This window comes from Camelus ferus, chromosome 5, assembly GCF_009834535.1.
Source record: "Camelus ferus isolate YT-003-E chromosome 5, BCGSAC_Cfer_1.0, whole genome shotgun sequence".
Lineage (NCBI taxonomy): Eukaryota > Metazoa > Chordata > Mammalia > Artiodactyla > Camelidae > Camelus > Camelus ferus.
Window position 1 is genome coordinate 28,585,317 of NC_045700.1, and position 144,179 is coordinate 28,729,495.

Here is a 144,179-nt window from a genome sequence, read left to right on the forward strand (position 1 = left end):
AATGAGCTCTGGCCCACATATCCGACCACCCCCAGGGAACCTTATCTGGATGTTCTACAGCCACGCCGATCTGCATGTGTCCAAAACTGAAATGATAATTGCTCTCCTTCACCAAAGGTTTGCTAATCGAGCCATCAGATTGGCCTCATGATCCTTGTCAGCACAGTGTTCCAGGCAGCCATTATCAGATTAGCACGCGATTCAAGATAAGCCCTCTTTGTGACCTGGCTAAGGAAATTTGTTCTGATTGTGGAATTAAAGGCATCAGCAATGGGGATGAGGGAAGACACTGATGAAATGATGAAAATCTAACCTCTTGAAATTTTATCTCATTTTTTCTTTGCCCTGAGTTCAGAAGCAGGGTTGGAGGCAAAAATTCAACCAGTACTGGATTACCTCAGTGATAGACACTGGGGAAAATGAAGGTAATAAAACTTTTAGACCATTTTAGATTCATGCTTTACAATATCCTATTTAACTTACATAGCCCATCTCTCATGACTTCCTCTCCTTAATCTCCAATATTTTCATGGTCAGATGGTAATTAGAAGACAACTTTATTTATGGGAAGAATTACAGTGTCAATTCTATGTAGGGTGGTATCTGTGTTTATGCAAAAAGTACTCCCTGATAGAAACAGGTATAAAACTGATTGATGTCTTAAAGCAACTGAGGGGTCTCTGCTGGCAGCCAAGATTATTGTTTCCTGATAGAAAAACTGGTGGAGAAAATTGAGTTCTTATAATAAATTCCATAACTGCTTAGCTTTAAATGATTTTTTAAACGTCACTTGACTGTGCGAACTGGTTAGAGTAGAAATATTTTAATGATATTTCCAGAGCTTAATGTCAACCATCAGTGTCCAATAAATGAAAATTACTTTTAGTGATACATCTGGAAATATGATGGTTTTTTGAGCCAAAAATCTCTCAAGATTTGCATAAAATCTGGATTTTTATTTCTACTGTGTGCCTGCTATGTAAACTTCTGGTATTTGTTGTAGGGAAACAGAAGATAAACTAGACACTACTTGGAAGATTGAAAAATGAGTAAAATATCAAGACATGTTAAATTTATTGTTTGCTTGAGAGAAAGAAAGTGAATAATTTATTTAAGGGAAATAATTTTCCTTAAAGAAAGGGCAATATTTTAATAAGTAGAAAGGAGAAGGGAACATATTTTGAAATGGGAGCAGCATCACTGGAATGAAAAATGTAATGTGACAAAGTAGCAATTTTGGAGGAGAAAACACTCATCCGAATGGAAAATTTTGTTACAGTCCTGTAAAATCCCAGCTTTATCTTCATTCTTATCTGTTTATTCATTTAACCAGTATTTACTGAGTAGCCACTCTGTACTGGCAACGTATGAGGCACTGGTGATATTTTGGTAAATAAGAGAGTCACAGTTTCTTCTTTCATGAAGACTGTTGAGTGGAATTTTCATGAATGATCTAAATACAGATCATCCAGACGTTAAATTGCAGGTCCACCATCATGAAAAATCTTAAGTCTTTCTATGTTGCTGCTTCTGTCGTTCCTAACCAGTTCATCCATTTAGTCTTTGAGTCTTTTTTTTTTTTTCACTTAGCATAGAGCATTGGGATACATAATGTTGTTTGTATTAACAGTCCATTCCTTTTCATTATTGAGTGGTATTCGATTCTATGGATGTACTACATTTTGTTTATCTAGTCTCCAGTTGAGGCATTTTGGAGTTGTTTCAAGGTTTTAGTGAGTAAATTGGTATAAATATTTGTTTAGAGGTTTTTGTGTGAATATAGACCTTTCATTTCACTTCAGTAAATAATGAGGAGTAGAAAATTGGGCCATATAGATAAGTATATATTGAATTTTATAAAAGTGGTGAGACTATTAGAGTGGCCGTACCATTTTGCATCCCCACAGCAATGAACAAGAGTTCCAGTTGTTCTGCGTCCTCATCAGTACTTGACGTCATCAGTTTTTTTAAACCATTATATTAAGTGTTATCTCATTGTGGTTTTAATCTCATTGTGTATCTCACTGTGGTTTTAATTAGCATTTCATTAATGACTAATGATACTGAGCATCTTCTCACCTGCCATTTGTCATCTGCATATCTTTTTTGGTAAAAATGCCTGTTCAATTTTTTTGTCCATTAATAAATTTGATTGTTTCCTTATGGCTGAGTTTTGAGAGTTCTTTACATATACCAGCTACATGTCCTGTGTCAGATGTATGGTTTGCAGGTATTTCCTCCCAGGCTATGTTTGTCTTTTCATTCTGTCAGCAGTTTTGTTTGCAGAGCAAACATTTTTAACTTTGATAAAGTCCAATTTGTTTATTCTTTTATGGATTGCGCTTTGTATCTTAAAATTGTATATTTATATGTTAAAAGCCAAATTTATAAAAAAAAAGAATAAATTCCTCCTAGCAACAATAGATTATCTACAAATAGTACATTAGCTATGTCTCCTCATGTGACATCAAAAAGAAGAAGAAATTAGATAATTTATGCTGGGAAAACCAGGTTACAGTATGAAAGATGGGACAAGGATTTAATAATATTGATTTTTAAAACACAGAACTAAAGACTTTTAGATTTTGTCCAACTATAGCATGTAAATACGTGAAATAAAATTCTTCATGGGGGCTTTAGATACCCATTCACTTATTCATTCATTCATTCATTCATTTATTTAAAAATTTTTACTGAGCACCTATGATGAGCCAGGCACTGTGTTCTAGATGAGGGCACGCAGATGAATATGATGAAAGACAGAACTTTGCACAAATAAATCAACAGATTATAACGCAATGTGGTAAGATCTATGGTTGGCCCATGTTCAAAGTAAACCATGCTTCTTTTTGCACAGGTAGTGGTTTTGTTGCACTTATCTCAGTTTGCAATTATTTATTTGTGTGACAGGACTTAATGTTTGTCTCTCTCACGGTCTGCTCCAGGAAAACAAATACAACATATATTTTCTTCATAGTGACTGGCACATAATAGGAGCTGGGTTAACAATCATTGAGTAAATAAAGTGCTTGCTCTTGAAGTACAGAGACAAGGAGTTGCTAAATCTGCTTCTGGGATCTCATTAAAAAAGTGACATTTGAAGTGAGTCTGGAAGCAGAGGTAGGAACTTGCTGGTGGGGCTGGGAGTTGGGGTGAGGCTGGGGAGAGAAGCACAGTGTTCCAGCACTGGACAGCCTTAGCCATGGGCATGTGGAGTCACATAGCACCTGTGGGAAGGACATAAAGTCGCAGTGGGGTAGGATCATCCCATGAAGGGAAGTGTCGGTGCAGCAGATAAGGCTGGAATGGAAGGCAGGGATCAAGATGGGAAGGAAAGGCCTCACCAGCCAGGATAGGCTTGAACTTCATAGCAGCGGAGTTGGGGAGACTGAAGGATTGTAAGCTTTTAAGTGACAAGGTCAGTAGAGCAGTTAAGATCATGGCTGAAGCCCTGTTAAGATGATAAGGGTGTGGCCATGGCAGTAGAGATGTTGAGGAGGGACAGACCCTAAAACTGTTTTAGGAGACTGAATTCACAGGACTTGGTGATTCATAAGATGTGAAGGGTAGAGTAGAGGGAGAATTGAATGCTTTAGCTCTTCTGATGCCTGAGGAGCACTGTATATAGGGAGTTAACATATTAAAAAATGTTTTTCCTGATTAATAAGTATTACATGTTCTTTAGAAAATACAGCAAAGTATTGAAAAAAAAAACAAAAAATTATCCATTATCTCAGCACAGAGAGATAATCACTGCCGACATATTGAGTGCCTATCCTTCCATCATTCTTCTGAAATACATTTTTGAAAAGACTTCCTAAGGATTCAGTCTCCACCAGGAGTTCAGAGTCTCTTGAACTGCATTAATATACTGAACTTAATTTTGAACCCAAATATCAAGTTTTGACTATACTATGAACTGAGTCAAAATTTTAAAAGAATCAAGTGAACTAAGTACATAGACGGGAACTTTGGTAGAAAGAATTTCTTCCCTGGAAACTAAATAAGAGGCAACGATGACACTGAGGACATGCCCTCATTAGTACCAGATTCAGAGAGGTGACCTGCCCAGTTACTGAAGGACATTTCCAGGTTCTGTTTGATTAATTCGTGTTCAATTCATTCAATGTGCTGAGCCCTGCAGGAAGGCAGCCCCGCAGTGATCACCTCCCGTGTCCAAATGCTCTAAAGGAGTGCTAATTATTTTTGCCCACTTGAACCTAGAGCTTGTGCACATAAACTAAGTAAGACAAAAACTTTCTGAGGCCCAGGAGCTGTTAATCAAAAATACATTATCTGAGACCCTTCCAAATATAGGGAATGGGAGGGAAATTTTAAAAAAGAGTGGAGTGGAGGGGAGGATATTTTTATGTTAAGAGGGAGTAGATCACAGGGAGGAGCAGAGTCAGGAAGATTCAGAGATCTGCCTGACAAGAAGCTCGAAGAATAGAAACACCAAAGAGGAGAGAGAGGGGCCTCAAAGATGGACAAATGTAGCTACTGGGCGGGCCGTCCTCGCAAAGGTAGCCTGCAGGCCAGGTAGCAGGTGGATGATGGTGGGGCAGCTGGTGACAAACTCCCAGCTCCCGGACAGACCCGCAGTCCTTCCTCCAGTCCTTTCTGGGGACCTTCCCTGGTCACTCACCGGTCGCTGCCAGCCCTCATCGGTGCCCAGAGTAGGGGAATAATAGGGCCATGCTCTGCTTCCCGTCTGAGGCTCTGGATTGAAAAGTCCAGGAGAGTCAAACATGATTTATAACAAGGAAGAGAAAAATCAATTCCTCCAGGGAGGTTGGGGGTAGGGGCCTTACAAGGAAATGTATGGCAGAGAGTGGGAGAATTAAGCCCGGGGTTTTTCCCACTGACACTCACAACTGGACACTCACTTTCTCGCGAGGATCTGCCACCACCACCCGCTCCCCGGCTCTCTCCCCCACTCCGTGGTCCGCCCCGCGGTGTGGGTCTTCTACTGCAAATGTCAAGTTGTCTAGGTTTGCCCTGGGTTCAGAGCTCGACTTGCTTTTAAGCTGCGGTACTCAGTTGCAGCGGGTTTCGCACGGCCCTGGGGGTGGCGGGGAGTAAGATTTGTTGGGGCCGTTTTACACTGCCAGGCTTCCTACCACTCAGCTACCGGCCACGGTGAAGCGAGTGGCGCAGGGGGTCGCTCACAGGAAGGGATCAGTGCAACCCGAGCAAACGTTGCTCGTTTTGAACGCTTGCTGCGAACGGGCTTCAAGGACAGGTCTCAGATCCTCCCGGTTCAGTTCGCAGAACTCAGGAGGCTCGCCCAGCCGGCCGGAGTGTGGAGCTCGGTACCCCACCTGCGCGGGACCGTCAGCTCGTGCGGGCGGGAGTTTGCAGACTTGGCTCTCGGGCCCACTCTCCCGGAGTTGGGTCGTGCGCTCCGGGCCAATGAGCGCGCCCCGCGGAGGGCTCGGCTCCCCCCGCGCGCTGATTGGCCCGGCGGCCCGCGAGGCCCCGCGGGCGGGCAGCGGCTGCGGGCAGCGGCGAGTGCCCAGCGCGAGTGGGAGTGGCGCGCGCGGCCCCCGCCGCCCTGTTACTCTCCGCGGCCCTCCCTTCCTCCCTCTCTCCCCCTCCTTCCCTCCCTCGCTCCTTCGCTCCCTCCACGCACTCCTTGGCTCCGGCCGCGCGCTGGCGGGGCGCCGCATTGCACACTCTGGGGGCGCCGCAGTGTTCGTGGGATGGGGCAGCGGACTGCCGCTGGCGGCCGGAATCCGCGTGCAGCCCGGGTGAGTAGAGGCGGGCTTCCCCGGAGAGCACAAAAGGAGACGGGGCTCGTGCCAGCGGCCCGAGCTAATGCGGGGCCTGGGCCAGCCACGGAGTGGGCTGAGTCCCTGGAACTACCTAGTGCTAGGACAGTCCTTCCGCCTACACCCTCCTCGCCCCTGGCCAGCAGAGCTAGGGTCCTGGCCTCTGCATCCCGCTCCGGTGTTGTGCCCCTGAGTGGGCAGCCAGCATTGCGCGTAACCTGGGCAGGTCCACAGGGGCGTGTGTGTGCGTGTGTGTAGCGCTAGCGCGCAGGGGGTGGGATGGAAATGTCAGGAGCAGCCAAGTTCAACGCTGCAGGAATCTTTCCCAGGAGTAATTCAGCACCTTCCCAGGGCCATGCGTGCGTCCGCCAGGAACTCCAGCCGAAGGGAAAACCGAGGCGGTGGAATGGCAGCGCCCCACGTGTTGCTGCGGGGCGTGCGGGGGCTGGGGGTAGAGGGGTGGCGGCCGTGGCGGGGAGTGCCCCAGGTGCAGTGAGCTGGGGCGCCTCCCGCCTTTGCGAGAACGCGCCAAGCCCTCCGACCACCCACTCCGGGGACTCGGCTAGGGGGCAGTTCACTCACGGAGCCAGGGCTTCGCCTGGACTTGACTTGGCGACCTGCTTTTCTCCTCAGTAAAAGCAGCTCCGTTGGTTATATTTGGCTAGTGTATTTTAACCTAAAGCTCTCTATCGGTGGGTCTATCCGACTCGCTCTGACCCCCGTCACAGTCTCACGAGCTCCCCGCCCCCAAACCCCTGCGCTCAGTATGGATCCTGCTCCTCACGGCGCGGTTCAAAACTTGCTGTTTGAGCTTGATTGCATCTGGCGTGGTTGGTCCCTGGCATCTTAAGTGTCACAATCATTTGCCATTTCCTAGGGGACTGCAAGGACTTGTTATAATTTGGGGGTGGAGGGTGTTGAGGAGGGGGCAATTCTTTGGTGGCGAATTTGTTGGCAGAATAGCACTGACGTCCCAGAGCGTTTGACAGAAAGAATGTTAAGGTTCTCCCTCTGGTAATTTACCCAAGGTGTGACCTCCAAAATTCAATTTTCTTTGTGGGAGGCTAGAGAGTTTAGAATCTCCAGGGGGAAGCTTATTTCTTGTTAAATTGACTTACGGTGACACACACTCTGTTCTGCTCTGCTCTGGCCAGCCATTGCAGATGCCTCGATATTATTAGAGCAATTCCCTGAAAGCCATTACATTTTCTTTCAGTGAGAGGAACTCGAAGTAGCTGTTTAGAATTTTGGATCTGCACCTTATTTCTCTGGAAGACATTAAGGGTTACTGTATATGTGCTCACGTGTACTAAGTTTGCAAAAGATATTTGTGCAATCGTCCATGAAATGGCTTAATGCAGGTTTATGTTAAACCTATTTAAATGTAAAACATCTATCTGTTTTCAATTTTAGTTTCCACCTTGGCCAAAGGCACCAGACTGAAACAAGACTTAAAAGAATCTTCCTTGGTTAAAAAATGGTTTTTACAGAACTCTAGTCCTGAGAGCATACAGTAAGCGTTTGGAGCTTGCAAACACACAAAGGCTGTTAAAAATTTGAATTAGTTTTTTGGGTTAAAAATATCAGAAATGCTTCCACACCCGAAAAATGTAGATACGATTTCCTGGGTCTACGTATTGAAGCTGTTGATCGTCTTTATAAAATGAATGTTTATAGCATAAGCTGCGTAAATGAGGTTAATTATAGCAAATAATGCCAAGTAAAAAACCATCCTTTGCATCATGTTGTACAGTTTAGAGGGAACATTGAGATCTATTAATTAAAGAATCTTTGAGGAAGTTATGTATCACCTGCATTTTATAGGTGGAACAACTGAGGCTCTCAGAGATTGAGTGACTTTTCCAAGGTGAATAGCAGAGTTCAAGTTTTTGTTTTGTTTTGTTTTCCAAGTTCTTCCCTCCTTTGCTCCCTCCCTCCCTTCCTTTCTTTGTGCTGGGCTTCCTTCTTTCCTGGTTCTAATTTCTGTACCTGTTTTTACTATTCCACCCCATAGCATCGGGACCATTGTGTACCATTCCCACTCTCTGCTAAGTACCACTTAACTCCCACTAATGTGTGGGCTGATAAATATTTAAGGAGAAAGCTAATAATGGTTTTTAAGGAACTATCATTTTCAAAGCAATATATTATTTTTATTAATGAGTTGTTATAAATACAAATCATCAAAACCCTGAAGAATGATGTCCTTATGGTAGTGCTTCAGGAAAATCAAGTGACTAGTAGTGGCAGAGATGTTTGAGAAATACACGTCTCCCACTCTACAAGCAGAAACTCCTCATGAGTTCAACAGACAGTTACAACAAAGCTCTAATAAATGATTAGTGTTTGAATTTTAAAAAGGACTTAGAAAACAATTTACTTAAATAAACCCAGAACCACTCTGGAAAAAACAAAAAACACTTATCAAAAGTCCTTGGCAGGGAACATATAGCTCAGTGGTAGAGCATAGGTTTAGCATGCATGAAGTCCTGGGTTCAATCCCCAGTACCTCCATTAAGAAAAAAAAAAAAGGCCTAATTACCTCCCCTCTCTGCCCAGAAAAAAAACTAAAAGTGAAAAATAAAAATAAAATAGTTGGACAAAAGTCCTGAAATCCTCATTAACTAGTTTACAAATGCAACAGAAGACACTGATTAAAGAGAGGTTATATTTTCACTTGTATAGCTAGCAATAAGAAGCTTACAGACCTGCCCATCTGATTATTTATTAAAAACCCATCATTTGCAGATCTTTTCTTGGAAAACTATTGCTTACTGTGTTTGTGATATTGTGTAATATTTATTAAGATGAGTAGAATTAATGTTGTTTGCATTAATGTAGCTAGGAATATTTGAAGGGTCAGGTTATTAAATTAGGCCCATGAAGGGTAACAGATCCCAGGCACACTAAAAATGAGATAGCCAGAAATGAATGTGGCAAAATCCTTGCAATGGATCCCCAAAAACAATAATGAAAGGCTCTTTCATATTGTGAAATGAGAATTGTGGAAGTACTTGGCTTCCATCGTACCATACATATACTCAGAGATAAAAAGGGAACACAGTGTAAACGACTTCTTTGCTTCTGCTTTTGCTGAGTGGTATTCCTATACCCAGGCTTTCTCGAGCAATAAACACACTGGAGGTAATAGATCAAAAGATGGCAAGTGCTCAGGATACTCCAGACCTAATCAACAGACTAGATACTAAATCACCAGGATGGCCATCAGCCAGGCGTGTTGAACCCTAGTGTGTAAGTGACAGCTTTCCAGGACATTTGCTGATGGCCTTGGGGGGCTCTTGTCAGGGGAATGGTTTCAGGTAGGACCCTGGAGCCATCAAACCAGATCCATGTCCCTGTGGACAACTGAGAGATCAGAATTCAAAGTGAACACAGATTACAGTAATACAACTTATTTTGGAGAGAATGGGAATAATGTATTAGAGTTTAAGGCAGAAATCTATTTGTGCTAAAATGTTGCAGAAAATGTGATTTTTTTTAAAACTTTCAAAAAGCCTGACTGGATTTCAAATCCCAGTGCCCTCCCTATTCATGACTTTTTCGTTTGGCCAAGAAAGAAGAAATAAAGAGTGGAGATAAATAGATACTTGTCTGAGTGGACAAATAAACTCTCCAGGGGAACTAGTTTGGGCATGGTTTTATTTCAACTTTTATAAATGTTTACGGATGATATGTAGTTCTTATGGGTAAGTGAAAACCATGCTGATAAAGTTGAACCATAGGAATAACTTAAAAGACAACCTAAATGGGAAGAAAAATAATAGAAGATTAAAGTCAAAATGGAAGATTGAAGATAAGTGTACTTGGGAAAAGCAATCCCAGGCACATTTACAGATGTTTTTAAATTCTGTTCCCATCAGCGGTCAACCTAGCTGGATAATATTCTCTCAGCTCTCTTAAAAAAAAAAAAGTGTGTCCACCAAGTTAAAGTCAATGTTAAGAAAAAGGAAGTATGTACAATTCTATATTAGTGTAATACCGTTAAAAAATGTGTAGTTGAGTAAGTTTGTATAAATCTTCTCTACTTATCTGTTCATCTATCTCCATAGAAATAAATACATCAATACGTTAATAGTGACTATCTCTGGATTTTATGGGATTGCAGATGTTTTTATTGTCTCCTTTTCTTCAATATTTGCCAAATTTTCTTCAATGAACATATATTGCTCTTATAAGAAAAAGTGTTATGAAAATAAGATACAGTGTTATAACCTTGGATTTCATATAGTCTTACTATAAGAAAGACTCACTTGATTATTGTTTCTATGTCTTCTGAAAAATTTGTGATTAAAAAATTTGCCTTTTTTACCCCCAGAATTCCCTATATAGAAAAGGCAGCATGTTTAAAAATTGTGGGGTTTTTTTGTTTTTTTTTTTTTGGCATTTGGCACTAGGAAAAAGTGTGGCTGAAGATGAACACTCGTGCTTTCCCTAGGTAGTGAGAACTGGGGAATTAAAAGGCATTCCATTTTTGCCATAACTATTGGGATATGAAGAACCAAGTTAATGGAAGCTGGCATCTCTTGTAACAACTCCATAGACAAAGAAAGCTTCCAGGATCTTATCAGGGGTGTGCCCAGTTTCCAGAATCATGGCCCTGAGAGAAGCCCCAAGTATGATGTCCCCATCAGGTAATTTTAGTTTTCTCCCAGTCTACCAATTGGGGGTCATAGTTATAGTTGGTGACTAGTTACCATAACTGGTAACCTGCTTGACATTTTTGCTCTATGAGGTTGCAGATACCGGAAGTCAAATTCTCATGCACACAGTTACAAATAGAGTGAACTTGGATTCTTTTTCATGAAAATAAAAAACTAGAACTAGAACACATCTGTAGATATTTGACAGAAAGTAATAAGCTCAAAGACTATGAAATACCCTTGTCTCTTGTCCGGCGTCTCATCTGCTCATCCTTACTCTCTCTTTTGCCAAGAGGGGATGCAAGGTAAAATTTAAAGTCATTCCAAAAAACATTCAGGTGTATGCATGAATGATTGCAACGTAATGGATTGCTGGGCAAAACAGAAGTATTGGGTGTAAAATCTTCTCTTTTTATAGGCTTTTTAGAAGCCATATGTGTAAGAGGTTCTTAAAGCCAAGATTGTCCTACTCGCTCTGTCATTATTTTTTTGAAATCATGATTGTTACTTGAATTACTAAAATAAGTATCTCTAAGCATTCTAAATGATTAAATAACAATACAGTTAATGTGTTTGAGTGGTAGGATTTTTGGTGCATATTTTCAAAAATATGTTTCTTAATATTCTGTGCTCTAAAAAGCAGGAAAAATAAAGATTGCATTATTCTCGTGCCATTCCATCTCCCTTTTTAGTACCACGTAGTATATAAACTAGCAAATGTACACATTATTTGCTTACATCAAGACATGTAGAAATACTAGTTTCTTTATGCCATTAAAGGAATTTAGATAATATATACACTTACTCGTGCATAGAGTGATAGCATTTATTACTCTTTATTTGTATAGCTTTTCATCTACAGGACTCTACCTGTTTATGAGGGGTTATGTCAATTTTCCATTGGCAGAGAGGCAGTGCAGAGCAAGGTTAGAGGCTTTCGATCTCCCGTGTTCTAATTCCAGCCTCACCATTTGCCAGAACTGTGTGACTCTGGGCGACTTACTGAGTTTCCTCCAGTTTAACTGGTTACCATTAACTAGCCGATTGACCTTTAGCAAGTTTGGCGCCCTGTGTCTGGGCTTCATTTGCTTCAACTATAAAATCAGGGGGTTGCACTAATTAAACTTTAAATTCCCAGATGAGGGGGAGCCAACATATTTTTTTTGACATTTAAAACTACCCAATAATGCTGATCTAATAAAATGGTTTTGAGCAACTGAAAGTCGGCAGAATGTTGATATTGAGAACAAGCTAAGTTAAAAAGACAAAGGTCTTGGCTTCTAAGAGCATGAGATCTATAATAAAAAATTTAAAACATCTAGCATATCTCCCTGGAATTTGTTCTTTTCTTGCTATGTAGATCTTCACTGTTCTTTGACTTGATTATCGATGCAGAATACATTTAATTCCTTTCAAGTGTTCTAAAAATATTAACTCTTAAAAATACTGACTTTAACAGAAGCAATATTCTGCATTTATGTAGGGTCTTTCCATACAGGATCAAAAGAATGGTATTAGAAGTACATGGGGTTTTTTTATGTGTAACTTCATAGAAGAATTTTCGTTTATGGAATCCTTTTAATTCATATTCCTAGTCATCCAACCGAGTGAATTCTCAGAAACTTTTGTAGCAATTCTGACTTGTTCTTGGTCAGACATGTCCTTGGTCAGGAGTGTCTTTTCATCCATTATTTCCCAATTGAGAAGTCTTTTTAATCCTTCAAGGCCTAGTTCAAATGCAGTCTCCTCAAAGAAGCCTTTTTTCCTGATTCCCCCATCAGTGTAAATTTTATTTTTTTACATATACCTGTGTTTTGCACTGACATGGCTTTTTACATTCTAGCTTATTATTACATCATGTCTTCTTTCTCTTGAATGCTAGCATGAGCATATTATCTTGCACAGAGGAAGCCTTCAATGACTGTGTTGAATAGATTGACCGCTTTTGTAGAGAAGAAGCTATAAAGACTGGCTGGGGGGTGAGGATGGGGAGAGTGAGGATGAGGGTGGGGGGAGGGGGCGAAGGATCACAGAAGACTGATTGAGATGGAAGGGAGAGATTTTGTAGTTTATGACAACCTCCATTTAATCTTAGTCTCTGGATGTCCATCAAGAACACACAAATGCCCTAAGCTGTGACTGTTCTCCTCAGAGACACTTCCTTGCTTTTGTTTCTTGGGAATACCTTCTAGATATTGAGGGTCTTTCTGGAACAGACTCTAAGCCATCACTCACCATAACCTAGGACTTGGGCAAGTGAAATATGCCATCTTCACCCGTGGAAATAGAAAGCTGGCTGTTCCACTCTTTCATACTAAGCTGTACTATGCTTTTTAAAAGTGTATAGATAATTTCTATTACATGAAAAGAACAGAAAAGTTCAAGGAAGAAAATAATCATTTCTTTTCCCCTCACCCAGATTTAAGTATTCATATGTAATTTCTTACTACTTTAATAGCATTCTTCGTCTCTCGGTTCCATGGTGGCCCCTAGCTACGTGTATATAGCACGTGTTCAGCGTGTTTGATCCTTATCCCAATAGAATAAAATAGAAGACAGTACATCATAAACATATACAAAGTCCTTCTTTGCTATTGAAAACTGTTTCATGAACCACCTCATAGAAGAGCATAATATACATAGTTAGGGCTCTTGCTTTTTAAACGGAGAACTAGACAAGGCTAGATCTGTTTAATCTCTAATAGCCAGTGTTCTTCCTGTTCCATTGTTGGAGATTGGAATCACAGCCAGCTGACTTAAAATGTTGTTTTAAGGATCACCAGGTGAAATGTGCTGGATCAGCATCAGCTCCACCCAGTTCTGAGAAACAACTCAGGGTTCATCTCCTCCTGTTGTCAGTATTGTTATTCTTTGGTATAGCCAAACCAGGCAAGTAAAAATCAACAGATTGCAAAAGGTGTTTTTTCCATCAGAGTGATTCAGAGACTCCACTTCCTAAATGAACGGCAATACGTATCATATAATAAAATAGCATTTTCTGGTTGATTTCTACATATGCTTTTTTAAAAATTGAAATGTAGTTAATTTACAATGTGTTAGATTCTGGTGTACAGCAAAGTGATTCAATGATACATATATGTTCTTTTTCATTATAGGTTATTACAAGTTATTGAATATAGTTCCCTGTGCTATATAGCAGGACCTTACTATATATAGTAGTGTGTATCTGCTAACCCCAGTGTCCTAATTCATCTCTCCCTTCCCATTCTTCTTTGGTAACCGTAAGTTTGTTTCCTATGTCTGTAGTCTGTTTCTGTTTTGTAAATAAGCCCATTTGTATCATATTTTAGATTCTATATATAAGTGATATCATATGATATTTATCTTTCTCTGTCTGATTTACTTCACTTAGAATGATAATCTCTAGGTCCATCCATGTACCCATAGATGGTGTTATTTCATTCTTTTTTACAGCCGAGTAGTATTTGACTGTATATACATACCACATCTTCTTTATCCAGTCATCTGTTGATGGACATTTAGGTTGCTTCTATATCTTGGCTATTGTAAATAGTGCTATTATGAACACTGGGGTTGGAATAGCATTTTAAGGAGAGGAGCTGTTTGGAATGGTACTTTCTTCTCAGCTTGGGACCTATGTAGGAAAAACCTTTACTAGAAGGGGTAATTTTCAGCTAGGCCAAGCGAATTTAAGAAACTGAAACTTGAATGCTGTAGCACCTAGAAGACATTGCGGGCAAGCAGGTAAACTCGTTTCCCATAGCTTCTGGGCAGTTCTGACGTTGCACGAGGGTTTCAGATCTCTCCTGGAACAGGGTACTGAGTAAGGTTGAACATGGAAAATGGAAAGAAGAAAAAGAGTACAGACAAGAAGGCGCTAGAGGATTTGCAAGAAGGAAAGGATCATCTATTTTGTAGCCACTTTAAGAAAACTTTCCAGTCCTGATTCCCATCTTATCTGGGGGAATCCCTAAAATAAAGAGAAATAAATTTAAGGAGAGCCACAAAGCCCTACCTGCCTTAAGTTATGTGCCGTGTTCCTGCCTCAGCCTCCATTAGGGCCGTGCCAGTGGTAAGGCACTTTCTCAACTGTAGAGTCTAAGAGATCTTCATCAAAGGGCTTCCCTGAGGGGAAGCACACACTGGGCAATGAGTGAACCCAAGCTGGTTAACAGCTGTATATTGGTCAAGTAGGAGGTAAAAGTTGAGGGAATCCAAGAATCCAAGGGGATTGAGACAGAAACACAGAAGAGGCAACAAGTTTGTGGTGAGGTATGGGTGGAAATGGAAGGTGTAGGGATCTTTGCTTATGCCCCACTTTTATCTAAACTCTGATCAGGCTATTTGCTGAATTATCAACCACCAATTAACTGCCAGCTTTTGGCCAAGCCAGGTAACTTCTTTGAACTTCCGTTTCCTCAGTTGTAAAATGGGTGTACGAGATCAGTCCCTTTAGAGTGGGATCTGCAGAAAGACACTGGATCCAAGGGATGTGGAGGGAGAAAGAAAGCACGATGGTCCAAAATGTTTGGGAAACACTGGGTTAAATGCTTTTCAACTGTAAGACTTCTCAGAATTTTTAGTAAGTGAACGATCACTCTGAATATCTGAAAGAGGAAGTGTACTCTTCAGTGAATCCCCAACCTTTTAAACAACTAAACCTATTTTGAATGTACATCTTGAGGGGCAGTGTTCTGTGCAGCACTGAATATTGGACTAGCTGTTGTCTGAGGTCCTTCCGAGTTTTAAATTCCGTGAATCTACAGTTAGATAGTTCATCTCTCTTCCTGTTTCTTTTTGAGCTAGCCTCTTGCCTCTCACCTGGGAGAGTTTTTGTGTTGTACATAAACCTTTTGACCAAAAATGTACTGTTAGAAAATCCCTGCATCTACTTTAAGAGCACGTTGAGATGGCGCAAACCTGCAGGGTGTGCACTTTGCCCGTAACTTTTGTATTTTAGACTGCAGAAGTCACAGGCAGTCAAAACACAAATAATGAATTCCCCAAACACACACGTACACACGCACAGTCCCTCATAAAAACACTGAAAACATTTATTAATAGAGAGGGGATAATATTTTAGAAAGAAGTAATTTATAAAAGGCCCAGATTTTATTCTGATAGAGGCACTTCTGGGCAAAGCAATGCAGTTAATCACAGCGCTGTAACGTGAAGATGAAAAGATGAATACGGACTGTGTACAGAATGTGCACTGTTCATCCCTTCAGCTTCGGGATTCCAGAAGATGTTTACCACATCTCACCCCACCAACACCAATCTTGGATTTTCTGTTTGGCTCCTGCCAGATTCACCCTTTGCCGATGAGGAGCTGGTAAAAGTGGGGATGTTTGGAGGGGGGAATAGAGGCAGGAGTCCAGGGCACAGCGTGGCTCCATCTAGATTGTACCACTGCTGAAATAGCTCCACTTTCAGAGGTGGTGGAGAGCAGGGGAAAACACGGTGGTTGTGTGTCATCTCTGTGTTAGAGAATAAGGACTCACAACGGCTAGTTTTCATATGGTCATCGCTGCACTTCGTGAATTCTCTGAAATTAGAATAATCTAAATTTCTGTGGGTAACCTACAGGTAATCTACAGCAGACGGTTTACAGTGGGCTATGAGTTTAAATTTCTTTATATGTTTTTATACTTGATCTTAGCCAAAATGCTGAGAAGCCTTTTTTAAAGAAATAATTTATTAGTTAACATTAGTATACAAAAGCCAAAATAGGATAATAATTTCCCCTTTATATAAATTTACATGTTGCAGTATGTCTCAAGTTTGGTTGTCTTTGCTCTACCTTTATTTACAATTTTTAAGAATCATTGTCAGATATTCTGTTATTTGAATTCAAGCTTATCTCTGATGAAACATCAATATTCCTATTTAATTTTTCTGGTCTTGTTAAAAAGTTGGAATTAGTTGTACATGTTTAATATTAAAAAAAAATTTTTAATGGAGGCACCGGGGATTAAACCCAGGACCTGGTGCATGCTAAGCATGCCCTTTACCACTGAGCTACACCCACCCTCCCTAGTTATATTTTTAAACTCTAAGTTGAATTTTGAAATTTGGTGAACAATTTATATCTGTTTTTTTCCCAAGTGATAAAAAACATATAATGATATGGGCTTGATTCGGAGGACTCGTGTTTCCTCACCTCCTTGTCCTGGTGAAGATTCTAAGCTGTGCCGTGCCCTGGTCTTTGAATTTGGCTTTCTCATTTATAGAGGCCACCTTTTCTATTCCCTTAAACATATGAATGGTGTTTTTAGTTCATCGCACATTGCAAGCCCTGGCCCAGAGTAGATGCTCTGTAGGTATCTGAAGAGCAGACACTCTCCCTACTCCATCAGTGTTTGCTGAATAAATGAACAGATGAGTTAACGAGCAGTGCTTCCTGTCTGCCAGTAATGTAACCATTGCCTGGCATACGAGGCTGGTTTTCTTAACAATTAAAAGTAAATTTTTTATAACCCCCCCACATGATGCTAGTTAGTGTTTAATGTTCATTTCCCTGTTTCTAAAGGTAAACAGATAAAAGAACTCTACTTAGAAATTTTTGTACACGTTTCAGAGAACAAAACAGATGTATCCATCAGTTGATTCTGTACTGCAGCAGCTCAATGAGCTTTGGAAGAGACTGAGTCTTCTCACATAGGAATGAGGTGCTCTCTATGGGATGGGGCCTAAGTGCCTTAAAACCACTAGGTAGGATTTGTTTTGGCATGTTTGGAGTGCTCAGTCACTTTATGGATGCTGGATTTTCAGAGAGTTTTCTGCATAAACTTCAAGTCATCTTGTGTGAAAAAAAAATCACCTTTGCATTTGGTCTGTACTTGATTGTTGATGTCTTATAGGCTGTGCTCTGGATGTGTAGAAAGATTGAGTCTTCCCCGCCATTTCTCAGACTTCTTGACTATTAAGTCTCCCTTATTAAAAACTAGTTGTTTGAAAAAGGAAACAACACACAGATCTAGAGAACAAACTAGTGGTTGCCAGTTGGGAGAGGGAAGAGGGGAGGGGCAAGACAGGGGTAAGGAATTAAGAGGTACAAACTATTATGTATCAATAAATAAGCTACAGGGTTATATTGTTCAACACAGGGAATATAGCCAATATTTTATAATAACTATAAACAGTATAACCTTTAAAAATTATGAATCACTGTGTTGTACACCTGTAACATATAATATTGTACATCAACTATATCTCAATTCAAAAGACCAGTTGTTTGGAAGGTAACAGGGTATACACCTTTCTCTTTTCAAATAGGGGAGAGGAAAGTCTCCTCTTTTCTCCGCTGCATTCAAACAGTATCCATAATTCCCTAACAATTTGTCTAGGACATTATCAATGTCATTGCTTGGCAAAGTGGAGTTGATTTATTAAAAGTATCTATTTATTTTAATAATCAAGCAGAAGAACTTAAATGACTTTGTTTGGGGACTTGGCATTGAAACTGACTGTATTTGCTGTAATTTACCCAACAAATGACAGTATTAAGGTTTCCTTTCCGATCTTTTTTGGGCAGGTGTTTATGTCATTTTTTTGGCAGCATTAAGACACTGTCTCTTACTGGTGATCTTGAGAATTGTTCATACTTGAATAGATGATGAACTTAAGTTTAAATAGCTTTGAAATCTTCAAAAAATAGTTACATCTTTTAATGTTGCATCAACACTGTCAACATTTAACATGTCCAAAATCTTTAATGACCAAATGTTTCACACTTGCCAATGCAAACATGGCAATAATCAGGCAAAAGTACTTTCTTCTGGGACCTATCCAAAGATATAAAAAGGAAGGGGAAGACATGGCAGCTGTCCTTGTGAAACTTAGAATGGCTTCTCTTTCTGTCTCTCTATAAATGTAGGAGAACCAACTCATGCCAATCACAGTGCAAGGTGGAAAACACAATAATGAATGAAATAAGCAGAAATCTCTGGGGGTAAATCAGTAAGTGAGACTCACAGAAATCCCTGTCCTCAAAGAGCTTCCATTCTAGAGGGGAGGAGGTAGAAAATAAGACACAAATAAGACCATATGCAGCATGCCAGCGGATGATAAGTGCCGTGGAGAAACTAAAGTGGAGAAGAGGGAGAGGGAATGTCAGAGGTGAGTGGGAGGCAGGTGGTGACTTTAACATGGTGGTCATGGAGACCCCACGGTGAGGGTGTCACATGAGCCCTTGGACCAGGTAAGGGAGAGAGCCTTGGGGACCTCCAGGCAGAAAGGTGCTCTGGTGGCATCTTGAATTTGCTTGCTCTCCAAACAGCAAGAAGTAAAAGGTCAAAGACAGAAGGGGGCAGCCCTTCCATCAAGCAGAACCTTGGAGGTTACTTCAAAGACATTTCCTCTTTCTTTCTTTCTTCCTTTCTTTCTTCTTTCTTTCTTTCTTTCTTTCTTTCTTTCTTTCTTTCTTTCTTTCTTTCTTCCTTCCTTCCTTCCTTCCTTCCTTCCTTCCTTCCTTCCTTCCTTCCTTCCTTTCTTTTTTTCTTTCTTCCTTCCTTCCTTCCTTCCTTTTCTTTCTTTCAATTGAGTTGGGGAGCCACTGGAAGAATTTGTACCAAGGAATGACCTGATTAAATGTACAACTTAAAAGACGACTGGCTACTATAAGAATAAATAATAGGAGGGAGGGGACAAGGCTGAAGGAGGCTGTTGCAATAATCCAGCTGATGTTGGCTTAGATCCAGGTGGTTGCAGTGGAGGTGGTGAAAAAGAGCCTTTTTTTTTTGTCTATTTGAAAGGAGTGGAGGAGATAGGATTTACTGAAGGGTAGGATGTGGGGAATGAGTGAGAAAGCGGAGTGAAAGATGGTTCCAAGGTTTGGGGCTGGATGACTGAACGTGTGGGATTATCATGTAGTGATGTGGGGAAGCTGAGGAGGAGTGGATTTGGAAGAGGATCGACTTCGGACACCTGACTTTCGAGATGCCTATTAGGCATCCAGACATAAGGGATAGGGGCTCAGTGGCTGGGGAGAGGGGAGAGGTCTGGGCTGAAGATATAATTTGGAGAATGTCACTGTCTCTGTAAAAGCCGTGAGACAGGAGGAGATTCATAAGCCCGAGGAGATCAGATGGGCCTGTCAGAGCAGAGTAAGGACAAGTAAATGGCAGTTGTAAGGTCCTTTACTTATTTATTTTTTTTGGTTATAGCTGCCGAGAGAAGTTAGGAGAGTGAAGGCCAGAGAGATAAAGCAGCTTTCATGGGAAGTGTGAGAGTGGAACTGGTCCCTGCAGATGGATAATATTTGGGGAGGTGGAAGTAATGAGGGGTGGGCATTTAGTTGAAAGGTTCGAGAATTAAACACACCACAGCCCTTAGTACAAAGATCCCAGTAGAATTTACTCACTTGTGGAAGGGGTAGGACTTTCAGTCCCTGTTCCATCTATTTCCCAGGATCGAGACATGAAAATGGTTAAGAGCCTCGAGTCCCATTAAAAATCTCAAAAATTTCCCGACCCTTTAGCTGCAGCTTCTCCCCTTCATCCTCGCAGCTGGTGCCACCTTATATTTTGTAGTAACTCGAAACTGACATGTGGGGAATTTTAAGTACATATGTTATCAAAACAGATGTTCCACAGACTTTATAGACTTCTGGGAGGTCATCTCATCTTTCTGAAAGCAGCCTGGAATTTGAATTTAGTTCCTCTCATAATTTTATGTTCTCTGAAGTCACTACGTGGGACATTTTAAATTTATTAGCAACTTTTTCTTGTTCTTGGCTTTTAGGGAGATAGTAATTTCAGTAAAACTGAACAAAAATTGTATGCTGTGTCACCTAGAGGCAGAGGACTGAACAACTTTACTTGCCTGGTGATAAATCTAAGGCATGTAAGTGTTTTAATGCTTTCTTTGGAACTTTGGAGTCATATTTTATAAAGGACATAAAACCCTGCCTTCTTTTTTAAAGCAAAGTGATAATTAAGGCAAGAATGAACTTCATAATATAACATAAAGGAGGCTGACTTCAGAACAAATTGAAAAATTTTGCCTCTTGCTACCTCTCCCCCTACTTTTTGCTAGAATCTAGGTGAGGCTCAAGTCTCATTTTTATTCTGGGTTAAAGTTTCTTGTGGAGTTGGGGAAGCTGAGGACTTTGCCAGGACTCCCTGGAGTAAGAGCACGTTACGTGTTTCTTTGTTCATTGTAGTTCAAGAATGCCTTGAAGATGATGTGGTGGTAATGGTGTGGCAGAACCAGCTGTGATATTTCCCTATCTCTACTTTTTCTTTGGGTTTCAGGGAGGTGCAGGGCACAACCCCTTAGGTGTTGGCTGGAGACCAGCAGTCAGTGAGCAGCCTGGTGGACCTGCTAGTCTGTCCGGTAGAATTTTCTAGTCTCTCCTGTGGTGGCAGAAGTATTCTGTGTCTGTACTGGTCAATATGATAGTTTTAGCCACATGTGGCTACTGAGTTGTTGAAATGTGGCTGGTGCAGCTTAGGAACTGAATTTCTAATTTTTAAAAAATTTTAATTTACTTACATTTAAATGGCCACATACGGCCAGTGTCTGCTGAATTGGACAGTGTGGCCGAGCTGATGGCTCGTCTTGGGCTTTCTGGAGCACAGAGCGGGCAGGTGCCCACCCTGCCCTTGCTGGGGCCCCTCCACCACCGTGGTGAGCGTCCACAAGCAGATCCTTCTTGTTCAAACACAGCACCCATCATTGCTTCTGGAGTGGCTGGAGATGGTATAGGACTTTGTGGAATACGTCCTCCCTGTCCTTCAGGGATAGGGGTGGGGAGAAGGAATATAAAAAAGCAGAATGGTATTGGATGAGATCACGTAAGTGTTATGGTCTTAAAGACCCTTGATGTTAAAACATATGATATTAAACTAGCCTATTTAATGCATTATTTTATAACTGAGGATGAAAGAGAATTATCCTGGAGAATAGATTTTGGAAGTAAACATGGTGAAATAATCATTTCACTAGTGTTTTGAAAGTAGGGGTTCAGTGAGGGACCCCCTTTCTCTCCCTAAGGAGAGTTCCTTGTTTATAAGGGGTGCTTTTAAGGGTTTTCTTCATTTTTAAAATTTAAGAGTGGATTATTGAAGGCTGGCTACGTGCTGTCACATAAATATCAACGGCGTGTGTGTTGCTCTGGGGTGGAGATCGTTGAGGAGAGGGCTGCATAGCACAGGGTCTTCACATGACCGAGACAGGGCCGTGGTAAGGCCACTGCTGGGTGTGTGAGCAGGGCCCCCTGGGCCCAGCCTCAGAGCTCTCAGTTGGGGTGTTGGTGTCGTGAAGTCTGCCGCGTTAGGATGATACCTCACATTAGAATGATCATCCCCGGTGATACCTTCGGAGAATGATTCGCCTCCGAAGAACTGCCCGTCCCAGCAGCCTTACCGCTGCGGGGATGAGCTGTCCCCGCTGACTTTGCGGAGAAAGGTTTTTAAAAAGATTTGTCAATTGATATTTCTGTGGTCATTCTGCCACTCTGTCTCGTAAAACTAAATGGAGCCCGTGTGCCCGGGACTATGCCTCACTTGCCATCTAAATGAGGAGGAAAAAAGTGTGTACGCGGACGAAGAAAACTAACAGTAAAACACACCGTGAGATAGATCCCAAATGAGTGGTCAGACTAAACTCGCATCTCCCCCAGGGATCCTCAAAGGCATAAAGGCCGTGGGGTGGAGGAGGTACAACGCGTACTCTTTGCGGCTCCAGAAGGCAAAACTAGAGGGGAGTCTTTAATTAAATGAATGGTTCTGGGAGGCCTGTCTGTGCAGAGCCCGCTGGTGATGGAGAATGACTTAGGAGAGGAAGGGTGAACAGAAAGCGAAGGTGTGACAGTGGCTGCCCGTGGTGGGGAGACTCATTTTGGTCCATGGGAGGGGAAGCTTCCGAAATTAGAGGAGGTGGCGGTGAGGGGCCCCTTCCCTGGAGGTGTCCCCAAGGAGACTCCCTGGGCACTCAGTGGGAAGGAGGGGACTCAGGCTGGTGGGGCAGGGGTCAGCACATTACTGACCTTGGGCCAAGTCCTCTTCCTGCCTCCTTCTATAAAGTCTGGTTGGCACCCAGTCGTGTCCGTGTGTTTACGTGGGGACGGCTGCTTTCACAACGTCACGGTAGGGGTGGGTAGTTGTGATGAGACCTAAATCATTTACTCTCTGCCCCTGTGGAGAAGAATGTGAGGGCCCCAAAGAGGATTGGATGCAGGGATACGTCAAGTCTTCTCGCATTCTCTGAATGTAAGAGGTTCAGACAAGAAACCTGTGGGGAGTGGTAGGGGAGCTTCCTGTGAGAGGTGGGCTTGGAGTTGGACCTTGAAGGAAACTTGCTGGTCCTGGCGGAGAAGGCCATTCCGTATGACCACCGGGACAAGTCTCAAGGGGAGTAAGTCAGTGGAGCTTGGATACAGCATCCAGACTCACTGCAGCATCCACTCATTTATTCGTTCATTCATTCATTCATTCATTCATTCTTTGTGCCTCCAGCACATGGTCAGCCGGTGTAGACAATCATCTAAGCCATTTCTCTGCCTTCTCTGGGTACAGTCAGCACAAATTCTGGCATGAGCTGTTGGCATTTTGATAAAAACTTTGCTGGTATGGTAGGAAATGCTCATCAGGTTCAACGTTTATAATTGAGTTTTATGGAGTTATTTTAAGTATAATAGTCTCACCTAGACACAGCTGAGAATTTATTCACATGTTTGGCTCAATTGTGGGATGTAAGAAGTGGTTGTTCCAAAATGAAAACCTCACTGTATCTGCAGGAGATGCAGCTTGCGGTGTTAAGGATAGGACGCACATTGCTATTCATGCCTTTTTAATTGATTAGCCTTTAAGGCTTCTGAAAGCCTTTAAAAGTTGTTTTGTCAACATTAGACCAGCTGCTGTGTAATTATGGTAGCTCTTCTTGCAGTTAAATTCTTTTAATAACGTGTTCAATCTGCCGATGCCAAAGTGCTTTGAACCTGTGATATATACTATAGAGAGCTTTTGTTTTTACTTACAGATGGTTGGTGCCGTTTTCTGGGCAACTCTGTAGAATTTTCGCAGAAATTTCAAAGATGGATTACTTCGAATGGGAGGCAAATGAATTTGAACATCAGGTTACTCCTCCCCCTATAAAAATTGTTCATATGTGACTTGAATTTTGAACTTGACTCATAACAACCTAAATATGCTCATTAAAAAAAAAAAAAACAACTCTGCTCCTTGGAACGTTTTAAAAGCTCTGTTCACTGACTGTCCAGCTTGCAAATCAAAACTTTCTGGCATCAGTCAGACGGTGGTAAAAGCAGTGGGGCTTGGGATGAGGATCATTGCTTAACGAGGAACCAGGCACGGTGGTTCTGCCTTCTGTGCAGGGAACTGAAGCTTCGCTCAGAAAATCAAATACAACTTTAGCAGCGTGTTTTGCTGTTTTTAAGAGGAGTTCTATCCTAAAGTCTGGCACAAGAAGGTAAGACTAGATAGGGGCTGGTATCAGAACGATGCGAACAGAAGATCCTGTGCTTCTTTCCTCTAGTCCCCTATCCTCCCCACACACTTTGTGCCCCACTTCTGTGGGCAGATGGCACTGGTGCTTAAGGCAGTAAGAGGTGGGGTGGTGATGCTGGCGGCTATGGCGGTTACCCCCGATAGCCCAGGCCATTTAGGTAACTTCTTCCCTGTGGCATTTTAAGAGAGAAAAGGCAAAGTCATTTAAAATAAAGGCACAGAGCATCAGCCCCTGTAGGAACAAGAGACCAGACGAGGCCACAGCTGGCTCTTTCTGGCCTCTTTTGTCCCCTGTGTATTAAGGAATGTGTCTCTGTTGGTGGAAAACCGCGATGTGAATCCCTCAGCCACCTGGGCTCACCTTTTCTCTCCACTTTGTGGAGTAAGGGGGCTGGGAGAGATATTGACCTTTAATTGTGTGAAAAAGCCAATCTACTTTGAGTTTGAACAGAAGCGCAGGCATATTAATACTCTGCAAAATCTGGAGAAGAAGCTCACCTGGACAGTATCGGCTTACATAGCCTCTGGGCCCGCTGAAAACTGTCTCTTGTGCTCACTCACCCGGGAAGTGGAAGTTTGTTTGCCTTGGGAGCTCTTGAGTCCTGAGAATTGCTCATTTGGGAGGTTTGAGGACCAATGGACATGTAGGTGGAGAGTACTTGTGTGTTGTAAAGTAGCCTTGAGATACTGTTCTGAAGAGAACTAGAATTTGTTTAATTAAAATTGGCCGAAATTAATTATATTGTTTCCTGTGGGACAAAACTTGTTCCTGGTAAATGGCTTCATCTTTTCAAAGTTATATTGAATGTTGTCAGAGTGTTTTTAATATTTTAGGCTTGTGAATAGACTACCCAGAGGTGACCAAGAAAACTAGCACGAGTCTCAGGGTTCTATCTCTAAATATCCAAACTTGTTAATATCATTCTACACTTTTTTGGTGACATCACCTTTTGCTAAGGTACATAGTTTACATTGATCTGATAGGAACTAAGTCTGCCTTCAAGTGTCAAGTCTAATTTCTTGCATGAAACCTGGTCTTCAAATCAGTTTTATCACATCCACATTATACATTCTGCTACCTGTAATGCTTATCACATTAGCCTTTTATAAGCTTTATCAAAGTCTTGCATATAGTTTTAGAAAATTATAAACTCTCAAAATTTCTCTGAGGGCTGCAAAATTGTTTTTGTTACTCTCGCAGAATAGTCTCACATTCTCTCGAGATTGCGTTGAGTCAGGAAGAGGAGATGTTGGCTTTTCCTTCTGGTGCTAAGACTTGATTGTCATAAACCCACATGCATATGTATGTACACATATACATGCATATGAGTGAACAGTTCCCAGGAAACCCCACGATCAGCATGACAAAGGACTTGTGCATGCTCAGAAGGCTGGAGTCAGGGAGGGCTTGGCTTCTCAAACTACCCATCCCTCTGAGTCTCCTGTTATGTTCGAAGGTACTCAGGCATAAAATCTTTATTATTTGTATCAAGTATTTTGATTCTTGTTTATAAATGGCAAAAACCCAACTCAAATTAGCTTGGGAAAATTTATTTTGAAGGACTATCTCATGTGTGGAGCAGAATGGATCTTTTTCTTACTCCTAATTTATTCTATTTGGACTCTATAAGGATTGCTGGGTCTGTACGCTTTATATTTTTATGGTGTTGGACTGTGCCACCTCTCCCTTACATGAATAAATGGAAAATAGTTGAAGGAAGAGTCAGACAGTGAAACTGCTGGAAGGCCAGGTCTATAGTTGGGCCTCGCTAGCAGGGACTTGAATGCATCTGGTACTCTCCCCATCTTTTCATTTCTCTCATCTTGTTGGTTTCATTCTTTCTTACTGCAGCCCAGGTGCAGAAAAGGTGACCTCAAATGCTCCTAAGATGGACACATCTCATAGCTTGTGCCACCACATGGGACTGACTCATGCTCTCTCTCTTCCCAGAATCAATAGTCCTGAAGAAGAGAGCTGATTGGCCCAGCCTGGGACAGATGTCAACTTGGACCAATTAGCTGTGGCTGCGGGTAGGATCACGTTGTACTTGTCATTGGTGGCTCCTGTCCTGTGTGCCAGTAAAAGGAGAATCAGTGTGGGCTGGAGAACCTTGAAACACATAAGATGTTTTTCTTCCCCATCCATGGACACCTCACCTCTTTCTCCCCACCTGTGACTCCCGGCCTCTTCCGGGAGCCTTCTGTTTTGGTCACTTCTGCCTTGCCGTGCCATTGCTTTTCATGGTTTGGTGAAGACCCTGGGACAAGACCTAGCGTAGACAGAAGGAGACTCCTGGGTCAGTGATTTAGAGCAGATTTCTTCTGGTCTTTTCCCTTGAGCCCCAGTGATGCTCATCTTCCTTTTTGGAATGCAGAGAGGAGCAGCAGCTCGGGAGAAGCAAGTGAAAAGGTCGAATGACGAAGCTCACAGCCTACTTTAGGCCCAGCAGATAATGCCCTTTTCCAAAGGCTAAATGTTTTCTCAGGGTGAATAGATCAGTCATGAGGCCCAAATTTCATGACTACCTTAGGAGATATTTGAGTCTTTATGTATGTATAACATATACAACAGTTGGTGAAAATGTAGTTTCGGTTTTGCCTTACTTCCTAATTTGTTTTCATTATTCAAATTCATTTGCATATACTTTCAAGGCTAAGCAAGTTTTCCAGGCCCATTTAACATGTAACTCTTAAGAAATTTCCTGGGATTCTCTATGTGTTCACTTAAATAGGAGTCATTCTTTAGTTCCCAAGTTAATGGTGCTAACTCACTCACGTTCTGCTTCTGACAGCCATGCGGCAGTAACGCGTCCCCAAAGGAGTTGCAGTGGATTTTTAAATCTTGTGTTTTCAGCTGCTGCCTCGTTATCCCACCCTGATTGGCATTTAACCATTGAATTAGATTTTTCTCTTACTAAAGAGAGCTTTGCGGGCTTTAACTTCAAGTGCCTATATCACAGGCTGAGGTTTGCATTATAATTGACTTTTTGCTAGAAAAGGCATTGTCTCCTAGGACGGAGGGAAGATTTAGACACAGTTCCCTGATTCTCTTCTTCAGGGTTCAGGGGAGTGTGCTTCGGGGTGGTTCTGTAGGTGAACATTGTAATAACAGTCTCACGCGGCACATGTTAACATGCTAACTTTATTTCTGCTGTCAGTGGTGATCATATTCCATGAGAGCTGTTTCTCTGGGCTTGTTGACTGATGTGGCCATAAATATGTCCCTGAAGGGTAAAACTGTAGCTGTTTCAGTACTGATGGAACAAAAATAAATGTCCCACTGTTTTAGTATTACAAATTATAATCTTGCTGCGGCATGAAATTTAGGGTGGTAATAGTTTAATTCTACTTTTTATTGACATGATGGAAGAATAAATAGAATTAAAAATTCTAATCAAATAAGTTTTGCTGACCATATTGTGTGCATGGTTCATTCTTTGCCCCTTAAACCATGGAATATATTATATTTCAAAAACAGCAGCACTTTTGGATGTTCTTACCATTAATTTTTTGATAGTAAATAAACAAAACTTGTTTCTCTGGGCCTGTACATGGATTTTGAGGAAAGGAATATACGTTCACCTTATGAAGCCCAAATCGTGTACTTGATGTTTCTTCTTCTTCTTCTATCACCATATTCATTCAGTCAGTCAACAAGTATCAATCATGTACTTGCCTGTTCTACCTCTGGAAACTGAAAACTAGAGAGAGACATATAAGAAGCTTCCAATAAAGAGCTACAGAAATCATGACAGAAGGTGCGGTGGGTCACAGAGGAGGGAGTGGTCAGTTCAGATCAGGGAAGGCTTAACCAGAAGACGACAGCTGAAGGGCACCGTCTGACCTGGGGAGGACAAGAAGGAAGAATGTGAACCAAGACGCAGACATAAAGCAGCACAGTCAATTGAAGGAAGTCGTGTGTTTGAATAAGGTCAGGATGAGGGCGTGTGTAGGTAGAAGGGAGACACAACAGAATGGGTAGAGGTCTACCCAGTGAGGTGTTTTATATCTATATGTATACAATATATATGTCCTAGTTGGACACACATGCATATACATATATGTACATATGTAAGAACATATGTGTGTATCCAATTATGGAATATGGATTTTGATTTTAGATATTAGTAATTTGCAGTCTCTTTGTTATCTGCTTCTAAATTTAAGAGGAAGATGAATACTCCGTATACTGGAGAAGTGCAAGGATCTTGTGGGATAGAGGAAAGGGGCGGGTTCATCATTTGAAAAACCCACAGGATGATTGTGCTAAGTCCCCATGCCCCACCCCGCTGAGAATTACAGCCAGACTCAGCGGGTGCCGCTGAATTGTTTAAAGTGGGGGCTTGATGTTGTCCTGTAATATCAGTGACCTCATTAGAGAACTATCTCGATTTACTATTCTCTAAATAAAAGACTTTAAAAATTAGTTACTTGCCTCCTCCATCTCTAGGCTCTCATGAACCCCTGTGTAATTATTCAATATCCAAGAAGAAAAATCATTTGTTGCCCTGTTGGCACAAACACATTTTAAAGACTAATAGGAAAGGAGTACTTGGGGACTGAATAAAACACCGAAGTTGGAACAGAAAACACAAGCTACTGTCTGTAGCTTCCCACCTTTGATTTTCATGACACAGGTCATTTCTAGGACCCCTGTGCCTGGTGCATGGTAGGTGTGCAGTGACAGTGCCCTTGTCCTCCCCTTTCAAGCTCTAGCTCTTTTTTGAAAATCAGGTCCCCTCAAAGTTTCTGTTAGTGGCTAATGTCAAGAGTGACTGGGAGAACTGTTTGAAGAAAATATTGAGAAGAAAATGAAGACTCAGATGTCAGACCTATATAACTTAGAATGAGAGGGGAATTTAATGGTTGCCTAATACTCCAAATCTTGCACTTCATAGATGGGGAACCCAGGGTCTGGGATTTGGAGCAGCTTATCTTAAGTCACTAATAAATGTGGGGAAAGGACCAGAGCCTGGGTCCTCTGACTCCAAATATCACCTCTTTCTAGTCTCTCAGACTCATCAATGTCATTTCTGCATGCTTTCTCTTCTCACTAAACAATCATAGTTGGCCCCCATAAAGGTTCTCATCAGCAAATCTGAAACATATCCCTCACTCAGCTGCCCCCCTCTATGTCTGAATTTTGGACCGTTTAGAGGCACCAACATCCACCAGCTGCCTGAGCGTCACTTTGTCTCCCTCCTGTATTGACTCGGTCACTTGGTCCTGTTGATTTCACTTTGGAAACGTTTCTCAAATCCACCTTTGCTTTCATGTCCTCTATTCCTTCCTTGGCTGAGTCTTCTTTTTTTCTCTGGACTATTGAAGTAGCTTGTAAGTTGGGTCTGCCTTCTGCAATTCACTCTCCTCACTGCCGGCAGAGTGTGTTTTGGAAAACATACATCTGAGTGCGGGATTCAACAGCTTTCATTGCCTTTTCATTCTGTAAAGTCCCTCTCCCTTGCTGTGGCCTTTTATGATGTGGCCTCAATATCCCTCTTCAACAGTTTCTTCTGTCACTTTCTCCCAGGCTCTAATCACACCAACCTGTTCAATATTCCCAACTTTTTCATGGGCTTTCCCATGCCCTTCACCACAAGTTTAAGCACATATCAGTGCTCAGTTCTATGCATTTGCCACTCTTATCATGAGGCCTCCTCTTCCTTTCTTGGATGAGATAGACAAATCCAGAGCACTTTGTTTATACTTCTCTAATAGCCCTGAGACTGTTTTCAGGTGTTCGATATGTACTGGAATTTTTTTTTTTTTTTTTCTGTTTTACTCAGTAGTCTGTGAACTGTTTGAGCTCTGCAGTTGTATCAGATTCAGTCTTGCATCCTTGGTTCCCATGGTAGACTGAATAGTGGTCCCCCCAAAATGTTCACATCCTAATTCCTGGAACCTGTGAATGTTACTTTACATGGCAGAAGGGGTCCTTCTAAGAGGAAGACAGAAGGGTCAGGGGCAGAGAACGTGGTGTGTTGGGGGAAGCAGGGGGAGAGAGGAGATAATCAATGGAAGCAGAGGTTGGAGTGAGTGCTTTGACATCCGCTAAGGCATGCAGGTGCCGCTAGAAGCTAGAAAAGGCAAGGAAATGGATTCTCCCTCATAGCCTCCAGAAGGAACACAATTCTGCTGACACTTGATTGTAGCCCATAGTTTATGCGGAACTATGAGATAATAAATTAGTGTCGTTTGAGGCAACTAAGTTTGTGGTCATGTGTTGCAGTAGGAAACTGTTATGGCCCCGACACATACCTGACCTGCAGACGGACTCAGTATATTTGCATCTTATCTTGATTAAGCAGAGTCGTTCCTGATGCTCCATCAATGCCCCGCGTAATTATGGTAGCTCACATTTCTTGATCTTTCGCTGTGTGCCAGTCACTGTGCTCAGCACTTAATATGTGATCCTCAGCATCACTCCAGGGCTACGTGCTCTTTATCATCCCCATTTGGCAGATGAGGAAACTGATGCACAGCATATGCTAGTAGTTTGCCCCACAGCACATTAGCCATAGGTGACGACACAGGGACTTGAAGTGAGCAGCCTGGCTCCTGGGTCTTGGTTGCACCTCTGTGTCTAGTCTAACCTCATGCTCAAGGCACATGTATCGAGTCTACGTGTGTTGGCCTTGTGTGACAGGACGTGAGGAAAACTGGAAGAGCTCTGATTGAATATTGATTCTTCACTAATCAGTTGGCTCTGTAAATTGGGCAAGTCAGCTAACCTAGATCTGTGTGCCTGTCTTTGCCAAATCTTTCTTTTTCTGTTTACATTATGGGGTTGGTGTGAGGGTCAAAGGATAAGTCCTGCGATGTATCAGGCACGACACTTATTCTGTTTATTGTTATCGATTTGGCTGCTTGTATATCGTTCACAGTCCCCTGGACCAGGGTTACGTAGTGATGAGACACGACGTCTGACTCATTTGGTAAGTAGGTGCTTAACCTACTTGATGAACACGTTTGATAAAAATGCCCTTTTGCCCTCTTGGTCATCATTCCTGTATTTTGGAATTCACTGTATTCACTGATGCTAAAAGCCTGAGAGCTCACAATTTAGTCTTCGGCATAGAACATCATTTTTTCCCTTTTTCCCGCACTCCTGAGAGAATATTTGTGTCCTGTGGCCCACAGGAAGGTAGGGCTGATGAAGGTTTGCAGTGCTTTCAGCAGCTTTTCAGGGGGGTTCTTTGGAATAAGGGAACAATTAATCCCTTGAGGATACTTGTCATTTGTGGTGGAGAATCTTAGGCTTGGAATGAGCTGCAAACCCCGGGGAGTCCTGACTCAAGAAGATCGGAAGTTTAAAAAGTAAGCCATTGAGGTGAATTTTACTTTTTTCCCCTGTCCTGCCTTAGCCTGCAAGGTTACTTTCCTTTACAGATGTTTAATTGCTCACTGTCTGCCATTTGATTTTGAGATTAGTTGAGATTACCAAGACGGTGGAAAGCTAAGACGTGACCTGACCAGGCTTGAACCGACTGGCAGGTTCTCAACTTTTTAAAATACTGATGAGCTGCAGGGAGGCTGGTTTTGGCTGAGATGACACCCGGCTTTTTGCAGCACCTTGTCATGATTTAGTGTTTCTTTTATTTACCTGTCAGATATTCCCATAGCACAGGGTCTACAGAGCACAAGTGTTTTATACATGCTCAAAGCAACTCAAGCTATCCTGGATGGTATGGATCCCAACGTAGAATGATGCTGGCACAGGCATTCCATGTACACACTTCTGCTCCTCGATTTCATTATTTCCCTTGATGGGTTCTTAGACATAGAATTAGTTAACCAAGAGGATGAGCTTTAAAACAAAAACAAAAGCAAAACTGAACAAAATGGGGGAAAAAATGGCGCAGATTAAGGATTGCTTTCCTTAAAGATTGTATTAATTTACACTCCCACCAGTAGCGGATGAGAATTCTTATCTCACTGCAACCTTGCCAGCGCTCACCTCTTCAATAAATATTTAGGGAGTTCTCACAATCTTTCAGGTTCAGACATTTTGAAAAGTTTTCAAAAGTGCCCCAGGTGATTCGAAGTGTAGCCAGCTGAGAATCGCTGGTTTGGTTGATGGAAGAAAGATAAGAAAGGAGCTTTTCTCTCATCACTTCTCTGTAGTCTGAATGTCTCTCCCTAGCCCCTTAAAGTAGAATAGATCAGTTTCTTGAGGTCATTCCTGTTTTGTTTTGTTTACATAGCACAGGCTCTTCCCACGAGCAGCCTCTTCACACACTCAGTCTAATACCACCTTGAAGCAATAATTCATAGTAGTGTCAACATTAGGTTTAGTAATATAATCCCCTGCCCACACAGCGCTTTCCAGTGTTCAGGTATTTCTTACGAAGGGTGTTACCTTTCAGCTGAACAGCATCTCCTTGCTTGCAAAGTGCCTCACTAGTATTATCTCATTTAACTGTCTCAATAACCTTGTGAATCTGACATTTTCACTCTTTTTACAGAAAAGGAGGAAGACTACAATTAATAAGCAACTTTTCTCTAAGGTCACACAGTAGTGATCATGTGTTAGGAGCTGGCTCAGTGCAGGTCTTCTGACCTCAGGCTCAGAGTCTAATGCTGTGCCGTAACCTGCCATTGGGATTTCCCTAGTTCGGCCCCTGTTCTATTACACAAATGGATCTGGTTATTAGATTGTTTTAGGTTATTTTATTTAGCATCTGCAGATTTTACCCTGCTTCCCTTTGCTCATTTTCTTCCCTAAATGCTCATCTAGAATTCTAAGCATCTAGAGTAGTGTTTCTCAACCTCTTTTTTCATTCTGTCTCCCTCCCCAAGGGAGGAAAATTAATTTAATTTAAATTCTTTCTAATGAGAGAAATTAAATGCTAAGGAATAAGATCTTGTCAAGCAGGACTGAGCTTTGGAGGGCCACCATCTATTGTTACGTGTAAGTTTTTATTTTGGACTCTTAACAACCAGTTTTCATCTTGGGGGCTCAAAAATCCTGTAAATGGAAAAACTAATTTAGATGACCTTAATTGGCTGTCAGGGCAGAGAGGTGGGTCGTAGGAGTTCCAGATGGAACTGACATCTGTGTGTCACTAGTGGAGCATGTGAAACTGACATTACTCTTAAATGAAGGCTGTTTAAAAAACTACAAACCAATGAATTACTTAAAAGGCAGTGTTGCTTCAATGTGAATTGCTAATTATTTAAATACCCATTCCATGGATCAAACCACCTGGAATTTCAAGCTTGCCTTGGTTTTCCCTATGCTGTTTAGGTCAAATAGCTTGTGTCTTCCCCCTCCACCCACTGTCTGCTCTTTTATGACCTTTGCGTGGACTCTGGTCTACTTGTTGCTGCAGCTCTAGGCTCAACTTTTGGACTTACTAGTTTCAGATTTGTGGCAGTTACATCTGTTTCCATTTATAAGTTTAGAGAAGTAAATGCCGGCACGCTCGGAGACAGGAAAACACTGCCTTGGTAGATAAGGACGGTCCCATGCTGGACTTGACTGGCTGCCACCAGCGCTGACATCCTCTGACCTTTGGCATGGAAAGAATGTAAATGAATGGGAATCAAGGGCCCCAGGTAGCTTCTGTTTGTTTTTGCAAGATTGCCAGATCTAAGGGGTTTGAGAAGATGCCAGATTTTATCAACACAGAGCCAAAGAAAAGAACAAGGGTGGCAGGGAGGGGCCCAGGAACTGGGGAGGCGGACTTGCAGGGAGGAGGGCTTGGCGGAGAATGAGCTTTCATTCATTTCTATGGGTAGGCTTTTTAAGATTAACATGCTAATTTCTTTATTGAAGTCAAACAAGATTTGAAGTCATTTATTAGGGTTCATAGTGTGCCTATTTATAGAAGTCAGAATAAAAGTCAGTGAACCGTGAATGTTAACATGCATCTAACACATTTAAGAAGATTTAAAAGTTGAATATACCAATGGAGCTGCACTTTTCTCCAGAGCCTCTTTACAAGTTTTACCCTTATTTCCTTCCCTCCCCCTGCTTTATTTTACACACTGTCTTGTCTTGTGTGAATTCCTTGGCCTCAGCTTTTAGACACTGAAGCCTGTTTTTAGAGGGAATTTCATTTCTAGTTATGTTACCAAGCTCGTGTGCCCACAGACACAGAAAGCTAAACTCTGACGCAGGTGTTTGCAGCAAAGAAAGGGTTTACTGCAGGACACCAAGCAAGGGAGTGGGGGACATGCCTCAGATCCACTCCATCTTGGTCTTTGAGTTAGGGATGTTTTAAAGGAGAAGGACAGAAAAAAAAAATGGAGTTAATCACGTCTTGTGACATTTCTGTGACACTTCTTAATTGCAGCTTTGAGAGTCGTGATATATCTCCAGTTTATGATTCTCTGGCCAGGTGGTCCATGGCTCCAGGGTCTGTGTGCTCATCCTGCCTGGGGAAACAGCCTGAGTTTGTCCGTTAAGAGTGATATTGACAACAGCGATTTTAGCATCTACGATAGCAATTGTAGTGCATTAGTGGTGTTCCCCACTGGAGCAATCTTAGTCATCTGACTCTGGTTGATTTGCGTTCAGTAAGCACAGAACTGAGGTCAGAGGGAACAAGAAAGGGATTAAGGTCAAAGGAGACAAGCAAAGGAATAAAGTTTTGGGTAGAGAAATTGATCATAAACTAGGGAGGGAACTCGGTTTTAGGGGGTATGGTTTCAGTTAAACATTTAGTTGATGATGGCTTTCTATTCAACCTGCTGAAAAATGCTAGTTTCACCCTCCCCCTCAGGTAGCTAGACTTTCAATAGGAATAAAAAGATGGTATTAGTTATCCTTTGCTGCATAACAAACTGCCACATGTGGGTGGCTTAAACCATCTTCCTGCAGTGTCTCTATGACAGGTTTCTGTTTTGAGGTCTCACACAAGGCTGCGATCAGTTGTTCACCAGGGCTGGGATCTTATCAGAAGACTCAACTAGGGAAAGAGCCACTTCCAAGCTCATACTGTTGTTGCATAGTTCAGTTTCTGGAGGCTTTTGGGACTGAGAGCCTCAGTTTCTAGCTGCTGGGGAGGTCACCCTCAGCTCTGTATTGCGTGGGCCTCCTCCCCAGCACCGTCACCAAAAGTTGTACACTTGTTAAAGATACTTTGAAAATTTGATAATAAAAATGAGGAAAAAATTCACATTTTATTACCCAATACAAGAGCAGTTAATAGTTCAGTATAATTTTTACAGTCAATTCTTGATATACTTGTTAAGTCAAGATAATGTGTCATATATAATTTTCAAACTGTGTTTAACTTAATATTACCATATTAGTATTTTAATGTTGTTATAATATCTCTTAAAATTTTAATGTATGAATAATATTCCATTATATGTTTATAAAATAATATAATTCTTTGTTGAAAAAAAAAAAAGACACCCCATCACCTTTGCCATATTCCATTGATTAGAAACCAGTAGTAGGCCTGCCCGCCCTGAAGGAGAGAAGGTTATACAGGGCATTAATACTGGATGGAGTCATCTTAGGACCCTCTGCCAAGAAGAAACATGGCTTCATTCCAACAAGCCCTAAAGATCTTGGGTTCTTTGAGCGAAGGGACCTTGTCTTTTCTGAGATAAATATTTATAGAGCCTTTGCTAAGTCTTGGCCAGCGCTTTCTGGGTCCTGCAGCCCTGGGCCAGTACTGTGCAGGGCAGGACAAGACCACCCTGTAAATATATGCACGTAGAGAAACACCTCCTTGTGGTATCTCAAGCAAGAGAAAGCTCCAGAGCTTTATCAAAACAAAGGCAGAAAACACACCCTCATGATTTCCTTCTCAGTTTCAAAGCTATAACAGAAGGAAGAGTGTATACTCTGGTTCTGGAGATGCTCAGTTTTTTTCTGTCATTAATTCCCTGCTTGGTGCTCCAAGATATCCAGAAAGGCTGTTTTGAATGGCAGGCACCATGAATACAAATATCAGAAAGATAGTCTTTTCCCTTAAAGGAATTACAGTCTTGTGAACGAGACACAGATGGAAGTGGACAATTATCAAATGACATCAAAGACCTGTAAAAAAGTTATGCAGAAGGGACTGTGGGAGCACAGAAACTGTAAACCTAATCCCAAGGCGCAGGTGGGTAGGTATTAGGTGATATTCAAGGAAGACTTCCTGGAAGAGGTGATGCTGTGCTGAATTAGCTGAGTTAGCCTTTGAAGAAATGTGGGCAGGCTTTCCAGGGAGGGGGACAGGCATCAGGTACAAAGGTTCAGAGGTAGGAGGAAGTTTGAGACCACAAGAAACTGCCAGTTGTTCAATGTGGACAGAGTTTAGGGGCCCACTGGAAAGTGGTAGAGGATGCACTGCCAGGGTAGGCAGGAGTCAAATCATTATCAGAGTACTTGGATGTTGTTCCAAGGAGTTTGAAAGAATTAGGGGAGTCTCCAACCAGATTTGTGTTTTAGAAATAGAGGAGGATGGGAGGGGTGTTAGGAAACAAGAAGGCCAAATAGGATGAAGTGATAGGGTATGAAATATGATAAAGTCAGAATGGAGGGGAGAGGATATATCTGAGAACTCCTAAGAATCCTTAAGTTATGGGTATTGAAGTGATCATGGAGAATGGAGCAAAGGGATAAGTGAAGCTTGCCTCATATTTCTGACTTAGATGACTGGGTGGAGGGTGGGGTGATTCATCAGCATAGAAAAGATGAGAAAAGCAATGGGTTTGAGTTCATTTTTGTGATTCTTTGTTTTAAGGGGCTTGTGGGACATCCCAGCAGAGATGAGCAGTGTTCCGGGTTATATAGATCAGGAGCTCAGAAGAGGGGACTGGCTGGGTGACTTAGATTTCATTTAGAATTATTTGCCCAGAGGTGGTAGTTAATGCCAAGCATGTGGAGGAGATCACAGAGAGAGGGTACAGATCCAGAAGAGAAAAGAGGTAGAGCTGGGTTCCCTTGACCCTGCAATTAGGGGGAAGGGGAAACTGTAGGAGAGGAGGAGAAGGAAATGGTGTGGCAACCGCACCGCCCCTGAGTCTAAACCTTCCCCAGAGAGATCACCAGTCCCACTGGCTGCTCCTCCACCCCAGTTCCTGTTTTCTGGGAGGGTTAATCTGGTTTTTCTTTCTATCTTAGGGAGTTACTCCTGAGTCCATGCAGTACTAATATGGCTAACAAGGGCCCACTCCTGCTGGGGTCAACCTTCAGGGAAGAGGGGTGTGGTAGGACTCATGTGTACCATGATCTGCCCAAAAGACCAGAAGAGACAAGAAGACAGGTAGAGGGTGGGGTCAAGAGGCCCAGACAAGGAGAGCATTTCAAGGGGGAGGAAGTGGTCCATGGTCTTAGATGCCACTGACCCCACAGAGAGGTCAAATTGAGGAAGAGGAGGACAGTGAATTGATGACTTTGAGTGGTTAAATCTGTGAAAATAAGAGGGCAATCTTGGTTGGCTGGTTGGTTTTTCTTTAGATGGGGAAGGCATAACTGTACTTCTGTGTGGAGGAAGGGGAAGAAAGTCATTTAACTGGGATTGAGAAGAGACAGGTGAAGGAGGGCATTACTGATGGATGAGGTTCTTGAGGAAGTGGGAGAGGACACAGGAAGAGGGATGAGCTCAGATAGGAAGGGGGCCATCGCTCTTGCTGAAGTAGAGGGAAGAGGGGTGCAATGGAGATTATTTGAATTGGAGGGGAATGAGTGGGATGCCAAGAAATTAAAACCAGTTCCTCTTACCAGGAATTAATCACATGCTACAAAAACCCAGCTTCTCCTCTCACTCCTTAAATACACTGAATATCTTTGCTCGCAAAAGAATTTGGTATGTCGTACACCAGCACCAGAGGATTGATGTGGAGGGCTGGAGCCAGGACTAGGGGTCCTTATAAGAGTTCCTTTTTGGACCCAGTGTCCCTGTCCAATGCTAACTTCTCTACATTCCTAAGTAAGCCAAAGAACATTCCATTCCAGCAAACATAAAAATGTGAGTGCAACTAACAAAAGTATGGGTTAAGGGCTGGTTACAGTTGTTCAGTTAGCGTTTGTTTTTCTCCTGTCTCCTCACCACGGTTTTCCTTCTCACGAGGCTGTCTCCAGGTTGCATCAGGACATTGCAGAGTTGAGATCCTAGCTTAGGGGGACTTACTCTCAAGTTCCACAACAGTCACTGCTAAAGAACATAGCTGAGGATATCTGGCCCTGCCTGGGACTTGCCCTCCCACCCATCATTTCATTTACTAGAGGATCTGGAAGATTTTTCCATGCACCTTAAGCCAGGGTAAGTGAAATTTACCAGCACAGTGGTTCAAGGGAACTTTAGATAGAGAAAGTAGACTTGTATGGCATTACATATTCTAAAGAAACAGACTTTTTTTTTTTTGTTCCTCCAGGAAGCGTTCTGGTTCAGTTCATCACAAGGAGGGTGAGATGATGGTGATTTTATCCAGATTACTTTCTTATCCTCTGCTTCCCCACCACCAACACTTCAGACTGAAGAGCAAGCAATTCTTTTACTCTTTCATATTTAGGATGCTAACTGTGGTTTGTGGTAATTCCCGCATGGTAACAGTCACCAGTGCTTTTTTGAATGCCTTGCATATGTCAGAAATTATGTCATCAAAATCCATGCCTGCCACTGAGCCAGCATCAGTGGGCCTCACCTGCGGAGACACTTAGCACGTGTTTAACTGAGATGCCAAAGGGTGCAGAGTGTGGGACTCTAGTAGCAGGGACGCCTTGTAAGACATGTTTTGTCACTTCCAGACTTTGGTTAAGTCTCGAAAATACTCCCAGTCAATCCTAATTTAGGTTTGGAATTTCTCTTCTTGATCCTTGGGTGGGGTATTGGGCCAAAACAAGTCCCTTGGCCTCTGCTCCCCCTCCACCCCCCAAAAAGGCTTCAGAAATTCCAAACCCTGGGGAGATGTATCTTTGGGTTTCTGGTGCCAGAATAAGCTCTTAGGGGTGGCTGATGCATTCCAGTGCCTTGGCTTCCCTGGGCTCTGTATTGGAACTGGCCCTCATTCTGGACAGAGGGCAAATCAGGGGCTGTGCCTTGAACACAGACGTTTCAGGGCCTTCCTCCAGGGAGATGGGTGCTGGTGAGGCTTTACCCGGCTTTAAGCTGCCCCACCACAGCCCATCCTCATTAAGCCCTAATACTTGTAACACAACTCTCCTGGTAAGACCTTAAGCCCGATAAAGTCCCATTCCTCTGTTGAGACTGTAACTGTACACTTTGTCACATTTTTGTCACTTTGAAGTCTCTGTTTGAATCAAAAGAGTACTTTGACTGAGTTTGCCCAGCAGATTAGTTATCCAGATTGGCCCAAAGCCCCTGAGTAGAAGTTTTAATCCCTGTGTTGTCTTAAATACCTAGGGACAATTCACGGGGACAGCTTAACCTGGAGTGCTATGTGGGTTTCATTCTCACTTGTCGATTAACAAGCTCTTTCGGGAACTTGAGATGCTAGAGTTGCACACCTGGCTTCAGGGAACTCCGGGATGTTATTGTCCTGGAGCTGGTCTGATCATGAACGTGCAGGAGCGTTTGAAGAGTTTGATTTAGTTTCAAAAAGTTCATCTCTATGATCCAACTTACAGGACATTTAAGAACAAGCAAAAGGAATCCGTTGTAATAAAGGCCAGAACAGTGATTACCTCTGGAAAGAGTAGGGACGGGACAGAGGCGTGAGCTTATGGAGTGTAGGGAATGTTCTATATCTTGCTTTGGGTGGGGGTTACACGAGGACATACATATATGCAAATTCATGGAGCTATACAGCAGTGAAATAGAAAATCTATTCGCATCTAAGAGTTTATGCCGTCATTCTCCAAGACTTTGATTTGGACTTAGACATTGTTCAAGATTCTCAGTATAAACCTTTGAAAGGTTTTAAGATTATGTAAGGAGTTAACTCAGTGAGATTTGTACTTGGAAGAGCTCTGTCTGGTTGTTGCTGGACAAAGGATGAGGACAAGGGTGAGAGCAGTGACAGTGGCTTGGGAGGCTGGCACAGTGGTCCAGCAAGAGACATTGGGCACTTGGAGTAGACAGTGGTGGGGAGAGAAGGGGCTGGGGGCTGGGTGGGGTACAGGAGTAGGAAGTGCTGAGGATGACTCTCAAGGGTCCAGATCAGTGGTCTGGATGGAGGGGCCACTCCCCAGACATCAAGACACCAGCTGGAGTTTCAGATGCCTGTGAGCCAGCCTTAGAGATGACAAGTAGGTAATTAAGTAAATGAGTCTGGAGCCAGAAAATAGGTCTGGACTGAAGTTATAAATTCGTGAGTTGCTGGTGTGGTATTTAAAGCAATGGGAATGCATGAGGTCACTTTGGTAGAAAGTATAGAGTTGGGAGAAGAGATTCCAGGACTCTGCCTGGGGGAGTTGCCTCACTTAGCGGTTAGGTAGGGGAGGAGTCAGAAACCGAGGCTAAAAAGGCAGGCAAGAGAGGTATGGGGCAGCGAGGGGACTGTGGTGCCACCGCAAGGGACAAGTGTTCCTAGGAGCAGGGAGTGGTCAGCGTGGTCGGGTAAGTTGAGGGCTGAAATCCTCGATTGGATCTGGCGGCCTGGAGACTGTGGTCACATCAGCTAGAGTGGTTTACATGGAGGTGTGGTGGTAGCAGCCATCACAAAGACCTGTTTTTTTCCCAGCAGGATATTTATTGCTTTAGCTGTCTATTCAAAATAGCCATCATTTATGTAACATTTAATTGCATAACAACATTTAAATTAAAGTTTAATTCTAGAGCACAATGTAGAAGGGATGAATTGGGGTCCCACTTTCTTAGTTGTTTTAGTCAAACAAATTGAATTTAGGGAATGCTGTGGGAAATGATTTTTAAGTCCATATATTTACTCAGTAGGATTTTTAAAGAGATCATTTCCATGGTCCATTCCTGGCCTCCACACGGAAATGAACTGTGTTGAGACTTGATTCATGTTGCTTTAAGGGACAAAGTCTTGCGTGAGCTTTCTTGGGAAATTTAGATCTCTCCAGCTGATATTGAGGCTAAGTATCCCTCTGGGCTAAATGACCAGCATCTCCTAAACCTATTACAGCAATCCTGATAATGGAAAGAAACCAGGGTAGTCAGTACTTGTGCCACATTATTTCAAAAGTCACACATACTGTTCTGTTGAATTAAATACATAAGCTGAGAAAAAAGGGAAAAAAAGAATCTCAAAATTGTGCTCAGGTCTTTAGTGCAGGAGGTATTTTGTGTAGATGATGCTTTGGCCAGTAGCATGGAAAAGTGTAGAGACGTGTGACTCTTACATCCCAGAGGGTCACGGTGACACTGGCCATGGACCTGATGTCCCACAGTCCTGGGGGCGAAGGCACCGATTTGAGTATTACCTAGAGCCCAGCAAGCAGTAGATGCCCGAGGGATATTGAACATCTGAGTCTGAATAGAAAACCTGCCCCTGACAATCTCCTTTCTCTTGCTTTCTTTCTGAGTCTCAGGCTCTTGAGAGAAATGATCTGTATTAAATTTCATATTCTTATTCCACTTACGGGGTTCTGCTGAGAATTGAAAGGTCAAAACTATAGTGAGGTTCTTTATATACTTATGTCAAGAGGGAGAGCCTTAATATCTGGCTTAATGGGAAGGTGGCACTTTTAGGCTCTTGTTATAGGCGGTTCATATTTTTAGGATGAAATTTGATTTTACAGCATAGTCGTATTTATAGAATGTTATATATGTGTGTGTGTATTTTGTCTGTCTTCCCCACCCCCAGCGCTGTTTTTGCATCCATCTCCTTCCTGTACACACACATACACCATTTTCATTTTGGGGTCTCTTTTTCCCTCCACACCTGTTATTGCTCCCAAAACCACATGGGTTGGATGCAGAAACACCTCCCCCTTCCCTTACCCCTCCTGTGGGTAGTTGGAAAACTTTTTTGCTTTTGTTTTTTTCTGAATAGAAAAGGTTCTACTAACTTTAAAAAAAAAAAAAAAAGGAAAATTGTATGTCTAATGACATGTTATGTAATTATATAAAAAGCTATATTTATATTTATTTTTTTCTTTTCTTTTTCACATGTACTGGGATGACCAAGGAGAGAAAGTAGTACGGAGCTTAATTGGTTCTGGAACTATGCCAGGGTTTCAGGGAAGGTTGGATGTCCAGCTTGGTCCGGGTGAACTTGAGTCTCCAAGGATCTAGAGAGACTCAGGGAAGTGTCTGTGACCCAGCGGAAGACCTGGTCACAGACCTCACGCTGCGTCACAGACCTCAGGGTTTACTCTGGGTTAGAATGCACACCTTAGAGGGAGGTGGGGTATGTGTGGATTTATTTCAGAGATGACCAAAACAGGGCTTGCCATCATTCCTTGAAGAACTAGTGTGAAGGAACTTTTTAAGTAAGTACCAGACTACACTGTTCCGGGACTTGCTGAGGCTGAGTCACGGAGCTGTCGGAGGTAGACAGACGTGGGTGTGAGTGGAGAGAAACTTGAGGAAGAGGTTTCTCATCCTCTGAGGGCTGGCTGATGCTGAGAATGATGCCTACTGGTTTTTAATCACTTGCTAGAGACGTAGTCCTGCTCTCTGTCTTGCATGATGACAGTAAAGCCCAGAAAACTGTTATGTGTTCTCTGACCCTAGGTTCCCACAGTCTCAAACGAGATTTTGGATGCAGCTTTTCTGCAGAGAATCAGGAAAGTGGGGTTCTCCTGCTGTTCGCTCTTGGTGTCCTCTTGTTTTCCTGCCTTTCCACCATGCTTTCTTGCAAACCCTCTGCTATAACTGATACCAAGACATTTGAAAGTCCCTCCCAGGTGCCAGACAGGGATCATTTTGTTATTATTATTGCTGTTGTTATTATTACTAGTTTTGCAGAGAGGGGAGGAATTGGGCTTGACAGGTGGAAGGGGGGACTCCAACAAGAGTGAGGCTGGAGGCAGGGAAGTCCCAGGACTGAGATATGCGAGTTACACAGGACATTATTAATGAGAACAATGCCATAAATATGCAGAGCATACAGAACTGGGCTTCTGGTTCCAAAAATGCTCCCACTGCAAATCATAACTGCAGCGTTTTCTTAGCACACAAGCCAAGTGTTGTTCTAGCGCAAGAGGAGGCAGCGGGGCTGGAGGCAGTGAACACACCTAAGCAAACGTGGCCCAGGATGGAGCTGCACAAATAGAAAAGGGCTGCCTGCCGGCCTGGAAGCTGCCTCGGGGCTGAAACAACAGAAGCTGGGGTTGAACAGCGTGTGCCCGGGAAGAGTGGTTTGTCTTGGCTCTGTTTTGCAGGCCTTGGGAAAACAGCCCTACAGATCAACTCTCCAGATTTGCAATTCAAAACCTGTACAAAAGAAAGAGCTCTCTCCAACTTGGCAATATCAAAGAGCTTTCTGGCTGCTAAATCACATTATGCAGTCTCTTTGTATGCCCCAAATTTCATCCCAATACCATTAATATTAATAGAGATTGGGGTCCATCACCCACCCCACACGACCCCAGTACTTTTTTCTTCATTGCCTCTGAACTCTTCTGCTTAGCAGGTAGGGCCCTTCTATTCTGGAAAACCCATAGAGAAACGTTTACAGGACAAAGGCTTGAGTCAGGTGAACCAGAACCCCCATCTGTAAAAGGCTACTGCTAATAACTACTTGGCAGGGATGTTATATGGATTAAATGCAATTAAGTGAATTATTTAAGTGTAATGTAAAAATATACTCTCATTATGTGCCTATATATGTGAAAGGTCTAATCATGATATGATGCTAGGTGCTCACTCTGTCTTCCCTCTGGCTTTGTATGCAGCATCTCTTTGGGATAAGCAACTTAATCCAAGATCATACAACTCAGGAGGAGTAGAACTGAGGTTTACAATCCTTAAAACAGACAGCAGAGCCCCCGAGGAACCACTGCTAACATCCCCTCATTTGCAATCTGATTTGGTAGATGCAGTAATGTCTAAATTCATCTGATTGAATGTAGAGAAGTCCAAAGCTTGTGTGTCCTTCTCCCTTGGTTTTATTTAAACTGTCCGTGGTGCAGTATCCAAACACCACCTCCTTTGTCACACAGTGTCAGAAGATGGCATTAAATCAGACTTCTGCTGCACATGGTTATGCATATATGAGTCATCCACTATGGAAGCCCACTGTCTTACCTGGGTTTCTGATCACTGCTGCTAAGAAAATTGATGGCCCCTGGTTGAGAACTTTGTCTAACAAGAAAGCTGAAGAGTCTGTTCTGCTTTGACTTAGGCAAGTGATTTTTTTGTAGCAAAGTAGATGACTTATTTACTTTTGTTTCTTTCTTCTTTTTTGGGAAAATTTGCTGAATCATGTGGTTCCCTTGGGTCCGAGTACAAGGAAAGTATGTAAGAATCTGCCTACTTTGCTTAATGATCCGAGAAAACCACAATTGCTGAACAGGTCCCTGGGTTGCGCTGGGCGCCGTGCACAGGAGCCGTTTTGTCAGACGTTAAGGGGATGCCTCTTGCAGACTTGGGCTCTAACCTTTGGAAGGCACAGTGGCTCTCCCAGTCCCAGCAAAAATGTGAATGTACAAAAGCAAAGCAAGGGAAACTAGGTTAGGGCCCCTCTGGTCCTTCCAGTGTTCCATCATCATCTTGGTTTGCTGGCTTTACCATTATTTTTGCCCTGGAGTCTCTTGGCCTCTGCACTCACTCATCACACGTGCACTACTTGTCTCCCAGGCCCCAGGCTCTGGGGATCCAGGAAGACACAGTTCATGTCAACATTTTGTCTCTTCTTGTTTAGGCGCTTTCTAAAGCTGGTGATGCCTGGTTGTACTCATGCTTGGGACTGAATCTCCTGGCTGTGTCTAATTCATAGTAAGAATCAAGGGAGCTTATGTGCTCAAACTTTTAATAATAGTACTCGTCCTGTCATTTCATTTTAGTCCTCTTGTTTTTAGCAGCAATATTTTAACTTATTCTAATATTTACGAATTTATTGACAGATACTTTTCGAAGCCTATTATCTGTGAAGTATGATATGGGCCCTGTTTCTGATGAGTGGTTATTTTGATTTTCACAGATCTTTTAAGTGAGCGTTTGTAGAAACTGAAAGGGAAGTTTTACTCTCAGCAATCTGCCCTGCATTTAGAGCTGGCCATCTTACTTTATCCCCTTCTAAGACCTAGCCCCTCAGCCCACCCTGACCAGCCCCACAGGGAGTAATGCTACGGTCTCCATCACTCAGACATGCTCTTCGTCCATTTACAGGGCTCTTCTCCCCCAGCTTGGCATTGTTGGGTTGTCTTGCAATGTATGTCTTACTGCCCCATCCGGGAATCTCATGCCTCCACCTTTGTGTTCTCCGTAGTGTTTAGCAAAGTGTCTTGCAGAGAATATAACTACACAGAAAGTACAGGTTGCATGGATTTTTATAAGAGAATCATTTTTATAAGTGATTCTATTTGAGATACTGAGCATTAGCGAACATTTTTATGATCATCGTGGGCTATTTGAAGAAGATGCTCACTCACTGAATTGGCAGGAACCTGCTCTCTAAGGGACCCTCGGGCATTCTGTAAACCAGTTTTGGGTTGGGTCGAGCAGGGAGGAGGGTGTGCATCTGTGGAACTGGAGCTCCTCCAATGCGAGGGCAGAAGGGATGCCCTCAGAGAGTAAACTCAGATTGCAGCTGGTTTGCATCCAGTGAGTAGCTGTACATGGGGAGCCAGTGGGAACTGGAGGACTCGAGCCTGAGAGGAAGAGGGAGGTGAATGGAGCAGAGACAGTCAGGGGACACCACGTCCTGTGTATCAGAATTCACCTTGGGCCTTTTGTACAAAACTGGTAAGCCACCAGCAGCCTGAGCTTTACAAACTGCTCACCTTAAATGTTTAATGGTAAAATTATGGGAATAAAAGATATCTTACCAAAGGTTACCTCATGGAGTGGAGTAGACCTCCATTTAAAAACTGGTATTTAAAAATCTCGATAAGTCTACTATCAGGTTCAACCAAAATCAGCAGCAGGGGAGTTTATTCTCATGCTGTAATTAAGCTTATCTGTGCTTTGATCTGTTTCTCCTCTGTTTCACAAGAGGTCAGGAGCCCTGCCCTGAGCTCGGCCCTGTCCCTGTCGGCTGCTCCTTTAGGTTAAGGTGTGCCGTGGCCCTCCCATGGTCGGCTGTGCCTTTTAGAAAACAGGAATGCTGTCTTCTTACCTACTGCAGTAAGGTTGTTGACTAGGAATCTGAAATCTTTTATGGCTAGTAGCTGTGATGTAATTCATTAATTTAACAGGTATTTATCAAGCATAACTTACTTAGTGCCAGGCGCTGTTCTAAGTGCCGGGTCTGCAGCAGGGAACAAGCAGACAGAATCCTTACCCTTGAGAAGCTTACATCTGTGGGTTGGGGGGAGACAGACAGTAAGCAAAATAAATCATTAAATGATATTGTGTGTTTGAAGGTGAAAAGTAAGTACTACTGAGAACTACCTCGAAATAAAGCAGAGAAAGGATAGGGGGAGATGTGCAGTTTTAAACAAGGTTAGGGAGGCTTCACCATAAATGTGGTTTTATATAGAAACTTGATGAAGGTGAGGAAGCAAACCATAGGGATCTCTGGGGAAAGAGCATTTCTGACAGAGGAAGGAGCAAGTGCAAATGCCCTGGGGTAGGAGCTTGTTGGCTAGTTTCAAAAAGAGCAAACAAAAGTGATCAGGTGAGAGCGGTAGGAGGTGAGATCTGAAAGGTAATGGAGGCTGGATTAGATTGTGTCTTGGGGGCCTTTGTAATACCTCTGGATTTTACTGGAGTGAGAAAAAGTCACAGGAGGGTTCTAAGCAGAGGGGGGACATTAACTGATGTAACTTTTAAAGAATTACTGCCTGCTGTGCATGAGAAGAGACTGTGGAAGGGTGAAGGTTGGAAGCAGGGAGACCAGATGGGAGTCTATAAGCTGTTGCAGAATTCCAGAGACGAGGTGATGGTGGCAGTGGAGTGGTGAGAAGAAGTCAGAATCTGGATATATGTTGATGATTTGCAGATGGATTAGGTGTAAGTACGAGACTAGAAGTGGAGTCAAGGATTTTGCACACATTTTGGCCTGAATGACTGGAGAGATGGCGTTGTCATTGACTCAGGTTGGGCAACCCAAGAGTCTAGCAGGTGTCTAGAGACAGACCAGGAGTTCCGTGTTAGACATTTTAAGTTTTCTGTGTGCATTATACCTCCAGCAGGAAGTGTTGAGTAGACAGATAGTTGGATTCAGAAGAATGCAGCTCAGGGGAGAGATCTGGGCTGAAAAGACATAGTTTTGAGTCATGAGCATATAGATGGCATTTAAAGCCATCTGTCTGGAGGAGATCACCAAGGGATGAGGAAGGAGTAGAAAAGAGAAGAGGTTTAAGGGCTGACTTTGGGACACTCAGTATCATGAGTCTGGGACACGAGGGGGAATAGCAGTGGAACGTGAGGAGACGCAACCATTGAAAAGGAAAGAAAACCAGGACACAGAGTGTCCCAGCAGTCCAGTGAAGAAGTTATGAGGAAGAGTTGTGTCAGATGCTGAGAACAGGTCAAGTAAGACGATAATGACAATCTCCCATTGGACGCAGCACCTGGGGGTCATCGGTTGCCGTGATGAGAACTGTTTCGGTGGAATGCTGAGGCAAATCCTTGTTTGAGGGACTCTGAAACAGAATGGAAGGAAAGGAACTGGAGACAGGTATATGTGACTCTTGAAGAGTTTTGCTGCAAAGAAAAAGAAAAAATAATAGGTCCGTCATTCACAGGGCGACTGGAGTCAAGAGGGCTCTATTTTATTGTTTGTTTTGTTCTATATTATTGTTATGTTTTGTTCATTTTTGGTTTTAGATGGATAAAACAGCAGAAGGTTTGTTTGCTGCTGAGACTGATCTGGTGGAGAACACAAAATTAATAATATCCAGGGGAGAACTGCTAGAATGTTGTGGCTGAGTAGGTGGGAAGAGAGAGGATCTACTGGCGAGGGCGCCCTGTTTGAGGAATGTGGACAATTCATCCCTGGAGCAGGAGGAAGGCTGGTGTGTTTGGGCACAGATTCTGGCAGGTGGGTAGAGGTGGTGGTGAGAGCGTGGGGAGGCTCTTTTCTGATTTCTTCAGACTTCTCAGTGAAGTGAGAAGACAGGTCACCAACAGAGAGTAACGCTAGGGTACAGAATGGTAGAAGTTTGAAGAGAAAAAGAGAAGGGAGAACATTGTCATCCAGGAGAACGGGAGCATGCGTGGACTAAAGTCTGATACTGCAGGCTGTAACGCTGGTGGTGGTTTTTCTTATCAGTATCAGTGCACACTTGTCAGTGCTGTTCCACTTACCAAGTGTTTTCCCATATACAGATCATCCCAACAACCCGATAAGGTGATAGAGAGAGCTGGGTGTGCTAAAATCACACAGCTTAGTCAAAGAGTGGGACTCAAATCCAGGTCTCCTGAATTGCAGTCTAGAATTCTTTTCTTCTCTTAAGCGTCTCTTTTTTTTTAAATTTTAAAACTTTTAGAATTGAAGTATAGTCAGTTACAATGTGTCCATTTCTGGTGTACAGCACAATGTCCCAGTCATGCATATATATACATATATTCATTTTCACATTCTTTTTCATTAAAAGTTATTGTAAAATATTGAATATAGTTCCCTGTGCTATACAGAAGAAATTTGTTAATGAGTGTTAATTAATGATGATTTCCAGGTATCAGTGTACTTCACAGGATCTATATTTATCCTTCTGTGTTTTATTGCTCTGAATAGTCCTAGAGAGAAAAGATTAGATTCATTAGTCTTCGTCCGTTACTATTAAGGGTCGAGTTTCATCATCTTCAGCCATAGTCCAGTGGGTAGTCCAGCAAGTTTAATGGTGAGAAAATCCTTGCAGAACTTAAAAATGAAATCTAGTGAATAGGAAAAACATTGCCTTGTTAATGGACATTCTGTTTGCTTTCCGGGTCATATACATTTTTAGAAATACTTTTGTTAACATGGGAAGTTGTCATTTCCTTAAGTGCAAAATATTGTTATAAATAGGAACGAGGTAGGATATCCTCCTCACTCTGCACACATATCTCATACGATGCTAACAAATAACGTTGGGATAGAAGAGCTCTCATTTTCCCTTAGGGATGATGAGAGTTTCTAAGACAGAACTGATCATTTTCCTGTTGTATTAGAAGCGGTTTAGTCAATTTCGACATCTCCACCTCCTCAAAATGTCGACTCTTTAAAACAAACTCTTCAACATACTCCACCTTCTGAATGCTCGCTGGCTTCTGTTCACCTTGTTTTAGACCTGGGTCTGCGGCCCCAAATCATATTTGGGAAACTCACATTGGCACCAGTCAGCATCTCGGTTCGGTGTTAGTGACTACATCATAAATTACTGGAGTTTCTAAATCTTTCAGCAGCTTGACTCAAGTCTCGTGAAAGATTTAGTTCGTGGCAGAACAGCTTACCTATGCGCAAATGTTAGTCAGGCATCAAAACTACGTATTGAATTGAAATAATTTCAAAGTGTCTGCAGAAGGGCAGTGAATACTCGAATTGATAGCCTGTTATAACGCTGTTACTTCATCAATTTAAGAGAAAGTTATGAAAACATTGTGGCCTGACCTCTGGGATTCTTTCAGATAGACTAGGTTTTCTTACGCTGTTAATACTTTACATATGGCTTTTGTCTGGATTCAAGGTAATAGGCTTTTAGTTAAAGAGAGTATTTTAGAGCCTAAAAAACTTTGACAATATTTGGTTTTTAAAGAAAACATTCTGATGAGTGCTTTTGGGGGTGTTTTATTGCGCTTAAAATAGAGAATATAAAATTGACTATTTTAACCATTTTGAAGTGTACAATTCAGCGACATGAATTATAGCTACAATGTTGTGTGCAACCATTGCTCCTGCTCTACTACCAGGACTTTTTCATTACCCCAGGCCCAGTAAGTGTTTTTCAGATCACATGAAAAGATTTAAGTTTTCTGTACCAGTTGACTCCCCTTGAATAAGGCCTTAAGCTTGAATAGGGCAGTCATTGTGTTTTGGGTCAAAAATACTCCAATATAAGTGCTCGTTTTGTAACATGCTTATTTCTTAGTGGCTTGGGCTTAACCACATCTTTGGCCTCGTTGGTTATTGTTAAAATTCAGCTTTTCAGGTAAGACGATTGCTTGCAGGAGCCTTCCCTTAATCCTTTTATCCAAGTTCCACAAAATTAAACTCGACATCTGTTAGTTGAACATCAAAGAGATGTGACGATCATGTGTGTTGCCATATGTACAGTCCAGAGATGAAAGTCAGCTCAGTTTAAAGAGACCCCAAATAACAGATGACTAGAGGAAGCAGTACGTGGAAACCAGGATGAGAGAAGCATTTATCTTTTTCAGACGTTATGGGTCAAAGCCTTCCATGAACTGTGTAAATACCCTAGAAAGGAATCACTTTGGTAAATTATAATGAACCGAATCTACTTTGAGCAAATTTATAACTTCAATTTAAACCACTGATGCACTTGTTTTTAGATAGCAGCAGTGGTGATTTCCTAGTAACTGATGATACAGACCACTAAATAATAAAAGTGAGTTTTCTCGCTTACGGTGTGCTTACTATGACCCACACATCTTCCTCCACTTATTTAACAGATACTCATCCTTAAAGGATCCAAATTAAATGCTATTTCTTTTGTGAAGCCTTCCCCAAGCCCCAGAGACAGCCATTGAATCTTCTTTATGGTCCAGTAGTGCTCTGCAAAAAATCTAGATTGCAGGAAAGTTCACATTAAATTCTCACTTCCTCTTCTCCGTGAGCTGCTCAGGGATAGGGGCTATGTCTTGTTCCTCCTTGCATTCCCACCACAGTTCCTAGCACACGACGGAAACCTATTAAGTATTTGTCGACTGGCTGAATGCGTGAACTAACCAATCTAAGCTTCCACACTGGAGTTTTCATTTTTTGATAGTGTTTCAATTTTGAGATGTTTATGTTTTATTTACCAAAGCGATTGGCAAAATACATATAGGATCCAATTTTATGTGTTGACATAAAGTTGTGACATCAACTGAAAACAAAATATTCTAATCACAAACTCCTGGACATTTGCCTGTGGCCATGGAAAACTCAAAGTGGAAAACTCACAGTGGATGACTGTGTTTGTTTGTCCTGAGAGTTGAGAAGGCTCCAGCCAGGGACGGATCTCCTCCAAGTCCACTGTGACCGAGTGACTCTCCATCATCTGCTTTGTCCCTGTGGAAAGGCCCAGCCCTGGTCCTGGTCACGGGCTCCGTCAGGGAAACATTCCACTTGGCGTGGTGCTGGTCACAGCTGGGTGCCAGTGGTGGCCTTGCAGCTGGCACTGCAGAGGAAATTGCAGCACAAAGGGAACAGCCTGTCTTGAGGCGTCACCGTAGATCTCTGTGACCACAAGGGGGCTCCCTCCCTCCTCCCGAGGCCCCGTCCAGGTGCAAATACAGAGACCCTGTACCTTCAAGTGGCTTCATGGGACCCGTCCTCTCATTTTTCTCTCTCCCCTTTGCTTCTCTTTTGACCCCTCCTTTGCCTGAAGGTGAGCTCACCACATTCCAGGTGGCAGAGTGAAAATAAGTGAGGATGGGTGTACGTGAGTGCCTGGTCGCATCCACTGTGAGTAAACTCGGCCGGCTGCCAACCTCAGCACTCAGAGCAGAAGCATCTGAAAGGCACGTTGCTTTCACTAAGCCCCCAGGAGGACAGGCCCAGCAGGGACATACGGATTTATCGGAGTTTAACAGTGTTAGTGAGGGATAAGCCCTGTAGTGCAGAAGAGGGCAGCAGTTTGGACAACTAGCAACAGCCGTCCTCTCCGTCCTGCCTGCTGCGCAGGGCTGCCTGGGCGACTTTCTTGTTAAGAATTCAGGGACTTAACTGGTCTTCTCAGCCAGGCAGTTGGATAAATTTATGTTCTTGGTACTAAAATGACCAGTGAATTCAGTGCAAACAATGAGACTGGCTCTATACAGATTGTGAAATTTTCCCTTTCCTGTGATTATCAGAGAAATCAAGTCTTATTTGTGCTCTTCCCAGAACGGAGGAGCTGGGGGAAAGGATTGATTTTTCTCCGGCACTTGGGAAAAAGTACGCATATATACAGAGTGGGGTGGGGAGAGGGAGAGCGAGAACAGGAGAATAACCTGCTTTGGAGAGCCGGGTGGGGTTGGCTCCCTTTGCAGGCATCGGACTAAGGTTAGGGCAGCACTTGGGTCTAGAACGTGGCCACTGTTCCCTGGGCCACTATTTCCCCGGTGCGGCTACATGAGTCCATCTTGGCAAAAGATCAAGAATTTCCCCCCAAGCCTGTCATTAACCATTTTAATTGCCTATGCATTCCAAAATGAAAATGTCCTTAAAACCTAAGCCATCTATTTTAACCTTTTGAATCTTCTGTAAAAAGGTAAGTAGCATGTGGGGGAAGTTCCCTCTTGAAGAATGAGGACAAACCTGAACAGAGTTATAATTATAAGGGGAGGAGAGTCTTCAGAACACTAATGGCAGGGTAGGAGGTTTTGTTTCCTATTGCACTTAGGTTTGGAATAGCTTTGTTTCTCTCTCAGCTGCCGAATAATTGCCCCCTCTTTGTAAGATGATTTTCAGATTTCTCATCTACCATGTACTTTAAATTTTAATAATGCTTATTGATACGGAGGGTCCAGACTTTCTGCTTCTCGCTGATCTCAACCTCTTGCCTTCACCTGCTAGAAACACTTCTCTCCAAAAGGAGCCTGATTGCCATACAGAGCCTTCAGGAAACAGCCAGGGTGGAAGCAGGTCCTTTCTTACCAGGCTCAGAGGTGGGACCGGAATGCTTGCTTCCCAGGTGGGAACTGCAGGCCTTGCTTGTAGACATATTCCCACCTGCTGAAAGGAAGGAGGTGGTTAGCACAGGATGGCACTGGCAGTGAGGGACACGCCTTCTCCCGCAGCAAAGAGCTATGACTCAGAAAATAGACATTTTGGAATGACTCTGAAGACTAATGGGATTCCTGAAAAGGGAGGGAAGGGCTGTAAGGTGCTCTGTAGTCAGCACAGAGTGGGGTTTCTGGTAGACCATAACCGATGTCCCCTCTCTGAGTGGCAGCTTGCCACTGTGTGCAGCCCTCATGCATATTAGCTCCCTGTTGAGTATAAACAATGAAATAAATGGAGAACATACGAAGATGTGTTTTATTACGACTTGAACTGTCTTCCTGTCACCTTTGCATGGAGTGTGCCAAATCGAGGCTTACCCACCAGCCATCCAGCTTCCGGGTTGTGAAGACATAGCACTCTGCCCCCATCCCCATCATAACCCCCCAACCTTGTGTTTCCTGGAAAGGCTCAGGACTGCAGTGATCATGGAGGAGACCACAGGGAGGAATCTCAACGCACCCAGCGTGACAGCGACACTGTCCCTCCAGCAACATTGAGGTGGCCTTCCAGAAAGCTAACTACCTCTTTAGTTTGAGAGGCTCCACTTTTGTATTAACTCTCAGTTCCTATAGGAACGCCTGAACAAAATGTTTCTTCAAAATGAGTAGAATTAAGGGCAGATATTGGGACTGAGTTTGGGTAGCAGGAGAGTGAAGAGAATGTTTCAATACTTCAAATTTGGTGAATTTACTCCTCCTCATACCTTTCTCTCAGGACAAATCTTTTTCAGGAATCGAGGTCTTCGGTTGAGTTGTAGGTGGAAGGAAGCAAAATGGTATCTAATTCCATTTCCTTTCTCACCTTGCCCTTTATTCAAATCGCACTGACCAGTGGAAGGGCGTTTCGTTGATTCCTTCTTTTATGTATGTAATCAATGTTCACATAAGATTTACTGCAGGAAGGCGCCGTGTCAGATGTTGGTGCTGCAGAGGTGAATAGGAGAAGTGGGGCTGGAGGAGCTCCGGGGGGTGTGGAGGCAGGTGTACCGACAGTGGCCACAGCACCACACACTCTGAGAGTGGGGTTAAGAAAGCTGGAAAGAGGTGGGCCACTCAGTGGGAAAGGGCTGGGGAAGAGTTCTCAAGGGGGACCTGCTTGCAGCTGAGATAGAAGGATGATCATTCACTGGGCAGGTAATAAGGATGAGACACCACGGGCAAGAAGTGCTGGGGAGTTCTCTCGTTGACTTTGGTTGACCATGTGCCCATTCCTGAACCAATCTTTGTAGCTAGGGAGATAGGTCTGGGTCAGATATTATCCCCCTTTACAGATATTGGAGGACTTAAACCTGTAAGTCCCTAAACTACTCCCCGGTGGACTTCCCACTTGGTACAGGGTCCTGGTAGCCACACACAGAAAAAAGGCAGTGGGAAAGTAGAAAAATGTCTACATACCATATTCTCTACAGGATAGAGAAGGGATGGAGGGGGAAACGGGGAAAAGAGTAACATTGAAATACTCTCTGCTAAATGTTCCAAAATAATGACTTCACTTTTATTTAAATAATTAAATATGTTGAATTACCTTTCTCTCACCTTATTTTTTCCCCCAAAGCTGATGTACGAAGATAAAGAGGATTAAAAGTTTAAGTGAATGTCCATGGAAATAGATGATGGGGTGAATTGATACCAAGCTATAGGGTTAACCTGGTACAGCCTCCCTAAGTGTTCATTTCACATGAATTCACACATTGCTTTATGTGAAAACAGATGTATTTATGATGGAGTACAAGGCAATCAATGCTTAAAAAAAATAGAACATGAGGCATCAAGGAAATTTCTGCTTCCTCTTTTGAGCTGGATCTCAACCCCACCTCCCCACCCCGTAGGCACTTCCCCTACTCTACCACTGGGGCTGGTTAAGAGGAGAAGGTTGAGAAGTACTGGGCTCCATCTTCCTGAACTAAGGAAAATTACCCTCAGTGAAGTTCTCGTGTAAAAATGACATGTCAGGGAAACATCTGGGAATTGGTTGGGAATTGGTTCTGCCCGTGGAATATTCACAACTCAACAGCAGGGGTGAAGAGGTCTGGCTGGGTAATCAGGGGTATGATTCCAGGGAGAGAAAGGAGTCATGTAATTATTGCCTGACTGCTTGGGTTTTTTTCTTTTTTTCTTTTTTAATATATATAAAATGAGTAGCTACATTTAGAATCTGTTCTTCACATACAGTTTTCACTCTGTATCCACAGGGGGATTAGATCCAGGACCCCCACAGACACCAAAATCTGCAGATCCTCAAGTCCCTTAATATGAAGTGGCATTGTACAGTCAGCCCTCAGTATCCATGGATGCAGAACTTGTCTTAGCTTCCCTGAAGTCAAATACCTTTTTTCCTGCCCTGTGTTGTCTTTTTATGAGCCACTCAACTAAACCTGTTTTCAATAACATTCAAGTTAATGGTTCTATGACTTACATTAAATGGAAGATTAAAAGCTCTCAACAGCCTGGTGAACTTAAATTAACCCTTCCTAATGCTAGGTCCATTAGCTTTCTTCTTCCCTGGAGGGACTGGGAAAGTTCCAGAAAGTTCCTTGCCCAACAGAACGGGTTAGTACCATACTGCACCATTTCTTAAGTTTTACAGTGGACTTTGTCAAATCAGGTTACAGCATGGGACTTAAAAGTCAGTTATACCATGGTTCGGGGGAGGGGAGAGTGGCTGGGAGGCAAAAAATACCCTAAGCCTTAGCTTCTAAAGACTTAGGAAATTATAGTTGCTTTTGACATTTGATTGATCACTTTTCTTAATTTCCATTCTGATAACAACCTCCCTAACCTTTTCCTAGGTAGCTCTTTCATGGCAGAAACACTGTCCTGTGTATGCCGGAGAGAGATGGGGCCAGTTATATGGGTGGGGGATGAGAGGGTAGCCCCGTCTCTTTGAATTGATTTGCTCATGTTTTCCTGGGTTTACAGAAATCAGGACACTTGAAGAAGTTAAAATTTTAAGCCATAAAAATGTTACCGTCACAGCGAGGCAGAGACCTGGCTGCGGGGAGAATGACCGAGTTAGGCATTTAGAGGAAAAGGACTAAATTAGAGAAATATGAAAATTAGAAACAGAGAAGCCAAATGGCCCCGCGCATTAATGGCTGGCCCGAGGGAACATCCGTGCTCACCTGCTTCTGGCCTTACAAGCTGAATCCAGGCACATTGTCATCACAATGGCTGCACTTGAATAGCAGGAAGGTCACCTAGATTAAGAGTTTTGACCTGTTACTGCAATGGGGCTTCAGTATGGTGTCTTTATTTTTGGTCTGTAAAGTCTTTTGTTCAAGGCAAAGTTGATCTCTCCCTGTGCCGGGCCTTGCGTGGAGGTGGACCAGCTTCATGTTTCCAGTTAGTCCCTCCTCCTGCTCCCACGGCCTCTGCTTCCTGTGAGCACAGGAGCCCCAAGCCCTCTCTCTTTGAGGCTGTGGTGCAGGGGTGCACCCCCTGGACTGAGGCATTTGGGTGGCTAGCGCAGTGGTCGCTCTCTTGGGATCACACTAGCAGACCCCTGCCCATCCCTGGCTGTTGACCGTTCAGCATCGCACCTCCTAGCATTGTTACCGAATGGAGAAGCATACGTGTAAACACTGGGAAGCCTTATAACCTCCTTGTTAACTAAGTGCAGTTGATTATAATAATTATTTTGCTTTGAATTCCTTCTGAGGAGATTTGCCGTTCAGGTAGTTCACTCATATTTTGGACCTTGACTAATTTTCGAAATGCTCTATACTGAGGATCTGAAAGAGGCCACAGCCAATTTTGAAAACCTTTAGCCTCGTAGCTCTGCTGCGCAGTCTGCTTGCTGGCCCCTTACTCTCAGCACCGTCTTACTTCATCCCTCCTGAAGTAATCTCTTGTCCCTCACGGGAGACCTGCACACAGGTCGGAGCTGCGAGGCTCCGTGCTGGCTGCTTCTGACTGGGTTAGGACGTTTAGGGAAAGCCCTCACTTGTCTTCTGTTCCTGTCTGCTACTCACTCACCCATCACTTCCTGTGCTTCCATTTCATTGCAGATTTGCACATTGACTTAGTGGCTCTCTGCCCTACTTAGAGACAGCCTACTTTTTTTGACTTTCTGGAAAATTCCTTGGGACGTTGCTACTTGGAGTGATGCCGCATTGCCCACCCTCCTCAGTCGTGCAGGCCCTGTCCCTCCTGCTTGAACCCAGACATCGGGGTACATACCCTAGTTTATGTTTTAAATCTCAGGATGTGAGGTCTTGTGATGGCCCATGCTGTTTTCTCCGCACTGTGGATCATTGATGTCTGGCACAAAGTATGACAGTCCGTTAAGTCAGTAGACAGTAATTAAATGGAAGAATTTCTAGATGTGGTTAATAGATGGTGAGCAGGTTGTGACATGATGTAGTGATATAATTGGATTTGTGTTTATACGTGGACTCTTTTTTGGAGATACTCATTGATAATAGCGGTCTTTGTTGAGCACATGCACTGTGTTGGACAATGCTCCAGCTGCTCCGTGTGCATTTCCTCTAACGTTCACAACAAGCCTGAATGGTGAGCATCACTATCCCCATTTTGCAAATGAACGAATTGTGACCTTTGGCCAAGGTGAGTGGCAGAATCAGCATCATTGTTACAGGCGTGTCGGACTTCAGAGCTAAAGCTTTCCATTACGCTAGGCTGCTATATATTTACCAGACGAATCCTGGAGTGATCATTAACCACTCTCAGCGGAGAAAACATTTCCAGCATTCTCTTGAACATGACAACATATGTGTTCATTGAATGAATGATTGATTAATTCTTTCTTGCTATGTGCCAGGTACTGAACTGGACTTGGGAGTTTTAAAGGTGAATAATACTCAACACTTGCCCCTAAGATTTTCACAGTCTACTAGGGGAACCTCTTGTTCAGTGTCACTGAATGAGTGTCTAACGTCTGGTATAGAAGGTCCTGAAAACCATCTTTGAGCATTCTCTTATTTCATCCCTTTTTTTTTTTTTCTGCTTATGGAGAAAAGTACTTGTTCTAAAGCTACTTAACTTAAGGGATGGCATAGACTATTCTAAATTCTTTTATGTTTTTTAAAAAATTATATATTTTTTACTGGAGCTGTTACTGGCTTTCTGCATTGAAGTCAGATTCCACAAAAGCAGCTAAGTGTGATTACGTTTCACATTTATATGGCCCCTTACAACCTATATGATGCTTTCTAGGTACATTATTTAATTTGATCCTTATATGGGCAGATATCCGATCCCTGTTTCACAGACGTGACTCTCAGAGGCCACTAAAGAGCATGCGATGGGCTGGCTGTGACCCAGTGTTTTCTGCCCATGACACATCACCTTTTCAGTGGGAGGAAGAGCTGTTGTTGGTAAGAGAAGCTTTCTGAGAGATGAGAAGGTATATTGAACAGAAGGAAATGTGATTATAAATATCCTGGCTGGTTTGTGGGGAAGTTGAGAATCAGGGATGTGCCTTCAGCAGGACACCAGGAGTCAAGGAACTGAGCAGAGGGAGACTGCAGAAGGAGGGTGTCCGCTCGGGCTGCCATGACTCTGCCCCACACGCTGGGGAGCTTAGACAACAGACGTTTATTTCTCTAAGTCCCTGAGGCCAGGAAGTCCACAATCAAGATGCTAGCTGATTCGGTTCCTGGTGAGGGCCCTTTTCCTCACTTGGAGGCGGCCACCTTCTTTGCGTGTCCTCACATAGCAGAGAGAGGACGGCAGGCTCGGTGGTGTCCCTTATAAGGACACTAATCCCGTCAGAGGTCTCCACCCTCAGGACCACATCTAAACCTGATCACCTCCCCAAGGCTGCATCTCCAGACACCATCGCATTGTGGGGTGTGGCTTCAGCATATGAATTTGGGGAACACTGCTCAGTGCATTGCAGTGTGTGTGGTGGCAGAGAGGTAAAGCTTAGGGAGGAAGAGCTCACCCTAGGCCAGTCAGGGCGTAGTGTGTGTGTGTGTGTGAGTGTGAGCCTAAAAGGCACAGCCAGCGTGGCTGTAGAAAACAACTTCTCCCTGGGCGTTTGGACCGAAAGTGAGAGGAGGGTGGGATTTGTGACTCCTCGGCATACTTCAGCCTTTCTCTGAACATCTCGCAAATTCACACAGTGATTGTCGACCCCCCCAAGGAAAAGGGAACTGTGACTGCATAGTAGTGAGTGTTATCCCCATTTATAGAAGCAGGATGCTGCCATGAAGAGGCCTTAAGTCATTTCTTTGAGGATATTGAAAAGGTTTTTAATATGTATCCTTTTGAAACCCTTCAGGTCCAAATCTCACCCCTCAGGGAAAGCTTCCTGTCAATTGAAAGGATATGCTTTACGTGGGACCCCACTAGAAAAACAGTCTTTGCACATTGGCTCAGGTGTGTGACGGAAAGTGTGTGTCCTGAGTTCTTTGGTATATTCACCTGATTCAGCTAGAGGCCCGCAGACGTCTTTCCTAACTTCCAGTGTTAGGCTGCTTCAGTGATAACTACAAAAGCCCCTTTTCATGGTAATTGTAATCAGAGTTCTGAATACATTTATCCATCTATAGCGTTTCAGCTTTATACTTAAAATAGATGCCATCAGAAGTATTTTGAGGGCCAATTTGGAGAGCTTCCATTGAAAACCCATTCTTGTGTTTCCAGCATTTTCAGCAGTAGAACAAGTGAAGTCGATCTGGTCATAAATGCCTACAGTGGCTGGATGAAGTCGAAGCTCTTTGTGTGAAGACAGGGCTATTTCCTCCTCGCAGCTACAGAAGCATGCATGTTCAAAATAAATAACCGCACACTTGCTCTATGGGGATATTGGAAGGGACTAACTAACCAGTTTACGAAGCATGAAGGCCATTGGGTTTGCGGGCAGAGGGGATGGAGGATGGGCAGGGCAGCCTCACCAGGAAGAGGCTGAGACTGGTGTGTCCCGGTCCCACTGTGCGGGCAGCTGGCAGGCTGCAGACCCAGTGTGAGGGACCTGCCTTTTTTGGACACGGCATTACTTGAACATCAGAGGGTATTATGCACACATCTGAGGAAGATTAAGGGATCTGGATTGCAGTGTACCGTGAGAGAAGATGAGATTAGCTTTCCCCAGCTAGAAAGAATGGTTACATTTTAGAAAGTATTTTAACCTCAGGGATTTGGAAGTTCTCCTGGAATCTATTACCATCTATTAGCTCCTGGGGCTTTGAAGCGCAGCCTGCTAAAGGTATGGCAGTAGCAGCGTGATTTGCTTTCCTCGTGGTGGGCTTGAATACCAAGGTGCCAGACGAGACTGGAAAGGCTTCTCCAGACTCCGTGACGGAGGTGGGGCAATATTACACCGAGCCTGCCTACAGATCCAGTGACGGGACAGTGAGGAATAAGAAGTGTGTAATCAGCTTAACGCTGTCATATTTCGATCAGGATGACAGGAGTACTTAAGACCTTCTCTGGAAAGGCAGAAGCCAAAGTTTTTGCTTCAACTCTTAATTCCCAGGGACGCCATCTCTTCGCAGTGTACAGCGTGTGGAGGGAAGGAGCTGGCGTTCCTTTTCCTCTACACGGAGGTGCTTTTACAGCCGTTAGTGATTCTGTGAGCTTCCCTTCATGGTGGGTCCCTGCGGTCATCCTTTTCTACAACTAGACAGAGTGACCTCTGAACTTCCGGAAGTTTTAAAAGGTTTACACAGTTTGTAAAGAAGTATTAGCACACATACACATATATGTACACAGGTGACCTCTGAACCTCCAGAAATTATGATAATAGCAGCGATGGTTATTCTGTGTGTCAGGTTTGTGCCATGGGCTTTCACTCTCCGCCTTATTTAAACTTCAAAAAATAGAACATGAAGACCCTCTGAGTCTACATTCGTTCAAAATATAGTATTTTAAAGCCAAATTTATAGCCATATGTTTGCATTTCATAATTTTGAGCCCTTTATTGATAATGAATTTTTTTCCTCATTACATAAAGTAAAAATCATCCGAAATTCATGCCTCCGTGAGGACCACACATAACATTTTAGTGCCCATCCTTTCACCTCGCTCTTTTTCTCCCTGTCTCTCCCAAACACACTGGCGTGTACATATGTGTGTGTGCTAATAATTCTTCACAAATTAGATGACATGACACATTCTGTATTTATAATGGAAGGAAACCTTTTAAAAATTACATGGTTTGTTCCTTCCCTCCCTTCATCTCCAGGAATTCCCAGCTCCACCGTCAAGCAGTGTCGAACAACCTAGTTTATACATCTCCACATTTCTCTCCCTGTATGATGTAACCATCTACAAGCATATATATTTATGTTTTGTCCTGTTCAAAGAGGCATCCTGCAAAGCAGTGTTGGTCATGTGCTCAGGATCCATGATCCACAATTCTAAACAGTAGACAAGACATTCCAAAACAGGTGAATTATGGGAACATATCTCCTCTGAATCTTCCCTTTCTTGCTGAGCAGTGCGTCATGGACTTCCCTTCTTGAGATGGCATACAGCTGACTCACTCTCTTCAGAGGCTTCATAATAGGATGTGGGGGCCCCATATATTCCTTTTTTTCCATATGCATAGTCGGTTGCCCACACGCCATTTTTATCAATGAGCTGTTCTCTCCACAGTGGGTCGCACTGTTATTCACGTTGTCTTATAGAGGCTTCTCTTCCATGAATATTGCCAGTGATCACATGGGGTATACTCCAGACATGATACTGAGCTGCATTTCTTGGCTCTTCAGTCTGTTCTGTCATTTATTCTCATGCCAGGTTTGATTCTAATGGATTTACGTCTGGTACGGCCCTCCCCCTCGTTATTCTTTTTAAAAAATTTCTTGCCAATTTTTGGACATTCAATCTTGCTGAAACAATTATTATATCCACTTTAAAAACTGGGGATTCTAATTGGCATTGCATTAAATTTACATATGAGATTTGAGTTTATAGGTTCATTTCTAATTTTTCTTTTCATTTTAATACTATTTTTTTTTAATTTCCATTGCAAAGCTCTAAACTTTTCCAGCCACCTGAACAAATTCCTTCATTGATTCTAGTAGTTTTCATTTTTAAACTGGAGTTGGAATTTCTAGGTATATAAACATATCATTAGCAAAAAGAGAGGAACTTATCTCCTTATTTATTTATATGAACTATTTCCTTGTCCTCAGTTCACTGTTGAATTGTAGTAATAGCATCCCATCTTATTCCTGGCATTTGAATGATGTTTGCAACTGATTTTCAATAAATGGGTATTTTCATTGTCAAGAGGTTTCTTTCTATTTATATTTTGCTTGGAGTTTTCTTTCAATGACTGTTGAATTTTACCAAATTTTTTTTAGAACCTATTGATATAACCAATCACTTTTCCTCCGTGCATTTGTTGCTGTCATCAATGATGTTCTTGGATTTGCTGGTGTGAAAGCTTGACCATTGGCAATATTCATTCATCTACTTTTAGATTTACTTGCCAATATTTTATTGAGCATTTTTGCAAATATTTACAAGTGGGATTACTCCGTAGTTTTCTTTTATTGTATTACTTTTATCAGTTTTCGTTTTAAGACTAAACCAGTTTTATAAAATGGATTTAGGTGCTTTCCCTATGTTTCTATAGTCTTGAATAATTTAAATAACATATTTCTATTCTTTATAAGTTATATGGAACTCACTGTAAAATCATCTGTTTCTTCTCTCTTTTTAATGGTAGAAATTTAACCACTCTCCCAGTCTCTCCAACGGTAATTGGTCTATTTGATTTTCTACGTGAGTCAGTTTTATTAATTTATACCTTGCAATAATTCATACCAAGAACTTTAGACTATGTTCACTTCTCTCTCTTCCTTCTGCCTCCAGCCTTGCTCCTCCTTAACTCCTATGCTTTCTTTCCTTCTTGACAGTTATTCTAGCCTCACAGTTTGTCTCTTATTTTGAAAATCTTTAACATTTAATTTACATGCTCTCAGTCATGATATCCATAGTATCTTAGATTTCACAATGTATTTGCAAATATACTTCTTACTACTGTTTTTTCTCCTTTCCCATTTCCTCTACCTTGAGGTCTCTTCGCTGGTGCATTTTTGTTACATTAGAGTCTTTCTCAATAGTTTTTACATATGAAGACTGAGGTTTATTTATTTTGAATCGCTGCATTTCTTAAAGACTTTCTTGCTTGCTGTAAAACCTGGGGAAAGTTATTTAATTTCTCTGGACCTCATCTCCTTAAGTGTGAAACAGGGATACTAATAATAGTTACCTTATACAAATGTGAAGATTAAATGAGTTGGTATAAGCCTTCTGGCTATCTGTTGTTACAATGAACTACCCCAAAACAACAGTGTAGACAGCAATTTGTCGTTATCTCTCATGGTTCTCTGGGTTGGTTGGGCTTACCTGGGCAATTCTTATTTGGGGGGCTTTCATGCAGTCGGGCTCCAGCGGCAGAGGCTAGAATTGTCTGAAGGATCAGCCAGGCTGGAGGTCCAAGTTGGCTCTTTCACTCACGTCTCAGTTTCCCTCATACAACCTCTCTGTCTGTCAGAGGAGCCTGGATTCCTTACAGGGGAACTCAGGGCTCCTAGACACAGAAAGCTAACAGTCTTCATAATGTCTTGGCTTAGAACTGGTACAGTGACACTTCTACCAGATTCTATGAGATGGGAGACTAGACTCCACCTTGGGTTGGAGGAGTAGCTTGAATTGAGAGGGAGGGAAGGAGTTAATGGCAGCTACTTATGCAGACAAACTATGACAATAAGTTAAATGCTTACAACTGAACCTGTCACTGAATAAATGCCAAATAAGTATTAAGGATACTATTGTTGTTATTATTAAATTGCCTTCAGTATTTCCTTTTACTGTGAGAGTTGAATATCTTGTCTGGGTAAAAAATTCTGGCAATGTGATTCTTTTTTCTCAACAGTGTGCTGATGAAGTCTGATTCTTTTTCTTTTATAGGTGATTTGTTTCTGTCTAGAAGCTTTTGAGATTTTTCATTAAAATCAGAAATAAGAAAGCTATTACCACATTTTAACAGACTTTTAGACGTTCTAGAAAATGTAAGACAAGAAAAGAAAGGAGTAATTGAAGAAGAAAAGATAAAATTTCCTCTTTGAGCTCATGATTATTTTTAGAAAACCCAGGAGACTCTATTAAGGGAAAAAAAAGCTAACTAAAATTAAGAAGGGAATATGATGAGTTATTACAAGATAGATGCATAAAAACAATAACTTTATTCTAGCAAGTACAAGTTTGCATTGATATGTATCTTTTAAAATCATTTTAAACTTAGAACTGGACAGGCTCTTTCAACCTGCCAACTGAAGTTTTTTTTTTGTTTTTTTTTTTTTTGCAAAATAGGGAAATTTTCTTCCATTATTTCTTCAGTTTTTGTCTTTCCTTCACCTGCTCCTTTTTCTGCATGTTCTTGTTATTTGTAACTGTTATGTCAACTGCCTTTTCTTGGGAAAATATGCCCTTTTATCATAAGATTTTAATTTTCCTATTTTGGATGATGGGGATGGCAGAAGGTAGCTCTGTGTGTGTGTGTGTGTGTGTGTGTGTGTGCATGTTGGTTTTGTTTTGTTTTGTAGCTGCTCTGAAAGTGCTTCTATTGGGGGCTGCTTTTTTTTCTTATCAGAACACTCTCTTTTGCTACCGAGAAGGCTAAGGATGGGGTGGGGGGAGTGCGGAGAGGTTTTCCCGGGGATCTCAACAGAACACAGATTGCCAGCCAGCTGGACTCACCCAAAGTTCGTGGATTTGTTGCTATTCAGAATGTCCCAATAGCTTGGCCTGAACTCTGAGGGTAAATAAAGCAATGAGTAAGCCATGCAAACCAAGGTAAGGGGACTGACCCAGCCATCCCAGAATAATAAGCAGAAGATAAATGATGCTGGTCAAATAGAATGGATGGAGGAGAAAGATGATAATTAAAAAGAAAAAGGTATAAAGTAATCCCATTGCACAAGAAGTTTTCTAGAATTGAAACAAAATGAAATGAAACATTCAGTAGATGGCAAAGATACCTAAGAAATTGCTGACAGTGATTGCTTCTGGAGAGGAGCAAATGGGAGGCTGGCGGACCAGGGTTGAGAAGATGGCTTCCTTTTCACTGACTTGTACCCCTATGTCAAAGTGACACCTCACATATGGATACAGTTATGCAGTTGAATGGGGAATTGAATGGCTATGAAAAAATACAGTGGTGTTAGGATAGGGTGTAAATTTTCTGTTTCTGAATTATAGGAGAATATAACCTTTAATTTGGAAGGAAAAATGCGTCTTCATTTTCATTATTTTTAATGAAACCACAAGAGTATTAGTGGTACCTGTGACTTTGTCATCAATAGGTAAATCAAAACCATATTCATATAACATTAGAATTGCTGCAGACATCCTGAAATATCATTTATGCTCATCATTGCTTGAAATTATAATGTTGTTCATATCACAATGAGAGCTTGACATTTAATGTCATAATAAAGAAGCATGTATAGTGCTGTATCATGAGTTCGTATACCTTAGTATTTTGATACTGGTATTTAAATATAAGTATAATCCTATGTATTTCACTTTATGCATTTAAAAATACTGTTTTGGGAAAGTGTCCACACATTTCACTAGCTTACTGAAGGGATCCTTTCCCCAAAAGGTCAAGAACTTCCTGGCTATAGGGGCCATTGGGGTGAACTACTGGCCTAGAAGGGCAAGTGGGAAAATAGCTGAAAATGCAGAGCAAAAATAAGTAAGTAAAAGGTCGGAATCATTAGAAGGACATTAGGAGGCTAGGAGGACAGCCTCACACTTCCAAAATAGGCTGAATAGAATCCTTCATCATACTAGGGCAAATCTTCCCAATAAAGGGTAGCTGGGAACATTATGTCTGTTTTGACTTTTGTCGTTGCTTTATTTGTATGTCTTTTTAAAGAAGAATACAACGTTGGCAAAGCTTTTTTGGCTTGTTTTCAAGTTGATTTTACTGCTCCACAAAATCGCCGTCTCAGAATCACCCGTGCAGGTCAAACCCCTTATTCTGCCGGTGGAGAAGGCCGTGTGATTGTCCGAGGGGCAGGAGCCGGGAACGGAGCACCCAGCCCCAGGGCTGCAGGCCGCCCAGCCCTCCCCAGCCGAAGAGGGCGCGGGGAGAGCGGTGAGAGCCGCAGGGCATCGCCCGATGCGTTCACACCTGAAGGAGCATTCGGTGATGGCGATCCGTCCCCTTCAGGCTGTGTAACCACCCGCAAGGCGGACCGGCTCTTGACATCCTTACTGGGGTAACAATAAAAACAGGTTTTTAAAACTCTTGCACGGTTTCCTGCTGGTTGTAGGTCTCGTGGCTATTTACCTGCTTACACAGCAGAAAGCAGCATCAGCGCTTGGCACTAGTGATGGTGTGGAAGGAAACAACAGAGGGCAGAATGTGGGTGTGTGTGCGCGCGCGTGCGTGTGCTTGAGAGAGTGGGGTGGATCATAATTCTTTTTCTGGAGGATGAGAGAGGAACTAATGTTGTTTGAACCCTGAGATTCTATACTCATGTGAACTTTTTGGAGAAAACTACAAATGTTACTGGCCGTTGTAATCTTGTTATTTTATTAGCTCCCCTCCGCCTCCAAGATTTACTATAAAGCTACAGTAACCAAGACAGATTAAGTGTCATATATAAACTTTCTGGTAATACAGTTGTTAATAGTGTTTGCTACTTAATTATAACAGCATTTTTAAAACGTGTCATGGCGTCCTTCATTTCATGTTTTGATTAAAGTGAAGAGTTGAGAGTTTGCTTTTGAATGTTGCCATTTGCTCTAAGATTTGGAGTTTTCCCCAGAATATGCAAACAAATAAAATAAATAAATAGTAATGCATAATAGCACTGTCTCCATGTATGAGATGGGTTTCCATTTGCGTATATCTGGGTGCATCCTCACTCCAGGACCTTAACTCAAACAGGATTTACTCTTCTAAGTAACAGGGAGACTGGAAGTAGGCAGTCCAGGGCAGATGTGACAGTTCCCAGAGACCAGTCTTGTTCCATCTTTCCAATTCTTACACTCCCCAGAATGACAGCTTCACCTCTGGGCTACTCTTCTGTGTTTCAGGCAGCAAGAAGGGTGAAGAGCAAAGAAAGAAAAGCAAAAGCCAAATGTGAGCCAGTGCCATTCTGGAAACCCTACTGTGGCTTCCACTTACATCTCATTAGGCAGGAACGTGTCACTAGGCCACCCTAGCTGTAGGGGACTCTGGGAAATGTATTTTGAGTCAAGCTAGATGCCACTCTGAACAAAATTGAATTTCTATTTGTAACACAGAAGGAGTGATTGGATTTTGGATATGCAACCAGCAGCTTAGCCCAGGATCCTTCACCAAGCCCCTTGTCTTCATTCTAGCTGTTTCCTGCTCATCTCTCAGGGCTCTGTGTGTGCCTCCTCCTCCAGGAAGCCTCCTGGGAGCCCCAGGAGGGGCAAGGTGACCATTGTTTGAGTGTTGATGGCACCCTTTAGCCATACAGTTAAGATAACACCTAACTTACCCATCTCATCTGGAACAATCTGTTTTAGATAAGTGCCTCTTCATTACACATCAGAGTAGGGTTTGTATCCCAACCTTTACTCCCAGCTCCTAAAACAGTACTTGGCACACAGTAGGTGCTTAGTTAAAGTTTGTTGAACTGAACTGTTGGAAACAAGTTAAACTTACTGAAATTCAGGGATCTCAGAGTATTTATAGTTCTTTAAAAATTTTTTTTTACTTTTCTCTTTTTTGAAGTACAACATATATATACATTTATAAATGTCAGTTGGGGATGTTTTTAACCTTGTGAAGCATACAGGTTATTGATGCAAGTCTGTGTGTGTGTGTGTGTGATCTGTATGTGGGTGCAGTTGTTAAATACACCAACAGTTTCCCACGGCACCACGTGCATTGATAACCATGAACCAAGCATGGTTAGAGGTGGTGGTCTCAGACAGGATTCCAGTGCTGTCAGGAAGGTGCAGCTCACCCTCCAGGGATGTTGGAAGACAAATGAGGTTGTTTATCTGAAAAGTATTTTGAACTCTTAGCTCTCCAGGAGAAAGGTCCTATGTTAATTTCTAGTACAGTTAATCCTCTATTCCTCATGTCATAAGGAAAAAAAACAGAACACAGATTGTCTAAAGGTCATTGATTCTTGATTTTGGAGTTGAATTATAATATATTTTGGATGTTGGCAGGAGACCCACCTCCTGTGTGGATGGAATGAAGCTATTCTTAATGTGAGTCGATATTTCATGAATTTGTATTATCAACTCCTGACTGATCAGCCCTATCAGAGTCAGGTGATGTGGAATACGTTTGTACTAAGAAGGGCCAAGGCGTGTGTAATATGTTTATATCTTTGGCTATTCTTAAGTTCCATCTTTATTTTCTGATTAGGTCGTAAGAAACCATATATTTGGACCTCAGTAGTTTTAAAAATGCTTTCACTGGGGTACATTTCAATGTTTTACTGAAATGCTTAAGTGAAGAGTACCTCCAGATGGTCCGTAGAACCATCAATGGAGTCATTGACTATAAAAGACTAATGAATGAATGGTTGCTCTAGGATCCCAGTGTCACAAATTATGGTCCCCAAGCAGCAGCAGCAGCAGCAGCACGGTCACCTAGTAACCAGTTAGACATGCAGTCTCAGGCCCTGCCCTGGACCTAGTCAATCAGGAACTCTGAGAGTGGGGCCCAGAAATTTGTGTTTTAAAAGCTTTCCGGGTGGTTCTGATGCAGGAGCAAATTTGAGAGCCAAAGGCCATAAAATCAAGATGTTTTCAAAGTGTCTTGCATCATGTCTCTTGGAATTCAGCACCAGGTAAAAATGTCTTCTGTGACATATAGGCTGGAAATCTTCTCCCAGAAGAGGAGGCTGATATCACCCACTATGTTCCCACCTTTGCCTTTTCCTTCAGGAAACTTGGAGCTGTGTTGCTTGCTCAGTCAGAGTCAGTACATTTGCATGGCTTTGTATTTTCCTTTGCTTTCCATAAATTGTATTCGCTTCCTTTATTTAACTCTCTTACTCTTAGTCTGTTATGTTAGGTCTTCCCAAATCCATTTGCTAGTAGGTGGGTTGGCTTACTAACCATAGAATTTGAAATAAATTGACTCACTCAGTGACTGACCATGGAGGTATTTGACTAAGCACTGTGGTAGACACTAGGGAAGCTGGCATGGAATGAAACATATCTTGGAGAAAACTCTATGCATGCCCTTGAATACTTACTTATACATAATAAGAAAATGTACACATCTAGACAGGAATAAAATGAAAGTGTTTGTTGACTGAAAAAAAAACGCACAATGTGAGAGCTGTGAGTTAAATTTTGTTTGGGGCCAAATGAGGACTACAGCCAGAGAGATGGCCTCTCAGATAGCTCTGAGGACCTGCTCCGAAGAGGGAGGGGGAAGGTCAGTATATGGATGATTTTAGTGAAGGGAGGACACGTGAAATCAAGCACACCTTTCGGCAGAAAGTTGCTGCTAGTCACGAGAAGGTTCCTGCTAGTCATGAGGAACAGATGTCTCAATGATTTTAGTGCTTTCGTAGTTATGAGAAGATGCAAGAAATTGGGCTCGTAAAATCTCCTCCTGAAAATACCTGTCTGAAGACCTGTCCTGCTAGTTTTTTCCCAGAGCACAGAGCGCCTCAGTCCTGACCTCCGCCCTGAACTCCTTTCAGGGTGTGTTGCAGGTTATTGCAGTGACTAGTGACTTCATTCGTGTAGAATCAGATGGCAAGTGACAGTTTTTAGTTGGCAAAAGTAAAAACTTCTCCCACTCCCCCAGGGAAGGCCATCTCCCCAAAGATAATCATTAATAATCTCTTGGGTATCTTTGCAGGAAATAAAATTTATGCATAGGACCCATATATATATGTATGTGTATTTATGCATTTTCCTTTTTTTTTTAAAAAAAAGGACTAAAAGATCTGGTCACCAATTGTAATGTGTGTGTGTGGAGGGTGCAGCATTTCCCTGTACTAACAAGCAATGCTCTGGCACCAGCCGGCTGTTTTACAAGTCAATTCAATTCTGACCCTGTGTACCTGGACATGGCATCAGATCCCACAGGTTAAGGCTCAGCCCTACAAGATGAGATGCCAGTCTCAAGTCCAGGTTGTCACCTGTGCTTCTGACGAGCTATATATTGGAGGTTCTAACCACTACCTCCTTGGGTTTGATTAACTTGCTAGAGCAGCTCACAGAATTCAAAGAATCATCTTACTGGAATCCCAGTTTGTTATAAAAGATTATAACTCAGCAGCAGCTAGAAGGAAGAGATGCATAGGGCAGGGTACGGGGAAAGGGTGGGGAGCTTCCATGAGGCCTCCAGGCCCACCACTCTCCCAGCACCTCCACGTGCTCACCAACCTTGAAGCTCTTTGAATTCATCCTTTGAAGTTTTTCTGGAGACGCCATTGCACAGACATGACTGATTGCAAGTGATTCAACCTTCAGCCCTTTCCCCCTCCACAGATGTTACGGGGAGTCCCAACCCTCCAATCACATGGTTAGTTCTCTTGGCAACCAGCCCCCATCCTTAGGTGCAAAGGCCTACTTCATTAACATAACAAAAGACACCTTTTATCTCTTCATTTAGGAAATTCCAAGGTTTTTTTTTTAGTTAAAGTATAGTTGATTTACAATGTTGTGTTAGTTTTCTGGTGTACAGCATAGTGATTCAGTTATACATATAAATATCTATTCTTTTTCAGGTTCTTTTTATTATAGGCTATTACAAGCTATTGAATATGGTTCCCTGTGCTGTACAGTAGGACCTTGTTGTTTACCTATTTTATATACAGTAGTTTATATCTGCTAATCCTAAACTCCTAGTTTATCCCAGCACCTCCTTATCCCCTTTGGTAACCATAAGTTGTTTTCTATGTCTGTGAGTCTGTTTCTGTTTTATAAATAAGTTTGTTCGTGTCTTTTTTTAGATTCCACATATAAGTGATATCATGTATATTTGTCTTTGTCTAACTTACTTCACTTAATATGGTAATCTCTAGGTCCATCCATGTTGCTGCAAATGGTGTTATTTCATTCTTTTTTTTTTTAAACATTTTTTATTGATTTATAATCATTTTACAATGTTGTGTCAAATTCCAGTGTTCAGCACCATTTTTCAGTTATTCATGGACATATACACACTCATTGTCACATTTTTTTCTCTGTGAGTTATCATAACATTTTGTGTATATTTCCCTGTGCTATACAGTGTAGTCTATTCTACAATTTTGAAATCCCAGTCTATCCCTTCCCACCCTCCACCCCCCTGGTAACCACAAGTCTGTATTCTCTGTCTGTGAGTCTATTTCTGTCCTTTATTTACGCTTTGTTTTTGTTTGTTTGTTTGTTTTTGTTTTTGTTTTTTAGATTCCACATATGAGCGATCTCATATGGTATTTTTCTTTCTCTTTCTGGCTTACTTCACTTAGAATGACATTCTCCAGGAGCATCCATGTTGCTACAAATGGCATTATGTTGTCGGTTTTTATGGCTGAGTAGTATTCCATTGTATAAATATACCACATCTTCTTTATCCAGTCACCTGTTGATGGACATTTAGGCTGTTTCCATGTTTTGGCTATTGTAAATAGTGCTGCTATGAACATTGGGGTGCAGGTGTCATCCTGAAGTAGATTTCCTTCTGGATACAAGCCCAGGAGTGGGATTCCTGGGTCATATGGTAAGTCTATTCCTAGTCTTTTGAGGAATCTCCACACTGTTTTCCATAGTGGCTGCACCAAACTGCATTCCCACCAGCAGTGTAGGAGGGTTGAACCCTCCTATTTCATTCTTTTTTATGGCTGAGTAGTGTTCCATTGTGTTTATGTAACATGTCTTCTGTATCCAATCAGATGGACATTCAGGTTGTTTCCATGTCTTGGCTATTGTAAATAGTGCTGCTGTGAACACTGGGGTAGGAAATTCCAAGTGTTTAAGGGGCTCTGTGCAGAAATGGGAGATGACGTGCAAATATAGATTTCTTACTATAAATCACAGTGTCACAGGGATCTTAGTGTACATTCTCATCTCCATCTTGCTTTTTTTTCCTTCATAATATATATGGATCTTCTCTTTTTAAAAAGCTACACACTATCCCTTTGTAAGGCTGTACTTTAACCTATAAACCTACCTCTTACTACTTAGGAGCTTAGTTTATCTTGACCACTCTCACCTGTAGTATCTTGGCACCCTTTTGCAATACATCTGCTAGGTGAATTGTCAGAAATGGAATTTTGGGGTTGAAGAGTCTGCCCATTTTAAAAAATTGATGGATACTGCTTAATTATCTTCCAAAAAAAGAGAAACTAATTTACTTCTCAAATGAGATTGTCCCTTTTCCCTAACACACTCACTAACATAGGGTATTCTCAAACACAATGTTTTGCCACTTTTACAGCAACCAAATTATATTTCTTTGAACAATTGTTTTGATTCACCTTTGTTAACTTTGATAAGGTTGATCATTTTTAAAAAGATTTATTTGCTCTTTTTATTCCTTTTTTTGTGGACTGCTGTTTAGGATGATATTTATCAATGTTTTTCATGATTTAATCCTCAAGTTTCCATACCTGGATTTGTTTGTTTTTTTAAGTACAGATTTTCTGGTTCTTCTTTAGACTCCCTGAGTCTGCCTCTCGAACAGGATACTTTTTTCTAATAATGCACTGTGTGAACACAGTGTCCAGGAGAGGTCTCGCTCACAGGCAGTGTCTCTGCCCTCTTTTATCCAGTTAACAGGAAATGAGCAATTAATACTTCATTGTGGGCATTGTTATCATTGGGAGCCAAAATACCTTACCACCTTTTTCCTTTTTTTAAGCTAAACAGTTATGTGTCAAAAGTCATCTCATATTGGGACCAAACTGTCTGTTGTGGTGGGAATGAAAATGGAAGGTAGAGGATAAACATTTCAGGAGAATGTGTCTGTGAATTATGTGCCAAAGAAACGTGCTTCCTTCAGAGTCATTAAGTCATCATGCTCCCCAGACTGCCATTTGGGCCTGGGAGCCCGGAGCTGAACTTTAAGACCAATCATAGTAACCGTATTGGCTAGGTTTCTGGTATTTTTAATTTTCCCTGCATTTCTCTTGGTTTGACAATGTCACACACCTCTCAGAAACGCTCTCCTGTGGTTTGCCTTTCCCTGCTCCCTGACTTTATAAAGGATTAAGCTGCTGTTGAGCACCATCCGGCAGTTTTTATCCTCACCAAGGCAAAGTGAGGCTGTTTAGGACTCTGCAGCCGGGTGCTCCAGGTACCCTGCAAGCCTTTTTTGCCCTAGTGAGACTGGCGTAGGGGAAGAGAAGGTTAAGTTTGTGAGTTTCTGATATATTTTCAGCCTTCTTTTTCATCACAACGTCATGGAGGAAAGCAGATGAAGAGAAAAACCAGCCCCAAATTTATCATATGTAAAGAAAAATGAAACTTAGTTAGAAAAACAAGAAGGAATTCAAAAAAAAAAACTCAGAACAGAATGTCATCTTTCTGCAATGTTACAGACTTACCAAACCACAGACTCTGTGGCCCACGTTCTTTCAGTTGTTCTCAGCTGGCTTATTTTATTCTCCTTCCCAACCTTATTTCTCTGAGATTTGCACTTTCCATTTGTTCTTGAAATCACTTAGCAGTTAATCTATTCCCTGGCATTAGGGCTTCCCCTGGGAGTTTTCCAATTGATTGGCCTTTTAATCCGGTTGTTGAAATTCTCCCAATACTCACTGACACAGAGCAGTTTCAATTTGTGTGTTGTAAAGTGTTGGCCAGGGTCGTTAGGAAAGTGAAGTTCACACACCTGCTTTGTGGGACTGGCATGGAGCAGGCAAAGATTTGCAGTGTGAGTGTGGCTTCTGGGGAAAGAAGGGAAGAGGTGTTTGGAACAACTGCCAAGTGCACTCCAGATCTGGGCCCCATCTGTGCACCACAGCTTCCAGCACAGCGAGAACACCCTTAGGACCAGGTCAGGGCAGATGTGTGTGCATTAGGGACCGGGGCCAAGTGGCTGCCACTTGTGTATAATACATGGACGGGCCTTCAGCAACCCAAGAACCCATGGCCAAGTTTCCCTAGAAAGAGCTGGTGGTGTATTTATGCAGCTTTATGAATTTACATCACTGGAAATAGGGCTTCATAAGCAATGGAACTTTGATAGACATTCAGTTAAGAAAATTGTATTATACTTTTTGTTTTCTTCTCCCAAATTAGTGTTTTAGGCGACTATTCAGAAAAAGAAATCTCAGAGCGTGAGAATGAGGTACACGTTTGAAGTGATTTTTATTAAAACATTTACTAAGACATTTACTAAATATTTGTTAATATTTTTAAAATGCTCACTATCCATATTTCCTAAATCCTCATTTACTTTCTACAGATTTTATAATTAAAAGATTTCTCATCCATTAAAATCTTTCAACTAGCCAGGTTATGGTTTTAGGTGTTTTTTTTTTTTCACTTTATTTATTTAAAAATAATTTTTTATTTTTTATTGAAGCATAGTTTTAGGTGTTTTTTGAATTTTTTTTTCTTTTTTGGTTTTACCGTTTGTTTAAAAGATGTTAATGTAATGTTCTTTGAGAGATCAAGATGTTTGCCTTTAGTAAGGAATAAATGTTTTAATAAAATTGACTTCCCCTCAATAAGATAACATTGTATTTTTACATTTTTGTCTTTCCTACTTATGATTTTCTTGAGGAAAAGGGCTGGGTCTCCTTCAAATCCGAGCCTCCATACTTAGTACAGGGCTTGGCCCATGCTAGTCCTTGGTAAATTTTTTTTTTTAACAAAATCATGAATTAGTTGCCTCTTTGCTGAGGCAAACAGTCCACAGTAGTGGGGGATTATGAAACACCCCATGAGACACTCGAGAAGACAAAAGTCCAAAAATGTAATGATTCAGTTTTTTAGAAGAGAGGACAGCGCAGCTCCTTAGAGGCGTGGCCGTGGTGTGTGGAAACCCCAGCATTCAGCCCTGGAGGGTGCGTTCCACGGGGGTCATACCCAAGGTCACTGAAGCCTTGTGGAGTGGTGGCCAGAAGCTGGCAGGCGTGAACCACAGCAGTCAGTGGGGGTGCTTTGTGTGTCCTCCTGATGGGTTTTGTTTTAATTTTGAATCAGTTTATATCCTTTAAAATGCAGCAATCTCACAATAAAAAATCTGGATTTCTGAGGTTTCTTAAAAACTCAACAAATTTCACTTCACTAGCCCTCGTGACAGCATTCAGCTGGAGCTGGTGTGGCTGTTCCTTACAGACTCTAGACTCTTATGACCATCTAGTGAGACAGAAACCCTTTGTGGGGCACATGCCTGTAGGATGGATATGAGGAACCCACAGCTCGGTACACGATGTGGAAGAATCTGTGCTCTGTGGTCCAGCAGATCACCTTGAACTGGTCGTGCACAACCAGAAATAGTGAAAAGGGGGCCAGGCCAAAGTCTGGTGCTTGTATTGGTGCCAAACCTTGGTCCCTAGAGAAAAAGCAGAGGGCGTAGTATGGGTTTTCCTAGGCTTGGATGTGGAGAGGAGGGTGCCCATGTGGTGTGGTGTCTGTGGAGCAGGCAGCAGGCGGGGCGCTGGGAGGAAGCAGGGGAGGGGCCTAGTGAGCTGGTGCAGGCAGACTGTGAAGGACCGCGAAGCAGATGCTGAGATGGCAATAGCCTACTGCACACCTGGGATGGGGAGGGATGGAACTGGAGGAGGCTGGGAGAGCTGACAGATGCAATACAGGCCTGACCCTTGTGAAGGAAGGAAGGGAGGGAGGAAGGAAAGGGGACTCTTAGATTTCAATGCAGTTCCAAGATAGTTTAGCAAGGAAGATGGGGAGTCCTTGAGCCAAAGTCACCTACTGGGGAGCCCTGTGTCTTCCAGAATGAGCCTGCCTTAGTGTCCCTGCCCTGCTCAGTCACTGGCTGGGAGCAGTGTCTTGGAAGTGTGGCTCTGGTATAAACGTGATGATGGACTTTGGAGCACAGCAGCTAAAGTTGTAAGGCTTGCCACAGTGAGAAAGCGTGAGGCTTATTCTCAGGGCCGCTGCAGTCTGCCCTTTGTGCCACAGACCTCCTTCTCCTCCTAAATTCAAGGAGCAGCACCTCCGTGATTCCCGTGGGCTGCGCTTCCTGAGGAGGAACCCAGAAGATGAAGGTTAGTGGGATAAACTATAACCCATCCTCGCTGCAGTTGACTTGGGGGCAACTGGTACTCAAGCCCTTCTTCCTGCAGTGTCCATTCTGAGTGCCTCACATCGTTGACCATCACCTTGGTGGGTCTTGATGGTTTGCCTGATGGCGTGGCCCCAGTCTTCTTACCTGAGGGGTCTGGAATGTTGGTAACCAGGCCCCACAGTCTGGGATTGCTGCATGTGTCTTATCACAGTCACCGTTGGGTAAAGGATCCCAGGAAGCACCCAGTGGATGGCCTAGTTTCATGTGGTTTCCTCCCTGCCTTCATTGGATAGAAGCAGCCCTGCCTTTTCTCCTGTTTAGGGCCAATTAGCTCTGCCAGTGTGGCACTCTGTTGGTCCTTGGGTGCAGAGTCCTGTGATGCAGCTGAAACTTGTAATTTAGTGGGACCCTTGCTGTGTCCTTTGGTCAGAGCGTGCTCCCTTAGAGACCAGGACCTGCAACATCACAGGGCCCAGAGATGCGAGTCATTGGCAGTGATGGTAAGAGGGGCCACTCCTGCTTCTACCCCTTGGTTTCCAGATCCATGTGTTCCTCCTGTTGGAGACACAGCACCATATGGGAGACTCTGATCTAATGCATGTGCTGCCTCCTGAAGGATGGCCCCCATCCTTTCAGAGGATCCCCTCTGAGCTGGGACTTTGAAGGCTGTTCCAGCGTTTGGTGAGGCCAGCTGCTGCCGGGTGGTGCGGTGTGTGATACGACAGTGGATCTTGTGGTCCTGGGCCCAGAGCTGCATCTCCTTGCTGTAAAGTGGGTTCTGCGCAGACACAGTGCTGTATAGGACTCCGTGCCTGGGGCTCGGGCATTCTGTAAGCCCCCAGACAACAGTGCTGACTGAGGCTCTGCTGGGTGTGCATGCCTTTATGAATGGGCAGGTAAACAGAACCCAGCTCATAACGAGGGGTTCCGGGTACCTGGTCACTTGCTATCACACGAACAAGCATTCTGTCTTTAGCAGGGCTCAATGGAATGCCAGGGGCTGTTTCACACAAAGGGTCTACTTCTCTACTGCAGATGGTGTGGCCTTGATCTGGAATCCCAGGGCCTATTTTCTGGTTCACCTGCTGGGGCTCACCATAGCTCTGTACTGCCTTGTGTGTACTGATAATGAATTTAAACTCTATTCTGGGAACCATTCACAGTTTCTAACGGTAGAGCTGTAGATTTTTCTAGGCTGGATCTCTGATTTTGCAAACTGTAAGACAAAGATTGGAAAGAAAAGAAACCAGAGGCACGCAGAATAGTTTAGAAGCTATTGCAGTAATCCAAACAAATATTAGGGACCTGAGCAGAGTGATGTAGGCATGACGAAGAAAATGAGACTGATTTGAAAAGTATTCAGTAGACAAGACCAGTGAAAATGGAGAAATTGCACATCAGGAGGAAAAAAATGTCCAGAACAATTCTGCGGTTTTGGAGTCTGCTGAGTAGCCAAAAGATATTTCCACATGTTACATTTTTCTTGTTGCGTCTTAGAGTAAAGATTCCCCAAAGACTATACCACTAAAAGAAACTTGAACAGCGGTGAGCCAAAAATGTGAATGAGCTGTGTTTAATCAGCTGGATCTTGAACTGAACCCCAGTAATAATTTTTGTTAATTCAGTTTTTTTTATTCCCAAAATACTGAGCTGGGATAAACCATTAATATATTGAACCAGAATATCAATTCTCTTTTCATTTGTTTTGTTTACTCCATAACCCCAGAATGTAGAACAGTACCCAGTACGTATTAGACACAGTAAATATTTCTTAAATGAATGAATTATCCTAATTAAACCAATAATTCATTTGGAATTTATGAGGCTTTTTTGGGCCCTATTTACAGCATGAGTTATTAGTGGGAGATGTTGAACTTGCAGTGTAAATGAAGACTGGAAAAGATACACCTTGTTCACAAGTCTCTTGATAAATGGAGTGGGTTCGATTAAGTCATGGGAAACTCAGACAGGTTCTCATTTTACTTGAACTTGATATTTTTGGCTTCATGAAATCCTACAGGAAGAAAGGACCAAGAGAGATTCTTCTCGTTCCCTCTTGATTGCAAGAGGGAAGTACTTACCTCATCACTTTGTGACACGATTCCAGGGAAGGGAAACCCTCAGCATTCTTCTTGGTCCACCCAGTGCAAGCCAGGGTCCTTTCATCTCCTTTAGTCCCCATGTCCAGTTTATTCTAAGAAAATAATGGGGACTAGACCATGTGATGTAGTAGCAAGGATGCTACTTACTCACGGCGTTATTTAGAATACGAAACTTTGGAACCTTCTGAAATGGGTAAGAATGGAGGATTGAAAGAAGGGGACATAGCCCCTTAAAATTACCTACATTTTGATCTGTAAGGACAAGATTTTTACCCTTAAAGCAAACTGAGTTACAGAGCAACTGTTAACATATAATAGAAACACTTCTTTCCTCTAATTCTCTCAGGACTTGAGCTATTTTTCACATCTCCATCCACAGTCTTGCCATTGACTTTAATGACTTAGAAAGAAACCAGTGAATTCAGAGAAGGTTTGGGGACAGTGGCAAAGTGAGTCTTCCAGAACACCTGGTTTCCATATTTGCTTCCTCCTCTTCACCCTCCTCAGTCGTTGTCCAGTGTTCACCTGTTTCCTTTATGCTTCTTCAAGCTGAAATGACCACTTTCTTTTAAAGTGACACAGTCATAGTATGTCCAGGACACTTCGAGCAAGCCGGTCTCCTCTCAAAGGCTTTCTTTTCTTCACTCTAACTCCAAAATTACGAAGGGCTCTTTGAGGCATGGCATATGAAGCCAGATTGTCTGAATTCAGTGTTCCCCTCCCACACTTCCTGTCCAGGTGACCTTGAAGCAATGGACTTATCTCCCTAAGTTTAATCATCTATAGAAATTGGGCTAAAAAAAACCCCATAAAGTAATTGACAGACTCACATGGAAAGCATACAGGATGATTCTTGTCACATAATAAGCTAACATTTCTAGCCGCCAACTGAAAATGAAGTGCAGGAGAGGTCGAGTGGTTCCTTGGGGCACTCCTGAGACTATGGTCCCCTTGCTCTGCTTCATTTCCTTTTTATCCCCTTTGACCTCTGCACCAATGATAAGGGCAAGAGTGCCCCCATCAAAGCCATTGTGCTGTATTTCCTGATTGGATGTAATTAACACATTGTGTTGGTACTTAGCTGGGCGATCATCATTCTACATCACCTTAGCCCTAATTGGTTCTGAGGTCACAACTTTAGTAACTGGTTTTCATTTATTTATCACTAATTTAGAACTCCACTACCCTACACTGTAGCCACTGTCACAATTTAGTTTAAATTGCAATTAGGGGGAGGGTATAGCTCAAGTGGTAGAGCACACGCTTAGCACACATGAAGTCCTGGGTTCAATCCCCAGTACCTCCTCCAGAAGTAAATAAATAAATAAACCCAATTACCTCCCCCTCATTAAAAAAAAATGCAATTAAATAAAATGAAATTCACTTCCTCAGTCACCTTTCAGTTGCTCCCCGGGCACACGTAGCTAGTGGCTCCAGAATTTGGCAGCCCTAACATAGAATATTTCCATCATTGCAGAAAGTCCTACTGGGCCGTGGGACTTACTTAGACCCTCGATTTTACTTGTGCACAAAGAATTATTGTAGCATTTCCCATCACGATGTATTAGGCTCCCTAGCACAAACAGCTAGAAACTTCAGATCCCTATGATCATGAGAACAGGAATTGGGGTAGCCCGTCATCTCATATCAAATCCCAACCTTTTAAAGATCTTTGCTCCAGTTCCTTTGCCTCTTCTAGGATACTTCTCTACAGTATATGCTTAACTGCTTTTTTTCCCACCCATATGAAAAAGACCCGGCAGGATACAAAGCAACTGCATACATTGTGTGGTTTTGATATTAGAACTGTGTGGTCTTCACTTTACAGAGTGAAATTAGGGTGAATGCATTACTACCCTTCCTGCTTATTCTCAACACCATTATTTGAATTTGTTCCCTTTTGCCTTTATTCTCAGCCTTGCTTTCTTTCTGTGAATGACATCAGAATGAGTGACTGGAAGGTCAGAAGATGGAAAACTTGCCACCTCAGTCATCGTGGGATCAACAGTTGAATTGATCATGAGTGGAAATGTCGGGGTGGGGGTCCCAGTGAGTTGAAAGCATCTCGGTGCATCAGTGCAGATGAGGAACTGAACTGTGGCGGGTGGTGGGGTGGGTGTTCTTGCTCAAGTTCGCATGGCTCTTTGCAGCAGAGAAAGAGTCTGAGCTCGAAGCCTGCAATGTGCAAAAGTCATTCTCTGTCCATCATTCCATGCCGCCTCTGAAAACACTGGTGTATTTGTTTCCTTTCTCAAAAACCCACCCATCTCTCTGGTTGCCTTTAGAGGAATGGTTGAGAGGGTATCTCTGTCCCAGGAGATGCCTCAAGACGTTTTCTCTTTTGTTGTTGTAAACGAAATGCGCTAGGAAGAAAAGTAGCGTGCGCTTCACTCCCTGCATTTCTAGGGCAACATGGAACGATCACTTCATCAATAGGTTGAGAACCACTTTCAGAAAGTGATTACCCGAGATGCCTGTCAGGGTTGGAGCCAGAGCAGTGTAGAAACCGGATGGGAAGCCGTGGTCATTTTATATTTATCTCACTGCCTGCCTGTTCCCTTCCTGTGAGTACTCTGAGGAGCCCAGGAAGGAATGACAGAGGAGACTAGCAGAATAAATTACACTGATCGTGTTGGATTGCTTAATAGTTCCATAATAGAACTCTGTGGGGAACTTTTCAGCGGGGTTTGCTGATGCCTGGGGATGAAAGGAATGTATTTCCGGGCTGTTTCCTCCCACCAGCGACTTGCAGAAGCATGATGAAATTTCCCAGACGTTGCTGCAAATTAGAATCCCCTGGAGGGTGTTTTCAATCCCAATACCAAATTCACACCCTGTACCAATGAAATTGTAGTGGGTGTGAGCCAGCATCAGCAGTTTGTAGGGATCCTGGGTGATTCTGAAGTGCGGCGAATTTGGAAACCTTGGTCCTTTTTTGACCACCCGCTTCTCTCTCTTACTTGCCCTTTCTCCTTTTATCATTCTTTCTCCTGCTCTTCGTCTCTCCACGTGTTCATTTTAACTGTTGATCCCTGAGGAGGGCCAGCCAAACCCTCTGCCCCACCCAGAACAGAGATAAGAGGACACCAAATCAAGGTGGTCTTTAGTGGCCCCTTCCCTCCGGCAGGGGGATGCTGTCCCCGACTCGGTGTCCTAGTGCTCACTGACTGCCCGAATGAACTCTTTTCTGGGCCTGGCCCTTCCTCCTTCACCCCATCCCTGGTGTGCTGTACGCCTTATAGGTTAAGGCTTCCAAAAGTGGTATTTGCTCGCTCCTGGGCACCTACAAATGAACTCTTGGGCACCTGCCGGTTCTGAAGGGGATTTAAAAATGTGTGTCTTCGTTTCTTGGTGCTCCAGTTTTCTCCTCTGGAAAATGGGGCAGTAACAATGCCTCCTTTGTAGTGTTGTGGGAATTAAAGAAAGCACTTAGAGAGTGACTTGCACACATTGGGTTGAACCATATGAAATCGCCATGTTTGTAGGGCAAAATGATCGAATAGTGGCAATTTCATAATGTTCAAGCCTATAGTAAGTGCTCAATAAACGTTATTACGGTTATTGTCCCTTTTATTTAGTTATTTAATTTGAATGTGATTTTATTTACATTTGATAATTTTTGTTTAGCTTTAAAGCTGTTACATGGGCTTTAAGCAAAGGAGCTTAATCCTAGTTTTCTGTATATATGTAAGTAGCAGTATAATTATTATAATCAGGGTTAATTAGTTGACAGTAGAGGTAGGAGTGGTTCTGTCCATAAGCCTTTTTTCTCTTTAAAGAAGAAAGCATTTTTCAAATTTGAGAAATCCTGCCCCAGACCTTCCCAGTCTGCCTTGTTGACTTCACCTGCCCTGTGTTTTTTATCCTCACAGCAGGATGCTTATCTTAGTTTGGTATCAGCTAGAAAATCTGACAAGCAACCTGGGCTTTTGATTTCTGCTAATAGAACAGGATATTCCATTCGGTGCCTTTTTGAAGACCTTTCACACCTCCTTTCTGGACTGTAGAGCAGACAGTTCCAAACCAGTGTCTTGACCCAAATGAGTTACCAGACGCCTTGCTCAGCCACTCAGGGCTGATTTTGAGAATTATATTAGCTAGCAGGCATGTGCAAGGTATGGTTCAAAGTGCTTTACACGTGTTAGCTCCTTTAATCTTCATAAGAGCCCTATGACTTAGGTGGTATGAGTTCCCCCATTTTACAGATGTGGCAACTGAGGTGCAGAGAGGTTAAGAAACCTGCCCACGGTCCATCTGCTCTCAGCAGCAGAGTCAGAATTCTAACCCGGTGGCTCCAGGTATATGGACCTCTTAGCTCTTAGCACCTGCTCCGCAGTCTGTCCAAGCATTATCTGTTTGTCCTCAAAACAGCCCTAGGTGGTAGGTAAAGGGGTCTGGGGTCTTCCTTGCTCAGCACCCTCTCGGCTTTGCCGCCCATTGCCTGGTCAGTCCTGCATGTGACTGCAGGGTGTGGCTGGGTGCTCCCCATAGAGTGGCCTTCTTTCCAGTCCTGGTGCTTCTGCCCCTCCTTTGGATAAAATGTTTCCCTGACCCTTAAAATAGTTAGAAGACACATGCTAATTCTTTTGACTTGAATAGCCCCTTTGCCCCAAGCCCGAAGCTTGCCCCAGCATTCTTTCCTCATTGAGTGCTCCTTGGAGATGTGCCCACAAGCAGTGCTGGAGGACCCGCCCAGAGGGGTGGAGTTACACGGTTGGTTGATTGCTTTCTCCAGCTCTAATACCACCTCCTCAATTTTGAGAAGGCCTGCCTTTGTGAATGTGCTGGCTTTCCCTCTTTCTATTTTTTTTTTTTTTTCTTTTCTATGAGAGTAGAATGACAGCATGTATTTCTATTCATTGACCTAACCCCTTTCAGAGAAAAAGCAAGAGTATTCTTAGGAATAATAAAAATTGTTTTTTGCATTACTAGGGCCAGGGGTGGCTGATCAGGTTTCTAGGAAGGAGCTCTCGTTACGGGAAAGAGTACTGGAATTACAATCCTGGAATTAGGAAAGGGCCTTGCAGTCAGGGACCCTGAGGCTTACCTGTCACCACATGATGAAACCACCACTGGAGATAACACTCTGGAATTTTAGGATCTTTTTTTTTCTCTAATCCCTCATATTTCCAATATCCTCTTACTAGTATACTTAGTTGATTATTCATATGAATCTAGAGGTTAAGTGGATCTTTATAAGATGAAATGGGTCATTCTGTCTCCATTTCTCCCCTTCTTCCTTTTTCCAGTTAAGCTGCCCTGTTGATAGAAAGGAATATGGACCTCTTGTTGGGTTTCACTGATAACGTCTTGTGACTGGGCCTGTGTAGTGTTGGTGCAGACGTCGTGTTATCTGACTCCTCTATTTGGCATCTTACACATACGTGGGCTTGGGTCTAAAGACAGCAGGTCAGTATCACACCATGATCACTCTCGACTACATGACTTAGAGATGTGTTATCTCTCATTTTTATGAGATTTTTAAACATTTCATTAATGATTTTACTAATAGAATTCAAGTATTTGTTTATTAAGCTGGAGCGATTAACAATAACATGTAAGACTGATAATGTTATCTATGCCTGCCTCATAGAGGACGATGAATGAATGAATGAGTCAAAAAGAGAAACAGAAAATAAGGAGGACAATTGAGGGACAGAAATAGGGAAACTCAGTCATGAGGAGGAGAGGGGAGGAATATCACTCTCTTGTGGCTGGTGGCTGAACTCAGTATCAGCAGTCGGGAGTGGAGTTTAGATACCTGCATTTCCTTACCTACAAGAAGCTACTCAGTATGTATGTTTTTTTTTCCCCCAAGAAGGGAATTAGTTTAGATGCAAAAACAAAAAATTTCTATTATCAAGGACAATTTTCTTTTATTAATGACTCCTACATCTTTTTCTGCCTAGATGAATACCGTGTAAAATCTCATTAAATTCTGTTTTGCTACAATAATAAACTTCTTTACTAACCATTGTTTATGGAGACTTGTGAATGAAGATGGTGCATTACAAAGGAAGAATGCCTACCTCAAGGTTGCAGAGTTAGGGGGTTATTTGATACATTCCTTGACCTTCAAACCCAGGGTGAAGAAATCCTTCCTTCCTCATCATGACTGTGCTAATTTGTTAAATGTGCATAAAAAGTCAAGTTATAGTTTAGACTGTGAGTTTCACAGAAATGAAACTGTGATGGTCTTTGAGCTATCGGGAGAGAGACATACGATGTGTAGTTCAAGGTATTGGTTGATTAGAAACTTGGAGGATGACTATGTGGATGGGTTTGTTTTTAAAACATTACTCTTTATTAAATGAGAAAGACTGGTTAAGATTCAGTACAGATCTTCCTCTACTTGCAATAGTGTTACATCTGGATGACCCTTTCATAGGTTGAAAATATCATGAAGTTGAAATGCATTTAATTCACCCAACTTACCAAACATCAGAGTTTAGCCTCATCTACCTTAAATGTGCTCGGAACACTTACATTAACCTACAGGTGTGACAAAGCCTATTTTATAATGAATTGTTGACTATCTCATGTAATTTATTGAATACTGTACTGAAAGAGAAGAACAGAATGTTCTATGGGTACAAAACGGTTGTAAATGTGTTGGTTGTTCAGGTGACGGTGTGATGGTGATGGTGTGGCTGACTGGGAGCTGCAGCTCACTGCTCAGCAGTAGGAGGGAGGGTCCTACGACATATCGCTAGCCCAGGAGAAGATCAAAATTCCAAGTACTGTTTCTACCAAATGATTATCACTTTCACACCATGGTACAGTCAAAGGTTGAGCCATCACACATGGGGACAGTCTATAGCTAGCAACAAAGAACCAAGTGATTTGAGAAAAATAAAACTGTTAGGGTTTTTACATAAGCCACTGTTTTGATGTTGGTTCCTTTGATGATTGTTACTACTTTTTTCTTTTTTTCCCACAAGAGGAGAGAGCACGGGCCGTCTCTCCTACCTTGTACAATGTTCTGAAAGGGCTCTCCGTGCCCATCATACTAGCAATTTCACTTTTCTTGAACATGAGTTATAAATGGCTAAATGGGAACCATCTTCAAGGTCTTTTTTGACAAAAACTTGATTAGGATTCTTGGAACCCTGGACAAAAGCCTCTTCCATGCAAGATAGTAAATAAGATTTAAAATGAATTGGTTCTTAGTTTTGGGTGAGGATCAAGATTAGCTGAGTGATTGTTAATGGTGGATGGTGGGCCGTGTGCTTAACGTTCTACAACCATTTCATGATAGCCACAAGGGCAGCTGGTTTAGCCTTTGAGATGAGGACCAAAATTGTTTGAAGAGGGACAGCAATGATTTGTAAGTGGGAGGGAGAGGGATTTTGGCTTCCTTCCTACCCCCAGGATCCATGGAGCTTGGGAGAAGTTCCGAGAGGAAGTGGTAATTTCCCTGTGAATTCAGGCTTTAGTCCATATGCAAAGCAATGGAAGGACTGTTTCATGAAGAGGTTGGAGATGTCAGGGTCACTTTGGCTTTCAGAGAACTGGAAAGAGGAAGCCGGAGGAGCAGAGAGCACTTAGGAGTATGGGTAAGCAGGGCAGTGGCCAAAGGCAACTGAGAGGGGTGATGTGGAAGAATTAAGAGGCCTCAAGGCCTCAGAAAGAATCTTCACACCAGATCTCTAAAACCCAAACCAAGTAGCTCAAAACACCATGCAATGGTCTTGCTGGTAAAACGTGGTTCAAACACTGCAGAATCATCTCCAGGATTCACAGCAGGAAGCGTCTGCTTGATAAGTGATTATTACTGAAGTTTTGGAAACACTCTAAATTAATAGAGGAAAGATGAGTGCAGCCCTGCAAACGCAGAGAAGCCTGCCTCTGTGCAGGGCCAGGATTACTCTTCTTTGATCAAGAGGTGGAAGGCATGTGCCTGGTAATCTAAATGTTGGATTTGGAACTGGGTTATTTTGGACACAAGAGCCAATGTGTTTGTGATTTAATCCACTTAGAGCCGTCATATTGTTACTGAGTACATTTTGAACTTTCACATTTTTGAAAGGTTTCTAAGATGAAAAGTCCTAGGAAAATAAAATAAAATAAAAACACAAGGTTCTTAAACATAGAGGAATGTTTAATAAAAGACACAAAGGCAAAAAATTCTCCAAACTCTGCCACTCCCTTCCAAGTAAATAAAAGATGGCAGGCTGTAGCTGAAATGTACCCTGTGTCCCGTTCTTGCCTGGACAGCTCTTTGACTCTGTCCCCTTATGGCTGTTTGCACTTCAGAATGCCTTCTCATCAGTTCTCTAGAACCTTCAGATTGATAGAGGAGGCAAACAAGCATACAGCCAGCAAGCAGAAGAGAGTGAACACGACATCTTTTAGGAACGTGAACATACTGCCAGGCATGCTCGGCCAGACATCATTTATCCTTCAGGAATTGAAGCATTTTTGATGCAATTGACCTTTAAATCAGATTGGGGCCAAACAGAAAGGCAGCTTTTCCCTATAACTCAAGCCTTGCCATGGGGTTCCAGAAAATGAAATACACATTTTTGTAAAGCATTGATTTTTATGCAAATAGACCCTCAACTCAAATTGGGAATATGTGAACATCTATCACCTTGGAGGTTATGAAAATGGAACATCAGTGTCTACAAAATCTAAAAGAGGTCATCTCTGCCTGGTTTTCTGTTATTGACAACACAGGAAATTTTGATGGCTGGACCCTTTTGGAAGACTCTTGAACTGGTCAGAGCACCTGATTTCAAGGGACAGAAAGCCACATCAAAGTAGCTTGTGCAAAAGGGGTACTTGTGGTATGGAGATGGAGGCTTCTAAGGGAAGAGTTTAAAACTAGCCAAAAAGGCAGCGGTTGCACATAGCTTGAGCTTTTCTCTCCATTTCTCCTCTATGTCTCTCTTGGCGAACGTACTTCACTCTCTTCTTCTCCCTCCACATGGGGAGGAATGTGGCAGACACACGTTCCTGAGTTGTACTTCTTGGGGGCTTCTGTTTCAGAAAGGGCTGATTATCTTTTACCAATTCTGGCTTAAAATATATGAGAAGAATCTGCTGGGCTTGGCTTGGATCAGATTCCAACCCTGGCCCAGACAGCAGGGACCTGTAGGATGGACCACGTAGAGCACGGCACTGCCCGACAGCAACACGTGACGCATGCCAATAGAAGAGCCATTCCGATGAGAAGGGGAAAGTATAGGGCAAAACTGATTCTAAAACGCCCACTTGAACTATGTTTTCATTCTTTAAGCCTTATATTTTGATTTGAAAGTTGTAATGGAGTGATACTCCATTTTTACAGAAGAAAATCATGTCGGTGGGTAAACCGCTTCACCTCCTGGCATTTGCAGAAATATTCACGAGCTACTTTTTGCACTTCAAGGCTAATGAGATTATTTAGAAATCTGTATTGATTATTGCAGTGGACAATCTGTGTGGTTCTTCTAGCCAAGCATCCAGTTTCTCTTCTTTAGGTGACAATTCCTAGATTTTCCTTTGGGGGACCCGTACCTCTATTCTCAAACCACGTGATTTCCATGAAGTTGATACTATGTGCTCATCTCAACGACATGCTAGTGACATGCAGCCCAATTGGAACACCACATTCCCCTGGCCACTTACAGTCTAAGGATGGAATGCCCTCCTTTTTAAGGACTTTTTCTGAAACACTTGGGAAAGGGCCTCCCTAGGAAGGCTTCTGAGGTTGCTGATGGCCACAGTTTGGGGAGACCTGAATGAAAATAAAGGCAAGAGAGAGGGGACAAAGCAGAGTTGAGGGATGGAAATTCCTGATAACAGGGTGTAAGTCCAACCGTGTCTAAGCTGGACAGCCAGGTGAGACTGTAAAATTCCTCCTCCTCCCCTCTTTCTCTCCGTTTTGGTTATAGGCTGTTTGATTTGGATTTCTGTACCTTGTAACCAATCTGACAAGTAGAATTATCTTCATGAGCAGAGCTGTAGTTCCTAATTATCTCTCCTGCTGTAGTTCCCTATTTCTAGACATCTACTGCTATGTAACAAACCACCACAAAACCTAGTGGTATAAAGCAGTAATGATCATTTCATTTATCTCTTGGTTTCTGTGGGTCAGGAATGTGGGAAGGGCTTGACTAACCAGATCTCACTTGAAGTCTCCATGCCGTGGCAATCAGACAGTAGCTGAGCTGGGGCAGAGGGGAGGAGAGGGGGCTGGAGCAGCTGGGGGCTGGCAGGGCAGCTCCCTCTCTTCATGAACTCTTGGTACATCGTGTTTGAATGACTTGAGCTTCCTCACAGCATGGCACTTGAAGCATTCAGACTGCTCACCTGGCTTCAGCGAGAGTGTTCCAGAGTGCTGGGTGTAAGTTGAATCACCTTCTATGTCTTGGCTTTGAAAGTCACACAGTGTCATTTCCACCACACTCTGGTCAACTGGTCAGTAAGTTTGGCTCAGAGTCAAGGGGAGAAGAATGTAGACCCCACCTCTTCATGGTGACATGTCAATGAATTTGCAGACATGTTTTAAAATCACCACATATTATGAGCAGTCCTCAAATTGGGAGAAAGGTACTGTGGTCAAGGTGATATATTTAAGTAGACTTAGCTTTGTGACGTCATGCCTTTAGTTCATACTCTGGGGAACTGGATTAACTTTTTCAGGTCATTAAGGCTCCAAGCCTAGTCTATATATATTGAACATTAAATTAAGATTTGTCATGATCTTTCAGGCTTTAGAATTCCATTTAGTTCTCGTATTAAGGCATTCCAAATTTTAACATGAGTAGCATTGAAAAACATTTAGATTTGGATTAGTTCTCTACTGCATAATTGCTTCCGTATTGATTTAGTATGGAGGTCCTAGTACTTAGTACTTAGTCCTCTAGTACTTGCCACTTTAGTCACTGTGCTTCAGAACTGCTTCATTGTTTTCCAGTGGCCAGTTGCAGGAGTTGGGAGTAACCTTCTTTTATGGACTCTATATGAAATAGCAGTTAGGGTATAGGCTTGTAAAACTTGACCTGGGTTATGGTTCTATCACTTTGCCTCTCTGACTAGAGTTAGAAATCCTCTTGTATGATCTAGTACCATGGAGTGGAAAATCAGAATGCAACTCTTTTCAACTTTTTCCCAAGTGGAGGCAGTCTAATAGATCTCGAACTAATTTTTTTTTTCTTTTTCAGAATGTAGCAAGTAATCTATTGGAATAAAACCAGCAACTGAGTAACTCATGCAAAGATAATTCAGAGCACAAATTAAATCTGTCAGAGTGGTATTAGATTTGCAAAAGCTCATAAATAACAAATGAAAGGTCACAGAGCCGTGAAAATGAGAATGTACTTCTTCATAAGAGAGCCGTAGTCAGGGACGTATCCTCAGTGCATATTCAAATAGCAGTGCGCAAAATGAAAACGCTGCATCTTTCCTGAAAGTCTAGAATAGTCCAAAGACACAGTGAATTCCAGGGAAAAGCATCAAAGTCCTAGAAGGGACCCTTCATATCACAGAGCATGTCCAGAATCCTCTCTATGGGGTTTAGAGATTAAAGCTCCATCACCTACTGAGAATCTGTACAGAAAAGATACATCCCCTCAGCAGAGCCCGTATTTCAGCTAGACTCATTGTGAATGCACGTCACTCATCTTTCACTTCTCAGTTCCTAGAAAATACTAACAGAGTGAGTGGTGCTTCATGATTTGCTGCAGGAATGTAACCAGTTGGTGATATTAATAAACAGTCCTGCCCATCCTATTTTCTCATGGAGAAGAGAGGTGGGAAATGTAGCTCTGGCTACTACAAAGTAGATGGATTCTTTTACTGTGCATTGTATGCAGATCTGTGTGTGTGTGTGTGTGTGTGTGTGTGTTCATGCGTGCACTGTGTTGGGCTTGACTTGAATAAGGGAACAAAATCTGTATTTATGAAAAGCAATGTGTGGGCTTCATCAAAATTAAAAACTCTTTTGTGTCAAAAGACACCATCAAGAAAGGGAGAAGTCAACAGAGAGAAAGGGGGAAAACATTTGCACATCACATATCTGAAAAGCTTCCAGAGTCCAGTATATGGAAAGAACTCTTACACCTCAACAGTAAGACAGTACAACTCAATACAACTCAAATAAAGACAATAACTTAATGGAAAAAATGGGTAAAGGATTTGAATAAACATTACTCCAGAGAAGGTATGCAAATGACCAGTAAGCACATGAAAAGATGTTCAACATCACTGGCCACTTGGGAAATGCAAATCAAAACTACAATGAGATACCACTTCAAACTCACTAGGATGGCTATAATAAATTTTTTTTTTTTAATGAAAGTAAAGTGTTGGTGAGGATGTGGAGAAATTTTGCTGATGGAAATGTAAAATGGTACAGCGACAGTGGGAAACTGGCATTTCCTCAAAAAGTTAAAGTTACCATAAGACCTAGCAATTCCACTCTTAGGTATATACATCCAAGAAAAATGAAAACATATGTCCGCACAAAAAATGTACATGTATGCTAACAGCAGTATTGTTCACAATAGCCAAGAAGTGGAAACCACCCAAACGTGTATCAACTGATGAGTGGTATATTGCTACAATGAAATAGTATTCAGTCATAAAAAAGGAATGATGTACTGTTTCATGCTACAACCATGGGTGAACCTTGGAAACACTGTACTAAGAGAAAGAAGCCAGATGCACAAGGCTATATGTTGTATGATTCTGTTTACACAAAATGTTCCCAACAGGCAAATCCACAGTGACACCGAGTAGCTTAGTGGTTGCTAGGGAGTGGGGAGAGGAGGGACTTGCGATTGACTGCTAATGGGTGCAAGATTTCTTTTGGGGGTGATGGAAATATTCTAGACTCAGTGATGGTTACATGAAATTTGAACATACAAAAAAAAAAACCCCACTGAACTGTATTATTTTTAAATGATGAATTGTATGTTATGTGAATTTTATCTCAATAAAATTTTTAAAAATAAAATAACAGACACTTTAAAAAACAAAAGGCAAGGTGGTGTTTACCAAGCTTACTAGCACATGCCCTAGAGATAGACCTTGAGTGTTGTCTCAGATTCCTACGAGTGGTGAGTTCTTTCTCTTTTGTGGTCAGTGGGTTGACCCTCCACTCTGGCTGCTGCAGTGTAGGGGAGGGAGTTCTTTGTGGAGTGAAGCTCAGTCAGTGGGAAACAAGAGACAGGAAGGTCCCGGAAGATCCGGTCTCTGTCCTTTCTCCCTCCGCCGACCACACTGAGTGCAGATGGTCCTTGGGGTCCTCCATCTCGCTGCGACTTGTTGTGACGTGGTGAGCCACATAGCAGCCTAGGATCGCATTGCTTTGTGTTTTCTAGTTTCATTTTACTTCTGTCTGTCTGTCTCTCCTTTTTCTTTACCCACGTTGTCTTGAGCTTGCTCCTCCCTAGGAAAATCTTAGTGCCCTTAGTCCTCGCACAGACTCTGTGACAAGCACCTGGCCAACTGCACAAGGGCAAGGGCAAGGGCAAGGGCAAGGGCATGGTGAGAGAGGGAAGAGAGGACATTCTATCAAACATGGAGTCTACTATTTTAGAGGCAACTTGAGCATTTTGGAGGTTATATTCATTGGCTTTAGGTGAAAAGCTGACTTTTATTTGTGCATAAAGGGTGAAGTTATTCTGTCAAATTCATTCTTGGAAGAGAACTATTTTTCAAAAATCTGCTTTCCTCTTTATAAAAGTAATACGTGCCCATCAAAAATCTTTGAGCATGCAAATTGAGCAAAAAGAATAACATCAAAATTATCTAAAATCCCACATCATTTTGGTCTTGGTCTTTTCAGTCCTTTTGCCTAGAAATATATACTTTTTTTTCCTAACGAAGGAACAATCTCATGAGTAAAATATTTTGGAATAATAAAGTGTCAACCACCTTAAAAATTTGGAAATTCTCCATTGAACACATACAGTTCATAGTTAAAAATAGTGGAACCCTCCACATTTGAAAACTGGCGCTAAACATGTCAGGCTGAGAGAGTCAAGCTTGCCCTTTCCTGTAATACATAGTAGAGCGGAATCTCTTTTAACGAATGAGTGATTGTTTTAACTTAATCTGTGATACTCCACCGTGTCTGGCATGTGAGCACACACGGAGACACGCACCTTGGAAGGGATTACAGGGGACGTGCTCGTGACCTGTGCTCCTTCAAGATCTTTTACACAAGTGGAATCTAGCTAGAGCAGCTATGTGAGGATCATGGAGAGGAACGCAGGCCTTGTAGGGTAGTCTGGGGAGAGACGGGAGGGTGGGGAGGAGCAGCACACACCTGTTTGCTTCCTTGACCAGGATGGCAGGAAGTCGCCTGGGTCTGCATGAACCGCAGCATATGTAAGTGCTGGTGGCTTTTAATGCCTCTCCCTCGCTGGCTTGCGCCTGTGCCTGGCTGGCATGGGGCCGAAGTTGGGGTATAGGAGACATACGGATTGTAATTTGTCATACTTAGTAGTTTGGGGAATGGTCATATTTTTCTGATTTAAGGAAATTGAGCTGTGTGTTGAACCAAAGTTAACTGCACCATGTTTACTTTGACTTAGAAAAGTAGACTGACTGATTCTGAGCAAAACCATAAGAGGAAAAATTTGGGAAATACTGCGTGGCATTGACTCTGACAGACACTGTTCTTACTTGCTTTAAATATATTAATTTATTTAATTCTCATAGCACATATTTGAGGTAGGTAGTATTATCCTCATTTTGCAAATGAGGAAATGCAGGCACAGAGTGGTTAAGTAACTGGCTCGGGGTTGCACAGCAAGAATGCATTGGAGTAAGGTTTCAGATCCAGGCATCTCACTCTTCCCTTCTGTATGTCACTCACATATATTCAACACAAGCTGTGAAATGAAGGCTCGTGGCTGGGTAGCCATGCCTCAGAGGCTGCAGGAAGGCTAATTTCAGATGACATTAAGTAATGCAGAATACTTAGTGCCAAGATTGTGCAGAGGGAGACCTTTGAATCAATAACTGGAAGGAATTCTAGTGGTTGAGAAATGCTTTCATGAAAATGGGCCACTTGCAGTGTTTGGTACATGTTGACACCAAGTTTCGCATTAAAAAGAACTTAGGTTGGCAACTAGTTGATATTTAATGTTAAATTATTCAAAATAAAACTAGAAAGCTTTCCTCACCTTGATCTGAGCCCTGGCTGAGAGGAGATAGGGGTGTTGGTGCTGTTCACTCGAGTCTCCAGGGGGCGCAGTGCAAACCTGTCACTTGGTTGCAGCCTCACCTGACCAGACGGTTGTACAAGGAAGCACTACTGCATACGTTTAAGATGAGATAATGCTGTGTCTGTCACTCACTGAGGGAAAGAGAGCCTTGATATTTGTGTTCTCATTGCATCGTTAGTACTAAGTGCCTAGCACAGTGCCTGGCAGTCACATTTATCAAGTGAATGAGCAGCTCCTTCCTTTTCTGAATACAAATCTGCTTTGGGGAACCAAACTGTAAACAGGAGATGGCGGAGTGAGCGTGAAATTGGCAAGGCTGGCATCATCAAGCTGTTACAGGGTGATAAGACTTCTACTCTGTTTTCTAACAATTTGTCTATTTTTTAAAAAAATAATGAACACACCAACCCATCTGGAGTTAATTTTAGTTTCTTGTGCATTGTTTGGCGTCAGTTAATCTTTTTCACAATTTTTAAAGTTATCATACCGTTTAATAAATTTTTTTGTTCTGTAATTTTGAAAAATTGCTTGTATCGTGTAAATAGTTGGGTCTATTTCTGAGCTCCTTAGAGTGTTCCGTTTTCTGAATTCATTTTTATACTTTCTATCATTCTGTTTTGATTAATAGTACTCTGTCCTGTGTGACTAATATCTGATTAGTCCATATTGATTTTCTCTATTGATTTTGGTTTGTAATATATTTACTCTTGGTCTATTTGTTTTGACAGAATAATTTTAGAATCATTTTGTTATGCTATTTAAAATATCTCATTGAATATTTATATTAAAACCTGTAAACAAAATGTCCAAATTATGTTTTTTTAGCCAATTTAAAATAAAGTGAGTATCTATCTTGCCCCCTTGCCTGGCGTCTGAATGATGGCATTTGGAAAAATAGTAGAACATGAGCAACAGACTCTAGAGAAAAGCAGTAAGGTGGCAAGCAAATAGCACATACAAATTAAGATATATGCCTCCCTTCCAAGTAAGCTAGGCAGTCCAACCCTAGGGAAAGATTTTACTGCTCTCAATTTTAATTGAAAGGGGCAGAGTCAGAATAAAGATTAAAATGATGATTACTTAAATTACTTAAATGACAGTGACACCTTGATCCTGTTTCTTCAGGGTTTATTTATACACTTTGAATCAGTCTTTGGAAGAATATAGTATCACCTAGTGTTTAAAAATGTGGACTCCTGAGCCAGACTGCCCAAGTTTGAATCAATTCCTCTCCTTATTTGCTGGACTTCAGTTTACTCACAGTGAGATGGTAACAGTGCGGACCTCACAGGGTGGTGAGGAGATAACATAGCTGATACACATAAAGGACTTTAACAGTGCCCAGCCAGTGTTAGCCATGGTAAGGAGATTTTGAGCTATAAAGAGACATTTTGGTTCAAGAGAGGCCAGTGTACCTACATGTCTTTTTTTCCCTCCCCTGGATCTGGAAGCTTACCATGTGCAGGTTTGCAGGGCAGCTCGACCCAGGCAGGCTGCCCTCTCGCACCAGCTCTTCGCCGTCAGCAAGGAAATGTGTCTGAGCTTCTGCACCTGACTTCCTTATTGTTGCATTCTGGCAGCGGTCCCCTGGCCTCCTGGCAAAAATAGCTGGATTTCATTAAAATTCCATCTCTCACGATACCATCTCTGCTGGATATTAGAGGCGACTGCTACCAGTGGAGCCTTAGCAACCTAATTAAGAATAGATTTGGGCTGAAATTTTCTAAGTGCTGTGCAATCACAGTCTATAAAGTTGCTCTCCATGTCTCCCCACTCCCACGGGCCCTGGGCTCTCTGCTCCTCCCCAGCTCGTCCTGCCTGCACGGGAGCTCGGCTGTCTCCCGACGGGGCTTTCCTGAATTGGACACTGAGATGACTCTTGCTTTGTATTTTTCTATTTCAGGTGCGAGTCCTCTTTCATCGTCCCAAGTCCCCGCTCCCCAGCCCCCTGGATGAGTGACACCTGGGTCTGCCATGGAAGCTGGCCCTGCCCTGGCCTGGCTCCTGCTCCTGAGTCTGCTGGCTGATTGTCTGAAAGCCACTCAGTCCCGAGACTTCACCGTGAAAGACATTGTCTACCTCCACCCTTCAAGTAAGGCTCTGTTCTCTCCGCTGTGGAAAGGTCACTTGACTTCAAATAAGATTTGAAAGTTGAGAAAGGGCCAGCAGGAGGCAGCCTTTCAGGCAGGGGAAACCTTGGTGCGGGTGCTACCAAAACACGCTGTATGTTTCACCGTCCCCTTTTTATAGGCTGTTTGTTTTTATTTTAAGTTAAATTATTAGGCATGTTGGCTCTGTTCCCTGCACCGTCACTCTGATTCTGAGCATCCTTCCCTCTGACTCGTGCCAGCCCTTGGTCAGTTATCAAAGTGAACTGCCGTGTCCCGGGAGGAAGGTGTTTGTAAAAGATCAGGCCTTTATAGGCAAGATAATAGCTGGTCTTCCTGTCTGTGCATCTAATTTCTCAGTTTCAGCATAATTGCCTCCCATCACTTCCTAGTCCCTATCCCTTTCGGTTTCCTGTGTTTCAGAATTACCTAGGGAGTGCTTAGTAATGTGCATCCCAGGTCCCTTCCCTGCAGTGTCTGACTGCATGTATCTGGGGTGGTCCTGGTGGATTTTTGCTTTCAGCAAGAATTTCAGGTTCTGCTGCTGCTGTTAATATTCTAAAGATCACACTTTGGGAAACAGCAGCTTTATTTCCTCTTTTAGTCACCATCTCTGTATTTATCTCATCTCTCTTATTTTTACTTGACCCTCTCTGGATTGCCCCTGTGGTGGCTGAGATCTGGGTGTGTTGTGCGAGTGCTGAGCTTAGCATTTGCCCTGGTTTGCGTTACTTATTTGAAATGTTTTGTTCAACAAACTCGTTCTGAGCACCTACTGTATGTCAAGTGTTGTGATGGGCACGAAAGAACTAAATGCAAATCAGCCATAGTCCTTACTTGTGGGGATCTTGTGATCACTTAGACTCCCTCAATGCCTCAGGGTTTGAATATTTAACATTGAGGTGTTCTGGTTAAGTGAGAGGTGAGTCCGAGGAATACACAGAGGCTTGGAGGCCACCTGACCTTGGGCCAGCACCTCGCTCAGCTGCTTCCTACCCTTCTGACTTGAAATAAATTCCCTAACTTTGTGAAGACTGAATAAAAGAATGCAGACAAAGCACTTCGCGCTGAGAGCCATAGTAAATGCTCAGTAAACGTTAGGGGGCTTTTTTAAAGTATTGATTTCTCCGTTTCTAAGGTGGTTAAAATAATACATACCCTGTAGCATTATTTTGTGGACTAGAAATAGTACCTGCAAAACGCTAGGCACACGCATAGCAGGCAGCCGGCTGCTTGTAACAACAAACACATGGTGGTGTTGTAGTCGGCCCCCACAGTAAACTGAGGATGCTGAACATATCTCACTAATTTTTTAACTCCAAATCTACTTTTGACAGGCAGCAGATAGGTTTTTTAGACTTGTTCTTACGGGGAGGTTTATTTTAGTAACATTCATGAAAAGAAGGTGCCTTGATAGTTTCTCTGTTTTCCAGGATTGCATTTTGTTCTTTTCTCCAAATAGCCATGCTTTTTTTTTTTTATTAACGTTGGTGAACAAAAACCTTGGTTTCAGTCTCTTGGGTTTGACTGCCAGGACTTTCAGCTTCTGTGAAATTTTCTGTCCACTTCAGTGACAGACTCAGAAGTCACTGGGCGGCAGAACAGAGCCAGGCCCGACCTTCTCTGAGGCTGTGATTGTACATGCAGGGTGGGAAGGAAAATTAAGGGGACTGAATGTAAGTGAACAAGAATGAAATGAACGCACAGACTGCCTCGGCCTCAGTGGTGTGGTCGGCCAGTGCTTGGGTTGAGTGGGCCTGTATTTGGAAAGCCCATTTTAGAACTAGATCCTTGAAGGATGCACTCTATCAGGTCAGAGGAGCCGTTGCTTCTGCTCTTTAGAAGTTGGTGAAAAAGTTCCGCTCACATGACCTGTGTTGATTAAATAGAGCCAGGGCCTGACTGAAAGGAACTCACCATACAGAAAGAATGGTGGCGTTTTCTGATGTGATTTTGGAATACAAAGAAGGGTAGAAGCCACATTGTGTGTAGGTGATTCATCAGCAGGTCTGGGCTGAGTTCTCTTTCAGAGTTTCCAGGACTGGTCACCAGGAGTGTAAGTTCTTACTGGATCGAAGTTTCTGCCAACAGTTCCTACCTGGCCAGAATGTAGTTTACTCTGTCTGCTTTTAAACAGAGTTAACTTCACAATTCTCTGCACTATTTCAAAAGTTTGGGTTTTTTTTTTTTTTTTGCTTTTTTAGACTTTGATTTTTTTTTTATCGGTCCTGGTCCTCTGACCCTGAGAAGCCCCCATTAGACTATGTTTAGATGAAGACATTGCTCCACAGATAAGCAGGTTTCTGTAGAACACAGACCATAAAAAATATATGAAGTGTAGGATTATTTTGATTTTGAATTATTAATATAATTGCCTCACTTTGTAGATGGAGACACAAATAGCTTTCCCAGGGTCAGCGAGTGAGGCAGATTCCATTAATGTTAGATAGCGCTCAGAACCTGCCCTAGGAGAAGCGCAGAGATGCTGCAGTCGTGAGAAGACACACGCGTTTTCTCCACCAAACATAAACTCACTTCTCCGGGCCCCGAACAGCCCTCGGAGATAAGAAGTGGGGTGAGATTGGAACCCAGCTTGAGAAAGTTCATCCTCCCATGACTAATCTCCTTTGCTCTCTGGTTCTCTAATCTTTGAAACATCTAAGCCTTTAAAAGAAATAAACTTTATGGCTTTCGAACTTGAGGCACTGTCCTCAATAACATTCATTTCTATAATTTGTATGAGTTTTCTTTTTCTTTCTCATGTGAAAAATGATGAATTTCTTCCTAGCCCATGACTAAAGTACCCAAGCCTAATAAAAACCTTCAAAGCAGGAGTTAGTATTAGGAGAAATGGAGCTAATACTTGGTTATTAGACCTTATACAAGATAGCAGAATTGAACATCCTAAGTGGCTTCAACCTGCTCTTGGCCTCCATTTCTTTCCTTGTAATAGAAACCTTTCCTGAGAAATTCAATATTCCTCTGGTTGCATATTCTGAGTCTTTCCTTAATCACATCGACCAAAGAGCTGTATCTCTGCAGGGGGCTTGTTTATGCCCAGAAAGCCTGGCGAAGTTATCCTGTCATTCTACACTACCTAAGTCTTAGGTAGGCAGGGGACTTTCTAGACAGCTCCCAGGAAATGCATTTCTATCAGAAATACGTGTACAGTATTAAAATTATACTGACAAAATTTTGTTGCCTCATGGACTGAAAAGGAAAGTCAATTTATTAGATTTCTAGAAATTTTATATTTACATCCAGTTTCCAAAAACAATGGAGATTAACTTGGCAATAATTAAAACAAACACAAAAAAGTTTGGTTGCGTTACACATCAGCATACATTTCAAAACAAGATTCTCTTCTCACCACTGGTTTTGGTAACTGAAGGCCTTTGTCCAGGTAAAAGTTCCAAGAGGTGGAAACAAAGACGAAATCTTTTCCTGATGCCTTACAAATGAATTGTGGTTGGTTGAACTACGGCTGACCATGAGAGTTAATGGACAGGTTATATTACAGGAAGTAACTGGGCACTTTGGCATTTCTTTTTTTCTTTACAATCGCCTTCTCTTGAGGGACCAAGGACTTATGCCCTGAAATACAGAGGACTAAGCTTTATTAACTCTGTGATCAGGAGCCAAATTAGATTCATTCACAGCTGGGGCCACAACGATTTGAAAGCCTACTTGCTCTGTACTGCTTTGAAGTAACAAAGAAGAAAATAGCACCTCTCTTAGGAACCTCTTTCCGTCCTTTTTAAATAAATTTCTTTATCAGATGCAGTATCAGTTAGCAAGTTACTGGAGATAGTTGTTCATCTGTGGACTTGGTTTTCTGGCTAAATATTTCCAGGGGGGGAATTTAACCATTACTTGGTATTGTGCTATAATTATTGACTCAAAGTTGAGTCTGTTTATAGAGATTTGTCACTGAAAAGGGTTTGATTATTCACTGATCGGTACTACCTGCGAAGGCGGAAATAACAAGTTCCTATAAGCAAATATTGGACTGTAGTCATTGAAAATGCACACAGATATGAAGTTGTGGATTTAAAAATAAAACTCACCGCAAATAAGATCATTCGGTGAATTGTCAGTGATAAATGCCGATAAACACATTCGGAGATAAATGATTTTAAACAAAACCTCATTTGGCTACTATAGTGTTTTGGCTCATAGTCCTGTTTAAATTTGGATGTACTTTGAGTTAATTTCAGAGTCAAGGCCTACTTGTGAACGAAATAGCAGTGTTTAAAATACGTCACTAGTCTTACAAAAGATAATTTTGAAGAGTCTGTTAATCCAGATTTGGGAACACTACAACTGATTCATGCTAGGTTCTCAATAAGTTTATTCTTGGAACGGCTGGATAGTCAATCTTCATTCAAAGTTCTTAATTTATCTCTTTGATGGGAAAGTTTCCAGGAATAACTAATCCAACATTCCAGCTCAAAGTTTTACTGGCTGAAGTGACAGACAGATAAAATTGGCTACTCTAGTGAATTAATCATGCAAACTGAAGTATTATGGTTAGTTTGCAGTCATAAACCTTGGTGCATATGAACATTTTTTGAAAAATGCTGTTCTTTGACAAATCATTTACATCCTTTTTCTCAAAACTCCTACTTTACCAACTCCAAATTTCACAAACTATTTTAAAGTTCTATCTTTTACACTATATATTAAATATTTTAAAGTCAATAGTGAAACTATTTTTTAATGTATCCAATCAGGATAATTCCCTGAAATAGTTTGTATGTTTTTTTTGTAATGGTATTTATAAAAATAAGCGACTTAAAATGTCCATAAGAATACTGAATGACTGCAGAATATGAGAACCTGTTTATTTTAAATTCTTCAGGCATGTGCTTACCTAAACTAGAATCTTTTTTATAGCTAAGTAACTGTAATTGATAAAGAGAGACTTGTTTACAATTACTAGAATTATGACTGATTACATTTAACTTAACATACCAAATAATCCTAGTTAATTTAATGTCTAAGATGCCTCAGGGTTCCTTAAAGCATCTCAAAGTTAGCTGGAGATCCAATGAACTTTTATAATTTGTTAAATACTTATTTACTTAACCAAAGATTTTAAAAGCAAATACAGATTGCTTAAAGGCCAAGAATCACACACAATCTGTTATTAGAAGCAGAATTTCAAGAAAACTTCTTCTTAACAGAGAATAAAACTGCAGTCTTGTATTAACCTATTTTTAATAACAAATTTTTTTACCTAATTAAATTTAATCCAACCTTAGAAAATCCTGAATCTTTTAACTCAATTGTAACCCATACTCTCTAGGTGGTGGGATGTGAAGATAGAAAAATTACCTGTATGTAGTTTTACAACATGGTTTACTTCTGTTTTCTTAGAATTAGATAAGAGGGAGGACGTGTTTAACCAGAGTGAAATTTTCATGTTGGGCTGCAGCAGCTGGATGGCTCTGCCTGAGCGGCTTTCCACCGCTCATTTTTAAGAGGATCCCCGTACTCACTATCATTCTGTTCACGAACTCGAGTCCTTGGCCACTCTGAGGAGCGTAGAACTCTCAGATGCACCCATTAAAAGCTCCAGTTACCTGTCTTTTGTAGACAGCGTGTGACTTGTGATCGTGTTAGGTATTGGCTATTGTCAGAATCGGCTCTGTGAAATACTGCAGGCAAGTGCGAGGAGGAGCAGCTATTCCAGGCAAGGTGAAAATCAAAGTTCTGTCAGGCCCATAATTCTGGCCTTAAGCTGCTGCCTCCTTCTTCATTTATTTTTGATCACATACTTAATTGGTTCCATGTGGGCAAAGCAATTTACCCTGAGATGATTATTTCCGCCAGTGGGACCTGCAGGCTCAGCCATCTGCGAGGGAGAACAGTTGGTTCCTGCAGATGAAGTGTTTACATGTTTGCAGCTTTCCAAGAGGCCAGGTACTTGTACAAATTAAAACACACACACACACACACACACACACACACACACACACACACACACAGGTTCTGTTCATGACAGGCAAAACTCTAAGCAGCAAAGCAAGCAAATGATTTGAACTAAGCAGCAAGTGAAGGTACCTCAGGGAGAAGGGCAGAGACAGGCCTGGCGTGACATGTGGCTCCTTGTCCATAGATGCCAAGGGGACCCTCGTGTGCTGGACACTCTAGAGCCTGACTGTTGCCGACACATCCCTCCCTGAACACAGACACAAGGCAAAGAATGCCCATACCTGGAGGACATCCCTGCAGAAGGCAGGAAGAGGCAGCTCAGGGTGGGGAATGGAGCGGATAGATAAGAGGGACTTTCTGGAATTATGCATCCAGCGAGCTGGAGCTAGGAGCCTCAGGGCATCCACATCCTTATGTCCCCTCAGCTCGCTGCCCCATGGACACTGGACATGGGCCCCTGAGGAAGGTCACCTCTGCACAGGCAGCGTAAATTTTAGCCATGAAGACTCTTCTCTTAGCTGATACTGTCTGTCCACTGAGATTCTTAACCATGTCAGTTCTAACCAGATAAAATATTAGATTGAACCAAAGAAATTTTGTAGGTAAGAAATGATCAAACATCAAGAAATTGTTAATGATTGAACCTAATATTTATATTTACATGTTGATGTGTCTACATAAGTTGACACATAAAAATAAATCATAGGAAATCCAGAGTGCCTTTTTTTAATTGTCATTTTTATTGAGATTATTTTTGATTCATCACCAGTTGTAAGAAATGATACACAGAGATTCAATATACACTTACTTTACTGGATTTCACCCAATGGTAACATTTTGAAAAACTGTAAAATAATATCATACCAGGTTATTGACAGTGGTACATTAATCCATCAGTCTTATTCAGACTTCCCGTTTTACTTGTGTCCATTTGCATGTGTGTGTATTTAGTTCTACATAATTTTATCACATGGAGGTTTGTGTATCCACCACCAAGTCTAAACACTAAATGGCTTCAATAGCACAAGGATTCCCCCTGTTGGCCTCACTCCCATATCCCTCTGACCCTCCCCACCATCACACCCACCTGTAACCCCTGGCAACAACTAATCTTGTCTTCATTTCTAAAATTTTCTCATTTAAAAAATGTCACATAAGTGGAATTATACAGTATATAACTCCTTGGGATTGACTTTTTTCACTCAGCATAATTTCCTGGAAATTCATCCAAGCTGTTGAATGTATGAATACTTCATTTTTATTGCTGACTAGTGTTCTGTGGTATGGGTGTACCACAGTTTGTTTACCCTTCACGCATTGAAGGACATCTGGGTTGTTTTCAGATTGTGGCTATTACAGGTAAAGTTGCTGTGAACATTTGTGTACAGGTTTTTGTGTGAATGCAAGTTTTTATTTCTCAGGGATACATGCCCAAGAGTGCAATTGCTGAGTCATACGACAGTTGCATGTTTAGTGTTTGTTTTGGTATTTTTTTGAAGAAACTGTCAGTCTATTTTGAGAATCCTTTTTAAAAAATGAAAATGTCTAACTTCACAAGGCAGGATTCTGTGCTCCATCTAAAAAAATTGAATCTTTTCTCTTGATCCTTTTTGTAGCCACACCATACCCTGGTGGATTCAAGTGTTTCACCTGTGAAAAGGCAGCAGACAATTATGAGTGCAACCGATGGGCGCCAGACATCTACTGTCCTCGAGGTAAACTCTCACAGACACATTGAGGTCCCCAGAGCTGTCTGCAAGCCAACAGCCTGTTGACGATGATGCAGGTGCAGAGAGAAGCGTGCTGCCTTCTTACCCCCTTCTCTTTTCTAAGGCTACTAGTAGATCTTTTACTGCCACATCAGTAACTGACCATCAGAGACTCTCAGACATATAAACTGATCTGTAGGATTGCCCCCTTTCTTGCAAAGCATCATTGGAGCTCCAAAAGAGGTAAGTGATCCTTCTCACCCCCGGGCCCGCCAAATGCAGGACAAGAAGAGAACCACCAGCCTGTAATCCACTCTTTGAAGCATTAGTCATTGCACAGTAACTTCCTTTAAGTAAAAATGTGAATTGGTGTTCATATAAAGATTCCATTTATTACACATCTTGCCAGAGGCTTCTATCCTGAGATTGCATGAAAGCTAGCCTTCTAAATGTCATCATTGCACAAATAAAAACTCTGAGCTTTTTAAACTATTAAGTTCTCTTTGAAGGATGAGATGGATACCAAATCGAAGCATGAAATTTTGACCCAAAGGCTCATTTCAAAATGAAGTCGATGTTTTGTATTCATCTCTCTTTTATCCTGTTGAATAAAAAAGATGGTTGCATTTGGATATGGAGTCTAATAGCTAGCTGTTCTATTTTTGAAGGAAAGTCAATCCATTTGAGGGGGAGATGATGAGCATGGGATATTTTATGGACAAATGTTTGAGCGAGGAGTTAGATATGCAAGGATATCCCTGTAACAAAGGCTTTGCTGCTAGCTCTAATTCAGTTGTGAAACATCACTGAACACACCACCCCAAATCTGTGATTGTTCAGCAAACGCTAGCGCTCCTGAACTCACCCCAGTGGAAGGCACTCTGTTTCCCCTGGAGGACTGGACATCCGGAGAGTGTGGGAACTGAGGGAAGAGACAGGTGGCAGCTACCTAAGCCAGCACTGTTTATTTAATCCATGAGTCTGCACCCAGACTGCCCAGGAGAAATACCCATGGGTCTTTCTGAAATCACCGGAACCTGTGTCCAGCCTAGACCAGGGGTTTGGAAACGTCAGCATGACCATCAGTCCCTGGAGGGCTTATTAAAACACAGGTTTCTGCCCCCACTTCTGCCTCCCCGCTCCTTCCTAGTTTCCGATTCAGTAGGTCTGAGATGAGGCCTGAGAATTTGCGTTTCTAAAGCATTCCCCAGTGATGCAGATGCTGCCTGTCTGGAGACCAGGTATTAAGAATCCCAGCTCTACACCAGTTTGAGCTGGCATCTCTGAGATTAGGGCCTTGCATCAGGGAAATCAAATATCCCAGATGATTCAAATGAACTGTCAGGGCAAGAGGCACTGGGAGCTCCTCTCCTCACTCATAGAAAGTGAAATCATGTTTTCATTTCTAGATTCCTCTTGTTTACTTTGAGGTAGAGATGTTAGTAGGGTCCCAATAGACCACAGGGAAGAGGAAAACGTGGAGACCCTGAAGATCAGCTGTTAAGATCAGCTGTTAATCTTGTGAGTACATAAGCTAGGTGTCCAGCTATGCAGGTAATCAAAGAAAGGTCCCATCTGCACTGCCGTCTGCAGTCACGTGCTCCTTTAGGAATGAGCCGTGTTTTCTAACGTTCCCACTACAGAATGAACGTTTGGGTGGGTTGCTGATAGACCAGTTAAACCACTGCTTCTCACAGTTGGCGGCCCTTTGAAATCACAGGGGGAAACACTGACGTCTGGTCTCTTCCCAGAGATTCCTATTTAAATGGTACGTGTGCAGCTAGGCATATGGAGTTTTAAAGGTTCCCCAGGTGGGTCTAATAGGCAACAAAATTTGAGAACCATTGTAAACAGTGACTTTGGACAAAAACAGGATGGTTTGCTTGGATAGCCGATAACCTTTGGACTGGTTCCTGCTGGGACAAAGCTGGCAGATGAGCTTTTGAAACTGTTGCCACTGGTCAGAGCGACCTTACAGGAAACCCAACAGTGCTTCTCTCGGGACTGCCGGCAGAGTTGATGCAGAGGGAAGGGAGCGGCTGTGAACCGGTGCTCTCCTGGGCTTTGGGCTGTATGTCACAGGGGCCCAGTCCAGGTCTGAAGGTGTGCAAGGATATCCTGTCACAAAGGAGAAGCAGGGACCCGTAGCGCTGTGCTGGAGTTCCATTCCAGAAAAGACAGAGTTCTCTCTAGATGCTTTCTTTCGAGGTCAGAATCTATCCTTCTAAAATACAGATGCCTGGAAGTATCCCAGGGCTTTACACAATTTCTCCTCCCCCCCTTCTCTTTTCTCCCTCTTATCTTTCTGTCCTGAAATTTCTGTCCTGGAAAGTGATGCCCCGAGGTTCAAGACACAGAAGCACCATGCCAGGCCCTCAGGGGGATTATGCGGTGAAAGACAGGAATCTGGTTTCTTCTTTCAAGGAGCCCGCAGTTGAGTCCGGGAGATAAGATCTGAACGTATCAAATGTCAAAAATAGCAGGACAAAAGCAAGTGCCCAGTGAAACATGGCATTAAATGCTGTGGAGGTTTAAGGGAAGACTTGCTCTTTGGGGCTGAGGCCAGTGACAGCATCTTGGGCTGGGGAGAGACAGCAGCCTGGCAGGTGGGCGACGAAGGCACAGAGTGAAGAGCGCTTGTGCTCCGGGAAGTCACTCAGAGCAGGGGGCATGGCGTGCGCCCCAGTGGGCTCCGCAGGCAGGGGACACCTGAACTGGGTGGAGCAGAATGTGCTGGGGAGAAGTCGGCTCAAATAGGGGAGCCAGGCTATTTTTGTGGGGCCTTGAACATCAGGTAAGGAGTGAGGACTAACGCTGTAACCTGAGAAGAGATGATTTCTTCTCCAGCAACGTTTTCCATTAGCCATCCACCCTTCCTCTGGGTTTTCTCCAGATTTTTCTAACAAAAATAATGTCATTATTATTAGATTAAGATTTAAAATTTGTCTACCATAAACTCCTGATGAACACTACTTTTTTTTTTTTTTCTGTTTCTTATTAATTTATTGGAAGCAGCTATAAACTTCCAGCAGGCTTCGTAAGGGCAGTTCAGTAACTGCTATGGAAAGACATCCTGGCTTTCTGGGACATTCCTGGTTTTTCTTTTTCTCTTTTTGGTAGTGTGTGTGTGTGATATATATTTAACTAGGTTCTAATTATCACATGATGTGAAAAGTAACTGGTTGAAAGTGACAAAAAATCAGTTCATGTAAGTATTTAATTTTATCTCTATGGAATAAGCTTGCATCCCAAATTGCTTAGAAGATTGACTGGATTTCAAGCTCCCCATCACTTCTGACTTTTGAAATGTGTGTTCTGTAAGTACGTCCTCCTCCATTACACTGTTATTGCCTCTGGCACTCACAGATTCATAGGACCATACTCCTTCCCAAGAAATGAGAATTTCAGATGCCCTCCATCATGGACAGCCATTGCTTCACCTCCTCAGCTTCCATTTAGTCTTCGGTCCCTGAGCACTTCCTCTACAATAACCTTAATTTCATCAGCCGCTCGTTATAAATCTATGCAATTTTCTTGACTCTGTGAACCAGAAAGGGAAAGGATCTTGAAATCCTATTCTGTGAGGGACCAGAGTTGGGGGTCCCCTGCTCAGCTCCACGAGGTTTTGCCTGTGACTTTTCTCTGTGCTGTGAGATTAAAAGCTCCTTGAGACAGGGACTGTCTAAGTGTTTATTACGAGTTGGTGGAATTAAATGTCAAGTCAAAAACACTGCAGTTTTTTTAAAAGGCTTGTTCTGTGGAGGATACCTCAGCCGCCAAGGCTTTTATGTTCCTTCTTAATTATGAAGTGCAGATGCCTCCCTCGAAGGCAAAATCTTCATTGGAAATTATTGTTGATAGAAAGTCAGACCAAGAGAAATCTTGAAATAGAGGATGCATATCCTTTTGGTTCCAGCTTCTACGCAGTTCACTATTTTTCTGTGAAAGTGAAGAGAAATCTGGGCATGCCCTTGGCAGCTCTTTCTCTATCCGTTACCTGGTATAAGCAGGGAATATAAATGTGATCTCCAGCTCAAGTGAAGACAAGCCCCACGGTTACAGATTTTCAGGACAGACTTCTTTATTGTTGACTTTTTTTAGACCGAGTGCAGGCTGAGACAGACAACCTTTTTGTTTACTTAAGGGTGGATTTTTTCCTCCTCACTTTTAGACAGCCTGACCCGTAGGATCTAGCTCTTCAAGGTTTCTACCATTATACAGAGTTCTCTACCTCTGCACCCCGTGAGGACCCAAGATCTTGAATCTCCTTATAGTTTATCTATTAACCCTCCCCTCTCCCACCAGAGTAGAGAACTCAGTACCTAACCCAGGGTTGGCCCCTGGGATTCCCCTTACTTTCTGGAGAGTTCATTTGTACATTTATAAAAGGTAGTGGTTGTATGTAATCCAACACTTCTGGCTGCTACGTAATGAGGTGATACGCAGATGATCTATCCTGTCATATTGCTAAAGGGAAGTCTTTGACTTCCTCCTTTTTCTAAAACAAACATTTTAAAGTTAAAATTTATCATACATTCTGGAAAGCGACTAGATCGTAAGTGCACAGCTGCTTGGCTTTTCACCATGTGAACATGCTGCGTGTCTGCCACTCATGTTAAGCAGTAGATCCCCAGAAGGCCACTGGGATCCCCTCATCGTTTCACCCCGCCTCCCAAAAGTAATGCACTCATGACTGTCATGCAGCTTTATATAAATGGAGCCACACAGAATGTCCTCCTTTCTTTCCCACACTCTGTGTGTGAAGTTCATCTCCGTGTTTTGCGAGCAGCAGGGTCATTCTTTCTCACAGACATGTAGCAGATCAGCATATGGATGTACTAAGTTCATCCATTCCACTGTTGACAGGCTTTTGGATTGTTTCCCGATTCTGAGTGCTGCGAGCACCGTCTACCTGTCTTTTGGCGCACATATGTCTGCGCTTCTGTTGGGTCCGTCCCAGGAGGCGGGGCTGCCGGGCACGCGACACTCGTTTTGTGGTTTTCCTGGCCACTGCCTAGCGGGTCCGCAGAGCCGCCGTACCAGCTCGCAGCCTCCCCGGCAGGGCCTGAGAGTCCCAGTTGCTGCACAGCCTTGCCAACACTTAGTATGGACAGAAGCAATGGAGGCTAGACGTGGATGGGATGACATCTTTGAAGCACTGAAATATGTAACTGCCCACCTAGGATTCTATTCTCAGACTGTCAGCCTTGTCTCCTGGCTGCCCGGCTAGCTCTGAATTCCTGTTTGTGCCTCTCAATTCCCTCGAGACTGACGAAGGCCCCCGCATAGCTTCTCTGCTCCTCCGCAGGGCTTTCTGCCCGGCTTCTCAGCCTCTTCACCTGTGCAGCTTTTCAGTCAGCAAGTGCTCTGGGGAGAGCAGGTAGAGGATGTCGGGCCCAACTTAGTGCGCTGTTGGTTTTGGTTTTGCTGGTATCTTGCCCTTCAAATCCTGTTCGCCTTGGTAGCGCGCCTGTGCTTTCACGTGATCTTTGTTACCATTGTTTTCGTTTTACCCAGCTATTTTAGTTTTGTCCTACTGTTTCTTGGTAAGAAGGCACAAGGTAGTTCATCTCAGGTGGCACTGTAATTCTCAGATTCACTCTTTCATTAGAATTTTTTAACCGGAAGTTCTATTAGCCTAAACAAAATTTTTTTCTGTGCTCGAAAGCATCTGACCTACTCCAGTTCACAGTGTTTTTGCCCAAATATTTTCTGTTAACACAATTGCATCGGATAGGAAGTAACTATTTGATGCTTTTGTCTTATTGCTTTTATCTTAACTCCTGTCCACTATAAAGTCCTGTTTATCCTCATTACCTTTCCATACTTTGTCAGCCACCTTTTTGGCCTTTGTCTGGAAATAAGTACATTGCTTTCTGAATTTCAGTGATTTACTTTAAAAGAGAGGTTCCTCAGCTGCGTGTGTCACCTCTCCTTAAGAGGTGTGGACGATGTTTTTGAAAAAGAGAGAAGTATCTGGTAGTTTTTTCAACAGATGCTGACTGCAGGATAAAGGAGAGCAATTATGACTTAATCTGGTTGATAAGTACTTATTTATTTTTAATTTCTGCCTTGAGGAATTTCCTCCTTGGGACAAGAAAAGAAAAAGATAATTGTTAAGGGTCTATGGCTAGCAGTGAATAGGACTGGGAAAGCCAAGAGATTGATCTGGTGCCTGGATACCAGAGCAGGTGATAATTCCTAATTAGGGTACACTTTAAATAATTCAGCTTATCTGCAACTCATTTGTAGTTCATTCTTCTCAAATGTCTGTTTTCTTTCATCTTAGATTCTTTTTTCTTTCACTTTCATTTAACTGAACGTAAAATTGAGTTATGCATACATAATATAGATATACCCACAGAATAGTGAACAGCATGATGAATTTTCACAAATGAGCCCACTGTGTAAGCAGCACCCAGATTAAGAAATTGACCATTTTCAGCAGCCCAGAAGCTTCTCGTTTGTCTATATTCAGCCTCTATCTTTACCACCAAGTGTCCTGTTATGGGCTAAATTGTATCCTCCCAAATTCATATATTCACTCCAGAACCCACCCTCCCAAATGTAACTGTGTTTGAAGATGGTAAGTAAAAATATGTCTTGGACAATACAGTATGGCTGTTCTTCTCCCCTTGAGTTTTCTAAATTAAGTTTGATAGTTGAAGCAAAAATTGTAATGCTGTCTAATGTGGTTCTAAATGTACGTAAGGGATTATATAAGACAATTATACTACAAACAAGAGAGGGTAACAAGACATGAAGAGAAGTAAGATTCTACCCTTCATTTGAACTGATAAAATGATGCCAACAGACTGTAAGAAGTTATGCATATAATTTAATACCTAGAGCAACCTCTCAAAAAAAACAGTAACAAAGAAATATACTCAAAAACATGATAGATAAAGCAAAATGGAATTCTAAAAAATCTTCAAGTAACCCACAGGAATGCAGGAAAAAAATAGAGATGCAAAAAACCCCAGAACAAACAGAAAATAAAAATTAAAATGACAGAATTAAGTGCTACAATATAAATAATTACATTGAATGTAAAATTAAAAGAAATGAGTTGGCAGGGTGTATTAAAACACATGACCCAACTGTATGCTTCTGTCAGAAATTAACTTCAAAGGTAATACAATAGGCAAATTGAAAGTAAAAGGGTGGAAAAATATATTATGTAAACATGAATCAAAAGATTTCAGAGCAAACAAAATTACTAAAGGCAGAGTGGAACATTATATAATGATATAAGGGTCAATCCATGAAGAAGACATAACAATCTTAAGGAGTGTATGCACCAAATAACAGAACTGAAAAATATGTGAATGATAGAAATAAAAGGAGAAACAGATAAATCTACAAATATAGTTGGAAACTTCAGTACAACTCTCTCAACATCTAGATAGAACTAGACAGAAAACCAGCCAGGATATGAAAGAACTCAACAGTACAATCAACCAATAGGACCCAATGGACATTTATAGAATACTCTACCGATAACGGCAGAATACACGTTCTTTTCAAGTGTGCATGGACCATATGCCAGGATAAACCATATCTTGGGCCATAAGACAAACCTCAACAAAGTTTTACAGATTGAAATCATACAGAGTGTGTTCTCTGACACACTGGCATCAAACTAAAAATCAGTAACAGACGAATAACAGGAAGATCATCAAACACCTGGAAACTAAACAACACACTTCTAAATAGTCCATGAATCAAAGATGAAGTCTTAAGGCAAATATAAAAAGGCAATGAACTGAGTGAAAATGAAAACACAACACATCAAAATGTGTGGGGCGCAGTGAAAGCCATGCTGAGAGGGAAACTGACAGCACTAAATGCATCTGTTAGAGAAGAGGAAGATCAGTCATCTAAGCTTGCTAGTAGTTCAATAATCCCTAATAAGCTGACGTTTTTCTAAATTTTTAGAAAAGAGAGCATCTAAAATGAACACAAAACTAACCAGAAGGAAGGAAATAGTAACAATAAGGGCAAAAATCAATGGAGAAAAACAATAAAGAGGGTAATAAGGGAATACTGTGAGCGACTAGAAACGTAAGTTGGACAGTTTAGATGAAATGGTCCACACCAAAACACCAACTACCAAAAGTAACCCCAGTTTAAATAGGTAATAGTTACAGGGCTAGTTAAATTTAAGAAAGTTAGATTTGTAATTTAAAATCCTCCGCCGCCAAAATCACCAGGCCCAGATGATTTCACTGGAGTATTCTGTCAAATTTTTAAAGACAAATTCACACCAATGCTACACAATCTCTTCCAGAAAATAGAAGGGCATGGAACGCTTCTCTCTTCACTTCATGAATCTAGAATTACCCTGAATCCAAAACCAGACAAAGACAGTACCAAAGAACTCCCACAATCGCAAACATCTTTAATAAAATATTACAAAATAGAATTTAGCAATATATAAAACAATTATGCACCATGACAAAGTGTGGCTTATTCCAGGGTTGCAGACAGTCATTGCAGTGGAAGACCTGGAAGTTGCTGGCAGGGTGTAAGGGGTTAAGTGCACAGCAATCAGGCAGGGAGTGTGCCCCCAGATGCCACTAGCCTTTTGTTTTTCAATATAATTTGTGATATTATGACGGATTTTCCTCTCATTGATTTTCTTGCTCCTGGTGAATTGTTCTCGAGTGTCACTCTGATCATTACATGTGTTTGTTAAAGAGACCAAAACTAGCAGGGCCACACAGATAACTGAGTGGTGAGAAAGCCTGTTACCAGGAAGTTAGTCATTTTCAATTCAAATCAGTTTATGTGTATTTTGCATAAATACAGCTTCTGTTATTGGAAACTGAATATCAGTAGGTCAGTGGAAATTTGCATTTTATCCTTGAACCTTTTAAAAAAATGTTTTTGTTTGTTTTTTTAATTTAAGTTTATAGTCAGTTTATAATGCTGTGTCAGTTTCTGATGTACAGCATAATGTTTCAGTCATACATATGCATGCATATATTCCTTTTCATATTCCTTTTTATTACAGGTTACTACAAGATATTGAATATAGTTCCCTGTGCTATACAATAGAAACTTGTAATTTATCTCCTTGAACCTTTTTTTGACTTCAGAACTAGGCTGCGGAATTTCTGTATGTTTGTGGGTGTATGTGTGAATTTCATAAAAAGTATATTTCATGTTTGCCAATAGTTGCTTACGCTCTCTTACCCAGTTCTGATTTTAGTTGAATACCTGTGAGTCTCACAGTGAAAGACTTCTGTTTCACAACCTCTGGGAATTCCATGCAGTTACAGAATATGAGATTTTAGAGTCTGAAACTAACCTGGTAGAAATTCAAATCCATCTTTTATCTTTTAGATAAAAGCCTTTGAAATCCTTTTAGTGTGAAGTTATCAGCAGTCTTGAGTCTCGTATAACCTCATTACTAACCCAAGGATCATTCAAAATGCATGGTGAGTAGGACTCTGTGGCTGAAACTCAGTTTTTATCAATTCTACCATCCAGTGATAAGCCACATGTGGTCCACCTCGTTTTCTGCAAGGGAAATTCTGCCTGCTTGCCCCCACCCCCCTTGGAGATCACAATACAGATTTAAGGCTCTCACAAGTTATCCACTAAAGAAACCTGTCCAATTTTATTTGAGCATTTGTAAAATTTATTTAACCGCAGACCCTTTTTCCACATTAACATTTCATAACTCGCCTAGGGGTTTTGTGAGATAAGAAGAGGAATGGATACTTTTAAGGGACTGATGCTTCAGATTTGAGGTCTCTACTGCTGGAAGTAATGGGGTGTCTTTGTTTTATGGATTGGACTCGGTGAGTGTAAGAAATACTTGTATCCAGCCTCATCACCCTTTTCCCCCCAGAATGGCAAGCACTGGTTTATTAGGCACTGAGCTTTTGCATATTTTCCTGGGGGAAAAAAAAAAGGCTCATCAATTGTTTTTTCTACTTTCATTTAATGGAATGAGCATCCAGATAATAAATTAAAAGTTTGTTATGGACATAAAAGTATGAGCAGAAAGTAGTTATATCAAGTTCACCAATTGTTATGTTAAGGCTTACCTAAAACAAGATCATTCAATAGTTGAGGGACAAATCTCATTTCCAAACCTGAAATCATATAGTGATTTACTTAGTCCATAAATGTATGATCTTATCTGCTCAGATTTACATTTGGAGCAATAAAACCTCTGGCAGCTGCTCCTGGTTGTCTGCGGAAGAGGAGACAGGAGATAAGAACATTCCTGTTTTTACTGCTTTTTTGAACATCTGAAGCTGGGGTGGGGGTGAGAAAGGCGTCCCTAGCCTGGCCATAAACATCCAAATCTGATACTAAGGAAGTAAACCAGTGCTCTTTGGAAGATGTGGTAAACCTCTCAGGGCACTGGCCTCCTGTTAAGCCCTGCTAAAGGCTTAAAAATAACTGTAAAAACTATCATGCCACCTCCTCTCCATCAGAAAAGCAATCATTCCAATTTTGAAATATTTTAGAGCTTTGGGAGAATCACTATCAGGTGCAAAACTTTCAAGTTTTCTTATGAGCTCATGGTGTGATCTTACTTACCCCACTCAAAGAGCTCCCTAGGATTCTGAAGAAGCTAGAGACTGCCTTGACCTGACCGCAAATGATGAAATTCTGATTGAGGTGCCATGTGGGGGCAGCAGTTACGGGGGGATATTGACCCTTACTCAGCCCAGGTACACACACCCCTGTCGGGCAAGTTTCCGCCCTTAGGAAGACGCAGGTTCCTGTCAGGTGGGGGTGTCTGGGAAGAGCGTTAAAACCCCTGAAGTTTCATGATCCCCAGCATGTGTCAGTGTGGTCTGAATTAGCTCATTCCTAGGGTCTAAAATTCCTGAGCTTGCTTCTTTTGACATTAGTGCTTTGGTGAGGCGAACTTTTCATTGCCTAATAAATAATATCATAGAAGGCCGTAATTCCATATTAGCCACTAAATATCCAAAATGTATAAAGCATGCAAAGTTAGGTCCAAGATATGGATGAAAAACAGCTCAGTGACATTTCTTAGGAATTACTCCTTTTTTTTTTTTTTTCAGTCTGAAAGTGAAGCAGGAACATTCTCCTAAATCCCAGGCTTAGAAAGCTGAGCACTGCCTGAAGGTCTTAAAGAATTACATCGACAAAGCCATTTTTCTTTGGGTTTTAAATTGCAAATAAAAAAAATTCTCCATGGAATTTTGGAAGAAATCTCAATGTTTTAGACTCTAGAATCTCATTTCATGGTCTTCATCTGCCTTTTTGGAAAGATCCTGGGATCATGTTGGGGAGAAATGGTGCTCTTCACTGTGGAACACCTGTTTTTTGGGGTTAGTTCTGTACCATCTTGAGTTTTAGGATCCGGTGTGCTCCTAGGCAAGAAGTTCTTTCTTTTGGATAAAAGCCTTTCCTCCAGATACAATAAATCTGTTTGTAACCATTCTGTCTTACTTGGGACTAGCCATTTTCCAAGCACGTGCCCGCGCCCGCACGTACACACACACACACACACACACACACACACACAGCCCCCTTCACTACCGTCTTTTCTTTCCTTGAAGATCTTTGTTACCTGCCTCACTTTTTTTTCTTTTAACCCTGTGTTCATTGAACGTTTTCACCCCTTCATCTTCCTGAAAATTGCTGATTCTCACATCCTAAACCATCACTCCAAACCTCTCCTTCCCTAAAAAGAAAAACCAATACTTTGTTGGAAGACAAAGAGTGATACTGCTGGGTCTTGGTTTATGGGGATCATATGAGCAGAGACAGTCTTCTTCAGAAGGCTGCCTTTCTACCACGGGGAAGTGGATCTCTCCAAGGAGATCTCTGGTGTTGTATATAAACCTAACACAGTGCACATTCCATGTGCTGCTGAGTTTCCAGGGCTTGTGGTGTTGACACTCCTGTTGTGTTCCATCCAGGCAGGATGGGCTAACATTTGCCATCTCAATTAAACTGTATTTTCTCTGTTAACAGAGACTAGATACTGCTACACTCAGCACACGATGGAAGTCACAGGAAACAGCATCTCTGTCACCAAACGCTGTGTTCCCCTGGAAGACTGCTTGTCCACTGGCTGCAGAGACTCCGAGCATGAAGGCCACAAGGTCTGGGCAACAAAGCAAGTGACTGGTACAGCCTAGCCAGCTTCCTCCTCCCCAAACGCCCGCCAGTGCACACAAGCAAATTCTCACCCCACCATGTAGGCTGGCTCTTGACTGCCTTTGCTTCCTTCCCTGTTGGTGTCGAAAGCATATAAATTTATACTGGGGCATAGGATAACCAGCATAAATTATGTGAACACAGCACCAAGAGGGTATTGAAAATTATTGCCAGACCTTTCTTCACTCAGAAGAAAGTATTAAAGCTACAGAAGGGCGAGGAGCGAGGAGCAGTGATGCCCCGGGACGGAGCAGCGATGCCCCATGGTGGAGCAGTGCAGATGTGCCCTCGGTTCATTTAGCTGCAGGTGGCCAAGGCAGTGTCGCTTGGATGACTTTCTGTGAAGTGAGGCTCGTGTCTTCATTGGATGCTGAGTTGGGGAGGGCGTTCCTTTGAGCAGTGACCAGAGAACCATCTCGTTGTGGGTTTACTTTCCTTAAACGCCATCTGGTGCCAAGCGCTCAGTGCAAAACACACTTCAAACGCAGCCTTGAAGGAGAATGTAGAGTATCAGGAAAAGGCACCCCGACTCTCCCACTGGTCGTTTCCAGCTGGCTGTGCATGTGATCTTGTATATCAGCCCTTGATCTTTGTTTGAAGTCTGCCCACCCGTCCCCACCAGGCTGCCTTCCTGGTGGTTTGGGGGCAGCTCCCAGTCTCACTGTTAGTAGGGGCTTCTTTCTCTTAATAAGATGCCCAGTTTTCAAGCAACTTGTCAAGTACACTAAATTATTTTCCTAGTTTTTTTTTTTTTTGAGAGGTAATTGTCATTCCTAATAACTAAAATATGAAAGTACACCCACAGGTTTTCCATGGCCCCCCTCAAGCTAATCTCATCTCTCAGGCATTATGGTGGCTACTTTACCAAGGAGGAAGCTACCAGAGAAGTGACATCATGTGCTCAGCTGATAACCACTAGTAAATGACAGAGACAGAATTCAAAATCACTTCTGACCTCTAGTTTCTCTCCTGAACATTACAATGTCTTCCTAGCCCGTGTCAACCGGGACCAAACTCAGACCTCTGCAGGATAATGCCTGTATAGGATATTAAGTACCACAGAGGTTTTCAAACGTTACTGTGCACAGGAACCACTCAGGGATCTTGTTAACATGCAGATTCTAATTTGCTAAATTCGGGACGAGGTTTGAGATTCTGCAATTCTAATAAGTTCCCAGTTGATGCTGAGGCTACTATACTTTGTGTAGCCATGGCCTAAAGTAATTTCTGTCAATAATCTTTTGGGTTTTTTTTTTTTCAATTATGATGCATGAGGAAAGCAGTGTAAAGCAGGAGTAATTGCATAAATGAAAACCCTTCAAATTTTAACTCACCCATGGGAATGGAGATAATTCTGCAGAAAGTTTGAATGATAGTAAATATTTAAGTTTAAATTAACTAGGTTGTAGCCACTTCACTTTCACGGTGAAGACTCAGCAAATCAAAGTTTACCATGAGAGCCTCTCTGAGAAAGGTAAGTATTACAATTCCCATTTCACAGAATAGCTGAGACCTAGGAAGCCTGTGAAACCATGCAATAACCACATGGCAAGATGTCAAAAACAGACCTATATCCCTAGAAGTTTAGTCTGGAAGGGGGGTTTTACTTTGACTACATTGCTTCCAGATTAAATTTCATACCACTTTCTCAAATGCAGGGTTGCTGTCTCCTTTGTAGAACAGGTCATTTTCACTAGTTTTGCCATGAGAGAAAGAGTTCTTTCAAAAATCTCCGTCCACTTCCCAGACCAGCCAGCTCCTCATCACCCTTTTTTTTCTCTCCATTTCTTCCAGGTCTGCACTTCCTGTTGTGAAGGAAATATCTGCAACTTGCCACTCCCCCGAAATGAAACCGATGCCACATTTGCCACGACGTCACCCATAAATCAGACAAACGGGCATCCTGCACTGCGTGTCAGTGATAGTGTCCTGCTTGTGGGTGTGGTTGGGACTCACGTTATAGCAATTCAGAGGCACCAGGTGTCATAGCGATCCACTAGGCTCTCGATGGTCCATAGTCATGCATGAGTCGTTGGCCCGACCATTGCCACACACGCGAAACCACAACACTCATGGTGTCTTCACGGCCAAGCACGACCACTCCCCATGAGGAACGAGCATTACTTCATTGTAGTCATTTCAAGCATCCAAGCAGGCTGCCCCCAAAACAGACCTGAGTCCTATACCATAAACCTTTGTTTTCCCTCCAAGAAATAGTTCTACATTTACTGAGATTTGGGGCTCTTAATTCAGAATACATGCACAAGTCACAGGAGGTCTTGGGACCCTCAGAGATGTTGGGTGGTATGTTACATGGACACATATAGATCTGTGTTCTTCCAGAGAAAGGTACAGGTTTAAGTACAATTATGAATTCATTTATAGCTTTAGAGTTTCAAAACTGTGCTTCCCAAATGAATGGACTATTTTCTTGGAGATTCTGACCAAGTCCCTAGAAAAGTAGTAAGCAGTTTCAGTCGTCCTAATATTTAAGTGTCCCAATAATTCTCCTCGTAACGATGGGAATATTTCCTCTGCTCTGCATGGGACATAAAAAAGGCAATCATAAAAGTTGGTTGTATTGGGGGAAGGGTGGCTGGAGAAGGAGTTTTCCCAACTTAATGGAATCGGCATCGGTAAGGTGGCTGTTTGTCCCTTCATGGTGTTGATGAGACTGGCCTTGATTGGGCAGCTGATTGAGATCCTGAATTCTACTTGGACCAATGGGTGTCCAAAGAACGTGAAAGCAGGATGGGGTTATTTCCTCTGGTCATAGTGTCTATTCAGGCATAGCTAATCCAGACGGAGGGTTTCAAAATGAAAAGAAGGAGATGGGTGGAGCTGATGCTAGTTCATTGTGAGGACCCACTAAGTGTCTCAGCCAAGTCTTTCTTCTGCCATTTATGCTGTCAAAGAGCCCTCTCTGCTCTTCCTCTTCCAAATCCCCAGTGACTTCAGGGAGAATCTCCTGCATTAAGTTGTCTCCAGATTAATCGCGAAAGAAGACGTGATATCTTAGGATAAGAAGCAGGTGGACCAGTGGGGTGATGGTGAGACTAGTAAAGAGATCCAGTGAAAAGTTTTTATTTCTTTTAGATGCTTGCTTTCTTATATTTTTTGGCATCCCAGGTTATAATTTTTTCTTCTTCCTTATAAATCATTTATACAATATTTATTTTTGTATGGCATAACTAGAAACTAAAATATATTGTAAAAGATTCTTTATTCTGAACAAGACGATCAAATTAGAATACATATTTTTCAACAGTGGTAGAGCTTGTAAAATATGTTTGTTGAAAGTTATCTATAATACTTGCACCAGTGTTGAAAAAAGTTAACTTATGTTGTGAGCAAGAGTAATGCACTGGCCTCAAGGTTCTTGCTCATGGTTTCCTCAGTGGTGTTGTCCCAGAAGTATTCAGGTGGTGACCGTCACTGGTTGAGTTTCTCTGCAGGGTTTTGGGGTGTATTTGTGTGAACTTCGGAGGACTTGTTGCTGATCAGGAGGACGCTGTTGTCAGGGTCCATCTGCCTTGCACAGGCTCATAAAATGAGACCCCTTCAGGGACCAAATATGAACTGACAGCAGTAACTCTGATACAAAATAATCTCAATTGCATCAAATGGCCTTAATTCAGAATTTGGTAAGCTGATCTATATGTTGCTTACAATTGGAGTTGGGGAAGCAGAGGGAGAGAAAGCAAGACATTTCTTGAGCACCTCTTATGTGCCAGACGCTAAGCACTTTACATAAGTTAGGTCCTTAAATCCCTGCAAGAACCCTATGAATAGTGTTACTAGTATTTACACATTGCAGATGAAGGTACTGAGGCTCTAAGAAGCTCAATAACGTGAAGCCTTTCCTTCGGATTTAGGTTATATGGGATGAGGTGGGATCAAACAGGAAGGGAAGTTGGAATTCCAGGTCTGACATTATGGGAATTTGTCCATCTCATCATATGGCATTTCTTTAGTCCTGCTTCTACAGGATGTCATTTGTGGGTGTCCCCAGACCATGTTTTCTCTTTGAGGGGTGGAGGTATGGTTTCCTCATTCATTCCTTTTGCTATCAGAGAGAAGACAGTTTGATCCTACGTCTGAAGATGCTAGAAGACAATGAAAATTTGATGTTGTACATATCGGCAAATACATTTCTGTGCATGGGTCACTCTCCACTGACACCTTCCAAATACTGCATGTGATTAGAAGAAGAGATAAAGTCCAAATCTTGGTTCTTCATGAGAAGCACCACTCCAAAGCCTCCCTGCCTGGTGTGCAGGGGACAGGTCCACAACGGTGCAGACTCACCTGCCACCCCGGGGGTCACTGCAAACTCCACACAGATGTGGCTGCGTGCACCCCATGTGCCTGTCAGAATGGCTGGTGTTTCATTCTCTTCAAAGAAAGTGATTTGCTCACCATCCCCAGCCTCAAGGAGCCAAGAAAGGGCCATTCATGTGGAAGGCCCAGGACTGGTCATCCATCTGACTTTTCTACCACATTAAACTTTACACTAAGTCCTACCATCGGTGAGGGCTTGAAGTGCAAAGAGCCACCATGTGTATATTAGCCTATGTGCCATTTATTTATTTTGAGACGCCCCACCATGTTCATGCTGATATGGGATTAATGCCTAAATTTTGTAAATATTGTACATTTTGTAAATCAATGAATAAAGGTTTTAAGTGTATCTTACCAGACTCCTCCCTGCAAACGTATAGACCAATCAATGATTAAGGCACCCAGGTAATAGACAAGGCATCGACTTAGCGTCACAGGGAACTTCCTTCCAGGAGGTCACTTTTTAGTTGTACAGACAAGAATATATGCATGCAAAGACACAAGGTAATTCATCCATGCCAAATGGTTCATACCGACAGTAAGTACTGCAGAAAATCAAAGAAGGAAAGATTACCAGACCTTTCAATCAGATCTGCAGTTTCCCTAGAACATTTTCTTTATTAAATTAGGAAATATAAAAAGGTATGTGTGTATATGTGTCCGTGTCTGTATGCATCTATATACTTAGATACGATCCCATTCGCTCTTTATTTTTAAACCTTATTCTGTTCTTGGGGTGAATTACATTAGGGATGATACAGTAGGAAACATTTTTCCCTGATGGTTTCTTCTGCAACAGAAAACAAACATTTGAATAACATAAATGTCATTTTCACCTATGCAATTAATTTATCACATTTTTCTTAGTAAAACAAGAGACATTGAAAATGACCTTGAAAAACTCCAGCTCATTTATGATTCTTGGTTATTCTTTAACACCCTATATTTTGAAATTTCCAGGGAAATAACATTGTTTCCCCAAAGTTGGAAGTTTTCTATTAGGCTCTGGATTGGTGATATGATTGGTGCTCCTTAAAGTGTGAAACTTCCGTGAAGACAGCTCTTCTTACTAACCCCTGTGAAGAGCTCTGTGTTCATGTAAACAGCACTGCAGGTAGACTGTGCTTTTATAGAAGATCTGATTATGAAAACATAGACTTAACATGGTAAGCCAATTTGGGGTCGGGGGGTTAAAAAGGATCCTTCACTTTATAAAGGCATTTTATATCCCTTTCTTAACACATTTAAAAGATTTTATTGACAACATTTAGGGCATATCAGGTATGTAAAGCCATATGTGGTACCTTGGTTACAGTAGTGGTGACTTTTATCTGTAACGCCAAGGGTGCTTTCACAAGTGTTTTTAATAAACTAGCGTTAACTCACGTACTAGGACTGAAAAATGTGAAAACTCTTTGAGCATCTGTTATCAGTCCACACTGTAATTGGGAGAACGTGACCTTAAGAGATCCAGGCGTTTTTCTAAGCTTGCACAGCAACTGGGGAGCAGAACTAAAGCGGGGATATGAGGCAGCACTGACTTGAGCCTGGCGTCTTCTCCACTGGAATCTCCAGGAACACAGGTCTCTGAATTTTTTTAACATAAAAATCTCTAATTTATCATTTGGCGTTACAAAACCAATGGTGATTTCCAAAATGTCTTTCAAATCAAGCCTTCATTTTCAGCAGTTACTCTCTTTAGCTCATTTCAGAATCCTGGCTTTTCCCACTAGCATATTACTCTTGTCTTGCTCTTTACTTTGGCAAATTTTAATCCAATGCAGTTGGACTCCAAAGAACTCAGACTATTTGTCTCTGAGAAAGCCACACCGCTGTGTTAAAGAAAAGATAAAATTCAACAAAATGTCTCGTTGATGCTCAACGTAATTAAGACACAGGCAATGGAAACTGTTTTCAGCTTAGAGGTCTCCCATGCTCACCTACGGGATGGGCGGTACCACAAGGACAAGCAGCGCAGGGAAGGGCAGAGAATAAATCTAGAGAGGGCAGACTGTAGTCAAGAAAGCAAGCTAGCCCGATGGAAACATAGATTGTTCAATCTAACTTGAGAGGGAAAATATTCAGCAGGATATAATCACTTTTAGAATCAAGACTTGAAAAAGCAGAATGATTTGTCTACATTAGAGATGACTGATTGTTCAGAAATGGTTTTCTCAGGGTTTACGGCATCTCCAGTGCCAAAACCCAGCCTCAAAAGTCACATTCAGGCCAGGAATTCAGGCCTCCACTGGAGTCCTCCTATGGAGGGGACAGGATCATTTTGTCAAAGTGGGGACGTGTGTATGAAAAGCTTCTCTGTTGGGTATAGCCAAAGTGAAAAAAAAAAAATCACCAGAAATAGGCATGATGCAAAAGGAAGGGCTTAAAATAAGTCACAATCTCAATACATTCGTTCATCTTGAGAAGAATTTCAAGCCGACTTACTGTCTGAGCCCTATGCTCTCTGTAGGGCGCAGGACTGGGTAGCAGGGATTCTGCACCCAGAGCCTGAGCCCTCCCCACGCCCCACCTACCTTCTCCCTGGTCTTCCTGAGGAGAGGCTGCTGGTCCAGCCTTACAGCTGCCCATCAACTGGGCTTTGCCTTGACCTCACCCTCTCCCAGCAGTAAAACAGGACTGAGTAAGCTATAAGCAGCTGCCCCTCACAGCAGTGTGTAGAGACACGTTGGCTGGGGACAGGGGTCATGCTTGAGGTGCTTTGCATTGAGATGTCCGGGTGAAAAGGTACTGAGTAGACCTCAAAAGGCAATTAGAGCACATTTGGGCTCACTCGTGACTCACAGAGCCTGGCTTGGCGTGGCACGTGTCAGACTGGGCTTGCCCGTACCTTTAAAGTCTTTCTAAACACTCACCAAGAGTTGGGCTCACTCCTGACTTTAATATCATATTTAATCACCTAATGACCCCTGTGTGTGCTTTGCCAGTGACCTAAACACCAAGTGCACTGTGTAGAGACACACCCTCCTGCATGCAGACAGCCCGAGGCCAACAGGAAATGTGCAGTCAGAACTCTCTGTCTTCAAAGGTAGGAAATCTAAAGTCTAAAGAACTGAGAGGTCTATATGGGGTATTAAAAATCTAGGAGAAAAGCATGGCTGGTAGGTTTGGGTTGAACATGTTGAGATCAGTCGACATGTGTATCTAGTTCAATTAACCGGTCCATTACCACCTTCATTTTCTAGAAAGGAGACAGCGAGAGCCTCTCTGTGCACCCACCTCAGGAGCTCCAAGCCACCCAGGCAGACTAGCAGTCTGATTTGTCCTAAAGTCCCCATGTCCCCTGTTTGCCCATCCTATCCACTGAACACGTAGGGTAGACAAGTACTCCTCAGATTCTCAGAAGACGGACCCACCCTTTGGGACACAGAGGCGAGCGTTTGACTTAACAGGGAAATTCCTCTATTGAGCCCCACCATGGACACTTTCACTTTAATATTTTCAGCCTGGTACCGGGGCGCTTTATTCCTGGTACTGCACAAAGCGAATGACAAAGATGAAAGAACAGGGCAAAATTTGGAAGGCTTAAGAGAGCAGGTTGCATGAAAGATTGTAGATCACTGCAGACAACAGAACTCTTCCAGTTTTGCGAGTGGTGGGGAGGGCGGCGGTGAGAGACGCAGAGGACGCACCGCCCACAGCCCCACCCGCCAGACAGCGACAAAGTGCTGGGCAGGGAGGATGAGGGCAGATGGGCGGTGGGAGATCCTGTGAAAGAACTAGGCGAGGATATAAGGCCAAAATTACTGAGATTCGTGCAAATTTCACAAAGAGAAAGAGCAAGAGCCTGTTCAAACTCAAACACATGCAAGAATTAAATCTCTCAGACCTGGTGGAAGCAGGAACGCCTGGCGGGACTTGAAGGAAGAGGGTGGAGTTGAGGGAAGCAAATGCTCCTGCCTTAGTTCTGAGACCTGGGGTTTGATATCCTGGGACCAAACCCCAGTACACCCACATCTCCCAGAGCCCCATAGCGGTGGGTCTCCATGCCACCTACACATTAGAATCACCTGGAAGCTTTTCAATGACCAGGCTCCATGTCCAGCGAGTCTAATGTATTTGCTCTGGGGTCCTTCTGCCCCAGGTGGGCAGCCATGAAAGGCTAATCCATCAGGGATGGTCAATAATAGTCAGAGAAGCAGCCTTCGCAAAGACCAGCCTAGAAAAATAAATCGTGACTGATCCACTGGCACCCAAAACTTTCAGGTTATAGTCATTTACAGCTCATTACCAGCTTCTCCCAAGATTGACCTCATACCTTTCTTACAATTCAAAGTCCAAGACCCTTTGATGCCCATCCCTCCCTACCAGCTAACTCTTTTCACTAGCCAGACACCTGCCCATTTTTCATGTCCTAGATTAAATGCACCTCCTCTCCCCTCTAAAATAAAGTGGAACCCTCTTTCTGTTGACTGCTCTAGGATCAAACTTCTCCCTTCTGACACTTTATTGCACTTATAATCATTTAGTTATTATTATGACTCCCTACTATACTGTAAACTCCACAAAAATGGGTAATATCTCCTTTTCATTCCCAGCTCTTTCCCAAGTCTCTGGCACACAGAGGACACAGAAGAGACATTTGTTAATTGACCAGATCAAATTGATATAGCAGGGCCTTGCCTATATCATATTCCCAGTGGATGTTGTCCCTGCAGAAAAGCCTGACCTTGGCCAAGTGTATGCATAAGAGTTAGGGGGTTATCTTCCACTAGCTGATCCTGTCCAGTGATACCAACCTAGCCCAGAAGGAAGAAGTAATTCATTTAAACTGGGTTATTGAGCAACAGCTCTAAGAAGTAGGTTGAGGGGATTAGCAATGTTTATTTTTGTCTAGTGCAAAGCTCTTGACCAAGCGGTTCTCGGCTTTCACTAGGACCTGCCTGTACAGCCACCCTCAGTCCTCAGCTTCCTCCAACACTATGCTTTATCAGTGTCTGGGAGCTTGGAAATTGTAGGCACTCAGGGCTGGAGAACTCTACAAAGAACTTAGTCCAACACCTTTGTTTTGTTCCCTTCAAACCTTCAAATTTCCACTCATCCTCCACAAGTGGTACTCCTCCTACTTTATATGGAAAAGAAAAATTGGCAATAGAGAACACCTCAACTTACTGCCACCAAATCATGCTCCTCATGCCATCCACACTGATGCTATCTTTCCTATGACGTGGACAAGGTCAACCCTGCCTTCTGTGCACAGGCTCCTCTAGGACCTCTCTGTAGACATTGCTCCCCATCCCCGTCTTTAGCTTCTTCCTCTGTACTGTACCTCTCCCATCCACAATCAACATCATAAAGACAAAACAAAGCAAAGTGGACTTGAACCCTACTTCCCCTTCCACTGAATGGATGTATTAAGAGTGAGCAAAAGCACGGCTGAAAGCCTCCAGGCAGATGTTGTGAGCCTGCCTTTGTCTGGCATCCCAGCACTCAGGTACCCAGGTGCAGGGCTCCTGCCTGGTCTGTGATAAGGGAACTCTGGTCCAGGGAGCTGCGGTCCTGGCAAGTCTGCTCAGCTCCCGGGAGTTATAAGTTGCATATCTCCCTGGAGGAGGAAAGATGCTGAAAAATGCATTTCTTGCCTCTGCCTCTCACTCTCCAGCCCATGTTCGTTGAATATGTGGAAATGCTGTGCTAAGAAGGAAGGGCGTTTTAACACTCACACTGAATCCAAAAGCGTTAGGAGGTTTCTCCTTCCTCTCTTCCTCCTGACCCCCTCCTTCTCTCAAAAGTTTGAGAACCACCGATCAAGAGTGATGCAGAGGACTTATTAAATACAAAGAAGGCTTAGACTCAAACTCTGACTGCAAGTAGGATGTAATTGAGGGGGTAAATGTATGCTATTTGCGGCTGGCTTAAAATGTTATTAAACCAATGAGAGGTACATCACACAATCGTTGCTACAAGTCCAGAAAACCTGCTTTGTTCACCTGGTGCCAAGGCTTTGGGTCCTGCCAGAGCCCACCAGTTCATCCTGTATTAATAATATAGTCAGTCCTGAGAAATATAACTTCCATTTTTATACGTACATCATCTTCCCTGATGGCCCTGTCAAAAGTGAGCTCAGTAAGATTAGCAACATTTGAAAGATGGGAATATTAACACACAAAGGAGGTAAGTGGGGAAACACAAGGTGGAGTCAGGTTCTGCAGACAAAGACATCATGGAAATATTTAATCACTTTTTTCCCCTCTGCGTTGGTGTTACACAGAGAGTACAATCCAGCCACCTTGCTAAATTATCTGGGGAATCTAACAGTAATCTGTAGATTCCCTGGGATTTCATACCCACGCAATTCTATTGCCTGTGGATAAGGATGGTGGAACCATTTAATCTTAAAGGAACCATCTAATCCTTCTAGATCTTAGAGTCACCATCTGAGGAATGAGCTGAAATTGAATTGGTGGTTTAAAACCTTTTCTGGTTGCCATTTATACCAATACTTTGCAATGTAATTCAATGCACACATTTCTCTACATGTGAAAATATAACTGAAATATGTTTCATAAAAACATATGAACCTTTACAACATGTATTAATACCTAGTATTTTCCGTGTTCCATTCTATTGCAGCTCACCATTTTAAAAAAATCCTGAAAGTGACCCACTAATGGGTTACAGCTTAGAGTTTGAAGAGCAGTGAACCTTGTGATCACGAATGACCTTTCTTATCTATTTCCTGTTACAAATCCAAAGTCAAGAAATCAGGACTCAGTGCCTGGTCTGGAGCCCGTGGCCCCTCGCTGCTCAGGTGCTGTGACAGGGTAGGGGTTTCTCCCTGAATTCTGGGCTCCATATTCATCAGTTCAGTCTGGTGTGGTCCTATAAGCTTTCTGTGATTTATTATGTCATTTTTCTTGATTTGTTGGTTAACTGATTCCACAAACCTTTTGATTTGGGAAGACAAATCTGGGTTTGAGTCCAAGCTTCCCTAGTTAAACCCTCCCTAATCTTCAATCTCCTTGCTTATAAAACAGGGATAAACGAGGTTGCTGGGAGGGTGAACCGGAAACGGTGGAAGCCCATAGCACAGAGTAGGTGTGTAGCGGGCCTGGTGTGCTGGGCACTGGCCTGGCACTGGGGCGACTACACTTGAGCTGGAGACGGTCCCTGAGGGCTCCAATGGTTCTCTTACTTACCCTCTTGCTCTTTTCACTTTGTAAACTTTTTTTTTTTTTAATTTAGCAATACATCTGAAATGTTTTTCTGTTGGCAAGTAGAGATGTAAGAGATAATTTTTAGTGGTTGGTTAGTATTACATTTTATGGTTGTGTCATAATTTATTTCACCATTTCCTCCTTTTTAGGCATTTCTAGTTTTTTTACTTTGAAATACTTTTATATAAAGGGAATGCATGAGCATTGAAATATGAAGTAGGTAAGTAGATAAGTTTTTAATTAGAAAAGTAAAATCTTCCTCCCTTTCTCCTCCCACCTCTTCCCAGTCTGCACAATAATCTCTATTAATAATTTCCTGAGTATAGTTTTATATATCTTCTAGTGCACATGCAAGCAACTTTTAAATGTATTTATTTAATTATGTGAAAGATATCATATACACGTGTAGAGAACAGATTCTCCACTGCACCTTATTACATGAGTCCCTTTGGGATAGCGTCTGTTGTCAGCACGTGTAGCTCTGCTTCATTCTTTCAGTGGCTGTATGTGTTCCACTGTACAGATGGACCAGAATTTATTTAACCCATCCCTCACTGATCCACATTCAGCATATCCTAAAAGTTGTTTCTAAATGTTGCTTTTGTAATTATGCATTGGACACCTGTGTACCCTTTTGCAATAACTCTAGGGCAACTAACAGAAGTGGAATTTTTTTGCATTAAAATTTTGACCTATATCACGAAATTATTCTCCAGAAAATGGTACCAATTCAGGCTTTTATACCAACAGCGTATGAGAGTGTCTGTGTCGGTAGAGCCTCTTGAAACTTAGTAGTGTCAATACTTTATCTTTGTGATCGCTCCTTTTTTTCACTAGGAAATATTAACAAGAATGTTTAAATTACTTCAGGGGAGGAAAGTAGGAGACGTGTGAATAAGAAGGACTAACGACCTTGCTAATCCTGGAATAATTTCCAGGAGAGCTGCTCAAGGGACAGGTTACTTTATCGTCCAAGGAGAGAGTCAACTGGCCATTGAGTACCTGCAGAACACAGTTTTCTGAAGACTGGAGGCACTCACCAGGTGCCTGATTGTGAGTCAACTGGCATAAAACTAGCCTGGATGCTTTTCTCAGATCCGCCAAACACAGGCCATGTTGACTCTGATGTGACTGATTGTACTTCCTCCCCTTCACTCTGCCAGCCAGGAGGTAAACCTAACAGCACCACCTTTGTCACCCAAGGCTTGGCTTATAAAGAAAATAACTTGGGGAACACAAATAGGAATCAGCACACTTGCCTTTGCAGAACAGATGCCGACATTCTGTTAAGGGTAGCTTATGGTCCTCCGGAAACTCGGATTAACTCTCTTGCCATTCTCAGGCGGGAGAAAATCTGCCCCTCATTCTCCCATCCCCTGCCCCACCCCAGAAGTCTGCAACTCTGTATTCTGGACTTAAAAAAAAAAAATCTATTAAGTAGAAATATCCCTAGAGAGACAATGTTATGTTTCAATATAAAAGATCAAGTGTTGGATAAGACAGAATACCTATTTTCAAAGCCCAAATGTCAGTAATAATAATAAAAAGAAGTAGCAGAAATGGCTTAACAAAGCTAGAGCAGATTCGAGTGACCAATTGATATGCACAGACACAAGAAGATTCATATTATTGAAAAGTTGCAGCAGACCCTAGAAACAATTAAATCAAACACCCTCAGTTCATTTTCTGGATGAGATCATGGATACACAGAGAAGTTATGTGACTTACCCCAAGTCACACAGTATGTTGGTGGCAGCACTAGGCTCCCCCACAGAACCCCATGACTGTAAGCTCGGTGCCCCTTCTGCTGCCACATAGACCCCCTCAAGGTTATGGCGATCAGGTGGCTGGTGGAGGTGGGACATGGACATCAGGCAAAAAAGAGTGCAGCTGTTTAGAGCTAAGGGTGGAGGACAGGAGAGGAGAGAAGAAAGGAGGGGGAAAGGAAGCAGAGGACTCCAGTGGGGGAAACCAAAAAGAGAGAGTTGATACCAAAGGCAGATGAATTACTGCAAAAGAGCACATCCTCCCTTAGCTTCTAAGATGCTGAGATGCTGTTTGTTACTAATATTCCAATAATGTTAACTAATATTCTAAAAATTGAAAGCAACCGTTGTAGTCATGTATTTCTGTTTCTGTTTAAAATGTGTACCTGTGATAATAGGAAGTAAGGATGGCATATTGAATTCTCGGCAGCACACACATGTTTGGTCTGGAGAAAGTTATTTTGATATGCAGGATGTTCCTATGTGTGCTGAGTAAAAGGGCGTACTGGCTCTACTAAAATTAAATGGATACGGCTCACTCCACATTTCCAGTGTTTATAGAGCATTTATTTGTATTACCATCCCTAGTTTGTTTCTGTTTCTTCCAGAAAGCACCACCCCTCCACCCCTGCCAAGCACCATGCTTCCATGAAGCTCTGCCTTTTCCCTCTCTCTCTCTGTAACTATGAAACCTTTGTCTTGCTCCTATACAGTAGGATGGCCAGAGGCAGGCTCTGGGCTATGCCCACATTCAAGGAATGTTTGATGAAAGGCTCTCTATTTTCCTGGAGAGACCAGGTCTTTTGTGGGTAGCTAATGGCAAAATCAATAGGGAAAAAAAGTACTCTAATTTGGGAAATTCTGGTTTCTCCAACCAGTGATACAGAAAAGATGGAAATAATCTGCTCAGTTCAAACAGTGATTTGAGACCAGACTAGACATGTGTTAAAGATCTCCCTAGGAAGCCTTGGGGGGAACACTGGGGCTGGTTCTGGACTCAGAGAATTCTGGATCTTTGATATGAATTTTTAAAAAAACACAAAAAAACCCCAAGAGGCTTCTTGTCAGCTTTTCTACCAGAAAGAGAACATTTGTTAGAACCAGCCTTGCAGAAGTAAAGAGGCCCAACCTACTGCAAATTTCCGTCTCACCTGCCACAGAGCCCTTGCCGATGGAGGCAGAGGGAGTCTGGCCCATTGTGTGCAGATGTATTTTTAATTGACTCAAATTTTTAAATTCACCCCTGGTCATCGTTTAGTAGGTTATGACATGGTAACCAACAGCCCTAAAATCTTGGTGGCTTCAAAAACATAGGGATTTTGCTTTGTTTTTGTTTTTCTCCTTGCTCACGTTCTCTATCAGCTGCAAGTTGGCTCCACGGACCTTCTTTATTCTTTCTGCAACATGCTCTTCTCCTGGTTGCGGGGAAGGAGAGCAAGACGGCTGGAGGGAAGACCAGTGCCTCTTGGAGCTTTCTTCTGGGATCGGCACCTTTTAATCTCCACTCACGTTTCACTGGCCAAAGCAAGTCCCGCGGCCAAGCGGCTGCCCATGGGGGAGGGCAGCACGCTGCTCCGCGGGGCTCCCTCAGGCCCAGTGTGGGGGGGACGAAGAGCGCTCAGGAAGCGCTGCACAGCCTGCCCCGCGGCCTTAGACTCAGCTGTTCCCCGAGTCCCAGAACCCTGTGTCCCTCAGAAATCAGAGTGTAGTTTGTGCCTTTTGACATGTTCTGACCAGTAGCTCTCAAGTCAAGGGCATCAGTATTAGGTTGTAATTTTAAAACTAGGGATGGGTTAAAGTCAAGCCTGACAGGAGTGTGGGAGTATGGTTTTCCCCACCCATCTCTTCCCCATTACTTACAGTGGGTAGTTCTGATGTGGTCCCTGCAGTTTCCAAAACTGGACAAGATGCCAAAAATAGGAAAATGTCTATAGGATGTTTTCTGTTGGGCTGAGGCTTGGCTTTTTTATGTGGAAAACTATTACATGGGAGATTTTAAGGGGAAGCTGTAAAAAAATCCAATTTTGAATGATTTCTGAGCCAACTTTCTCTATCTGTGTGTGTTTAGATAAAACAAAGAGGAAAGGCAAGCCTGAAGTTCAGCTGCTTTTTAAAAATTGAGTCTACTGTGTGTGTTTTTCTTTTTTTCCCATGACGATCAGCTTCAGACATTAATGATTCTGAAATGCAAGTCCAGTTCTAGGCAAAAGACTTTCAGTAGACAGTTTGCCTTGAACATTTCCTGCTGGCATTTTCAGGCACTCAGTACCATCATTCTGCCCTCTGCCCCCAGAGAGCCTCACTACAGTACCCTGTCTGGACCCAGGATCTACTAAATTCAGCAAAAATATAGGAAGCAGGTACTCAGGGCTGGGAACTGTGCCAGCTGGAGCTCTCTTGATGATTCCACACATCCCCACCAAAGTAGCCAGCGATGTCAGAGGCGGGACAAAGTGAGTGGTAAATTATACTAGAGTGATAACCACTGCAAGGTGAGGCACCAAAAGAGAACTGGTCAACTGCAAAGGAAGGAAGTGTGACTCACTTGTGCAAAATAGGAACAGAGTTCCTTGAGAGAAGGATGTGTAAACTCAGAAATGAAGGACGAGGTGGAGACAACCGGGTGATGAGGGGGACTGGAAATTCATTCTGGGGCTCCGGCTGCAGACCCCTAGGCGGAGTGAAATGTTGAAGGGTCTTGTAGCTCACTCACTGCCGAGCCCCTGCCCACCGTACGTCTGTACTGAGCTTTCTATTTAGTCTTTAACAAACCCATCTCAGCTCCAGTTTTAGTGTTTTTAAAACATATTTGTAAACTTTCATAATTGATTTTTATTTTGAAAAAATAATTTAAACACCAAGAAGTGTTTTTAAAAGGGTAATAAGATACCTGTGTAGCTACCACCCAGAATTAGCAAGTATTATTATATATTTTATCTGATCTTTTAAGAAATAATCTATTCTCAATAAAGTTGAATAAATCTTTCCCTGGTCACATTTATCTTTATTCTTCTCTTCAAAATTAACTGCTATCATGAATTTTGTGATCCTAGTCCTTGTTTTTTATATGTTTTCTAAATTTGTATTAATAAATACAGCATAAATTGTTTTATATATATGAAAATTTTGTGCAAATTACTTACTGGACTATGAATAATCTTCTGCAACTTGAATGTTTCACAACATTATGTTTTCAAGATTACTTCTGTGCTAACAAAGTCCATCATATAGGTATACCAAAATTAATTTGGCCATACTGCTGCTATGAACATATAAGTTGGCTTCGATTTCTTGCTTTTACTAGGAGGACTGTAGCAAAATCTCTTGTATCAGGTTTATTTACCTATTTATTTATGTTCACACATTTCACTAGGGTATTACCTGAAAATGCAGCTGCTGGGTTATTGAGAATGCATGTTTTAAATTTTGCTAGACATGAGTATCTCTTATGATAAATGGTTAGTTTCTAGTTATTTTCTTCTTGAAGTCTCAGTGAGGATATTCCTTTTCTCTTGATCCTCAGTGATGGTTTGACGGTCCCATGTTAATTTAATTTAATTTGCAAGTCCTATTTCATTTGCAAATTCTCAAATGAAGGAAGATCTATGCAGATACATCCTTTGCTAAGTGATTGGATATGTCCTCACTCTCCTTCCCTGTTCTTTATTGAATTCGTTCCTCACATCTGCAGATTCGACATCCTCACTTCACACTCACTTTGGATGACTTCACTTCTCTTTTCATGGGGAAATAGAAATAAGAAGAGGAGATCAACCAAGTAAACCACCTCCAGAAGGGCTGCCCGATTTGCTCTCTTCCTAAAGGTGAAGAATTAGAAGCATTTGTATTTCTCGATCCAATTCCACCATCCTTGTAGTTCATGGAAATTCCTCTGAGGTTCTGGTAATAGCGTGACTATCAATCCCAGCTCTGGCCAGTGTGAAAAATCTATATCAGTTTCCGGGTTTTCTGGGATTTTAGTGGAAAGTTGGGAAAGAAATGCATCGGGGTCTTCAAACCACATTCTGTTGCCAAATGGAACTTCCCCTCTCCCTTAATTTTTAACTGCATAGCCCCTGTCAATGAGTATGTTTTTGCTTTCCTCCCCACCCCCTCATATCTGGAAACTACAGTGCAAAGGCAATGAGTAATTAGGCAGCATTTATAATTTTCATTAGAGTGTTTATATACTCACTTCTTGAGAGCCACCTTCAGAAGTGTGAGGTTTACACTGCAAGGAAGTTAACTCAGGCTCATTTTTTTATGATTCTAGATTTGAACGAAACACACATGGTGAGAATGTGAAATGACTGGCAGCACCTTTGGGGGAGACAGGCTGTGTTTCTGCCTGTTGTCCCCCTTAGCCCTGCCCCCAACCATGAAGCAAGCACCTGGAAAGACAGGTGGCAAGCGGAGACACGGCCTCTTCCAGGGCTCGACACTGAGGGTTTCTCCAGCGCTGGGTGCATTTCTGCAGCTGGGGGACCCAGTGGAGGGAGAGGGGCAGCTCATTCGAGGGGAACGAGTTCTCCTGCTGTAATGGGTTTGGAATGTAGACGTGGGATCTGTCAAAGGAGCTTCTCTGTTCTCCATCTGACAGCTTGTGCTCGCTCCATGACATGTGTGCTGCAGGAACATGACCTGGAACTGATGTGTTCTGGCAGAAACAAGCTGAGAGATTTCAGCCTCTTTCTGTCTGCCTTTTTCTCTCCTCCCCAATGGTGCTGAACTGTTGAAGGAGGGCGGGTATGTAACTGTCAGAAGAGGGTTCCCAGCCCCACCATCAAAGCCAGCTCTGTGGCCCACTAAATCCATATGAAGGCTGTTCCCAGATTCTTGCAAGATGGTGCTGTTATTTGCTTGTGGGAATTTACTAAGCATCAAACAAAAATCTGGGATGGGCTCTCTGCAAAATAGGGACTGAAAGAACAGAAAAAAACAAAACCAACTTTGTAGACACAAGTAAATGTGATCAAGATAATGAGAAAGTAATACAGAGAAAGGAGACAATGATCGGGTTATTCAGTTCAATATACACAATCAGTTTTGGCATTGGAAGATAAAGAGTCTGTTACGATCAGGTTTGATTGCCTATCGTAATGGAATCCAACACTCTCTGTATAGCTTTAAAATTTCTTTTTGGGAGTGAAGAGAAATGAAACTTAACTTTTGAGAATCCTACCCAGATCATCAAGCATTATAGTAATCAGTTCATTCAACAAATATTTGAAGAGTATTTACTCTGTGTTAGCAACTAGGGATGCAGTGGTGTAGAGGAGAAGCATGCCTCCCATGGGGCTTGTCTTTATCAAAGGCAGGGACTGATAGAAACAAGTACAGAACTAAAACACCTGATAAGTATATGGCATTTCAGCATGTAAGTATATGAAGGAATCCTGTGAGGGGCTGAGAAAGAGAAGGCGAGGGTAGGGGGAGGAGATAGCTCAGTGGTAGAGTGCCTGCCTAGTGTGCACAAGGTCCTGAGTTCAATCCCCAGTACCTCCACTTAAAGAATAGGTAAATAAATAAACCTAGTTACCTCTTTCCCTAAAAAAGAGAGAAAACTTCTTAAGTGGACATGGATGTTTAAGGAGAGAGTCAAAGGATGCAAATGAAATAGTCCTGGGAGGGTTAGTCAGGTGGGGACCGGGGAGGAGCATCCAGGTAAGAGGGAAGAGTGCTTTCAAAGGCTTTGCTCGAGGAACTGAAAGAAAACCAGGGTGGCTAGAAGTTAGGAAAGGTAAGAGGGGTAAAGGGGGCTGGAGGGGCAGAAAAGGAAGGTAAGGAGTTGGGATTTTGTTCTCAGTGGGATGGGGAAGCCAATAAAAAATTGTAAGCACGGAAATGCTTAAATGTGTGCTCAACACACATACGCTTTTTTTTTAAAACAGTCTCAAACATAACCATTTGAGAGTGAGTTGTCATACGGTTCCCTGCATTAGTTATCTGTTGCCGTAATATGTTACTCCACAGTTGAAGGGCTTGTAATAGCCTTTATTATCTCCGAGTTTCTGTGGGTCGGAATCCGGGGGTGGCTAAGCCGGCTTCTCTGTCTCACAATCTCAGGCTGCAAACAAGGTGTTGGCCAGGGCTGTAATCTTGTCTGAACAGTCAAGTACAGGAGGATTCACTTCCAAGCTGGCTCAAGTGGCTGTTGGTAGGATTTGTTGCCTCGTAGGCTGTTGACTCCAGCCCCGCGGCTCCTTGCTAAGGATTCAGTTTCTCACAGGCTGTTGGCAGGCGGACCCCTCAGTTCCCTGCTGCGTGGTCCTCTCTATAGGCAAGCTCACAGCAAGCAGTGGACTTCTCCCAGAGTGAGTGGGTGGGGAGAGGGGAAACAGCACCGAGAGGGGAGCCACAATCTTCGTGTAATCACATCTCCGAGGGCTGTGCATATTCTACTAATTAGGAGTGAATCTCTAGGTAGGGGTCACATGCAGCAGCAGGGACTACACAAAGGCATGAATATCAACAGGTGAGGATCACAGAAACCATCTTAGAGGCTGCCTACCACAGGCCCATCACCCCAAACACCTTACCACCAGCGCGGTCTCCCCCTAACCACGGTGCCATCAGCCAGATTAGGAAAGCAAACTGACGTGTCACTCAGACCCTTTTCAAGTTTTGCCAGTTGTTACAATAATGTCCTTTATAGCAAGAGGATCCAGTCTAGAATCATACTTTGCTTTTAGTTGTCACATCCCTTTGGTTTTCTTCAGTCTGCTTTAGTGCCTCATTCTTTCCTTGATGGTCATGATCTTGGCATTTTGAAGGTTGCAGGCCAGCTACTTTGTAGACAGTCTGTTGGTTGCGGGTTATCTGACGTTACTTTATGGCTGGGTTCAGGTTGTGCACCTTTGGCAGGAATATCATAGAAGTGACGCATTGCACCCTAGCGCGTGGCACATGCTTTTCATCAACCTGTTTATTGCTGGTGATTTTAACTGGGATCACCAGATGAAGGTGATGTCAGCCAGGCTTCTCCACTGTAAAGTTACCTTTCCCTCTCTTTTGTAATTAATAAGTATTTTGCAGAGAGTTTCTTTAAAACTATGTAAATTTCCTATTCCTCATGAAACATCCAATCTATTTATTTATTGACTTACATCAGGATGGACTAACAGATTTTCATTTTATTCAAAGGATCATTATTTATTATGATCACTATTTACTTTGATGCTAAATAGCTCCAGATTTGACCAGGGGAAGCCCTTTAAGCAAGCTTCTATGTTCTTTTGACATGTCCTCATTATCTTTTGATGCTCCAGGCTCGTCTTGCACTTCCCCTACCCCAGCCTTGGGATCATGCTTTTCCCTAAGGAGCCCTGGTGGAGAATGGTATTTACAAAACATGTTTCTGAAAAAAAACCAAGACAGGTGCTTATTACTATTAGGGTGTCACTGCTCCCAGGCTTTCACAATGGACAAAGCTAGATGTGTATGTATTTATGTATGTGTGTTTTTGCACACATTTACATCGTTGTTTATTTTTATGTCTATCCATATATATTGGAAACCATGAGTTCACACTGCTATCTCTAATTTCAGTGCAGCACCGCTGGGTAAATTCTACTTTTTCCACCTTTCTATATTTGTAGCCCCTTTCTCCCACAGTGAGAAACCTGACTTCACTTATCCTTAATATATTTGCTTGTTTGATCAGTGCCCTTGCATGCTGTCAACTGCCCGTCTCGTCTCTGCTACCCCTCCCCCCACCCCCACCTCCCAGCATGGATTATCTTCTCACGTACTCAGGCTCCAAGAGCCAAGCTGAGATATCACCATCTCTACCACCTCCTTCTCGCCATATCCTTCCCACCCACCCAGACTTAGGCAATGTGCACTGACTCATCTCCCCACGTGGATGCCCTCCTCCTGTGCTGTAAGAGATGCTTGAGAGCTGCTGTGTGGAGCCTTTCCACCAATGCAAACCCACTCCTGCAGGTGTGAGAATGCAGCTGTTTCCAGCTCCCTGGACAGGCGGAGGTGCTGAGAGGAACTGAGTCTCCGAATAAGCCTGAGGTTCGACTGAGAAGCCTGTGATGTGGCAAGAGACCAGGGCTTCATCTGAGGATGCCACAGGACAGCCAGAGCCAGACTAGAATGAGCTGACCTCTAGCTGGGATCTGGGAAGGCTCAAAGCACAGTGAGTGGACCTGAGGCTCCTTCTCCACAGCTGGAAATGCACACAAGCTTCCACTAGATCCACATGCTACCCAAAGAGAAGAGAAAAACAGTAGGAAATGGAAAACACCTTGAAAGATTGAGTATTTACCCCAAAGAGAATAACCAAAGACTTAAATTGAAAGAAACCAAGTTATTTTCAATGAACAAGGAAGCATCAGAGAAAGATGAGGTCAACTAGAGAAAATTTAAAGGTCACCATTTCCCCAAACATGGGTTGTAGCATATAAACTTTGACAGTGATGTGTAGTCTCACTGGTGTGAAGATGAGTGAGGCTACATTGAACGGCTTCCCGTATGCCCATTAAATGTGAAGTGTGAGTGTTGATTCAGAGCGAGGGTTAGGAGGTGTGGGAGTTTGAGAAAAGAGAAGTTATAAAATTTGTATCTCAGGGGAATTCAAAATGCACATTAGTATCTTAAAGTCTCTGAGCAATCCTGTTTTATAAAAAAAAAAAAAAGGCACCTGTTCAAATTTATATGCAAGCTAGGGCAGACCCAGGTTTGGAGGATCCTGAAGCCCTCTTAAGGCCTTCTTTTTCTTTTGAAGGCTCTCTTTAAGAAGAAGAACATAAAATTATGAATACAAAATTCAGAACTGAGCCTTGGAAAACACGGACTTGGACTCATGAAAACAAGGGTCCCTGAAGCTTTAGCTTCATTAGCTCTACTGTAAACCACCTCTGTCTACATGTTAAATGATCATATTTGCTCATGGGAAGATTCCCACATATACTCCTGTGAATAACCCCCACGGTAGGCTGACTTAACGTGGCGTTGGCACAGACTGCTGTGGCATCTCCAACACACCTCCCTTCTTCTGTCTCTCACTTCAAACCAAATACATCATCCCAGAGCTGCTCGCTGTTTTCCTAGAGCAGCAGTCTCATCCCCACACCACGTCTCTCTACACCACGTAGCTTCCAGACACTCTTAGACGGGTGCCTTTCAAGCCTCTTAGATCACAACTCATAGTAAGAAATAAGCTTTATATTGTAACCCAATACTCATATCTATTACATTCACAAAATGCATCTGAATTTTTCTGTAATGTGCTTTAATATTTCCTAGCTGATACAGTACATATTTAAAAGTAATTCTAGTTGGACCACACTTAAATTGTTTTGACAGCCAGCAGGTTGAGAACCACTCTCTGGCTAGTACTGTATCCTCTTTCATGCTGCTAGTCTTTGTTTATGTGGCTCCCTCACTCTGGGTTGCCCTTAACCTCTGCTATGATTTGGATTTCATGCCTCCAGTTTCAAATAAAATTCTACCTCTTATTGAAAGTCATCTGTTAAGTCCTCTGTGCTCTCATGCATCTTGCAGTCACGTTGCGATGGCAAATATTGGATTCAGCCCTTTGATTTTAGTTAATTATTTAAAATTCAGTCCTCTTTACTTGATTGTGAAGTCCTTGGGGGCAAGACCATGTCTGATGCTGATATAGCCATTTCTAGGAATCCTACGGCACCCAGCACCTAGTAACTTGCAAATTTGTAAGGTAGAAGAAAATTATAGTGACTCGCAGGCTTGTTGTGGGGATTAAATGAGATAATACATTCAAATGGCCATGTAACTAGTATTGATTCTACCTTGTTTACAGTTGAAGTAATTGGCTTAAGGTCACACAAATATAACTGGAAGTGCCAGGACACAGGCCGTGCCCCACGTGCTTAGCCACCATGTCATTCTGTCTTACTTAACTGCTCCGCCCGTAGGACGCACTCAGTAATTGGTGACTATTGCTATCACTCAACAAAAGGGTGTCGGATCACAACTGAACAAATGATTCGGCAGAAACTATAGACTGCCTGGGAAAGCCTTTGAGCCTGGGGATAATTCCATTCATCATTCTGCTATTAGTTCGCTATTTAATCTGCTGTTTTATTTTTCTGTGTGAGTGGCTGTGACTATATAATTAAAAACCACCAGATCAGGAAAATGAATTTACTGTCTTCAGTAGATGTAATGACCACATCAGATTAACTGCAAGACTAATTCAACTACGCACAAATTAGATACTAAGATAGATGAGAAGAATCCAATTTGATCCAAAAAAATGATTTTGTGACTGCATAGATCAAACTAATTTTCTTCCTTTGTGCAATTCAGTTCAATTCAAACCCTCAAATATACGTGCAAGGCAGGGGACAGCAGGAAACATTCTCAGCATCTCTTGTTGCCAGGGAGTTCATAATCAAGTGTGAGTGGAGGGAAAAAGACATCTATACAAATAACCCTAATGTAAGGGAGGGTAAGACTTGTTTCATAAGGTTTCAATAAATCCTGAGGTTCCCAGGAGGAATGGGTTGTTTTCCAATGAGGGGATTACAGAGAGGAGAAGAGTTGTTGAAAGACTGGAATTGGGCAAGAGTGATTCTGGTTCTCAAAAATGAAGAAGATGAGGCATTTTCCTCATTACGGTTTTGTGGCAATTTTACGATTTTACGTAAGATTCTAGGACTATTTATTAACAAGATGGTAGGGAGAGCTTCTGTATGAGAGGAACCTGGTGATTCCTAAATAGTACTGAAGAGGTCATGTCAAATGAGTCCTTTTTTTTTTTTTTCGGGGTGTCATGGTTATTAAACCGGTAGCAGTGAGAAATGTGATACATGTAGAGCAGTCAAATTTCAGGATAGCCTGGGGACAAAACAGAAGAAAAATAGGCACACTTAAATTGATGAATTGAACAATTGTATTCAAAGGGTGCTGATTAACAGATAGATGTGACCCTGAAGGACACTCTTTAGTGTCTTTTCATTGGCCTCTAGCTTTAACACTGTTTGATTCATATTTAATCAGAAACTTGGATGAAGTTACAAAAAGCATGTTAATTCATCTGAAGATGAACTGGGGCTGGGAAGAATGGCAAACAAACATTGACAAAATCAAGGTCTACAATGCTTTTCATTAGGTTGAAATGATGGCTCAGGTACATCAAAATAAAACTCAGTCGTTTTGATTTTGATCCAAAAAGTCAACAGCACATGAAAAAGATGGTAGAGATGTGACTTAGAAGTGGGAAAACAAGTTCCTAGCTTTAATTAGTTGACTGTGATGAGTCAGCAGTATTACATGATCCCTGAAACCATTACCACCATCACCACTATCAGTATCCGCACCATTACAACAACTTAACTAGCACTTAGGCTGCCCTCATAGAAAGACTGTCTCTTGGGGGTGGGGGTTTAGTTCCACCAATCACATCACACCTAGAGCAATTAGTACAGTTTGGTGCGCCACATGAAAAACCTGGAAAATGTTCAGGGGGAGGGCAATGAAATGGGAGAAGAAACCCCAAAATGTGTTATGTTCAGAAAATTTGAAGGCCCTGCAGCTGATTGGCCTGGAGTAGAGATGTCTTAGCAAGAATATGATCAAAGTTTCCAAATGGTCCAAGGGCTGTCATCTGGAAAAGCAATTTAATATCTTTTATTGAGCTTCAAAAGGCAAAACTAGAACCAGTAACATTAATTATAGGAATACAGACTTTAGCTTATTAAAGAAAGTTCCCACAGCTAGAGCTGTTTAAAACTGGAAAGCATGGCTCCTTGCTGCCGTGTTTCCTGTTGTCAGGGAGTTCAGGCAGGGGGTGGATCACTCACTGGGGGCTTGGACTAGAGGTTCAAGCATCTGGCAGGTAGTTTGAGTTTGGCCTTTTAATTCCTAGACTGACCTCACTGAGTCTGGTGGGAACCTGGGGGCTCAGAGGAGAGACTGATGAGAGAATCTCCTAATTCAACGGTGGGGCCATCAGGGGAGGCAGGGGAAGAGGAAAGACAGTGGGATGTTAATCTGGAGGTGGCTGTAAGGAATTTTCTCAGGGCTTGGAGATGGGAGAAGTGGAGACACAGATTTCCCACTGTTAGGGATTAAGGGAAAGACAGATTTTAGAAGATGTATATGAAGGAAAAGTTTGATAACACAGGTGACTGTGTATAATAGAATGGAGATACAGGAAGTAGCCATGGGAGGGTGGAGGGATCAGAAGTGGGGGTGTTGTCTGCATCGGAAAGCTTGAGGGTCCTGGAGCAGGTGGCAGAAGAGTTTGGGACTGAGACAGCAGTCATAGAAAAGGAGAATGAAGAAAGAGGGTTTGGAGGGCCAGTCTGAGTGCCAGGCAGGCAAGAGGAGAAGGAGTGTTGAGAGGCAGGCCTAGTTAATAGAGATGCCCCAAGGACTCACCCCCTTCTTGCTGCCCGACTCTCAGACTGTTTCCGCACACCAGGAAGCGGGGCTTACTCTGTACTGGTTTGTACAGTGCTCTGAAATCTTGCACTGCGTAATTCCTGGACCAGAACACTGGCCTCAGGGCCCTCCCTTCCTCCTCACACAGGATTCACACATGCTACGGGGTAACCGACCATTCCCAGGAGGTTGACTCCCATCTGGCCATCTCCACCCATCCCTTTCCCATTCGACTTCACACTGACATGGTCTCCATCTTACATGCCGGACCTAAGGGAAATTTCTGTGCCTGAAGCAGAGAACTTGCAAGTCAACAGGAATACATTTTTTTCCAATCATGAGAAATTCTCTCCTAATAATAGCTGGATTTAGCAGCAAGTAGGACATATTTATATACCATTCTGCTCAGAAGGGGCTCTAAACCCTTTAAAATACGTGTGATCTTCAAAACGCCTTGTACAGTGTGTGACTTTGTAAAACAGCTGAAGGCTAGTAACCATGGGTAAATGCCATTTAAAGAGAAGCTGAATTTTCTGCTCGCATTTGACTCGGACTTCAATTCTTCTTACCCATAGGGCAGCATTTGCCTTCTCTGTAAAGAGCTGTTTTTGCTAGTCATAGAATCTGAAGTAAGATTACTTTGTGCACAACATGTAATGTAGTTATCTGAGACTTTAATGCATTGTCTTTAAAATACTATTTTCACAGATTGTTCCCATCATTCCTATGGCCTCAGATGGTCAACTTTAAAAGGACAGAAAGGTTGTGTGAAGTCTTTTTGTCCTTTTGATTTTCTTCAGAAGCTGTTTACATAAATACTTCACACGGGTATTCTGTTCTACCTGCTGAGCGGGCAGGGATCACTCTACTTGCTTGGAGGTTAGGAAAGAACATTTTTCCTAATGTTCCTTCGCCTCCAGCAGAGCAAGTATAATACAAGAACTTACCCAGTCTCCCTTCCATCCATGCACTTTTCAGGGAAAGAAAATCGCTTTCCCCTTGTGTCCCAGACGATAACAGGCGCAGGCTGTCTGCTCTGCACCTCACTCGGTGCCCTGCCTGGCCTGCTGCTTGGCACTTAGGAGGCCTTGAGTAATCCTGATTTATGTCGAGGGAATCCTACTCGGTCAGGCTCTACCCAGAGGAGCTTTTCTGATTAATCAAGAAACTATTTCCATGATTAGATTTGTATGAAAACTAGACTCCTCATGAGACTCAAACGCAAGAGGAAGAAAATTTATCCTGTTCCTTAGGTGAAGTCAGAGAGGCCTGACTTGGAGTGTCTAACAAATACGATCCCTACAGAAGGGGGCTTTGTTGGGCATTACTTTGAATCATCTTGTGACGGCTGGGGAACCCTACCTAAGCTGCACATGTAGAAAGAGCCTAATAAGCTGGGTAACAGGGAAGCAGAAAATCTGATTAGACAGACAGCCCACCTAATCAGAAAATAACCACACAGGCCGAACACAGACTTGCTGTTCTCAGCTGATTGCTGCCGGAAGCCACTTCCCCAGGGGCTTTTTTTTTTTTTTTTTTTTTAACTTAATCTCCATCCATTTTTCTCCCTCTCCCGTTTTCTCCCTCTCAGTCTCCTGATCTTAGGTTTCTAACCAAGTTGGCCTGTGATAATCGTGATTTTGTTACAAGAGGCAAATGTAACCCTGGCTGTGTGCAGGGCTAAACAAGACATCTGTGTAAATATGTTTGGATTTGTAATCTCATCCTGCTTCCCGGCCTACAATCTTTGATAGGATTAGCTGAAAGACTGGTGCCCAGGTAAATCTGCACTGGCTAAAACCCGTGTGTGCCCCCGGTGGGGTCATCAGACCATTATAATCAGGTCTCAAAGCCTGAGCGCTGGGCTCTTCGGACGGCACTGGGGGTGAGCGTTCTCTTTGTGTGGAGGGAGTAGAATAACCAACTTCATGTCTTTCATCACTGGATCATTTTCTGAAATAAACCACACACACACTGGTCCAAAAAAAGCTGGGAAACAAGCTGAGCTGTGGGTTAAACCACGGCCAGGGATGGGCAAATGTTTAGTGTCTGGTGGGTGCAGGAAACCTCCAGCTGAGGCAAAGCTGTTGACGGGTCTGCTCCACCCAGAGGTGGTGGGGACAGGCTCCCAGCACAGGTGGGCCTTTCAGCACACACCTCTTCCTCTTTGCTTCATGCATCTTCCACTGCTGTAGACAAGCAGGAGGACACTGGATTTCCTGGCAATCGCTTGAACTTGGGTCACAAATAATATCTTAATGACTTGTCAGGCATCTCTTAACACCCAACAAGTAGGCAAATTGATGCCATGGAACTCAGAGCCCCAGAGGTCTATTTATGGCCATAGCCAATTAACTGAGAGTTAGCCAAGAGGCATCAAGCTTACCTGGGCAACTGTTCCTTCTCTCAGGACACAGGAGCAAGCTGACCACAGGGCACGTGTCCTAAGCTGCCCGCCCAGGCCTGGTCACCTGCAGGGCTTGTTGGAGAGCTGGCTGTAGCTGCCCGCAGGATGTACACTCTGGGGCAAAAGTGATGGTGACTTACAACTGCCAAGTGTATCTGACTTAACTCCCAGGAAGGTAATTTGTCTGCGACTTCGGCCTCTTGATTGAAATCGTATTTGCAAGACAGATTCAACTTTACTGGATCTGAAGTTTATATAATTTCAAGGATCCTCTCTGAGAAAAAGAATACAAAATTGGGTGCAGGAGTTTCTAATAAATTTAAACACATCTACTCCATAACCTAGAAATCTCATTCCTAGGTATGTACCAAGAGAGGACTGGCATAGGTCCACAAAAAGACTGATACAAGAATGTTCATAACAGCTTTATTCATAATAGATCCAAACTAGAAATAACCCACATGCCCATTTACAGGTGAATGCATAAACAATAAACAAAAGATCTGGCCATGCAATGCAATACTGCTCAGCAGTAAAAAAAGAATTACTGTACATGTAATAACACGAATGAATTTGTATACATTCTGCTAAGCAAAAGAAGCCAGACAATCGATTCCATTTGCAAGCATACCTTGTTTTATTCACTTCCCTTTATTGTGCTTTGCAGATACTGCAGTTTTTACAAACTGAAGGTTTGTGGCAACCCTGTGTCAAGCAAGTCTATCAGTGCCATTTTTCCAACAGCATTTGCTCTCTTCATGTCTGTGTCACATTTTGGTAATCCTTGCAATATTTCTGATTTTTTATTATGATTATATTTGTTACGGTGACTGTGATCAGTGATCTTTGATGTCACTATCGTAACTTGCTGAAGGCTCATATGAGGGCTAACTTTTTTAGCAATAAAGTATTTTTTGAGTAAGGAATGTACACTTTTTAGACATAATGCTATTGCACATTTAATAGACTGTAGTATAGATTCAACATAACTTTTACGTGCAGTGGGGAACCAAAAAATTCATGTGACACTTTATTGCAATTTTTGTTTTATTGTGGTGGTCTGGAACTGAACCTGCAACATCTT

At 42.5% G+C, this 144,179-nt stretch overlaps 1 protein-coding gene across 1 annotated transcript; it reads left to right on the forward strand.

The window, feature by feature from the left end:
- The first annotated feature begins 5,323 nt into the window (after nucleotides 1-5,323).
- LYPD6 (LY6/PLAUR domain containing 6) lies at nucleotides 5,324-119,718 on the forward strand. Its single transcript, XM_032479419.1, is given in 7 exon segments — nucleotides 5,324-5,750; nucleotides 25,835-25,914; nucleotides 95,019-95,207; nucleotides 102,777-102,875; nucleotides 114,843-114,973; nucleotides 116,823-116,933; nucleotides 116,935-119,718. Coding segments are annotated over 5 exon segments (516 nt in total). The 5' UTR covers nucleotides 5,324-5,750; nucleotides 25,835-25,914; nucleotides 95,019-95,089; the 3' UTR covers nucleotides 116,992-119,718.
- Nucleotides 119,719-144,179: the final 24,461 nt, after the last annotated feature.